Source organism: Triticum aestivum, chromosome 4D (genome assembly GCF_018294505.1).
Source record: "Triticum aestivum cultivar Chinese Spring chromosome 4D, IWGSC CS RefSeq v2.1, whole genome shotgun sequence".
Taxonomy (NCBI): Eukaryota; Viridiplantae; Streptophyta; class Magnoliopsida; order Poales; family Poaceae; genus Triticum; species Triticum aestivum.
This window is the reverse complement of record NC_057805.1, coordinates 157,125,836-157,270,014: the sequence shown is the minus strand read 5'-3', so window position 1 is coordinate 157,270,014 and position 144,179 is coordinate 157,125,836.

The following is a 144,179-nucleotide window of genomic DNA, read 5'->3' as shown; positions in this document are numbered from 1 at the left end:
ACCATGTGTATCTCTGAACCACTCCTCTCGGAAGAACCAAACAGTTCCATGTCAAAGGGGAGCTCACACCAAGATTTATCGACCCCTTCAAGATCACTACAAGACAAAAGAGTAAATGGCCACCAGCTAGTGTTGCCATCTAAGTTATCCAATGTGCACAATGTTTTCCGCACACCACAACTCCGGAAGTGTCGTGGAATTTTCACGCCAGATGTCCTCGAGCTAGGACTTAGTCGTGGAGCCATCGCAGCTAGGAATCTTAAAGGGGTTAAGCGGGACAAGGAACACGGGGGTTATACTGGTTCGGACCCTTACGGTGACGGTAAAAGCCTACGTCCAGTTGAGGTGGTATTGATCAGGGTTTCGATGACCAGGGAGCTTGATCGCTATGCCTGGCTCTCGACGAGATCTTCCTTGTCCCTAAACCACCGCCGGGTCGTCCCTTTATATAGAGAGGTTGTCGCCCAGCGGCTCTCAGAGTCCTGGCCGGCTCACAAGAGTGTCCGGCTCGGACTCTCAACTATTCTTGCCTTACACTACAAGTCTTGCCATACGGCGGTTTATCACTACGGGCCTTAAGCCTCCTCAGGGTCTTAAGCCCATTATCTAACCCGCCGTCTTCAAGCTTGGTACTGGGCTTCGCGTGATGACCATTATGGGTAACCCGGCCCCTCCTGGGCGGGTGACTCTAATGGTTATATCCTCAACATTAGGCCCCAGATTGATTTGAACCGGTTCATGTCAATCTTCAATTCCTTTGAGAGAAAAAATCTTCCGGCTTATGGTCGGGCGAAGGTTATAACCCGCCGTGACGTCATCTTCCGGATTCCTGGTAACCTGCCATGACGTCATCTTCCATTAAGTCCATTTTTTATTTTGTTGTACTGCAACGGATCTTATCTTTAATGGCTATCCCAAAAATCGAGGCGCTTTCGTGGCGAGATAATCACGCCGTGGCCTCCTCGTTTCTCGCGCCCACTTATGAGCCTCACCTTATAAATAGCCCGGCCCATGAGCCTCCAGTTACTCGTCGCATCCATCTTCTTCCTCCTCTCGCCCCTGTGCTGCCGCCCGAGCTCCGCCGCCGCCGCGGGTTTCCTCGTCTTCACCAACTCAGGCCGCTGCATCAACCTGACGTGACCAGAGAAACGCGACGAACCTCCACAGTAACTCCGCATTTGTAAGTCCCTGCACCTCTCCACCGTAGATCCACATTAGGGTTCCACTGTTCCTCCTCTGTTCTTCGCTGTTCTTCTCGAGTTTCCTGTAGTTCTTCCACTATAGTCATGATTGATCCAAGAGTAGTACAGAGCTCCTGCGGTAGTTGTTGCACATCCATTTTTACACTAGTAGATCCCCTTTGTTTGAAATAAGATCCCATTCTGAATCCATGAACTTCTTCTGCGTCAGTTCTAGGTCTAGAAATTGTTCTTTTTAACCGACAGTTTGATCCAAAATAATTATTGCGGTCTGTGGAACTTGTTTTCGCCACACTTAGTCAAAAACTGCATCTGTTTAGCTATGGTGGCTCACATTTCCGGCTTAAAAGAAGCCACGCGCTGTAAAATTTCTGGCTCATTTATGATAAAGCTGTAGACAATTTGAATTACTCACGATACCCTCAGCGGCTTAGATAACCCGATGAACTTAGCCATATGTCATTAGGCCCCTTCATAAGCCGCCATTTGAGTATTGAACTGTAGACGTCTGCCGGCTTATAATTGAACCGGACATTTTCCTTTTGTCATAGGCTTCATCCTTCACAATGCCACCCAAAGCTCCCAAGGCACCCATCACGTGCAACTGGATGAGATCCAATGTCACCGACGACACTTTAGCTGATTTCGTGAAGACGGGTTACTTACCCAAGAAGGAGATCATGTCTTATCGTGTCCCTGACCCGTCGGAGGAAAGACCTCAACCAAGAGATGGTGAGGTGGTGATATTTGCTGATCACATGAGCCGGGGCTTCGCACCGCCTGGCTCAAAATTCTTTAGAGAGGTTCTGAACTTCTTTGATCTGCGGCCGCAAGACATAGGACCCAATTCTGTGTCAAATATTTGCAACTTCCAAGTATTCTGCGAAGTCTATCTTGGAGAAGAGCCCAGCCTACTGCTTTTTAGGGAGTTGTTTTATCTGAACCGCCAGAACGAGTGCGCCAACGGGCCGAGCTTGGAACTTGGTGGAATCTCCATTCAACGACGGAGAGACTGCCTTTTTCCTTACGCTGAACCGCCAAGCCATCCAAAGGACTGGAACCAGACGTGGTTCTACTGCCAGGACACCTCTCCGGCTGACGAGAGCCCTCTGCCCGGCTTTCGTGCCCTGCGTCTGGAGCCAAATCACCCTCTGCCAGACAAACTATCTCAAGCGGAGCGTCAACCTCTGATCCCCACCATCAATAAGATCAAGGCTCTCCTGGGAAACGGCCTCAACGGCATTGATCTGGTCCGGGTCTGGATCTCTTGGCGGGTGATCCCCTTGAGCCGCCGCCCCGGCTTAATGTGCGATTACACAGGCCGGAAAGATGACCCTCTGCGGCACAGCCCCAACGATCTCCCTGAGGACGTCGTGGACGACATGACCAAGTCTCTCCTGAATGAGAGCTTAGCCGACTGTGGGAAAACCGGCTTAAACCCCTTCTGCCGAGCTAACCCGGCTCCGGCGGTAAGCCACTGACCTGAACACCTTGGTTTTCCTTTTAATAGCTTTCATCTGAACCTTAAGAAATCTTTGTTGTATGTTTCAGGCTAATGACAAGTTCTGGAAGGTCAAATATGACCATGAGGCGGCCAAAAAAGCCAGGAAGGCTAAGAAAGCCGCCAGGAGAGCCGCTCCCCGCAAGAAGGGAAGCAGGCCTACTGCCTCAGAGCTGCTTCAGCTAAGCGACAGCTCCGAGTCAGAGGTAACCCCTGAATCTGTAGGCTCTTGTTTTGTTTCTTGTTTATTCCTATCCACCTTATCGATACTGATCATCAGCAGGATGACACCGGAGCAAGTAACCCGGTGACTGAAGAGGTAACGACACTTTCCTCCGACTCGGAGCCCTTGCCAAGGCTGAAAGTCCGAAGAGTAACCCGGAAAGTAAGATTTTCACATCCTTTAGCTTATCAAGATCCTCAATTTCTTTTGAAGCAACAGATTCATGAGAGCCGGCGGCACACCCAGACCATCAAGGATGCAGACCTCTCCTCCGGCTTACCTGAAGCATCAAGGAAGCGCCGGACCGAGGTTATCTCCAACTTATATCCTTTTCATCCTTTGGCGGGCGTTACTCGTCAACCGCTCAATTCTTCTGATTCAAATTATCAGGAAACTTCACCTTCCTCTGGTGATTCTATGCAATCTAACCTGCCGGCTTTCAAGACCGCACCCGGGTAACGATGATCATCTTGTGTTGTGCTTATCTTTACTCATGCTTTTGTACTAACCTTTTGTCCTTTCAGTGCTCAAGCAAAGCTCAGCAAGAGAGCGAAGAAGAATAAACCGGTCGAAGAGCCGGTCTTGACTGAACCGGAGGTTTCAGCTCAAGAGCCGCCAGCTGCCTCTGCTCCTGAAGCCACCGCTCCAACCGACGAGCCAATCATAGAGACTTCTGCTAACCCGGAGATCCCCAGCTCAGCTCAACCGGCCGATGACCCGGATGTGGTGATTACCCGGACTGAATACGTTGAGCCGGGAAGACCCACCGTGCTGGCCAGATGCTCTGCCAAGGAAGAGCTGCTAGAGCGCCGCCGGGCTAGATTGGAAATTACTGATTATGCTAACTTGAGCATTGGAGACATTGTCTCGGGTTACATTGGTCAAGTGCACAACAGCCGGGATCTGGAGATTGATATGGTGAAGCAGATCCAACAAAAATCTGAGGTACAAATCTCTTGCTTACTCCATAGTCAGTCTTACTATGCTAGCCCCCAAGTCTATTACTTATGATAGAATATGTTGTAGACTTAACTTCCGGCTTACTTTCATGAACCGGCAATTTGTAAATAGAATCTTTCAATATGCATTAGCCCCCAAGTGCCAAGTGTCTTTGCTTGGAAAGTGCTTGGGACTTTAATGTTGCATAACAATCACTCATGCTATAACCTGGAATTTGTACAGGCTGCTTGCAAAAAATTTGAAGCTGAAATCTCTGAGCTGAAGAACCGCCTGAAGACTCAGGAAACTGAGACCCGGAAGGCCAACGCCAAATTCGAGTTCAGTGTTGCTGCACAAGAGAAGCTGAAGAAGAAGTTTGAAACCGAAAGGAAGACTTGGACCGAGGAGAAAACTGCTTTGGTCAGCCGGGCCGAACAGGCGGAGGCTGCTCTGACGGAGAGAACCGCCGAACTCTCCGGCTTAAAATGCCATGTGTCACAGATGGTCGCCGCAATCTTCGGTAAGTCATTCTGCGAGCTTTCAACAAGTGTACCTTCTTTATGTCTCACAAGTCCCATCGTTGCTAGCGGCTTACCTGACGTTGTAAAACAGGTCCCAGAAGCGCCAACCTCAATCAAAATGTGCTGACCAAGCTGAAGGCCGTGTACACTCTGGTGGAGCAACTCTACACCGGGTCACAGCGCGCCTTGGCCGTTGTGGCCCTGTCCAACGAGGTTCCGACTCACCTGGCGGACGTACTTCGGCGGCTTGCCGTCCTTCCTCAGCGTTTCCAAGAGCTGCGACGGGCCTATGCAAGAGCCGGAGCCATAGCTGCTCTGTGCCGGGCCAAGGCTTATCTTCCGGAGCTAGACCCGGCAGACATCGCACTTGGATACCCCAGCCTGAAGGAAGACGGCACCCCCTTGAGCAAAAAGACTTTGCTGCCTGGGTGAAGCTCGTGCGCCCGGTGGCCACCCTGATCGGGAATGACACCGACCTTACCAAGTACCAGCCGGGCTACGACGCAGAAAATCAGAGGATCCCCACTCCGCGTTATGAAGCCATCAGCTTGATCCCGCCGACTTGTAAGCACACCTTTGCCCCAGAAGTTGACCCGGCCGGGTTAATTGATGACGAGGCTCAATTCGAGGCTTTGAGCGGCATTGACTGGAAATCATCAACCTTCCAGGTCATGGAATCAGCCGGAGGAGCGGAGAGGGATGAGCCGGAAGCTTCGACTCCACAAGCACCTTGATCTTTAGACGGCTCATGGTTGCACCTTAGAACAATGCCTCACCTTTTGGACTCGGGGAGTCTTGTAATAGAGTAGGATAAACACTTAATTTTGTCGTGCCATCGTGCACGTGTTGAATGCTTAACTCCATTGAAGCTGCTTCTTCTTATTCCTCCGGGTTATAATTGATCAGTTATTTTCCTTAAGCTCGAATAGCTGTCTTTACCCGTCCTGCATAAGAAACAAGTCACAAGTCTCTAGGCGGCTTACCGCACTGAGAATCATAGACCTTATATATATAACCCGGAATATGAACCAAAGTCACTAAAGACTGGCCCTCAATTATGTCTTTGATGTAACCATGATTGCATACTTACAAGCCTTCAAGTATGCTTCCGGTTTATGTAACCCGAATAATGAGATGAAGATCTCAATTCCGGTTTACCAGCATCAAGAATACTTACTATGTGTTTATCAACGTTGTGAATCAAAATTAAGTCGGCAAAGTAAAAGCCGCCCTTGCACACTGTTGATATGACCAACAGAACTTGTTGTAAGTCAGAAGATCAAAAACGTAGGGGCTTCCGGTTCGAATACGACCAGAGAACCGTCCCAAAGGGGTTAAGCTAAGATTCGAATGCGATCATATAGCCCCCAGTGGCTTTGGCGATGCCAATCAAGAGGGTACCGACAGCTATGTTCTCTTTGGTTCGAATACGACCCATGTTTGAACAGGAAGCCCCCAAATGACCTTAAGAGTTGTTTAACGACGCTGATTCGAATACGATCCACGTCGGTTCCCAAAGGGGGTTGAGCTATGATTCAAATATGATCAAAGAAAACTCCCCAATGAGCTCGGCACTTTGCCAATCAAGTGGGTATCGACAGCTATGTTCTCTTTGGTTCGAATACGACCTATGTTTGAACAGGAAGCCCCCAGGTGATTATATTGTTTACGGCTAGATTCGAATACGATCATAAGCCGGATCCACCTCCAAGTGACCATGTGATGTTGTAATGGAAATAACACGTTTACCTTTGGAGGAGAAAAGGACAGAGGTCCTGCTTTATTTAACATAATATACATGGCTATAGAAATATGTACATTATGAGAGCCGGTGGCTCAAGTGTAATAAGGCCGAAGCTGAGCTATGTTCCACGGCCGACGGGTCTCTTCCTCCGACTTGCGTGAATCTTTATGCTCCCGAACGTCAATAAGGTAGTATGACCCGTTGTGCAAGTTCTTGCTGACCACAAAGGGCCCTTCCCAAGGCGGGGATAGCTTGTGTGCATCTGTTTGATCTTGGATGAGCCGGAGCACCAGATCACCTTCCTGGAAGACCCGGGACTTAACCCGGCGGCTGTGATAACGGCGCAGGTCTTGTTGGTAAATCGCCGAGCGAGCTGCTGCCACGTCACGCTGTTCGTCCAACAAGTCAAGAGCATCTTGGCGCGCCTGTTCATTATCCGCCTCAACATAAGCCGCCACTCGAGGCGAGTCATGACGGATGTCACTGGGGAGGACTGCTTCCGCTCCATAAACCATGAAGAAAGGCGTGTAACCCGTAGACCTGTTAGGAGTAGTATTGATGCTCCATAACACGGAGGGTAACTCCTCCACCCAACAACCCGGCGTCCGTTGCAAAGGGACCAAAAGCCGGGGCTTAATGCCCTTCAAGACCTCCTGATTAGCTCTCTCAGCTTGACCATTGGATTGAGGATGAGCCACTGATGAAACATCAAGTCGAATATGCTCTCGTTGACAAAACTCCTCCATGGCGCCCTTAGACAGATTGGTACCATTGTCAGTTATAATGCTGTGTGGAAAGCCAAAGCGAAATATCACCCTTTTCATGAACTGAACCGCCGTGGCTGCGTCACACTTGCTAACTGGCTCTGCCTCAACCCACTTTGTGAACTTGTCAACTGCCACCAAGAGGTGGGTCTTCTTATCCTTGGATCTTTAAAAGGCCCAACCATATCAAGCCCCCAAACCGCAAATGGCCAAGTAATTGGAATCATCCTCAGCTCCTGAGCCGGCACGTGAGCCCGTCGCGAGAACCTCTGACAACCGTCACATTTACTGACCAAGTCCTCCGCATCAGCATGAGCCGTCAGCCAATAAAAACCATGACGAAAAGCCTTGGCCACAAGGGATTTTGAGCCGGCATGATGGCCACAATCCCCTTCGTGAATCTCACGTAAGATTTCTTGACCCTCCTCAGGGGAAACACAACGCTGGAACGCTCCCGTAACACTGCGGCGATGCAGCTCACCATTGATAACAACCATTGACTTAGACCGCCGGGTTATTTGTCTGGCCAAAGTTTCATCCTCAGGCAAATCTCCCCGGGTCATGTAAGCCAAGTATGGTACTGTCCAGTCTGGGGTGATGTGGAGGGCCGCCACCAACTGTGCCTCCGGGTCAGGAACAGCCAAGTCTTCCTCTGTAGGTAACTTGACAGAAGGGTTGTGTAGGATGTCCAAGAAAGTATTAGGCGGCACCGGTTTTCGCTGAGAGCCCAGCCGGCTTAATGCATCAGCCGCCTCGTTCTTCCTGCGATCGATGTGCTCTACTTGGTAACCCTGAAAGTGTCCAGCAATGGCATCAACTTCACGGCGATAAGCCGCCATGAGAGGGTCCTTGGAATCCCACTTGCCTGATACTTGTTGAGCCACTAAGTCTGAGTCGCCGAAGCACCTTACCCGGCTCAAGCTCATCTCCTTAGCCATCCGAAGACCATGGAGCAAGGCCTCGTACTCAGCCGCATTGTTAGTACAAGGAAACATCAACCGTAGCACATAATGAAACTTGTCACCTTTAGGGGAAGCCAATACAACTCCAGCCCCCGAGCCCTCCAATTGCCTAGACCATCAAAGTGAATAGTCCAATATGTATTATCCGGCTTTTCTTCAGGCACCTGTAGCTCTGTCCAATCGTTGATGAAATCCACCAAAGCTTGAGATTTAACAGCCGTGCGTGGTACGTATTTCAGACCATGAGGCCCAAGTTCTATAGCCCACTTAGCCACTCTCCCTGTGGCTTCTCTGTTTTGGATGATATCTCCGAGGGGAGCAGAACTAACCACAGTGATGGGGTGACCTTGGAAATAATGCTTAAGCTTCCGGCTTGCCATGAACACACCATAAACAAGCTTCTGCCAATGCGGATACCGCTATTTGGACTCGATGAGCACTTCACTGACGTAATAAACCGGCTGCTGAACCGGATATTCCTTACCCTCTTCCTTGCGTTCCACCACCACAGCCACACTGACGGCTCGTGTGTTAGCAGCTACATACAGTAATAAGGGCTCCTTGTCAACCGGAGCAGCGAGGACTGGGGGCTCAGCCAGCTGTCTCTTCAAATCCTCAAAAGCAGTATTAGCAGCATCATTCCAGACAAAGTCATCAGTTTTCTTCATCAACTGGTACAGTGGCATGGCCTTTTCACCCAAACGGCTTATAAACCGGCTCAAAGCAGCGATGCGGCCTGCTAGACGCTGGACGTCGTTGATGCACGCCGGCTTAGCCAGAGAGGTGATTGCCTTTATCTTTTCCGGGTTAGCTTCAATGCCTCTGTTGGAAACCAGGAAACCCAAGAGCTTGCCTGCAGGAACACCAAAAACACACTTGGCCGGGTTAAGCATCATCTTGTAAACCCGGAGATTATCAAAGGTTTCTCTAAGGTCATCTACCAGGGTCTCCTTCTCCCTGGACTTAACCACGATATCATCCACATAGGCGTGAACATTGCGCCCAATCTGGTTATGAAGACAATTCTGCACACAACGCTGGTAAGTCGCCTGTGCACTCTTGAGTCCAAAAGGCATAGACACATAACAGAAGGCTCCAAAGGGAGTGATGAACGCCGTCTTCTCCTGGTCCTTAACTGCCATTTTAATCTGATGGTATCCAGAATACGCATCCAAGAAACTTAAACGCTCACAACCCGCCGTGGCATCAATGATTTGATCAATACGGGGGAGAGCAAAAGGATCAGCCGGACACGCCTTGTTTAAGTCCGTGTAGTCCACACACATCCGCCAGGTGCCATTCTTCTTGAGCACGAGCACCGGGTTAGCTAACCATTCTGGATGAAAGACTTCGACAATAAACCCGGCCGCCAAGAGCCGGGCCACCTCCTCACCAATGGCTTTCCGCCTCTCCTCATTAAACCGCCGAAGGAATTGCCTGACCGGCTTAAATTTCGGATCAATATTGAGAGTGTGCTCAGCGAGTTCTCTAGGTACACCTGGCATGTCAGAAGGTTTCCATGCAAAAATGTCCCTGTTCTCACGGATGAACTCGATGAGCGCGCTTTCCTATTTTGGATCCAGATTGGCACTGATGCTAAACTGCTGAGATGTGTCACCTGGAACGAAATCAACAAGTTTAGTCTCATCGGCCGACTTAAATTTCATTGCCGGCTCATGCTCCGTGGTTGGTTTTTTCAGAGATGTCATATCTGTTGGGTCAACATTGTCTTTGTAAAACTTCAACTCCTCTGTTGCACAAACAGATTCTGCATAAGCCGCGTCGCCTTCCTCACACTCCAAGGCTATCTTTCGGCTGCCATGAACCGTAATGGTCCCATTGTGACCCGGCATCTTGAGCTGTAAGTATACGTAACACGGCCGTGCCATGAACTTGGCGTAAGCCGGTCGCCCAAATATGGCATGATACGGACTTCTTATCTTGACCACCTCAAAGGTCAACTTTTCCACCCTGTAGTTGTACTCATCTCCAAAGGCCAATTCCAGTTCGATCTTACCAACTGGGTAAGCCGACTTACCAGGCACCACACCATGGCAAATAGTATTGGACTGGCTGACGTTCTTATCAATCAACCACATACGACGGAAGGTCTCATAATAGAGGATGTTGATGCTGCTGCCTCCATCCGTGAGCACCTTAGTGAACTTATATCCTCCCACCTGAGGAGCCACCACCAGGGCTAGGTGACCCAGATTATCAACCCGGGGAGGGTGATCCTCCGTACTCCACACAATAGGCTGCTCAGACCATCTTAAATAGTGTGGAACCGCCGGCTCAACAGCATTCACAACCCTCTTATGAAGCTTCTGATCTCGCTTACACAGACTGGTGGTAAACACATGATACGGTCCACCGTTGAGCTGCTTTGGATTGGTCTGATATCCCCCCTGTTGCTGCTGATGACCCTGGCCGGACTGCTGATTAAAGCCCCCTTGAACATTCTGAGGATTGGAATTTGAGCCGCCGCCCGGGCCATGAAAGCCGCCGGCGCCTGAGCTGCCGCCCGAGCCATTGTTGCCATTAAAGGCATTGGAGTTCTTAAAGGCCTTCATGATTGCACAATCTTTCCATAGATGAGTAGCTGGCTTCTCCCTAGAGCCATGCCTTGGACACGGCTCATTCAACAACTGCTCAAGCGTTGGGGCTGAACCGCCGGCTTGGGGAGGTAGCCTCCCCTTACGTCGCTGGTTGTTACCCTGTGAGCTAGCATTGGCCACAAACTCCACGCTGCCATCAGCCTTATGCTTGTTACCTCCTTGGTTTGCCGGGTTATGCAGAGGACCCTTGCCATTGCCGTTCTTAGTTCCCTTCCCTGTCCTTTCATCATTTGAAGCGGGGTCCTTGGTACTATCAGAGTTGGCGTACTTGACGAGAGCCGCCATCAGCGTACCCATATCATTGCAGTCGCGCTTGAGCCACCCGAGTTTCATCTTCAGGGGCAGGAAACGACAATTCTGCTCCAACATTAAGACTACAGAGCCGGCATCCATCTTATCAGATGAATGTATTATCTCTTTGACCCGGCGAACCCAATGTGTCATAGACTCACCCTCCTGCTGTTTACAGTTAGTCAAATCCACAATTGACATAGACTGCCTACAGGTATCTTTGAAGTTTTGAATGAATCGGGCTTTCAGCTCAGCCCAGGACCCAATAGAATTTGGCGGCAGCCCTTTCAACCAAGTGCGGGCAGTCCCATCTAACATCATGGTGAAGTACTTGGCCATCGCCGCTTCGCTGACCTCCAGCAATTCCATGGCCATCTCGTAACTCTCGATCCAGGCTCCGGGTTGTAAATCAGCCGTGTAATTAGGCACCTTCCTAGGCCCTTTGAAGTCCTTGGGTAGACGTTCATCACGGAGAGCCGGCACTAAACAAGGGACACCTCCAGTCCTCGTAGGGATACCCACGTCGACGGAAGCCATCGAATAAGCCGGGGGTGTCTGGTAAGCCGTCAACTGAGGCACCTGCTCCGCCTCTTGCCGTGCTCTGTATTGGTCTGCCGCGTGAAAGGCCCCGTTATGAGCCGGGCCGTGGCCAGGTGGCAAGTCACGGCGTCGGACATTACTTGAGCCGGTCGCTGAGACCATGTGTCTGCTATAACTCGGGCTCCGGCCTGGACACGGGGTTGAATGGATCCTGTCCCGGCTATACGAGTACGCCTCTTGCTGCGCCAGAGCTGTCTGAAGGAGCTCTCTGACCCGGTGGGTTTCAACCGCCGTTGGAGAGTCGCCATCAATTGGGAGAGCCGCCAGCCATGCCGCCGCGGCGACCATGTTTTCCAACGGGTTGGCATAATGACCCGATGGTATTGGCACGTACTGAGGCGGGGCAGGGTTCACCCGGGGAGGCCCCATCACTTGGGGCTGAATTGGTGTCCCAGCCCCGGGCACTATGATCTCCGGCGGGTTACTAGATCCTGCACCGGCGTGTTGAAGAGGTTTCGGGGATCGTAAACCGGAGGGAGTCGAGATTGGGCCTTTTGATGCCTCCTTCTCATGACCTCATTGGATGCGTTTTGATCCATCGTGAGCCAGAAGGACTGCGCCTGAATCAACTGAGTCTGGGCGTCGAGAGCCGCCCTCTCGGCAGCTATCCTGATCCCCTCCGCCGCCAGATCCTCCTTGGCCTTTGCTAGATCCAGCTTTAACTGTGCCACCTCCGCGTCATGTTGAACTTGATCCGCCGGAGCCACCGTAGCGGTCAACAGGACCGTCATCTTGTCTGTGAGATCCATCAGCACCTCAGCCGGCGAAGGCACCCGGCTTCCTGACCCGGTGGCGGGGTTTTGAACAGGTTGCGCACCGGCCATGAAGATTCCAACCCGGCTTGGCGGTTCAAAGGGGTCCGGAATGCTATCGCCATCGGAACAACCCCTGAGCCTGCCATCTTGAAGTTGATACAACGAGTTTGACTCATCCATAGATGACTCGCCGTCAGAGCCGGTGGCCGTCTCATCACCAGATCCAGATCCTTCAGAGAGTCCTCCATGAACACATCCCACAAAAGCATGCTTCAAGGCAGGTAGAGCCCGGGCGGGTCGTGCGGGCTGAGCCGTCTCGATGAGATCGGCGCAGAGATCCGGCTCAGGTCCCGGCTCACCAATCTTGCCAATGAAGACATGAATTCCGCTGAAGGGGACACGGTACCCGTACTCAATTGAGCCGGCGTCGGGGCCCCAGTTTGCATCACCGATGTAGAGCTTGCCGCAATGACTCTTGGTCATCCGGCCCACAGCGTATCCCTTGAGCCCTTCGAAGCTGCCCTTCAAGAACTCAAATCCACCGTGCGCTGGCCCCATGGTGGGCGCCAACTGTCGTGGAATTGTCACGGTAGATGTCCTTGAGCTAGGACTTCGTCGTGGAGCCATCGCAGCTAGGAAGCTTAAAGGGGTTAAGCGGGACAAGGAACACGGGGGTTATACTGGTTCGGCCCCTTACGGTGAAGGTAAAAGCCTACGTACAGTTGAGGTGGTATTGATTAGGGTTTCAATGACCAGGGAGCTTGATCGCTATGCCTGGCTCTCGACGAGATCTTACTTGTCCCTAAACCGCTGCCGGGTCGTGCCTTTATATAGAGAGGTTGTCGCCCAGTGGCTCTCAGAGTCCCGGCCGGCTCATAAGAGTGTCGGGCTCGGACTCTCAACTATGCTTGCCTTACACTACAAGTCTTGCCATATGGCGGTTTATCACTACGGGCCTTAAGCCTCCTCCGGGTCTTAAGCCCATTATCTAACCCGCCGTCTTCAAGCTTGGTACTGGGCTTCGCGTGATGACCATTATGAGTAACCTGGCCCCTCCTGGGCGGGTGACTCTAATGGTTATATCCTCAACAGGAAGTGTTTCCAACTTCCTGACAAGCACGATCCCTACAAGGACATCGATCACCGAACCATTGACCTTTAGCCCGATCTGACCTACCATGAGCTACACATTTGGAACATGGATCAAGTGGAATGTTATACACGAAGCCACACCATCATGTACTTCAAGGTTAAGTGTAGCACCACATGGAAGCAGAATTAGTATGAGGACGTGAAGACTACCCCAGATCCAAGTTTTCGTATTCTTTTCGGCGCATAGTCTGGGAATCTCGGGGACGAGATTCTTGTAAGGGGGTAGGTCTGTCACACCTTGATTTTCATGCCACAACACTTAAGCTAATAAATCATGATAAAATGTGGTTTTACAAAAAACTTTTGAGTGTTTTGGACTTTGCTTGATTGGGTTTTTGGTTGCTGTTTGCAAGTGCTCTAAAAATCAAATAAATCCTCCAACACTTATACTCCTTCTCCTTGATCCAAAACTTTGTCCAATGATCATGCCATGTGTATAGGATAGAATACTATTTTCTTGCAAAAATAACTTGGCCAGAAAGTATTTTCTAAATTAGGTTTTCCAAAACCCCCTGAGTTAAGGCTTTAACTACAAGTACTTAATTTGGGATGTGAAAAATCTTTCAAAAGTTATATTTGAATCCTAGTAGATATAGGACTCCCTAAAACCACAAAAATATTATTTTAAAAGTTATTTTGCTATTTTATTTAAAGGCTTTTTATTTAGGCCAGAAATGGTCTTTAATAGGTTAAAATTATTTTAAAGTTTCAAAAGTATTAAAGAAAATTTATGGAAACTCAGTGGACATATATTTTCCATATATGAGTTTCAACACATGGTCATGTTCAAAATGTTGGACAAAACTCTCCAAAACCATTTCTGTACATTTCAAGTATTTGAAATATTTCTATAAGAAACATTTTCAAATAAATCCAGGAAAATTCTAGCAAGTCACATATGCATAATGTGATGATCTTGCAAAGTTTCATCTCAATCAAAATAATTTTGGTTCACAAAAGTGCCCCAAAACCCTCTCTGTCCAGATCCAAGATTGAACAACTCTACATTGCCAACTTTCTTCGTTTGATCCCAAACTTTGTGGACATGTTCATGTACCCAAATAATGAAACTACACCAAGTGGTGCGTCAAGGAGAATTGTTTAGATTAGATAGATCTAAGCAAGTCCATTTCTGTTGATTTCTAGGGTTTACAAAAGTTGCATTGGCCACTTTCTCTTTTTGGTCTCAAATTTTGTGTACACTCCTATTTTGTGGTGCCACTCAGTCCTGTTAAGTCTCATGACAAGGGAAATCCATTTTCTTGCCCAAACCTACATCAAACACCTTCTGGCAGAAACTTAAAATGCATGTTTTGGCCATTGCCACTAATCTCCTTGAGTCCAAATTTTTACGAAAGCCTCAGGTGATTCCATTCTACCTCCAACATCTTTCCCTGCCCGAGGAGCCATGATTAAGGGGGTAGAATCCCATTTTTCTCTCTCTGGACAGCCACTTTCTCTCTCCCTCAACCTCTCTCCTCTCCTACTGGCTTTCCATGGCATCCAGGCTCCCTCCCCATTCTTTACTCTCCGCTAGAGCTGCCAGACATCAGTGGCCGGGCCCACAAGGCATATAATATGCCATGGCATGCCAAATGCTCGCTCCAGAGCGTGCTACAGTGCGGGCAGGCACTGTAGCCGCCCTCTGCCAAGCGCCTTCGGCCACCTCAGGCCTCCCCAGCGCGCCCGACGAGGTGCCTAGGCGTCCGCAACACGCCACGCCTCTGTCCCCCTCCTCCTTCTCCCTCCTCCTGCCCCTACTCGCATGTGCGCCGGCCGCCCGTGTGCACCACCGAGCAGGCTCAGACGCGCGGTGCCCCTGCCCCCTGCTCCTCCTCTCTCTTCCTGGCGCTCTACACCTCTCCCACGAACAGCACAGACAAACCCTCGCTCTCTCTCCTAGCCGCTCGAGCCGTTGCCGCGGCCACCCGTGCGCCGCGTCCATGGTGAGCAACGGGTCGCCTACTTAAGGTCGTTCCAGGCCCTCCTCGCTCCTCCATTTGCTTCCTCTCTATGCCATACACCACCCAGGCCAACCCATTCTTCCTCCAGTGCCTTCGAACCACCTCCATGGCCGGAGCCTTGCCGTCGGCCTCTGCCTAAATTCGTGCCCACCACTCCTCCTCCTCCCCTCTAGACCGCACCAGAGCACCTCCAACATCACCGCGGACCCCTCCTGCGCTTCTCCCTCTCCTCCCCGTGGTCGGGTTCATCAAGTTCCATCACCACCGTCGGCCTCGCCCGCCACGGTCGATGATGTGCCCACGTCCAACCGCCCCCGCAACCGTCGCGCATCTCGACGGATGCGGCACAACCTCCGGAACCCGCCGGTGTGCTGGGCGTCGCCGAGGTGGCCGCTGCCGCCGGGGAGAACACCGGCGCTCGCTGGGCCTCCCTCCCCTGCCTCTGCTCTGTTCGAGCGGGAGGTAGGTGATGGCCTGAGCGCTGGGCCCCGCGCACTAGTGACCCAGCGGGCGGGCCCTGCCTGGTTAATGGGAGACGGACCGGGGGAGGACCTTCCCCTAGGTGAAGGCGTACTCCGCGAAGGCGCCTTCAGCATCGCCCTGTAGCCCGCACGGCCGAGCAGCTGGGCCGGCCCAGTGCGCTGGGGTGCTAATCTGTGCTCTATGCACACTTTTGGTATAACCCAAATCTTCTTCTTTTTCTTTTTGAGTGAACTTCTAAAATCCATAGTTAGTTCATTTCATGTCCAAATTTGATGATTCAAAGTTTCGGAGACTCCATAAATATATATATCTATTTAGTGAGCCATAGTGCATATTTTTACTCTGCTTGGTGTTCACTTGATACATTAAATAGGTCATTTATCCATATAAGTCCACTTCAGAAATCCATAGTATATTCATTTGGACTCAAAATTCAGCGAAACCAATTTATAAATGTTTCTAAGATTATGCCTGATTTAATGGGTACTTTTACTCATTTTTATAAAATGGCATTCTATGGACAACTTGTAGATCCATTGAATTCATTGATTCCATCATATTGAAACGCTCAGAAATATCCACTAATCCAATCCCAATTAAACCACTCTGGTTATTTTTCATATAATCAGAGATGTCCTAGAAAAGTCAAATTCAAATTTTTAGAGCACTTTTATTCTTGCCTTGTTGTGTTGCTTATTGTGATTGTTTTCGACGTTAGTTGACGAAGTAGACGGAGTATTTGGAGAAGGACCAGAAGATTTGAAGACTTTGTTGAGCCAGGCAAGCAGCCCTTTGACCATGACACACGTCTTATTCATCGGTACCCTCTTTCCGATTGCATGATAATAAAAAGTGATGGTGATGAACTTGTTACGAACCACTGAATGATGCATGCCCATACTCATAGCTCTACCTTGTGCATGGAGGGACTATGTCAAAAGATTAATCATTGATGCATAATGTTGCATGTATGCCACGATCACCTCGTGGTTGCATTCTTTCGAAAACCCCATCGGGTGCCCCTAATGCCTGTGGGTGATGTTGAACTAAGGTCACCACTTGAGGAGGAAGTGGTGTACCAGAGAAAGCACTTTTGTGTGAGAGTAAAATGATGGATTAGATTTAGGTGTGATTACCATCCCAACCAAACATGTGCAACCACTCTACCCCTCATGGGACGGGGCGTTATTCATTACCTAGGCCGATACTAGCATGGTTCCCACATTACTAGTGACGGGGGTGACATGAGGTCACTCTCGGGATGGGGTCGTGCTTGGATAGGCGGCCATGACTGTTTTCACAGGGCACCGGACACACCGTTGGTCCCTTCGTGTATGCATGATAATGTGAAAAGGGCAGAGTCCCACGATCTTTTGCTTATACACGCGGGCCGTGTACCAACGAGTGGACCCTATGTTAGTGTTGTCTAGGGAAAGATAATGATCGGGTGCTTCTCCCGAGTACTTGATGTACTGCGGGATCATGGATGACACAAAAGCTTCCCGGATCTTGTGGGTAATGTGCGCAACCTCTGCAGAGTGTCAAACTATTCGAATAGCCGGGTCCACGGTCATGGACAGTTGGGTGGTGCTACTTAAACTATGTACAGAAATTTCACAAACTTGGTACATGTGTATATGATTGAGAACCATTTGAGTCAAGGCAGTGGACTTCACATGTAGAATGAGCTAGCATTGATCCAAACTCTAGTATGTTGATATTTGTAACCTGTTCTCATGGTTACTAGAGTTCATTGATGCATATTTTACAAGATGATAGGTCATTCCTACTAGCTTGAGGCTATGTTGCCTACTTGTTTTTACACCATGCATTGTTACTTTGATCCAAACATTGGTTGCTTGCGAGTACATTTAAAGTACTCATTGGCTTGCCACTGGTAATTTAATTGGCCAGGCTTGGAAGAACAGGAGTTCGAAGAATAATTCTTTGGAGACGAACATGTGAACTAGGACGCTTTCCCAGTCAGAATGCCTGTAGGGTTAAGGCAGATGGCATGGGTTCTACTTATCAACGAAGATTTCCGCTGCTTGAGTTTATTTGATGTTCAGCCCTTGAGGCTTTATCTATGTAAGACTTGACCATAATGGTCACAATTTGTGTAAGACAATATGTATGGATGTAAGACTCTTGTTATTTAGCTTCTCTGTGTTCAGTGAGCATTGATCTCTGGGATCACTGTACACATGCATTCGGTGATCTCGACTTATGAGTCGGGGTCCCCACACTCGCGCGGGTACGGGGTTGGGAGCTGGGAAGGGAGCGAGGGCAGCAACCGCCGCGGGCAGCTCGTTCTGCGCCATGTCCATGACGCCCCATTCCTCCTTATTTTCTATCTCCTCTGGCTCGGATTCGACTTCACCAAACTTGAAGACTAGTGGCAGATGATCCTTCTGCGCCATGGCGTTGGTGGAGGTCTGCGGGAGGGAGGGGAACGGGAGGCGAATAGTAAGGCCGCCCATATTAAGCAGCGGCTTGGGCGCCATTAATGGAGAGGAAGGTGGGCGGCAATGGATGTCAAAGGGCTCGCTTCCCAGTGATCCTGCGCAGCGTACAGCTCGCACGCTTCCCGATGAGCCTACGCATTGGAGGACAGCTTGCACGCCTCTCGGTCAGCCTGTGCACCGGACTACACTTGCACGCCTCCCGTTCAGTCAAGCAGCTGTCCGCACGGCACCTCCTATATCCATTAAAACCAAGACACGTGGCGTCACGTGAGTGGTTAACAGAACGCACACGGTTTGAATTATACAGACATTTGAGATATTAAAGTGGTAGCTATTTTTTCAAAATGCCTTTGTTGGCTGTTATTCAAGTGCGCCTTCTCTCAAAATGGACACGAAAAATACCACAGCATGTCAGGTGCCATTCCATGATAGCATGCCTAGTTTCACTAATTTCGGACGAGTTTTGGATTTACTAGAATTTAAAAAATAAAGTATCTCAATGTTTTGCCGGCAATCAACGGTGCCCTGGTATTTGAAATACATTCCCATTTCTGGCATGGGACCTAAGCATGCACCCAAGGACAAATATTTGATTTTTCATCCAAATTTATATGCACTGGAGCAGGTGGATGTAGTTCAAACTTGAATTATGCATGTAAATGCATTAAAAACTCAGCTAATGCATAAGAATATCAAAACGAACCCCGAAAACTGACAAATGATGACACCACACTCCAGTTGTTCTATGCTGACATGAGAAATTTTTTGAAAGCAATAAGAGGCAATGGATATCGTTTCGTCCCCAAAGGTGGGACGTTCCCTACCGAAACCATCATGCTTGTTGTGAGAAGCATATACCCAAACCTGCCCCAAATGGGACAAAAAATTTACCACGGCATCTTGATGCCGCTCCATGATAGCATGCCCAGTGTCATGAGTTTTAGACTAGTTGTGGATTTACTAGAATTTAAAAACCAGGTATCTCAATCTTTTCAGCCGAGTGATGGTGGCACAGTTTTTGACATTCATTCCCATTTCTTGCATGGGACCTAAGCATGCAAGCAATGACACATATTTGAATTTTCAACCAATTTAAATGCATTAGGGCATGTGCATGTAGTTCAAATTTGAATTATGCACTTAAATGCATTGAAAACTCAATCAATGCATAAAAATGCCCAAACGAACCCCGAAAAATCCAAAAAATTGAAATAACACTCCTGTAGTTCTATGTTGACACGAGAAATTTTTGTAAAGCAATAAGAGGCAATGGATATCATTTCGTCCACAAAGGTGGGACATTCCCTACCGAAACCATCAGGCTTGTTGTGAGAAGCTCTGGTTTGTGAGAAGCATATCCCCAAACCTGGCCCAAATGGGACAAAAAAAATTACCAAAGCATGTTAATGCCGCCCCATGATAGCATGCCAAGTTTCATGAATTTCAGAAGAGTTTTGGATTTACTAGAATTTAAAAACCAGTTATCTCAATGTTTGCGGCCGAGTGACGGTGGCAGGGCGTTTGACATTCATTCCCATTTGTTGCATTGGACCTAAGCACGCAGCCAATTTATATGCATTAGAGCATGTGCATGTAGTTCAAATTTGAATTATGCACATGAATGCATTGAAAACTTAGTTAATGCATAAAAATGTCCAAAGGAACCCCGAAAAATCCCAAAAATTGACACAACACTCCTGTTGTTCTATGTTGACACGAGAAAATTATTGAAAGCAATAATAGGCAATGGATATCGTTTCGTCCGCAAAGGTGGGACGTTCCCTATCGAAACCATCAGGCTTGTTGTGAGAAGCTCTGGTTTGTGAGAAGCATATACCCAAACCCTGCCCCAAACGGGACAAAAAAATTACCATTGCATGATGATGCCGCTCCATAATAGCATGCCGAGTTTCATGAATTTTAGACTAGTTTTGGATTTACTAGAATTTAAAAACCAGGTATCTCAATGTTTGCAACCGAGTGACGATGGCAGGGTGTTTGGCATTCATTCCCATTTCTTCCATGGGACCTAAGCATGCAACCAAGGACACAAATTTGAATTTTCAACCAATTTATATGCATTAGAGCATGTGCATGTAGTTCAAATTTGAATTATGCACATGAATGCATTGAAAAATCAGTTAATGCATAAAAATGTCCAAACCAACCTCGAAAAATTCCAAAAATTGACACAACACTCCTGTTGTTCTATGTTGGCACGAGAAATTTTTTGAAAGCAATAAGAGGCAATGGATATTGTTTCGTCCCCAAAGGTGGGACGTTCCCTACGGAAACCATCAGGCTTGTTTTGAGAAGCTCTGGTGTGAGAGAAGCATATACCCAGACCTGCCCCAAATGGGAGAAATTTCTTACCACGGCATGTTGATGCCCCTCCATGATAGCATGCCAAGTTTCATGAATTTCAGACGAGTTTTGGATTTACTAGAATTTAAATACCAGGTCTCTCAATGTTTGCGGCCGAGTGACGGTGGCAGGGTGTTTGACATTTATTCCCATTTCTTGCATGGGACATAAGCATGCAACCAAGGACACATATTTCAATTTTCAATCAATTTATATGCATTAGAGCATGTGCTTGTAGTTCAAATTTGAATTATGCACATGAATGCATAGAAAACTTAGTTAATGTATAAAAATGTCCAAGCGAACACCAAAAAATCCCAAAAATTGACACAACACTCATGTTGTTCTTGGTTGAAACTATGAAAAGAAATTGAAATCGAGAAGAGGCAATGGATATCGTTTCGTCTAGAAAGGTGAAATGTCCCCTACTGAAACTATCAGGCTTGTTGTGAGAAGCTCTAGTTTGTGAGAAGCATATCCCCAAACCTGCCCCAAATGGGACAAAAAATTTACCACGGCATTTTGATGCCGCTCCATGATAGCATGCCAAGTGTCTTGAATTTTAGACTAGTTTTGGATTTACTAGAATTTAAAAACCAGGTATCTCAATGTTTACGGCCGAGTGACGGTGGCACAGTGTTTGACATTCATTACCATTTCTTGCATGGGACCTAAGCATGCAACCAAGGACACAGATTTGAGTTTTCAACCAATTTATATGCATTAGAGCATGTGCATGTAGTTCAAATTTGAATTATGCACATGAACGCATTGAAACCTAGTTAATGCGTAAAAATGTCCAAACGAACCCCGAAAAATCCCAAAAATTGACCTAACACTCCTGTTGTTCTATGTTGACACGAGAAATTTTTTGAAAGCAATAAGAGTCAATTGATATCGTTTCGTCCCCAAAGGTGGGACGTTCCCTACCGAAACCATAGTCTTGTTGTGAGAAGCTCTAGTTTGTGAGAAGCATATCCCCAAACCTGGCCCAAATGGGACAAAAAAATTACCAAAGCATGTTAATGCCGCCCCATGATAGCATGCCAAGTTTCATGAATTTCAGAAGAGTTTTTGATTTACTAGAATTTAAAAACCAGTTATCTCAATGTTAGCGGCCGAGTGACGGTGGCAGGGCGTTTGACATTCATTCCCATTTGTTGCATTGGACCTAAGCACGCAGCCAATTTATATGCATTAGAGCATGTGCATGTAGTTCAAATTTGAATTATGCACATGAATGCATTGAAAACTTAGTTAATGCATAAAAATGTCCAAAGGAACCCCGAAAAATCCCAAAAATTGACACAACACTCTTGTTGTTCTATGTTGACACGAGAAAATTATTGAAAGCAATAATAGGCAATGGATATCGTTTCGTCCGCAAAGGTGGGACGTTCCCTATCGAAACCATCAGGCTTGTTGTGAGAAGCTCTTGTTTGTGAGAAGCATATACCCAAACCTGCCCCAAACGGGACAAAAAATTACCATTGCATGATGATGCCGCTCCATAATAGCATGCCGAGTTTCATGAATTTTAGACTAGTTTTGGATTTACTAGAATTTAAAAACCAGGTATCTCAATGTTTGCAGGCGAGTGACGATGGCAGGGTGTTTGGCATTCATTCCCATTTCTTCCATGGGACCTAAGCATGCAACCAAGGACACAAATTTGAATTTTCAACCAATTTATATGCATTAGAGCATGTGCATGTAGTTCAAATTTGAATTATGCACATGAATGCATTGAAAACTCAGTTAATTCATAAAAAATTCCAAACCAACCTCGAAAAATTCCAAAAATTGACACGACACTCCTGTTGTTCTATGTTGGCACGAGAAATTTTTTGAAAGCAATAAGAGGCAATGGATATTGCTTCGTCCCCAAAGGTGGGACGTTCCCTACCGAAACCATCAGGCTTGTTTTGAGAAGCTCTGGTGTGTGAGAAGCATATACCCAAACCTGCCCCAAATGGGAGAAATTTCTTACCACGGCATGTTGATGCCCCTCCATGATAGCATGCCAAGTTTCATGAATTTCAGACGAGTTTTCGATTTACTAGAATTTAAATACCAGGTCTCTCAATGTTTGCGGCCGAGTGACGGTGGCAGGGTGTTTGACATTTATTCCCATTTCTTGCATGGGACATAAGCATGCAACCAAGGACACATATTTCAATTTCAATCAATTTATATGCATTAGAGCATATGCTTGTAGTTCAAATTTGAATTATGCACATGAATGCGTAGAAAACTCAGTTAATGTATAAAAATGTCCAAGCGAACCCCAAAAAATCCCAAAAATTGACACAACACTCCTGTTGTTCTTGGTTGAAACTATGAAAAGAAATTGAAATCGAGAAGAGGCAATGGATATCGTTTCGTCCAGAAAGGTGAAACGTCCCCTACTGAAACTATCAGGCTTGTTGTGAGAAGCTCTAGTTTGTGAGAAGCATATCCCCAAACCTGCCCCAAATGGGACAAAAAATTTACCACGGCATTTTGATGCCGCTCCATGATAGCATGCCAAGTGTCTTGAATTTTAGACTAGTTTTGTATTTACTAGAATTTAAAAACCAGGTATCTCAATGTTTACGGCCGAGTGACGGTGGCACGGTGTTTGACATTTATTACCATTTCTTGCATGGGACCTAAGCATGCAACCAAGGACACAGATTTGAGTTTTCAACCAATTTATATGCATTAGAGCATGTGCATGTAGTTCAAATTTGAATTATGCACATGAACGCATTGAAACTCAGTTAATGCGTAAAAATGTCCAAACGAACCCCGAAAAATCCCAAAAATTGACCTAACACTCCTGTTGTTCTATGTTGACACGAGAATTTTTTTGAAAGCAATAAGAGTCAATTGATATCGTTTCGTCCCCAAAGGTGGGACGTTCCCTACCGAAACCATCAGGCTTGTTTTGAGAAGCTCTGGTGTGTGAGAAGCATATACCCAAACCTGCCCCAGATGGGACAAAATTTTTACCACGGCATGTTTATGCCCCTCCATCATAGCCCGCCAGGTTTCATGAATTTCAGACGAGTTTTGGATTTACTAGAATTTAAATACCAGGTATCCCAGTGTTTGCGGCCGAGTGACGGTGGCTGGGTGTTTGACATTTATTCCCATTTCATGCATGGGACCTAAGCATGCAACCAAGGACACAAATTTGAATTTTCAACCAATTTATATGCATTAGAGCATGTGCATGTAGTTCAAATTTGAATTATGCACATGAATGCATTGAAAACTCAGTTAATGCATAAAAATGTCCAAACCAACCTCGAAAAATTCCAAAAATTGACACAACACTCCTGTTGTTCTATGTTGGCACGAGAATTTTTTTGAAAGCAATAAGAGGCAATGGATATTGTTTCGTCCCCAAAGGTGGGACGTTCCCTACCGAAACCATCAGGCTTGTTTTGAGAAGCTCTGGTGTGTCAGAAGCATATACCCAAACCTGCCCCAAATGGGAGAAATTTCTTACCACGGCATGTTGATGCCCCTCCATGATAGCATGCCAAGTTTCATGAATTTCAGACGATTTTTCGATTTACTAGAATTTAAATACCAGGTCTCTCAATGTTTGCGGCCGAGTGACGGTGGCAGGGTGTTTGACATTTATTCCCATTTCTTGCATGGGACATAAGCATGCAACCAAGGACACATATTTCAATTTTCAATCAATTTATATGCATTAGAGCATATGCTTGTAGTTCAAATTTGAATTATGCACATGAATGCATAGAAAACTCAGTTAATGTATAAAAATGTCCAAGCGAACCCCAAAAAATCCCAAAAATTGACACAACACTCCTGTTGTTCTTGGTTGAAACTATGAAAAGAAATTGAAATCGAGAAGAGGCAATGGATATCGTTTCGTCCAGAAAGGTGAAACGTCCCCTACTGAAACTATCAGGCTTGTTGTGAGAAGCTCTAGTTTGTGAGAAGCATATCCCCAAACCTGCCCCAAATGGGACAAAAAATTTACCATGGCATTTTGATGCCGCTCCATGATAGCATGCCAAGTGTCTTGAATTTTAGACTAGTTTTGTATTTACTAGAATTTAAAAACCAGGTATCTCAATGTTTACGGCCGAGTGACGGTGGCACGGTGTTTGACATTCATTACCATTTCTTGCATGGGACCTAAGCGTGCAACCAAGGACACAGATTTGAGTTTTCAACCAATTTATATGCATTAGAGCATGTGCATGTAGTTCAAATTTGAATTATGCACATGAACGCATTGAAACTCAGTTAATGCGTAAAAATGTCCAAACGAACCCCGAAAAATCCCAAAAATTGACCTAACACTCCTGTTGTTCTATGTTGACACGAGAAAATTTTTGAAAGCAATAAGAGTCAATTGATATCGTTTCGTCCCCAAAGGTGGGACGTTCCCTACCGAAACCATCAGGCTTGTTTTGAGAAGCTCTAGTTTGTGAGAAGCATATACCCAAACCTGCCCCAAATGGGACAAAAAATTTACCACGGCATGTTGATGCCCCTCCATCATAGCCCGCTAGGTTTCATGAATTTCATGAATACCAGGTATCCCAATGTTTGCGGCCGAGTGACGGTGGCAGGGTGTTTGACATTTATTCCCATTTCATGCATGGGACCTAAGCATGCAACCAAGGACACAAATTTGAATTTTCAACTAATTTATATGCATTAGCGCATGTGCCTGTAGTTCATATTTGAATTATGCACATGAATGCATAGAAAACTCAGTTATTGTATAAAATGTCCAATCGAACCATAAAAATCCGAAAAATTCATACTACACTCCTGTTGTTCTATGTTGACACTAGGATTAAATTTAAAATCGAGAAGAGGCAACGGATATCGTTTCGTCCAGAAAGGTGAAACGTTCCCTACCGAAACCATCACACTTGTTGTGAGAAGCTCTGGTTTATGAGAGTCTTATACCCAAACCTGCCCCAAATGGGACAAAAATTTGACCACGGCATGTTGATGCCGCTCCATGATAGCATGCCAAGTTCATGAATTTCGGACGACTTTTGGATTTACTAGAATTACAAAAGCAAGTACGTATGTTTGTCGGAGAGCAACTGTGTCGTGGTGTTCGAAATTCATCCCCATTTCTTGCATGGGACATAAGCATAAACCCATGGACACATATATGATTTCACAACCCATGGTGCACCGGAACATGTGCAGGTAGTTTAATTTTTAATTGTGCACCTGAAATGGGTAGAAAACCAATTTAATGTATAAAATGTCCAAACGAACCCTGACTAATTCCAAATCTTTTACGACACACATATAGTTGCATGTTCACTGCAGATAAAAGGTCTAACAATTCAAACACCGTCCATTGCCGCTGTGACCCCATTATGTAATTTAAATCAAGATGAAAAATCAAGTAGGTCCCACACAATTTATTATCACCAACCGTGTGAGATGCAGCACAAAATATCCTGGAGCACCGCCGGTGTATAGTGCGCCTATGGCTTACGTGAGAAGGTGCCTCGGCTACAGTCCATAGCTGGCGTGTCAAGCACACTAGCTCGCTTCCCAAATATCATTTCACTGCTCAATCGTCGCCGATGAAATATGGCGACGTGGACCCGCGTCGTGAGGGCAACTTCGGCGGCCCACTCCGACGAGAGTGCGGCCCCAGCCGCCATGCGCATGCTAACAAGGTGCATGAGCACGACCACAATCTGCGACCGGGCGGCCAAGGCAGCCCTAACAACCGCTGTTGCTTCTGAGGTGGCGGCAACAACATCTGCCTCAGGGATAGCAACTGGCGAGAGCGGCACAACAGCTGTCCGTTCCGCGGCGGCGGCCTTAGCCCTGATGGAGGCCGCCCATGCCCAGCTCATGGCGGTCACCGCACAAACCGAACGAAGCTTCTCCAATAACGGTCGACAACCCACAGCTGAAGAGTTGGCAATCGCCGAGAGCGTTTGAGCACCCGTCCGTTCCTCCGCCACATACCTTGCTACGATGGAACCCGTCCAAGCCCAGATCGCGGCCATCCACGCACAGCTCATGGTGGCCTTTTCCAAAGAGATGGCGGACGTGGATGGCTAGATGCTTGCCGAGTATGGTGCGATGGATGCCATGGAGCCCCTTCCCCAGGAGACTGTCGAGCGCGAGCTGGACATCGAGGCGGCGGTGGAGATCGATGAGCACAAGCCATAGTAGTACTCTTTGTTTTGTTTAATTAAGAGCGCGGGTCTTTAGTTTGTTGGAGTAATGTTTAGGTCAGCTAGCTCTGTTTAATTGTTGAACTGGCTCAATCAATAAGTGTGGGTGTGATATAGTCTCCTTTGTGTACCCAAATTATGCAATGACGTGGATGACCACTATAACTAGGGAAATTCGAACCAAAATTTTTGACATTCAAACTCATCACACACAGGTTAACCTATATGAATCGTTTGTGATGTTCACATATCGTACACAGTTCTGAATTAGGGACCACGTCTGATGACACTTTGCGCGCCAGTTTTTTCGCTGAAGCGATTCCAATTTTTTGGCTTCTGCGGAAATATCTACCTCCCTGCCCCCTCCCCCTTACAAAAAGCCACATTTCCCCTGTTTCCGCCTTCCTTTCCAAGTTGAAACCTTCACTCCTTGCTTGCAGCGCCACCTCCTCGCCGACGACCCTCCTTCACACTGCTCAGCCTCGTCTATCCAGGCAAGTAATCCACACCCGACCCCCATCCTCCTCCTCCTTCCACATCCCACATGCCCCGACCGCCGGTGCGACACCTTCCACCCAAATCACCGACCCCTCCACAGAATAAGCGCCGCCCTAAGCCATGGTGCAGGCAGTATATCCAGGAGCTCAAGGAGCATTTTGCAGCGGAGAAGCAAATCGCGGCCGCACGCGCGGATGAGGTCGCGATGGCTGCCATTCATGCCAACCCCCAGATCTTGGGGGAGCACCTTGCCGTTTGCTAGCTATGCCGGTTACGCATGCTCGGTTTACCCATTGCGTGTGCTGCTCCTGCCTTTCCTTCACAAATTGTAGTGAATTGTGCTATCTAATTTTACCATGCAATCTGTTGCTCTAGTGTATATGTTCTATATGTTGTGCAGTGTGGTGCTCACTTATTAACAGTTTGGTTAATTAGTTGTCGTCTTCAGTTAACTGTTTGGTTCAATTCCGCAAATGCGATGTTCAATTCTTCTTGTTAATTTTGTATTGTCAGAAATAAATCGAATTTTTCTTTACCAAATACATGAGAAACGAATACAATTGCTATATTTCCAAGTTGTCAAGCATGCTTGGTTTGGTTATACATTGTGCAATGTGGTGCTCAATTAACGTTTGGTTCATTTGTGTTGTGGTGTTTAGTTAACTGTTTGGTTCAATTCTGCAATGCGATGTTCAATAGTTGTGGGTGCATTCTGTTATTGTATACCATGTGAGGAATAAATTGAATTTCGCTATAGTAAATACATGAGAAACAGATACAATTGCTATATTTCCTAGTTGTTAAGCATGCCTGGTTTGGTTAACTATTTGAACTTCTATTAGGAGTATGTTATATTGTGCAATGTGGTGCTTAGTTAATGTTTGGTTAATTTGTTGTGGTGTTTAGTTAACTGCTTGGTTCAATTCTGCAATGCGATGTCCAATTGTCGTTGGTATAATTTTGTAATGTTGTGCATGTGAGGAATAAATTGAATTTGGCTGCACTTAATACATGAGAAACAAATACAAGTGCTATATTTCCTAGTTCCTAATCATGATTGGTTTGGATAAATGGGTTTTCCATGTGGCTTGAATTAATCTTATGAATCTGCAATGTGCTTATTTTTTATCAACATATTTTACTGATAGCATGCGAACCCTTACTTAACCTGATGACTAACTACCTTATATATGTTGCAGGGAAACAATGGGAAGCACCGAGGTCTACAATCGAGGTTAGCACATTAATGGTACGTTGTCTAATAGCACACTAGTGTGCAATTGCAGGAACTATTCTAATATTTAGGTTTTTAACAATTTGGTCTTGCACATGTAGGTCCTGCTGTCAGAGGTTTTGACCGACTGTTCGACCCTTTTTGCATATGGGGCAATGAGTTGTCCATGAATATCTATCAAGTCAAGAAACTTAGAAAGATTGTTAGGACAAAGAAATTAGCGGCAAAAAACAACAAGATCTTTGTCTGCACAATGAAGAAGACATCAGTTCACTACAAGATGGTACTAACTATTGTACCTTGCCTTTTTTTATTCCTTTGCCCCATTTCCAATATAGAGAAGATATTTATGCACATCCTTGTTTTCAGGCCTTTCCAAGGCAGTTCACTGATGATTACCTGTCAAACCACCTCTATGGTTAGGAGGCGAGGAAGGTTTTCATACAACACCCATGGTTCAATATTGAAGTGTTCCTGAAGAGGACGAAGGACAGATGGTCAATCATCCACAGGCACTGGGCTAAAGTTGCAAAGACCTTCAACATGAATGAGGGCTCAATGTTTGCCTTCCGCTTCAGCAGTTTTCCAGATGAGATGCATCTGTCTATATACCGTCTATGATGCTAATTTTGAAAGATTTTGCAAGTGAAACTTGGTGCTGTTGCAGTTGTGTAATGGGGTAGCTGAGTGCTGAAGCTATATCATGTTGTACTCTGATGTATTTCAATTATGAAATCCTGCTTCCTTAATATGGAAATGAAATATATTATGTGCTTAATATGAATGGCAATTAAATTAATAAATGGATTATTATTAATAGGGCAATTAGCCTGCTAATGGCAAATTAGCCTGCTAATTGGGTTTTGCTATTGCAAACGGCTATTGAGAAAATACCGTGGGCGATGACCTAGGGCAACGCACACAGTTTCTAGGAATAAACCGTGTTAGATCAATGAACAATCACACACGACCGTCTCTTGAAAACGGTTTGCGTTAGGCCACCTTGCCCAAACGTTTACCACATAAAAACTGTGTGTGATGGACAACCTTTACCACACAGTTTCTTCTACGCACCGTGTGTGATGCATTCAATAACGCAAACGAAAAAATTGTTAATATCGTGTTCAATGGCAAGGCTATCACAAATGATTTAATGGGAAAAATTGTGTATGATGTACATGTGTACGGAAACGTTTTCCTTCGAGCGACTATGTGGGATGTACATACGAATGGAAACATTTAGCGGGGATTGACTGTGTGGCATGTACTTGTGACCAGAAAAAATTTCGCCTATATAATTGTATTTTTGAGCTCTACTATACGTATTACCGTATTTGAGTGCTCGCCGGTCACACACGACCTCATTTTGCCGAGCGTGTGTGCCAGGAGAGCATATCCCCGATGGTTTCTGGGTTGTGTGGGAAGGACCCCCCTATCGCCACACTCACTTGGCGACGGTTCCAAATTCCATCACGGAAAGGGGTTAAAAACCGTTTGTATAGCACCGACGCGTACCAGTGATCGTACGGTCACTGGAGCTAGAATTGTTCATATTGACTCAGTTGACAAAGCCCTCCATCCGTATCAACTTAGTAGGCCCACAAGTCAGCCTCCCACTATGGTGGGTCCCAGCTAGCAGGGGGGTATTCATTTTCTTGTGCGTAATAAGGAGGCACTTCCTTGCGTTCAAAGATATAGCTGGTGGTTCCGAGCGGTCAGCGGGGGGAACGTTTTTTTCGCGAAATACAGAGGCCCTGCCTGTGGGCCCCAGCTGTCGGGTGGAAGAATCATTATTTTGCATGTAATAAGGAGGCATTTCCTTGCGTGCAGCCGTGGACCCGGCTGTCAGCCTCTCCACGTACAGTGCACTTCCGATGGATGTCGTTCGTTGACCACACCGCGCCGATAGCACGAGGGCGGTGGATGACGGCAAGGCCTAGGATGGGAACGACACGGAGCTAGGGAACACTTGGCAGTTGTTTTCCACGTGGAGGGGAGTACGAGGGTTTACTGGTTCGTGTGGCATCGCCGGAGAACAACAGCAGGTCTTGGTGAGTAGAGGGATGGCTAGCCCAGCAATGGGAGTACGATGGGTCGGTAAGGCCTGTGCGGCAGCACAACCGGCTGCGGGAGGAGGGAGAAGGTAGTCCTGCTGGCGATTGTTTGAGCGGCTGGAGCAGGAAGAGAAGAAGTTGAAGAAGCACGATGGCCGTTGGATGGACATCCAATAGTCACTGCTCTCGTGTGTTGACTAAGTTGACACGGCGTTGCGTGTGCTTCAACCTCTTTTTTAGGAAAGCGTACGTGTAAACCTATAGTAGGCACACAAGTCAGCCTCAAATGTGTGGAAAAGAGCATACAACCCATCTTCCACTATTTCTAATAATTTGTAGCCCATTTGCTAATTCTTAAGGATTTCTGGAGCCCATATTCTTTTTGTTAGCATTACAACCCATATTGTGGCCACGGCTAAGAAATATATGAAATTTTGCATATTTCGATGCGGTTGACTGTTTTTAATCCTGAAATTTCGAGTCACATTCAAACTAATTTGAAAAATAAATTTATATAAATAAAAAATCCAAATAATTGTCCATGCATAAAAATCAATGGAATTTAAAATGTTGAAATGAAAAAAAATTGAAACTAATTCTCGGTTTGATGTGTTTTAAAAATGTACATCCCATTTCTCATTACTGATAGCCCATTTTCTGGGCAAGTCGAATGAAACTCTCCTCGTCTTGAAAGATTTGCATCCCAGCAGGGCTGACAAAGCAAGTAGGCCTCGGTTGGATATTTCTTTAAAAAAGTAGAACTGGGCTAGCTATTTTCAGCAAGAAAAAACACAACTAGGCTCATGATGTGGTAAACATAAATAAAACCCTGGATACATGGGCCATATCCCCCGCACAGCCCCGTTGTTACCCTGATCTGTCTCCAAAACTAGTATAAATAAAAACTGCTTGTTCCTCAAAAAAGGTAAATAACAATTGTGCGACCTGCTGGGTCCCTGGTGTCAGCCTCTCGTTGTGTAATTCTCTCGTTTATTGACTACATTGACAATGGCGTGGCCCCAGATGTCCAACCATTAGGAGGAACCATTATTGGGCTTGTAATAACGAGGCACTTGCTTGCGTACTGCCATGACCCTGGTCGGTCCCTACTGTCATCCTCTCCACGTATAGTCATCTCTGTGTTCATCTCGGTTGTTGACGACGTTGACAACACAAGAGGGCGGCGCACCGCGCACGGCATGCGAACCAAGGCGGGAGACGACGGCGAGACCTCAGATGGAATGAATAGGAGCCGTGGAACATGCGTCGGTCCAGTCACAGGTGGAGTGGAGTACGAGGGTTTACTCGTTTGGGTGCGGGTGCGTGTTGGGGCTAACATCGCCGGAGAATAACACGAAATGTGGGGGAATAGAGGGAGGGACTGGCCAACATTGGAGGGTACCGTAGGGCGGCGGAGGCGTAGCCAGCCGTGGGAGGCGGGAGCAGGCGGAACCGACGGGGTGGTTTGGTTTAGTTGGCTGGAGGAAGAAGACAAGAGATAGAAGATACACGACAGATGTTGGATGTCAATCCAACGGTTGGTAGGAAGAATTGTTTGTTGACTAGCTAGTAAGTCGACACCACCTTGGATAGGCTTTTTCCTCATGGGTCCCAAATGTCAAAATCAAAATCTATCACGATCATGCAGCCTTTCTTATGAAAATTTACAGCCCATTTGGTGTGCTAGTTCAAAATAAGTTTGAGGGTGCTGGTGGGGGCTAATCACTTGGGTTCTGTAATGCACGGTGAGCTCAAGCAGTGTAACGCCCACGATGCGGCTATATCTCCCACGTGTCGAGGCACGACTTAGAGGCATAACCGCATTGTGGGTATTGTCGCAAGAAGGGTCATCTTCACACAATCCCATGTAATGAACAAGAATGGGATAACGAGAGTTGGCTTACAATCGCCACTTCACACAATACATAAATTAATTCATACATCATCCAAAATCCACACATAGACCGACTACGGTCAAGTCCAAATGAAAATAAAATAACCCCAAATGCTAGATCCCCGATCGTCCCAACTGGGCTCCACCACTGATCATCAGGAAATGAAACATAGTAATGCCCACGTTCCTCGTCGAACTCCCACTTGAGCTCGGTTGCGTCATCTGCACTGGCATCGTCGGCACCTGCAACTGTTTTGGTAGAATCTGTGAGTCACGAGGACTCAGCAATCTCACACCCACGAGATCAAGACTATTTAAGCTTATAGGAAAGGATGGTGTAATGAGGTGGAGCTGCAGCAAGCACTAAGCATATATGGTGGCTAACATACGCAAATGAGAGCGAGAAGAGAAGCAACGCAACTGTCGCGAAGCTAGAAATGATCAAGAAGTGATCCTGAAACTACTTACGTTCATGCATAACCCGAACCGTGTTCACTTCCCGGACTCCGCCGAAAAGAGACCATCACGGCTACAGACGCGGTTGATGTATTTTCATTAAGTCAAGTGTCAAGTTCTCTACAACTGGACGTTAACAAATTCCCATCTGCCTCATAACCGCGGGCACGTCTTTCGAAAGATAATACACTGCAGGGGTGTCCCAACTTAGCCCATTATAAGCTCTCACGGTCAACGAAGGATAAACCTTCTCCCGGGAAGACCCGATCAGTCTCGGAATCCCGGTTTACAAGATATTTCGACAATGGTAAAACAAGACCAGCAAGACCGCTCGACTGTGCCGACAAATCCCGATAGGAGCTGCACATATCTCGTTCTCAGGGCACACCGGATGAGACAGGCTACGAGTAAAACCAGACTTCGAGTTTCCCCGAGGTGGCCCCGCAGGCGGCTCGGTTCGGACCAACACTCGAAGGAGCACTAGCCCCGGGGGGGGGGTTGAATAAAGATGACCCTCGGGCTCGCGAAAACCCAAGGGAAAAAGGCTTAGGTAGGCAAATGGTGAAACCAAGGTTGGGCCTTGCTGGAGGAGTTTTATTCAAGGCGAACTGTCAAGGGGGTCCCATAAATCGCCCAACCGCGTAAGGAACGCAAACTCAAGGAACATAATAATGGTATGACGGAAACTAGGGCGGCAAGAGTGGAACAAAACACTAGGCATAAGGCTGAGCCTTCCACCCTTTACCAAATATATAGATGCATCAATTAAATAAGAGATATTGTGATATTCCAAAATATCCATGTTACAACATGGAACCAACTTCAACTTCACCTGCAAGTAGCAACGCTATAAGAAGGGCTGAGCAAAAGCGGTAACTTAGCCAAACAACGGTTTGCTAGGAAAGGATGGTTAGAGGCTTGACATCGAAATATGGGAGGCATGATATATCAAGTGGTAGGTAGCGCAGCATAGCAATAGAACGAACAACTAGCAAAGCAAAGATAGAAGTGATTTCGAGGGTATGGTCATCTTGCTTGCAAGGTTCTCAGAGTTGTCGAAAGCTTGATCCTTGTAAGCGTACTCAACAGGTTCCTCGTTCACGAACTCGTCTCCCGGCTCTACCCACAGCAGGAACACAAGCAATGGAACCACAATCAATCACGGGAAATGCACAAGCAACATGATGCACTACATGCATGATATGCGAGATATGATATGCGATGCGTATGTGTGCTCCGGAAGAAAAAGGATGAACAAGGCAGTAATTTGGCAAACCAAGTATGCCACTGGAAAGATGAGATAATTTCGGTCGAAATCGATATAAAGATCACCGGAAACAGATGCACGGTTTGCAAATGGGAAGCAAAACAAGAATGACACGATTCTGCGATTAACAGCATGATAGCACTTAGAATGCAACAAGCAACTATGCTACAGCACTCCAACATAGCAACAAAGCATATGGCAGTAATCTACAGGACATGCTTGACAAAAGATGAACACTGAGCTACGGCTAGATCGCACCATAACAGGTTGAAACAAGCATGGCAAAAATGCAAAACAAGCATGGTGAAAATACTGGACATGGCTGAAACAGCATCAGGTAGCAATGTTCAGCGCAAGCAATCAACATGCTACAGGAACTTAACATAGCAAAACAAGGCAGGACATGAATCTACCTAAAGCATAGAACAAAAGTCCCTTACTGACCATGAGACAAAAATGATCAGAAGATATGATGGCACCCATGTAAACATAGCAAGTTTCGTTAACAGGTTTCAGACTTAACAACATTATGAAGGCATCTTGGTGAGCTTGATTCACTCATCACAAAGCAATGCACGACAAAAAAGCATACCTACAGCAAGATGGCATGTTTATGAAGCTAACCATGGCAATAGAAACTTCATAGCAGGTATGGATCAACTACAACAACCTTGGCAAAATTGAATATCCTGTTAACAATCTGCCATGCAATATTTTATAGCAAAAGTAGAGCAAGAGTAGGACATGCTATGTCACTCCATAATTGCAAAAAGGAGCATAGATGGATAGAGAACAACTATATCTACAAAACATCCTTAGTGAACATACCCAAAAGACTCATGGCTCTCTCTGTAGACACATGGATACATGGCAACAAAATAATAGCAGTAAAAGAAGCAAAATCCCAAGTCCCTGGAAACAGAAACATCACGAAGCCTACTTTGCATGCCTGTGCTAGTCACAAAAATACATGGCATACACCTCTGTAAGGATGGCATGGCATAGATCACAAAAATACATGGCATACACCTCTGTAAGGATGGCATGGCATAGATCAAAACACCTGTAGAGCGCATGCCTATAAGATGCACACATCAAATGCAACAAAAATAACAAAACATCAAGTTCTGATAAGTAACAGTAGTTAACAGCATATAGCACTCTTGCACCAGAGATTTGGGCATCAAGATGGACTCAAACGAGCATGGTACAATGGAACAAAATGAAGAGCATCTCGTGACAAACATTTCGATATATTACACACACGAAACGGAGCAGTATGCAAAGAGTTATGATGCAATGAATATGGCAACATAATGTTGGAACTTCGGGACTTGGAGAAAAATTCGAGAGGGGGGAAAGTCAACCTCTCCAGATCTCACGCGAACCGAGGCGGGGCAGAGCTCATCGCCGGAGTTCTTGCCGGTGCGGGAGGAGGCTCCGGCGGTCGGGGTCGGCGGGGACGGCGGATCTGGCGAGGAGGAGCGCGGCGGCGGTCGCAGACGGGCGCGGCGACGACCTGCGTGCGGCGGCGAACGGCGGTCGTCGGAGCAGAGGGGCGCGGTCGGCGGCGGGAGGCGCCGGTGATGGAGGAGGAGTGGCGGGCGTGGTCGGAGGAGCCGCGGGAGGAGGCGGAGGCGCGCGAGGAGGCGGAGGCGAGCGATGGGCCGGGAGGGCCCGATCCGGGCTCTCCCGGCCGCGGTGGCACAGTCGGCGGGGTAGACACGTGGCGGCGGCGGATTGGGCGAGGCCGGTGGCGGACGTGTCCGGTGGCGGGGGAGGTTTTGTCCGGCGCGCGGAGGAGGAAGAGGCTAGGGTTTTGGACGCAAATTTCGGAGGGGGAGGTGTTTATATAGGCATAGGGAGCTAAGAGAGTCCAAATGAGGCACAGTTTTCGCCCACACGATCATGATCGAACGACCGAGAGCATGGCGGTGACTTAGATGGGTTATTGGGCTGTTTGGAGGGGGCTTTTGCTGCAACACACAAAAGACCTTTGCGGTTACCCGGTTAACCGTTGGAGCATCAAACGACCTCCAAATGGAACGAAACTTGAGAGGTGGTCTACCGGTGGTATACCAAGGCCACTTGACAAACCTCGGTCCATTCCAAGAACGTTTAAGACCCGCTCACGAAAAGAAACAAGAGGGGCGCGCCGGTGCGTGTGGGAGTGCCGGATTGCAAAACGGACAACGGGGAAAATGCTCGGATGCATGAGACGAACACATATGCAAATGAGATGCACATCATGACATGATATGAGATGCATGACATGAACAAAATGCAAAACGAAAAACAAAACCTGACCACGAAGGGGATATCATAACACATAGCCGAAAATGGCAAGAGTCGGTGTTACAAATATGGAAAGTTACATCCGGGGTGTTACAACACTCCACCACTACGAGAGGATCTCGTCCTGAGATCTAGGGCTGAAAGAACTCCGAATATTTGGAACGGAGGTGGTCCTCGCATTCCCAGGTGGCTTCTCGGTCGGAATGGTGCGACCACTTCACTTTCAGGAATTTGATTGACTTGTTGTGAGTCTTGCGCTCAGTTTCTTCAAGAATAGCAATGGGGTGCTCATGATAAGACAAATCTTCTTGGAGGTCAATCTCTTCGAAGTTGATGGTGCGCTCAGGAGTCTTGAAGCACTTGCAAAGCTGTGACATGTGGAACACATCGTGCACGTTCGCGAAGTTGGAGGGAAGCTCAAGTTGATAGGCGAGGTCGCCTCTTTTGCCAATGATCTTGAAAGGACCCACGTATCTATGGGCAAGCTTCCCTTTGATACCGAAGTGACGAGTGCCTTTCAATGGAGAGACGCGGAGGTAGACATGGTCTCCGATCTCGAAAACCAAATCACGGTGCTTACTATCATAGTAACTCTTCTGGCGTGATTGCGCGGCTTTGAGATTTTCACGGATGACTTTACACATTTCTTCAGCCTCTGTGATTAAGTCATTGCCAAGAAGTTGGCGTTCACCAGTCTCTGACCAATTGAGAGGAGTACGGACACTTTCTGCCATATAGAATCTCGAATGGGGCCTTGCCCGAACTCGCTTGGAAGCTGTTGTTGTAGGAGAACTCGGCATATGGAAGACAATCTTCCCATTTCATGCCAAAGGAAATGACACAAGCCCTGAGCATATCTTCAAGAATTTGATTGACTCGCTCGACTTGGCCACTAGTTTGAGGATGGAAAGCTGTGCTGAAGCGAATGTTGGTGCCCATGGCCTTCTGGAAGGAGTCCCAGAACTTAGAAGTGAAGATGCTTCCACGATCTGAAGAAATCAATTGTGGAATGCCGTGCAAAGAGACAATCCTGGAGGTGTATAGCTCTGCCAACTGAGCTGCTGTGATAGATTCTTTGATTGGAAGGAAATGAGCCACTTTAGTAAGCTTGTCGATGACAACGAAGATAGCATCATTTCCGCGCTTGGACTTTGGAAATCCAGTCACGAAGTCCATTTCGATATGATCAAACTTCCATTCTGGGATAGCAAGAGGTTAGAGGAGACCAGCTGGTCGTTGGTGTTCTGCTTTCACCCTTCGACAGACATCACATTCATTCACGAATTGAGCGATTTCTCGCTTCATTCGAGTCCACCAATACGACTGCTTGAGGTCATGGTACATCTTCGTACTTCCAGGATGAATGGAAAGAAGAGAATTGTGTGCCTCGTTCATAATGACTTTCCTTAGATCACCTTTAGGAACCACAATCCGGTCCTCAAAGAATAAAGTGTCTCTGTCATCTATGCGATAGCACTTGTATTTGGAAAGACCCTTGTCAATACCACGTTTCACCTTCTTCACCATGGTATCCAGGAGTTGTGCCTCACGAATTTGATCTTCCAAAGTAGGAGAGACTATGAGGTTGGCAAGAAAGCCTTGAGGAACAACTTGGAGATTCAGTTTGCGGAAAGCTTCACAAAGATCCGGTTGAAATGGCTTGAGAATTAAGCTGTTGCAATAAGCCTTCCTGCTCAAAGCATCTGCAATGACATTGGCCTTGCCTGGAGTATATTCAATACTCGGATTGTACTCTTGAATCATTTCGACCCATCGAGTTTGCCTGAGGTTGAGGTTGGGCTGAGTGAAGATGTACTTGAGACTCTTGTGATCGGTGAATATGTCCACTTTTCTTCCCAACAAGAGATGTCTCCATGTTATTAATGCATGGACAACTGCCGCCAACTCAAGATCGTGAGTGGGGTAGTTCTTTTCGTTGGGCTTCAACTGACGAGAGGTATAGGCCACAACTTTCTTCTCTTGCATTAACACAGCACCGAGACCTTGAAGAGAAGCATCACAGAAAACTTCGAATGGCTTGGATTCGTCAGGAGGAGTTAAGACAGGAGCTGTGACGAGTTTCTCTTTGAGAGTGTTGAAAGCAACGTCACACTCAGGAGTCCAGACATACTTCACATGCTTCTGGAGGAGGTTGGAAAGAGGCTTTGCAATCTTAGAGAAATTCTCAACGAATCTTCGGCAATAGCTTGCAAGACCAAGAAAACTGCGGAGCTGCTTGACATTCTGAGGAGGTTCCCAATTCACAATTGCAGACACCTTCTCGGGATTAACAGCGATGCCCTTGGCAGAGATGATATGACCAAGGTAAAGAACTTCATCAAGCCAAAACTCACATTTGGAAAACTTCGCATAGAATTGATACTCTCTGAGCTTGTCGAGCACCAATCGCAAATGTTTGGCATGATCCTTCTTATTCTTGGAGAAGACCAAGATATCATCGAGATACACCAGGACGAATTCATTGGTATAGGGGTTGAAGATGAAATTCATCATTCGAGAGAATGTTGGAGGAGCATTGACAAGGCCGAAAGACATGACAGTATATTCATAAGAACCAAAGCTTGTTCTGAATGCTGTCTTGGGAATATCTTCTTCACGAATGCGAATCTGATGATAACCCATTCGAAGGTCAAGCTTGGAGAATACTTTAGCACCCTTGAGTTGCTCGAATAGCTCATTGATGTTGGGAAGTGGACACTTGTTCTTGATTGTCTTCTTGTTCAATGGACGGTAGTCGACACAAAGTCGGTCCGTGCCATCCTTCTTCTGGACAAAAAGAACACCACAACCCCATGGAGATGAACTCGGTCTGATCAAACCCAGACGCTCTTGTTCATCGAGCTGTTTCTTCAATTCCTTCAGCTCCTTGGGTCCAAGCTTGTAAGGACGCTTGCAAACGGGTTCAGTGCCAGGCTCAAGATCGATAACGAACTCAACTGGCCGGTGAGGAGGCATACCCGGAAGCTCTTCTGGAAAGACATCTTGGTACTCACAAACGACTGGAATTTGAGAAATAGCATCCAACTCGCCCTTCTCATTGAGAGAAAATAACCGAATGGTCTCATCACGAGCGGCATAAATGATAACATCCTCAGAAGAGTGTGTCAATTGAATTTCCCTGGCAGCACAATCAAGTTGAGCCTTGTGCTTAGAAAGCCGGTCCATCCCGAGAATTAGATCAATATCCGAGTCACCAAGGACAATTGGTTTAGACAGAAATTTATAGTCGCCCATCTTGATACTGACATTCGGAACCAACATGGTAGATCTCAAACGCTTAGCCAGAGAAATAACTTGCATTGCTCTAGGTAATTCCTCTGTGTCAAAATTGTGCTTCGATGCAAAAGGATATGACATGAAAGAATGCGATGCACCGGTATCAAATAAGACTTTTGCAGGAATATCATTAACTGAGAGGTTACCCATTATCACATCAGTAGATTCCTCCGCTTGAGCTGCATTCATCATGTTCAGCTTTGCAGACTTGCGATTATGCTTGACCACTCCATTGCTGGAAGATCTCACAGGAGGAGGAGGCGGAAGGCGCCTTTGGTTGAGGCACTTGTTAGCATAGTGACCTTTCTGCTGACACTTGTTGCAAGTCACCTCTGAGAGTGGACAATGATAAGGAGCATTTGACTTTGGAGCTTGATTCTGAGACTTGTTCTGATAGCAAGGGTTGGATGAGTGGGAAGATCCATGGCCACCTTTGTTCTTCTGCTGGAAAGGCTGACGAAACGGAGGAGGAGGAGGCAACCAGAACTTCTGTTGCTTAGCAGCCACTAGTGAGGAAGAAGAAGACTGAACTGCGTCCCTGACTCTCTTCTTAGAAGCCTCACACTTGAGCTGAGCAGCCTCTTGCTTCAGTGCCATATTGTAGAAATCATCATACTTGGTCGGCTCAAAAAGCACGAGAGGTAATTGCAGATCTTCTCTGAGGCCACCTCTGAATTGATAGATCATGCTCTTTTCATCAGGAACGTCTTGCTTAGCGAAGCGAGCGAGTTTCTGAAACTGAGTATTGTATTGATACACGGACATGCTGCCTTGCTTGAGATTGCGGAACTCCTCACGCTTGCTCTCAACAACACTTTGTGGAATGTGGTGAGCTTTGAAGTCTCGGCGGAAATCATCCCAGGTAATCACACGACCTCCTCTGGAATCTTTGTATTGTTGATACCACTCGGCAGCTTGATCCTTGAGTTGAAAAGAAGCGAACTTGACAAAGTCCTCAGGCCTGACATTGCTACATTCAAAATGCTTGTTGATGTCCACGAGCCAATCATCGGCGTCTGTGGCCTCGGCACAGTAGCTGAAAGACTTCGGCTGATTTGCGAGGAACTGGTTGAGGGTAGCGAAGTGAGGCTGATTGTTGCCTTGGCCTTGATTTCCTTGATTGCCTTGCCCTTGGGTGCGTTCTTGCAAGAGTTGCAAAATCATCTGAGCATTGGCGTTGGTGGCTGCCATGATAGCTTGCCATGCCTCCGGAGGCGGAGGTGGTGGAGGAGGGTTTGCCTGACTCCCTTCATTGCGTTCCGGATTCTGACGCGTTGGCGGAGCCATCCTGAAGAGGGTGACATCCGTTAGCATCTTGATAGACAAATAGACAAGTTGAATCAACGGATAGAAATTGCAACATATAGTCTTCACAATAAACATTCGAACGAGGATGAACGAATGAATTCCATAGTAAATCATCACACTTCCATAAGGTGAGAAGCCACTTGATAAAGGATTGATGGATAAAATAAAAAGGTACGAGTGGAACAAATAAGTGGTAAGAATTACCCAATCACAAACCAAATATCTGCGGGAAGAAATGCTAAGAGCTACTTGAATCCCACATATAAACTCCCGAAACTTTCTGGTTATGCAATCTGGTGTTGGGGATACAGGGGACACAAAATATATCACCCAAACTAGCAATCCCTAGATCCAGCTGTATCCATCCGTCAACACATAACCAAGAAACCTTCGGAAATCGTGTACCTCAACCTTCGAAAAGCATCCGTTATACGAGTTATGGCAATACTCCCGAACTCCCGCCCCAGTACTGGGTGGCGTCGAGGTGATCTCACCAACAACTGCATAAAAGAGATTTTCGATGTCGGCGAAACTCAGGTATTCCAGAACTGCAACGATAAAATTGTGACGACAACACCTCGGAGCTCAACTCCCCGGGACACTGCCACAACCCCTAAATGTCAGGAGGCACCAAGAACAATGTTCTCGTCACAAAACCATCGGAACGATTCCAAGATACCCGCGTGATCCTAAATTTTTTTAGTGAAATTTGAGGAGAGAAGAGTCAAAACTTCTACGTCAGGAGGCCTCACCAGAGCGACGAAGGGACTGAGGAGTAAAAAGAATCCTACTCTCCGATATATATAATCCTAAGACTCAAAACATTTTTGTTCTAGACTCAACAACGCCAGCGATTCGATCAAGCAGGGGGCTCCTAAGTCGGGGATGGCTCTGATTACCAACTTGTAACGCCCACGATGCGGCTATATCTCCCACGTGTCGAGGCACGACTTAGAGGCATAACCGCATTGTAGGTATTGTCGCAAGAAGGGTCATCTTCACACAATCCCATGTAATGAACAAGAATGGGATAACGAGAGTTGGCTTACAATCGCCACTTCACACAATACATAAATTAATTCATACATCATCCAAAATCCACACATAGACCGACTACGGTCAATCCAAATGAAAATAAGATAACCCCAAATGAGATCCCCGATCGTCCCAACTGGGCTCCACTACTGATCATCAGGAAACGAAACATAGTAACGCCCACGTTCCTCGTCGAACTCCCACTTGAGCTCGGTTGCGTCATCTGCACTGGCATCGTCGGCACCTGCAACTGTTTTGGTAGAATCTGTGAGTCACGAGGACTCAGCAATCTCACACCCGCGAGATCAAGACTATTTAAGCTTATAGGAAAGGATGGTGTAATGAGGTGGAGCTGCAGCAAGCACTAAGCATATATGGTGGGTAACATACGCAAATGAGAGCGAGAAGAGAAGCAACGCAATGGTCGCGAATCTAGAAATGATCAGGAAGTGATCCTGAAACTACTTATGTTTATGCATAACCCAAACCGTGTTCACTTCCCGGACTCCGCCGAAAAGAGACCATCACGGCTACACACGCGGTTGATGTATTTTAATTAAGTCAAGTGTCAAGTTCTCTACAACCGGACATTAACAAATTCCCATCTGCCTCATAACCGCGGGCACGGCTTTCGAAAGATAATACCCTGCATGGGTGTCCCAACTTAGCCCATTATAAGCTCTCACGGTCAACGAAGGATAAACCTTCTCCCAAGAAGACCCGATCAGTCTCGGAATCCCGGTTTATTAGACATTTCGACAATGGTAAAACAAGATCAGCAAGACCGCTCGACTGTGCCGACAAATCCCGATAGGAGCTGCACATATCTCGTTCTCAGGGCACATCGGATGAGACAGGCTACGAGTAAAACCAAACTTCGAGTTTCCCCGAGGTGGCCCCGCAGGCGGCTCGGTTCGGACCAACACTCGAAGGAGCACTGGCCCCGGGGGGGGGGGGGGTAAATAAAGATGACCCTCAGGCTCGCGAAAACCCAAGGGAAAAGGCTTAGGTAGGCAAATGGTAAAACCAACGTTGGGCCTTGCTGCAGGAGTTTTATTCAAGGCGAACTGTCAAGGGGGTCCCATAAATCTCCCAACCGCGTAAGGAACGCAAACTCAAGGAACATAATACCGGTAAGACGGAAACTAGGGCGGCAAGAGTGGAACAAAACACCAGGCATAAGGCCGAGCCTTCCACACTTTACCAAATATATAGATGCATTAATTAAATAAGAGATATTGTGATATTCCAAAATATCCATGTTCCAACATGGAACGAACTTCAACTTCACCTGCAACTAGCAACGCTATAAGAAGGGCTGAGCAAAAGCGGTAACTTAGCCAAACAACGGTTTGCTAGGAAAGGATGGTTAGAGGCTTGACATGGCAATATGGGAGGCATGATATAGCAAGTGGTAGGTAGCGCAACATAGCAATAGAACGAACAACTAGCAAACAAAAGATAGAAGTGATTTCGAGGGTATGGTCATCTTGCCTGCAAGGTTCTTAGATTTGTCGAAAGCTTGATCCTCGTAAGCGTACTCAACAGGTTCCTCATTCACAAACTGGTCTCCCGGCTCTACCCACAACAAGAACACAAGCAATGGAACCACAATCAATCATGGGAAATGCACAAGCAACATGATGCACTAAATGCATGATATGCGAGATATGATATGCGATGCATATGCGTGCTCCGGAAGAAAAACAATGAAGAAGGCAGTAATTTGGCAACCAAGTACGCCACTGGAAAGGTGACATGATTTCGGTCCAAATCGATATAAAGATCAGCGGAAACGGATGCACGGTTTGCAAATGGCAAGTAAAACAAGAATGACACGATTCTGCGATTAACAGCATGATAGCACTTAGAATGCAACAAGAAACTATGCTACAACACTCCAACATAGCAACAAAGCATATGGAAGTAATCTACAGGAGATGCTTGACAAAAGATGAACACTGAGCTACGGCTAGATCACAACATAACAGGTTCAAACAAGCATGACAAAAATGCAAAAGAAATCAGCTTAACAGACGGCGAAAATACTGGACATGGCTGAAACAGCATCAGGTAGCAATGTTCAGAGCAAGCAACCAACATGCTACAGGAACTTAACATAGGAAAGCAAGGCATGACATGAATCTACCTAAAGCATAGAACAAAAGTCCCTTACAGACCATGAGCCAAAAAGGATCAGAAGATATGATGGCACCCATGTAAACATAGCAAGTTTCGTTAACAGGTTCCAGACTTGGCAGAAAACAGAACATGGCATTCACAGCATTATGAAGGTATCTTGGTGAGCTTGATTCACTCATCACAAAGAAATGCATGACCAAAAAAGCATACCTACAGCAAGATGGCATGTTTATGAAGCAAACCATGGCAATATCAAGTTCATAGCATGTATGTATCAAGTACTACAACCTTGGCAAAATTGAATATCCTGTTAACAATCTGCCAGGAATATTTTATAGCAAAAGTAGAGCAAGATTAAGACATGCTATGGCACTCCATAATTGCAAGCAGGGGCATCGGTGGATATATCACAATTATATCTACAAAATATCCTTACTGAACATACCCAAAAGACGCATAGATCTCTCTGTAGACACATGGATACATGGAAACAAAATAACAGCAGTAAAATACATGGCATACTTTGCATGCTTGTGCTAGTCACCACATAGATCACAAAAATACATGGCATACACCTCTATAAAGATGGCATGGCATAGATCAAAATACCTGTAGAGCGCATGCCCATAAGATGCACACATCAAATGCAACAAAAATAACAAAACATCAAGTTCTGATAAGTAACAACAGTTAACAGCATATAGCACTCTTGCACCAGAGATTTGGGCATCAAGATGGACACAAACGAGCATGGCACAATGGAACAAAATGAGGACCATCTCGTGTCGAACATTTCGATATATTACACGCACGAAACGGAGCAGTACGCAAAGAGTTATGATGCAATGAACAGGGCAACAAAATGTTGGAACTTCGGGACTTGGAGAAATATTCGAGAGGGGGGAAAGTCCACCTCTCCAGATCTCACGCGAACCGAGGCGGGGCGGAGCTCGTCACCGGAGTTCTTGCCGGTGAGGGAGGAGGCGCCAGCGGTCGGGGTCGGCGGGGACGGCGGATCTGGCGAGGAGGAGCGCGGCGGCGGTCGCGGACGGGCGCGACGACGACCTGCGGGCGGCGGCGAACGGCGGTCGTCGGAGCTGATGGGCGCGGTCGGCGGCGGGAGGCGCCGGCGATGGAGGCGGAGCGGCGGGCGCGGTCGGAGGAGCCGCGGGAGGAGGCGGAGGCACACGAGGGCACGGGCGGCGCGGGGCGATGGGCCGGGAGGGCCCGATCCGGGCTCTCCGGGCCGCGGCGGCGGAGTCGGCGGGGTAGACACGTGGCGGCGGCATATTGGGCGAGGGCGGCGGCGGACGTGTACGGCGGCGGGGGAGGTTTTGTCCGGCGCTCGGAGGAGGAAGAGGCTAGGGTTTTGGACGCAAATTTCGGAGGGGGAGGTGTTTATATAGGCATAGGGAGCTAGGAGAGTCCAAATGAGGCACGGTTTTCGCCCACACGATTGTGATCGAATGACCGAGAGCATGGAGGTCAATTAGATGGGTTATTGGGCTGTTTGGAGGGGTTTTTTCTGCAACACACAAAAGACCTTTGCGGTTACCCGATTAACCGTTGGAGCATCAAACGACCTCCAAATGGAACGAAACTTGACAGGTGGTCTACCGGTGGTATACAAGGCCACTTGACAAACCTCGGTCCATTCCGAGAACGTTTAACACCCGCTCATGAAAAGAAACAAGAGGGGCGCGCCGGTGCATGTGGGAGTGCCGGATTGCAAAACGGACAACGGGGAAAATGCTCGGATGCATGAGACGAACACGTATGCAAATGAGATGGACATGATGACATGATATGAGATGCATGACATGAACAAAATGCAAAACGAAAAACAAAACCCGACCACGAAGGGGATATCATAACACATAGCCGAAAATGGCAAGAGTCAGAGTTACAAATATGGAAAGTTACATCCGAGGTGTTACAAGCAGCCAACGAGAGTGATGTTATTTCCCTTGGTTGGTATATTTTACAATATTTCACTCTTAATAAAACAAATGGCAAGCCATTTGCCTTGTTTCACAGAAAGTATGACAGTCGCAGCCGAGTTGAGAAAGGCAACAACATCTAACTCCAGCTTACAAACTGCACAAAAGCATGAGGGTTAATTGTTCATCAGGTTTAGACAAAACACAGATTGAAAAGGGAAACAACATCTAACTCCAGCACTGTTTTCAGCAGTCACAGTCAAATGGATTGGTCAGGTCCATAGAATGAAAATCCTGGGTTAAAATTTACTAGATTATGACCATAAGATATTGTAAATAAAAGCTTGGCACGGTCAGAAGCTCTTTTGTCCACCTGAAACTCCTTTTTTTGCTCTTCGACATAACCATCCATCAAATTCATGCTGCTGATAAACTTAAGCCTGATGGACAAGAGTAACCTCGCATTCAGCAGGAAGAATGTGACAAATCTAGTGTTTGCATGGTTGGCTACATATCGCTCTAGTGTTATTGTCTTCAATCGAATGTCATGAGAAGTGAGAAAATCCCGGTGCTTACGAATCCACCTATTGGTTATAACTTTCTTACCCCGTCCTGTTGCCTAAATAGACATGAAGATTGAAAACAGTTAAGGGCTAAAAAAAGAGTGTCGAAAGAGCAACCTGTCGTGGAATTAACACGTCAGATGTCCTAGATGTCAGGACTTAGTCGTGAGGCCAGCGCATCTATGTAGTAGCTTGAGAGGGGTTGATTGGGATGAGAGACGCAGGGCGGATCAACGCACAAGACAAAGGTTTAGACAGCTTCGGGCCCCGGGAAACATCATCCGGTAACAACCCTACATGCTGTTTGAGGCTAGGTCTCATTATGCTCATCGGAGAGTCGCCGGTAAGCCGGCTCTCCTTTGTTGTGTCTAGCCCTAGAGATTATTGCTTGTTTCTTGTCCCTCTTGGGGTGCCCTGCCCCTCCTTATATAAGTTAGAGGGACGGGTTACATGTGGAGTCCTAGTAGGACTAGGACTAGTCTATCTTCTCTTACAAGTTAATTACAAGTTCGGGTCTTGCTTCCTCGTAAAGGAAATATTCATCATCCCTTTCTTCTTAAGCCGGCCCATCATAAACGTGAGCCGGCCTTCTGGGCCTTGGGCCTTGTCTTCTATCTGACCCGCCGTTGAGGTTATCAGTAAGTCACCAAATACTCGCCGGGTGTCTGTGAGCCGCCAAGTCCGGCCGGGTCATACTTCCGGTCGGGTCATACTGCATGGTATATCCCCGACATTAGCCCCAGTTTAATTTGGATTTATCCATGTTAAACTGATCCTGCAATATAAACACAAGAACAAATTTGACAGGTTGTGCTCCGGGTTAAATATTCTTGTAAACCGGCACCTGATCATCCTTGAGTCCTTGAGACTTTCTCCTGGAATATCCGGGTCAATAGGCCAGCTTCAGAGTCAATTTATTCACATTAGTCTCTTGTAGAGAAATATTGTAAAAAATAATCCACTTGAATCGGCTTCCAGAACGCCGGCTTAAAACATATTGGTCTTGAAATACTCATCTGACTTTCAGTCGGCTTGAAGAGGTAAAACTTGCCGGTTTATCATAACCAAAATTGCCAGCTTGTAAATATTGATAGCACCGGGTCATAACTGTTGCCGACGCCGGGTCATGATTATTGATGTCGCCGGGTTGTAGACACAGGGTCATAATGGTTGGTGACGCCGGGTCAATCTGGTTTGCTCAAAACAAAGAATTTAAAAATATTTCTCCCTTATATCCATATTACCTATAGCCCCCAAGGGCCGGTTTAATCAGCATGAATAAGCCGGGACTTATCACCATGGCTTTAAATAAAATCCAGTTGTGTAGCTCCCATGAATCGGCTATAGTCATAGTAGTGTAGCCGGGTCATCCTAGAATTGTCTTGAATTGTTGCCAGGAGCAATTGGTAGCCCCCAAGGGCCGGCTCATTTAGAATGTGATGAGTCGGGTCTTCAATGAAGTGAGCAAAAAATGACTTTGCATTAGCCCCCAAGTGCCATGGTGCCTGCTGGCAGTGACATGGGACTTGCATATTTGATGTAATCTCAACTTGAATAATGTAGCCCCCAAGTGCCGGGTTGTAAGCCTGCAGCGACTCGGGACTATTCTTTTCATTGTAGAATAAATCATATCCATTGATAAAATAATAGCCATTGCACCAAAGCGACTTTGAAAACCTCAATCATAATATTAGTTACTGATAACCATAATAAAAATCCAGCCATGCTGGCTATTAAACATTTGAATAACCCGGTTTGAAACCTCAGTCATTCAATATCATAGTGAAAATCCAGCCAAGTTTGGCTATTTAAAGATTCAAATACCTTATCTGTTGACAAGTAAATCCGGAGTTTAAATACCCGGCGACTCTTGGCCGATGGCAATTTATTACGCCTCCATTGTAAGCCGGAAATTTTATAACCCGGCGGCTTATAGCCTTTGAGAAACCAAGAATTGACAACCCTTTTGAGACACCAATTTCAATCTTTGATGATGGGCTTGAACTTAATCATTTATGTAAGTCATAGCCCTGTAAATCCTGCACAGAGTTTAAACAACATATGCCCTGGCGACTTAACGTTAAAAGCCAGGACGGGTAACCACCCAAATGTAGTCTTATCCTGCACACAAGTAGATCACAAAATCCCTTGGCGGTTTACCGCAGGGCGGGTCATAATATCTTACATATAACCACTGTGATATTGAATTTGTACTGCCGGTTTACATGACCTGTGCAGTAAGGGTGATAACCCAATCCTTAGAAGCCAATGCTTCCACATAGATGATGATTGTCATAAGCTGGCGATTTACCATTGAAAATCAAGTCGGGTTAAATAACAACCACTCATATACACTTTAAATATGAAAAAGAGCTTCAAATAAAATCCAAAAATTGTTTGCAAAAAGAGACTTCAAAATTTTTGAGGCTTCTGATTCGAATACAATCAGAAAACCGTCCCAAAGGGGTTAAGCTAAGATTCGAATACGATCATATAGCCCCCAGTGGCCTTGGCGTTGCCGATCAAGAGGGTACCGACAGCTATGTTCTCTTTGGTTCGAATACGACCTATGTTTGAACAGGAAGCCCCCAAATGACCTTGAGAGTTGTTTAACGACGCTGATTCGAATACGATCCACGTCGGTTCCCAAAGGGGGTTGAGCTATGGTTCAAATATGACCAAGAAACTCCCCAATGAGCTCGGCAGTGTGCCGATCAAGAGGGTATTGACAGCTATGTTCTCTTTGGTTCGAATACGACCTATGTTTGAACAGGAAGCCCCCTAGTGATCATGAGAATATTTAACGACTCTGATTCGAATACGATCAGGGTCACACCAAAAGGGTTAAGCTAAATTCGAATACGATCAGCTCCCAATGGTCATTAAAGCAGGGTACCTATATTTGAGTTGTGCTTTGTAACAGACTCTCTTTGGTCCCTTTAATTTTTCCTGAGAACTCGAAGTTTGCGAGAGATAACCTCTTTCTGAACCGGAAATTTGTAAACCGGATATTAAGAGCTTCAAAGCTTTATAAGATATAAATTTACCTTGAGCCGGACGTTTGAACCGGATTTGAGAGCTTCAAAACTTTGCGGGAGAAAGATATCTCTTGAACCGGATTTTAAACCGGAATCTTTATTTGAACCGGCAATTTTCTGACGGCCTTTAAAGTTTCATCAATATGGTAACAGCCTCTGAAACCGGGTAATCATTCCCTGCAACGACCCGGGGTTCCCGAGTCATGTCACTGTAGCCCCCGAGTCTCAAGATGACTCGAGGAGTTGGCTTGAAATTCTCCATATTTACCCGTGATATAAACCGGCATAACTTGTATATCATTGGTGTTGATAACACGATGTGAACCCACAGAAGGTTGAGGTGACTGCGGCGGGTTATAAATGATCCCATATGAGCCGTGTCAACAACTCGGCCAATGGCTCCTTCCAACCGGTTGTTCGAAGTTAACCAAACTGTAGTGGCGGCGACTCGTGCGCCTGCCCATTGAACCATCCAGTGCAGACGACGGCTGATAATATATGATAATTTGCCTCTAGTTTGTTGGAAGAAAACCGGGCTTCCCAAGTAGTGACTTGCTCATAATCAATAAACAACTCATCCAGACAAGTGCGGCCTGGTATGTTGATGTAGACCAGGCCGCGAGAGACGGCCTCGGCGTTGTTAGGCGGCGTGGTCGCGAGAGACGGCCACGGCGTTGTAAGCCGGCGCGGTCGCGAGAGACGGCCATGGCGTTGTAAGCCGGCGCGGTCGCAAAAGACGGCCACGGCGTTGTAAACCGGCCGCGTGCGGGTCAACCATGTTTGTTTTGATGTAGCGAACAATTGTCCTACATCAACAATAGTGCAGACCAAGGAAAGATAAACTACTCTTCGACAAAAATAATACGCGCCAATAAAATATATCTTAGATGGATATCACCTGATGTGCCAGGCCGGAAACTAACCCGCCATGAATTTGATGATCACAACGTGACGTTGAAATCACTCACAGGCGAGTCAGCCGCGGGTGCAGGTAGATGAGTCGGCCGCGGTGTTGCAAGCCGGTGCGGACGAGCAAGTTGTCCTCCGTGTTGTAAGCCGGCGCGGACGCGTGAGCCGGCGGTGAAGGCGGACGGGCGAGGCGATCGCGGGCGCGGTAAGCCGCGCGAACGGGCATGTCAACCACGTCGTGTTGATGTAGTGAGCAATTTTTCTCAAGTATTTCTCGGACGAAGTGATTACACAACAATTTTTATGATGGCCTTCACGTCCGAACATATAACCACGCCTCTATCTAGCTTTTTTTAAATAAGTCATGCCCCCTTGGCGGGTTACGGAGGCGGAGGTAACAGCGCAACCCCTGCTTCGATGACGGCAGCGTGAGGCCCAGACAGAGGCCGGGTCAGGCCTGGCAGCAGCGGCTTAACCAAACTGCAGCGACATGCAGCAGACGAGTTGGCTCGGGGCCAGTCCCGGTGGACAGTGGCTCATAAAGGACGGCTTCAACCCACCCCAGGCGGCTCATCGCGCGGCAGGTCATGGCGGAGTCCGAGTCTGACCCCCGCTTCAAATCCTCATCCTGGCCGATGTTAGTTTGACTCTCCATATTCGTGTCTTCTAGGTCGTAATCTCCTTTTTTATCTTTTTTCCTTTTCTATTGAAGCCGGACATGAACCCGGCTATTGGGAGACTCACGTGATTAACATGACTGTTTTTTGGTGCCTGCCTCTTATCTTATTCCTTCTCATCCAAAAGGTAGTACTATTCCTTGATTCCCGTGCAAATATTGCTTTTTTGTTTTGGCCTATACCTGGGACGCACAGTAGTAGTGGTATTTGATTTTTATGAGGAAGCAGACTGCCCCGGCCTGGCGGCAGCAGGAGCAGTGATTTGTCTAATCACCTGGTGATCTGGTGCCTTCGCATGGTGGTGCACTGGCAGGATGGTTTCCTCGATCTACACGCCGATTTGACCAAGGACTAGCAGAACCTCCGTAGACCATCGTACGAGCAGACCTTGTGTTCTGTTCAGGGGACGTGCGCTGCGTACGTTTTTTTTATATTGGATCTGACTCGTCAACTTTGCACCAGGATGTCTAAGAGAAAGAAAAATCCAATACATCGATCCGATTGCTGTATGACACCATAGATGGAATTCCTGTCGGTCTTGTAGAAAGATAAGCGGCGGAATCGACGCAACCCTAATTTCTCCGCTCGATCTAATCTCGCATCTGTCAGCTCCAAAGTTCATCATGATTCCGGCCACCAAACAACAAATTTGCCAGCTTGACTCATGGCTATTCCCTGGCAGGTTATCCTCCACGATCATTCTGTTCCTGTTCTCTGATCTCATCACAAGCTTCTCGACCTTTGAAAAATCCCTTCAAGAACTCAACACCACTGTACGCAGGCCCCACGGTGGGCGCCAACTGTCATGGAATTAACACGTCAGATGTCCTAGATGTCAGGACTTAGTCGTGAGGCCAGCGGATCTATGTAGTAGCTTGAGAGGGGTTGATTGGGATGAGAGACGCAGGGTGGATCAACGCACAAGACAAAGGTTTAGACAGCTTCGGGCCCTGGGAAACATCATCCGGTAACAACCCTACATGTTGTTTGAGGCTAGGTCTCAATATGCTCATCGGAGAGTCGCCGGTAAGCCAGCTCTCCTTTGTTGTGTCTAGCCCTAGAGATTATTGCTTGTTTCTTGTCCCTCTTTGGGGTGCCCTGCCCCTCCTTATATAAGTTAGAGGGGCGGGTTACATGTGGAGTCCTAGTAGGACTAGGACTAGTCTATCTTCTCTTACAAGTTAATTACAAGTCCGGGTCTTGCTTGCTCGTAAAGGAAATATTCGTCATCCCTTTCTTCTTAAGCCGGCCCATCATAAACGTGAGTCGGCCTTCTGGGCCTTGTCTTCTATCTGACCCGCCGTTGAGGTTATCAGTAAGTCACCAAATACTCGCCGGGTCTCTGTGAGCCGCCAAGTCCGGCCAGGTCATACTTCCGGCCGGGTCATACCGCATGGTATATCCCCGACACAACCACTGAACTGTTAATTCTAGTACACTATATGTGGGCTTCCAATGTGCGTGAAATTATCACCTTTATATACAACTTCTGCAGACATGGAAAGCATTGCAGCAAGACAATAATCTTGTCCAGATCAAAACTATTCATTTGGATATATAAGATCTTGAAAGAATCCAGCACCATTGATAGGCTATACATGGAGAAACTCTTCATTGAGCATAGAACATAATATTAGTACAAAATGTGTACTCCAAGACGATATATAACTTATGCGCAGAAATTTAAAATGCAGCTTATGGTTACAAGTGTAGATGATAATATACAATAAATAAAGAACCGTGGAGCCAAACACCATCTTGAAATAAGCAGAGAGATCATGTATTACACCCAAGGTCTCCAGTTTAGGCGCTGACAACAGTTATTTGCGACGGTGAATAACTAGAATCAAGGATCAACATTTGAAGTGAAGGGCCATCTTGGATGATGAGCTGCCTTCCATCAAAAGAAATTCCAATTCTTACAAGGTTAGGCGACTTTATTTGGAGACAACCGATTCTAACAGTGAAAACAAGCACCAAGCACTCCTAGGCAGGGCAACTGGAGTGGATGATGCTGTGCAATGAGGCCTCCGATATACGAACCCGCACAAGTGGATGTTTTTTGAGAAATGTGAGTCGAAGGTTTAGTACCATATTGTCTGGTAGGTAGCACAATGCAAAAGTGGCGGTGTGGAGAGAGGAGGAAAACCGCGAGATGGACATCGGTGTTGACGGAACAAGTACACGGCGTTCGGTATCTGGTAGGTGATTTCCTGGGGAATAATAGATCTCTAGCAGCTATAGTTCTGTGAATTCAGGGGATTTCTGCCAGGCATCCACCGTGCAGGGCATGGTATGCTTGCTCAGGTCGCGTGCTGGGATGCAGAGGCTTTGAACGGAGCCCTGGTGGGAGGAGATGATGGCTCTGGGGAGTTCAAAATCATTAAACAGATATAGTTGATTACAGTTGAGATGAAGGGACGCGGCACGCCATAGAGGGCGCCACTGAATTGAGAGGACTTGGGTGCGGCAGCAATCCTTGGTGGGGAGAAGCGAGATGATCTCCCTAAGGATGGCGTCCGGGAGATCGCTGATGTAGTCCACTCGAGATTCTATGGGTCCCTAGGATCTGGTGGGGGCGGGCTTGCTGCTTCTCCCCGCGTTGCCGGGTGCGGGATCTACAATAGGCATCGCCGCTGTCGGGAGCCTCATCTTCTTGGCGCTGGGTCAGCCGACTCCATTTTCCTTGAGGGCATCACGTCGAGCTCACATATTTGAGCAGAGTAACGAATGACGAGCCTAGTTGTAGAGAGAATGAGGAAGAAGGGGAGTTGGGCTTTTTCTGTAGTAGTGAGGAAGAAGGGGAGCTGCATTTTTTGTAGGAGTGAGGTGAGGAATTTGGGGGTACGAGTGGAGCGAGTTGACGTGAGGTGGGTGGGAGTGAGGTGGAAGAAGAGCACCCAGGTTTTTTGGGGGTGGTGTGCTGGGTGTGGGTAGCACCTCTTATTAAGTAAATATATGGGCTTTTGAATTGATTTTATTATTTACTAGGGTGGATGGGCTGTTTTGTCTTGGGCTCAGAGAAACAATTACTACTAGTACAGTGGAGACACTCTACAGCTACCCAGAAACACAATTACTACTAGTACACTGGATACACTACCGCTTCTGGCTCCTCCGAGGTCGTCAAAACGTCTCCCTCTACTGAATGCCATTTTACTTTTGTTCACCGACATGCGGGCCATGCCGCTCGCAGGCCCAAATGCCATCCACCAAATTAGAAGGCAGTATGCAGGCGGAGAGTCACCGCGGTCGTAGCGTGGTAGTAACGAGCCATCGTATCACAAAACCCCACCTCCTCGCAGTCTAAGTTTGATGGACGAAGCAACTACCATGTCACCCTTCGCTGAATCCCTTTCTCCCTCACCGCCTTCGAGAAATCCAACACTCGCATCTGCCACTGTTATTGTCTCCCAATGAAATTAAGGTAAGCGGATCCGTCATGTTGGTATATTTTCGTTCATAAAAAAGAACTTTTGCAAAGCAGCAACCGATCCTCACTCTATTTTTTGTTTCATTGTGATTGTGATTGTGTTTTCCTCTCAATGGTATCCTAGTATTTGTCAGTTTCATGATGGACCAAGGAGAAACAGGCAAAGATCTACCGATGTTGGAGCAGACGCAGGAGGCTGATCCCCACGAGACAGAGAGCTCCAAGAAGGTGGAGGCAGCCACGAGCCGACCACAGATATGCTCACGACCACTACTAAGATGGTCAACGCCAAGTTTGAGGTTATAGCCCCCGTGGCCCTGCAGGAGCAGTTTCCCCCCTTCGAGGATGTGTCCCCCCCCGCGCTGAGCTGCCCAAGGTGATTTTTTCTTTGCCGATCTCGATTGTGTCTTTTCACCTAAGTATGTGGAGATAAATAATGCAAAATTTCATTACCTTCAATGCCATGCTACCTTCCCTGTCATGCATACTTTTGACTCTACATAGTGGTTTAAATAACTTGTGTTTCTTATATTGGAAAGTAATTCAGAATTTGTTTCTGTTTCAGTTAGAGCCCTGATGTATACAATTATTGTGTGGTTGTACATGTCACTCGCTATGAGGCGGATGACCTGAATATACGCAATGGGAAAACAGAGTTCTTAGACTGTTGGATCCCGGAAGCCATTTGCACTTATACCAATGTCGAGATGTATGATACGTCTCCGCCGTATCTATAATTTCTTATTGTTTCATGCCGACATTATACAACTTTCACATACTTTTGGCAACAATTTATATGATTTATTTGGACTAACATATTGATCCAGTGCCCATTGCTAGTTCATGGTTGTTGCATGTTTTTTTTGTAGAAAATCCATATCAAATGAAGTCCAAATGCTATAAAATTTTACGGAGAATTATTTTGGAATATATGTGATTTTTGGGACTTGGAATCAATGGAAACGAAGGCCCACACAGCCCACAAGACACCAGGGCGCGCCCCAGGTTCCAGGCGCGTGGTGGTGGGTTGTGCTCACCTCCTACGTCAGTTGGAGTTCTACTTTGGGGGCAAGTAATGTAGCGACCCGACCCGAATGGATCAAGTCTCTGTGCTTAAGTGTCATCCCTGGATCGATATGCTGACACGCACAGTACTCGAGGATTTATAACAGAGGTAAATCACATGTATAAAGTAACATAAATACAATTACCCCAATCCAAATAGCGGAAGTAACAAGGTTGTGGATTCCCATCAACACCAACGGCAAAGTTGAGTGTAGAGATCATAACCCTAACGTATCACTTACTCGTCGTAGATATCCTGCAACATGAAACACTGCAGCCCGAAAACAGGTCAGCACATGGAATATGCTGGCAAATTCATACCATAGACAAATGATGAACAAAGGCTATCACTACATGCATATATGGCTGGTGGAAGAGCTCTATGGTTATAATGTTTTTTGCGAAAAGCCAATTTTTCCCTACTGCAAAGGAATAAATTTTATTTGACTATCATGGTAGTTGTTAAACATTGAGATGGTTGACAGCATCTCAATCCCAATTAAGTATCATCATTAACCCAACAAGATTAATTAAAGTAACATGATGAGATCAATATGAATATCCAAAGACCAGAGACTCAAAATTGTCCATAACCGGGGACACGGCTAACCATGATTAGTTTGTACACTCTGCAGGGGTTTGTGCACTTTTCCCCAGAAGACTCGATCTCCTCCGTTGGGATTCTCGCACTACATGGTGTTTGAGAAACGGATGACCGAGACACAGTCTTTCAGAAGCATTAACTCTAACCCCGGGTAGACAGTACCAACCTACATCCCCTACATCTGCTAGCCTACCACTTGAAGAGGTCATGCAACATACTCAACTATGCTAGAGCCCATAATAGCTTGTGGCTGCACACGGAAGTTTCTAGCATGAATAATCTTATGATCCCTTTGAGCCTGGGTGGCGAACCATAGGATGATCACACGATATATCCCCGGGATCTCCTAGGACAACACTGGTATATCCCCAGGTGTACGGGCAAGTCCACTGGTATATCCCCAGGGTGCCCCTACCAATCCACCCAGATGTGTATTAAAGTTGCCACATTAAGTTGAACCATTAAGTAAACAATCTCACATCTGTCATGGAATACACTCAAACCCAATCCACGTCTACGAGCATAGCATAGCAGTATAAGCATAACGTAATAGTAACTCCCAAGGTTTGAATGCAGGGCAATAGGTTCCTACCTCATCAACTACTTCCCAATACCCACATGTTATCAATCCTACTCATGCAATGTTTGAGGGTGAACTAATGCATAAAAACTGGGTATGGAAGGGATATGATCAAAGTGTGAACTTGCCTGCAATGTTGATGAAGATGATTCGCACTCATAACTCTTCATAGTTCTACCCATCACACTCCGTTCAATCTATCGTGAGCAAGCAATAGTAACCACACATAAGCAATCACTCAAAAGATCAGGAAGAACGAAGAAGACAATTCGGAAAACATCAGACCAAGCAAATAACTCTTGCAAGATAAAACAATTTCTAACAGTACCAAAATTATTTAAATTTGGCCTAATCAGAAAGTTTAGGTCAAGAGCTTCGATTTGCAAAAGGAATCAACTCAAACGGAGTTATAGAACTTGAGTTATGATCAAACAAAGTTCAAATACAAATTTGTTTGAAATCAAATTTTAAAACTTTCAAAAACATGTTTAAGTTTTCTTACTGGAAACAGGAGATCATAACGAAGAAGTGGGCGTTGGTTTCGTTAGATTTGGATAAACGAGTAAAAAGTTGTACACGTTTGAAGATCAATGGCTAATCTGTAAATAAATTATTCATAGATGGGTCCCTGGCCGAAAATAACAGAAAAATAAAAAACTAAAAAGTGAACGTGCATTACTGAACCCTAATCTACGAACACGTTCGCTCCAGTGACTTAACTAGTGAACGTTTGCTAAATAAAAGAAAACGATAAAAAAATAGAAACGTTCTCGGCCTCTCGATCGAAATCGGACGGGGGAGGTGGAGCTGGCGGTTACCGCGGCGGCGGGGTCATCGGCGGCGAGGAAAAGGACGGCGGCGGCGGCTCGGATCCGATCGGGGGCGGCGTTCCGGCGGTCGTAGAGGATGGCGGAGACGTCGGGGAGGGGCGGTGCGGAGCGGCGGAGTCGCCAGCGGGGTCGGCGACGGACGGCGGCGAGGCGAGCAGCGGCTGCAGTGGCTCGACGGCGGCGGCGGCGAGGGCTTGCGCCGGCGGGGAGCGGTGGCTAGGGAGGAGGAGAAAAGAGGGGGGGCCGGGGTCGGGGCCCGCCTTTTTAAAGGCCACGGGAGGGGCGCTGGCTTGCGGCAGGGGTAGGAGGAGGGGGCGGCGCGGCGGACTCCGGCAACGTGCGGGATGCGGTCTCCCGCACTCGGGGAAGGCGGCGGCGGCGAGTTGGGCCGTGGCCTGGCTCGGCTGGGCCGGCCCGAAGAATGTTTTTTTTATAAAACATTTTCTCAGACAAACAAAAATAATAAAAACAAAATAAATAAAAATATTATATAGGCATATAATATATCAAAATTTTCAGAAAAAGATTTTCTTCAACGTGGACATTTTTGTCAAGTCAAATAAATTCGAAAAAATTCAAATAATTCAAAGAGTGCTACTGTCCTACTAAAATCCAATAAAAATCATTTTAAAAATATACCAAAATGATTTCAAATTTATTTCTCTCCAATTTTTTGTTGTAGGGAATCATGTTACCCTAATTTCCATATTTTATTTTTGGAGAAAAATAATTTGAATAAAACCCAAATAATTCCAAATTGAAAATAATTTTCAAAACAATTTTAATTTGATCCTTTTAAACTTCCAACTCATATTTCATCTGTTTTGAAGAAGTCATTTTATCTTCTCTCATGAAAATCATTGAGTTGCATGAAGTTTATGAATTGAAATATTTCCAAATGAAATTCAAATATTTTCAAATACCCTTTCATTTAATTAAATGGAAGAAGTCATATCATCTTCGCTCAAGGGTTTTGTATTTGAAAAGAATTTGAATTCATGGAGATCAGCAAGCAAAGATGAAAGTTTGGGAAAGTACTTTTATTCCCTCTCATTTAACTTTCAAAAAGTTTCGAATTTCACTCAATCAATCACACCACAATCAAACAAACAATCAAATCTATCTATTTGTTATAACATTCCAAAATTTAGAATTTTGGGATGTTACAAGTAAGCTTATATCCATAAAAAAATTGTGTTAAAATCTCAACGCAATCGGAGTTACGGATCTCCGGGAATATAAGTAACGGTGTTCGGCCAAATCTGGGGAACGCGAAACAGAAGAGAAACGAGAGGGAGATCCAATCTTGGAGGGGCTCCCGCACCTCTGTCGCCATGGAGGCCATGGACCAGAGGGGGAACTCTTCTCCCATCTAGGGGGAGGCCAAGGAAGAAGAAGAAGGAGGGGTCTCTCTCCCCCTCTCTCCCGGTGGCGCCGGAGTGCCGCTAGGGCAAGGATCATGAGGGCGATCTACATCAACAATCTTCCTACCGTCAACACCAACTCTCTGCCCCTCTATGTAGCAGTGTAACACCCCTTCTCCATGTTGTAATCTCTACTTAAACATGGTGCTTAACTCCATGTATTATTTCCCAATGATCTATGGTTATCCTATGATGTTTGAGTAGATCCGTTTTGTCCTGTTGGTTAATCATGATGTTGGTTGGTATGGTTGTATATTTTATTTATGGTGCTGTCCTACGGTGCCCTCCGTCTCACGCAAACGTGGGGGATCCCTGCTGTAGTGTGTTGCAATACGTTCATGATTTTCTTATGGTGGGTTGCGAGAGTGACAGAAGCTTAAACCCGAGTATGTGGGTTGTTGTGTATGGGATAAAGAGGACTTGATACTTAATGCTATGGTTGGGTTTCACGACCTTAATGATCTTTAGTAGTTGCAGATGCTTGCTAGAGTTCCAATCATAAGTGCATATGATCCAAGTAGAGAAAGTATGTTAGCTCATGCCTCTCCCTCATATAGAATTGCAAGAATGATTACCGGTACTTGTTATCGATTGCCTAGGGACAAATGACTTTCTTGTTGACAAAAGCTATCCACTTTTATTACCTTGCAATTTATTTGTAGTTTTATTCTCGCAGAGTACTCATAGTTTTATTCTTGCCAAATAGTTTCATACTTGTTCTAGGTAAAGCAAACGTCAAGTGTGCGTAGAGTTGTATCGGTAGTCGGCAGAACTTGAGGGAATATTTGTTCTACCTTTAGCTCCTCGTTGGGTTCGACACTCTTATTTATCGAAGAAGGCTACAAACGATCCCATATAATTGTGGGTTATCAAGAAATTTTTCTAGCGCCGTTGCCGAGGAGCAATAGCGTGGGGTGAATATTCTCGTGTGTGCTTGTTTGCTTTATCACTAATTAGTTTTTATTTCCTGTTAAGTTGTTCTCTATCTTTAGTTATGAATATGGAACATGAAACACCCAAAAAATTAGTGGTACTTGCTACTCATGGAGGTGGGGAACCTCCTAAAACCCTCGATGCTCGTTATGTGAAAAATATTATGCACTACTTTGATAATCCTAAGAAACCACATTCAACTTGATAATGGGAGTAACATTGGATCAACGTGAATACTTTAGGGATTATCGGTTCACACAAAAACGGAAACTTTTATGGGATCAATTTATATGTTACATTGGTATGCTCGCGATTTATGCTTGAGATATGATTATACTTGTTGCTCTAGGACGAATGCTCCACATCTACCCTTTTCATGTGAATTTAATGATAATGAAACCTTGGCTTCTTATGCTAATGATAGATATGATTATTATGATGTGGAAAGAATAGAAGAATTTGTTGCTTTTAAGGGTGCTTATGAAATTGAGTCTTTGTTTTTAAAGTTTGAAGATTTTGATGATTCAGGTTATAGCCCTGAAAATTTCGATATCCTTAAATATTGCTATGATAATTATACATGAAATTACGACGTTGATTTATTTATTGAGAAAATCTCTGCTGTCCGAGAAGATACTAATATTTTGTAGGAGTCTATGGAAGAAGAAATTGATGGTATTGTGAGCCCATTGGATGAAAAAGATGAGGAGGAGAGCGAAGAACAAAAGGAGGAAGAGCAGATTGATCACCGGTGCCCACATTCTAATGATAGTAACTCTTCAACTCATACATTGTTTAAATTCCCTTCGTTCTTACCGAAGGATGAATGCCATGATAATTGCCATGATCCCGTTGATTCATTTGAAATATCCCTTTTTGATGAACTGGATGCTTGCTATGCTTGTGGCCTTGATGCCAATATGAATTATGCTTATGGAGATTAACTTGCTATAGTTCCCTATGTTAAGAATGACATTGTTGCCATTGCACCCACACATGAGAGCCCTATAATCTTTCTGAATTCTCCAAACTACACTATATCAAAGAAGTTTGCACTTATTAAGGATTACATTGATGGGTTGCCTTTTACTGTTGCACCTGATGATTTTGTTGAATATAATATGCATGTGCTTGCTGCTCGTACTTGCAATTATTATGAGAGAGGAACTACATCTCCGCCTCTTTATCTATTGGCCTTTACTTGATGTGCAGGAATTGTTCCTGTATGACATGGCGATGCATAGGAAGAGAGTTAGACTTTGTCATTGCTTGATTTATGTTGCTTTGTGCTCACTACTAAATGCCAAATCATTGCTAATTAAAATTGGCTTTGATATACCTTGGGATCCGGGTGGATCGATTACTTGAGCACTATATGCCTAGCTTAATGGCTTTAAAGAAAGCGCTGCCTGGGAGACAAGCCGGAAGTTTAAGAGAGTCATTTATTTTGTTGAGTGCTTTTATAAAGTTTAAAAACAAAAAAATATAGAGGGGAACTTAAAACTTCACAAAAAGAAAAGTTAAATTGAGAAAGACGAGCACCGTGGAAGCGGGAGCATGCCTTGAACTTTGTTCATCCCCATAGAAACTTTGTGAATCTTAAATTACAGGAACTTCTCAACAGAAATAATTATCCCCTTGTAGAATTACGTTGTATTATAAAAATAATGTGCCAAGATTTTCCTTTAGGATGATTACATTGTTTGTTTGCTTGTGCGGTGCAAAAACATAAACTTTTGTTCCCAGAAATACAATCCTTTAAATTCACTGGAACCTGATAAAATTCTGAAACTTTTTTCATAGCCTTGCTATACAAATTGTTTATATCTTCATAAATTTTCAGAATTTTTAGAGTTACAGAAGTATGGTGAATGTTCAGATCTTTACAGACTGTCCTTTTTTCAGAGATTGCTGTTATAGCTTCATTATTTGCGTATGTTTGGAATCTTGTTGAGCCTCCTTTGACTTGGGGCCATAGAATTGTGATATCATACAATGGGTAATGTTTTATTATAATTATACAATAATGTTATAGCAGTACATGATGGGATTTGACTACCATATTCACTAACCCCGCCACTAAAAGTTTCTGTTCAGTTTTGTGTGGATGAAGTGATCAAAGATCTAGGAGGTATCGATATGAGGAGAAGGAGGAGATGCAAGAGCTCAAGCTTGGGGATGCCCAAGGCACCCCAAGTAAATATACAAGCAGACTCAATCGTCTAAGCTTGGGGATGCCCCTGAAGGCATCCCATCTTTCTTCAACAAATATCAGTATGTTTTTGTCTTCGTTTCGTTCATGTGATATGTGCAAATCTTGGAGCATCTTTTACAATTAGTTTTCACCTTTATTTTATGCACCATGCTAGTATGAGATAGTCGATGGTTGATTTATAGAATGCTCATCGCACTTCACTTATATCTTTTGAGTGTGGCTTTATAGAATGCTTCATGTGCTTCACTTATATCATTTGAAGTTTGGATTGCCAGTTTCTCTTCACATAGAAAACCGTTATTTGTAGAATGCTCTTTTGCTTCACTTATGTTTATTAGAGCATGGTCTTTTGTAGAACAAATTAAACTATCATGCTTCACTTAGATCTACTTAGAGAGTCAACAAGAATTGGTCAATTGCATGGTTAGTCATGAAATCCTACATAAAACTTATGGATCACTGAATATGACATGTTTGATTCCTTGCAATACTTTTGTGATATAGAGATGGAATATGTGGGAGGCACTAGTAAACGGTTGTGTTTAGTAAGAATATTGGTGTGAAGGTTTGTGATTCCCGAAGCATGCACGTATAGTCTCTCGTTATGCTATAAGTTGAAGCATGATTTATTACTGATTGTCTTCCTTATGAGTGGCGGTAAGAATATTGGTGTGAAGGTTTGTGATTCCCGAAGTAGTTTTATTACGTTGCAATTTATTCGTAGTTTTATTATCACAAAGTACTCGTTGTTTTATTCTTGCCAAATAGTTTCATACTTGTTCTAGGTAAAGCAAACGTCAAGTGTGCATAGTGTTGTATTAGTGGTCGACAAAACTTGAGGTAATATTTGTTCTACCTTTAGCTCCTCGTTGGGTTCGACACTCTTATTTATCGAAGAAGGCTACAAACGATCCCCTATACTTGTGGGTTATCAATGTATTCTAGCCTCACTGTTGTCAGGCCTTTTGTCCATGGTGTACTGAAGCTCAAGAAGTTCAAAGCTACTCCTTCTTTTTTCAGGCATACTGTTCTTGTCAAGCTTACGCAGGAAGATGATGTGGCATGCCTCCACAAACAAGTGTATGACTGGCGAGGCCACAAGGTTATCTTCACGAAGGTTCATAGGATTGAGCTGCTGTCGGACGTCCTCGATGATGTTAATGGCAAGGTCTGTCTTGTGTCCATCCCAAATTAGATCGGGGCATGAAATAGTTGCCCCAGCTAGTGTTTAATAGTAGTTTGGATTGTGTCTAATTATCCAAACCTTTCCTATTATCGAGCCCTCTTGGGCTAGTACTCTATTTGAATCTGTCTATGGGAACTGCTGCTACTTTTGTGTGCCCGTGAATCATGTGAGAACCATCCTAATTGTTGTCGAAAGTTATGCGGCCTCACTAGTTTTTTCATGTAATATGGCATGGTAAGACATAAGTTGTCATAGTTTATCATACAAGCAGTGTGTGTTTGATGAAATAGAGTACTCATTCGAGAACTGTGCGCCGACGTATACATAGGGTACGTAAGGCTGGTTAAGTACTTGTAAACACTGTTGGTGCTACCCCACTTGTAACCAGATGTGCAAAACATGACACAATGGCTCAACTCGCTTCAACACTAGAAAAGTCAGCTATCGGCCAGCTAACAATCAATAATCTGCTATCTGACATATAAGCAACTATGTATCTTGTTACAGTGGTTCATGCAGTTAACTGAGGCCACAATGTAAATTCCAAACGTTCACACGCTAGTCCAGCATTCATGTGGAACATCGCTGGTGCGCGTCGGTGCTATACAAACGGTTTTTAACCCCTTTCTGCAATGGCATTTGGAACCATCGCCAAGTGAGTGTGGGCGATAGGGGGGTCCTTCCCACACGACCCAGAAACCGTCGGGGATAGGCCCGTACAGTACTCCTACTTGTTTCTACTCGCACTGCCATCACAGTCAGTATTCTGTGGTGCTACGTTTATGGTGAACGGCCCATCCCAAACGGTTCACTATTATAGAACGTGTATGATGTGTGGCCCATCACAAACGGTTCACTGTTAAGAAGATTAGCTAATAGTCGTATGAGTGTCGGACAGTATTACGAAACGTCGGACCATCATACCATCGTCGTACACGACAACTATCGCATAAGCTATTCTATGGTGCAACCTTTACGATGCATACTTCATCAGAAATAGTTCATGGTTGCGAATTGTGTATGATAAGGCAACTAACACAAAAGTTTAGTTTCCCCGCACCGTTTGTGATATTGTCTGACATCGCACACACTTCGCAAACGGCAACTCTGTGCATGCTTGCACACATTTCCTCTCTGTGAACCGTCTCGGTTTATGGTGCATATCGCAAACGTTTGTGTTTTACCAACTGTGCATTCCATAACAACCTGGAGAGCGTAATTTCACCGTAATTTAATTGTTGCTTTTTCAAATTGTACCGGTTTGTGTTGAATTTGAATTTGAATGTGTGCTACAGCTTTATTCATATCCATCAGGTTCAAACAACCAATGCATTATTTGATTCATAAGTACATATGTTCAAGAATTACATAAGAACCAAATAAAGAATGATGAACCACAGTTGTATACTTGTACTATGAAAGACGGTAAAGAAAGAGGCGAAATATATTCTGGTTGCTGAACATGGTTATGCGGAATTCCCATATTGTGCCCTCCTCCATGCAGAAGGCACGCACGACTCTACTCCAACCCCTTGTGATGGCCGACCGCCCATCCTTCACGGTCTTCATGAAAACATCAAGATAATCATCGTGTTCTGGTAGAAATACTTTAACCTTTGCATGCCCACCAATCATGTAGTTTGAGAGGTAATCTTGAGTAAACTGCTTTGGCAACCACTGCAAAGGAAAAATATTCAGACATTGTCATCTAACACAACTCATTGCGGGCACTAAAAAGAAGGCTGCAGAGTTCTTGCTTACCATCCTGCAGTTCGCTCTTGTCTTGGATAAAGTGTAAACAAATAGTTTAATTGCCATCTTTGGACCCATTTTACTGACAATCTTTATCAGCTTCCTCACTTGATGCTGGTTCATCGATATCTCATTGCCCCATAGGCGGAAAGGGTCGAAGCCAGATCTTTACTAATGACATATGTACCTAAAAGCACCTAGTTAATATTAGAAGCTAAATAGCAATTGCACAGTGATGTAGTACAACACTCTTTTATAATATGTCTATATACATCCATATGTGGTAGTCCATTTGAAAACTCAAAAAAGACAAATATTTAGGAACGGAGGGAGTATCTTACAACATCCAATATACTCACATATTAGATGAATTAATATCTTATATTATGGGCCGGAAGTAGTTTAGTGCATTCTTACAAATTATCGGCTGATTAACTGCTGATGTATCCATGGGTTATAGTTAGTTTGAGCTAGTTCGGGCTCAAATAGCCCTAAAGTATATCTAAACATGAGGGCTAGTTTGAGCTAGTTGCATCTATAACCCACCCAAAGAAACTATCCATCCCAAGAGGTGCTAATTTGAGCTAGTTCTCCTAGTGCATTTATTGTCAATCTAACCCTGCCATCCAAAGAACTCTTTGGATGGAGTTAGTTCAGGGTTAGTCATGAGCTACAAACTAACTCTAACCTCTAGCTAAATTGAGTATTCAAACAGGGCTATGTTGTTGTTGTTGCTGCTGCTCTTCTACGTATATCTAGACATCATTAGAACATTAATGTAACACTCTTCCTTGTTGCTATGTAGCCTAGGATTGCATATTTAGACATTAAGTATAGTGCATGTTATTATGTAGCCTCAGATATATTACATATGGCCGTAGTTAACCTAACGATAAATTGGTTGCAGATATATTCTGTCGGCGTTCTGGGAACGGGGGTCCCAAGACTTGCCTGCCTGCGGCCCACGGTGTGGCTCTACCCACGGCCCAGTACGGCCCGTCTTCATCAACAAACGGTCAAGACCCTCACGAGGGGCTGAGGGAGTCCTGGATTAGTGGGTCCTCGGATAGCCAAACTATATACTTTAGCCGGACTTTTGCACTATGAAGATACAAGATTGAAGACTTCGTCCCGTGTCCGGATAGGACTCTCTTTGGCGTGGAAGGCAAGCTTGGCAATACAGATATGTAGATCTCCTCCCTTGTAACCGACTCTGTGTAACCCTAGCCCCCTCCGATGTCCATATAAATCGGAGGGTTTAGTCCGTAGGACAACAACAATCATACCATAGGCTAGCTTCTAGGGTTTAGCCTCTACGATCTTGCGGTAGATCAACTCTTGTAATACTCATATCATCAAGATCAATCAAGCAGGAAGTAGGGTATTACCTCCATCGAAAGGGCCCGAACCTGGGTAAACATCGTGTCCCCCGCCTCCTGTTACCATCCGCCTTAGACGCACAGTTCGGGACCCCCTACCCGAGATCCGCCGGTTTTGACACCGACATTGGTGCTTTCATTGAGAGTTCCACTGTGCCATCACCACAAGGCTTGATGGCTCCTTCGATCATCGGCAACGATGCGATCCAGGGTGAGGTTTTCCTCCCCGGACAGATCTTCGTATTCAGTGGCTTCGTACTGCGGGCCAATTCGCTTGGCCATTTGGAGCAGATCGAGAGCTACGCCCCTGGCCATCAGGTCAGGTTTGGAAACTTGAACTACACTGCCGACATCCGTGGGGAGTTGATCTTCGACGGATTCGAGCCCATGTCAGGTGCGCCGCACAGTCACAACGGGCATGACTTAGCCCTGCCGTCGGACAGTGTTCGGGAGATCACACCTGCAGCTACTCCGACCCTCAATCCGGAACAAATTGCGCCGTTTGAGGACGGTTGGATGGAGGCCGCGCACTCAGCGGCGATAGAGATGAATGCTGACTTCACTTCCTATGAGACCCGTGTGGTCGGACACTTGGATTCGACCCCGGCCACGGGCTCCGAGCCGCTTGCGTCCGTGCCTATCGAATCCGATTGGGCACCGATCATGGAGTTTACCTCCGCGGATATCTTTCAGCACTCGCCCTTTGGCGACGTGTTAAACTCGTTGAGGTCTCTCTCCCTGTCAGGAGACCCTTGGCCGAACTATGTCCGGCTAGAATGGGATGCGGACGACGAAGAAATTCGCTCCCCACCCACCACCCACTTAGTAGCCACTTTCGACGATTTAACCGGCATGCTCGATTTCGGCTCCGAAGACAACGACGATGCAGGAGACGAACAGGAACCATCGCCCATAGGGCGCGGGACAGCCACTTCATCACATGATATATACATGGTGGATACACCAAAATAAGACAATGATGAGGAACGGGAGGATGCAGCGAAGGATAACCCCCTTGAGAATCAACCAAAGCGACGACGCAGACGCCGCTCCAAATCCCGCCTCGGCAAAAACAATGATAACAGCGCAAGAAAGAATGAGACCCCGGTCGACTCCAAAGCAACAGAGCAGGACGAGCCAGCGGACGGCGAACATAGTACGGAGCCACTGTCCGATCACGGGGACGCCGAGGGTAGAAATCATCAACCCGTCTCCGGAGAGGAGAATAGTCTGGATGACGATATACATATCATCCCGGAAAGGAACTTGGAACAAGAGAACCTCCACAGAAGGCTTATTGCCATCGCAAGGAGTCTTAAGAAGCTGGAACAAAGGCTTAAGGCCGCGCAAAATACACGCATCAGTAGATGGAACAAAGTGCTGGACACTGCTGAAAAGTACGGTGGCAGTCGCCACACAAAGAGTTACCCAAAGCGCAAGCTGCTGCCTGAATTCGATGACGAGGCCTTAGAGCCTACACAACCGAAAAATAAAACGGCCGACCGGTCGGATCGACCACCTCGTGGCCGTGATAGGGTGGCTAACGAGGCCGCACATAAGTCAGCACACGATTCACGTGAGGACTTGCATCAAAAAGCCGGCATGACCAGATCCATCTACGGATCTAGGAAGCGGGCTCCAGTGCAGAATGAAAACCGAACACTACAACAGCCAGAACGCCATGACACATCCAAATATAGGGGTGCCGCGCACCCCCTATGCTTCACCGATGAGGTGCTGGATCACGAATTTCCAGAGGGATTCAAACCCATGAACATAGAGGCGTACGACGGAACGACAGACCCTGGGGTCTGGATTGAGGACTTCATCCTCCATATCCATATGGCTCGCGGAGACGATCTCCACGCCATCAAATACTTGCCCATCAAGTTGAAAGGACCAGCTCGGCACTGGCTGAAGAGCCTCCCCGAAAATTCAATTGGAAGTTGGAAGGAGCTTGAGGATGCTTTTACGGCTAACTTTCAAGGGACCTATGTCTGACCTCCGGACGCAGACGATTTAAGTCATATAATTCAACAGCCCGGAGAGTCAGCCCGAAAGCTTTGGAACAGATTTCTTACTAAGAAGAATCAAATCGTCGACTCCCCGGACGCCGAAGCCTTAGCAGCTTTCAAACACAGCGTCCGAGACGAATGGCTCGCCAGACACCTCGGCCAAGAAATATCGAGGACAATGGCAGCCCTAACAAGCCTCATAACCCGCTTTTGCGCGGGCGCAGATAGCTGGCTGGCCCGTAGTAGCACCAGCGACCCAGGCACATCTGAAGTCAGGGATGGCAATGGAAAACCACGACGCAGTAAAAACAAGCGTCGAAATAACGAAGACAGCCCAGACAACACGGCGGTAAACGCCGGATTAGGGGCTCTCCACCCGGTCAGCGGAAAAAGCCTTTCAAAGGCAACAGAGATGGACCGTCAGTCTAAACAAGATTCTAGACAAATTATGTCAGATTCATGGCACCTCCGATAAACCTGCAAATCACACCCATAGAGAATGCTGGGTCTTCAAGCAGGTCGACAAGCTAAACGCCGAACACAAGGGGAGGGAGACACCAAGTGAAGACGAGGATGAGCCCCGCCAGCAAAACATTGGGGGACAGAAAAAATTCCCACTAGAGGTCAAAACAGTGAACATGATTCACATAACAAAAAGAAGGAGCAAACTTGCACTCCGAGACATATACGCCGTAGGGCCCGTCACCCCTAAGTTCAACCCTTGGTCGACCTGCCCGATCACTTTTGATCGCAGGGATCACGTGACAAGTATCCGGCACAGAGGATTGGCTGCCTTGGTGCTAGACCCAATTATCGACGCATACCACCTCACCCAAGTCCTCATGGACGGCGGCAGTAGTCTTAATCTGATATATCAGGACACAGTCCGCAAAATGGGGATAGACCCGACAAGAATCAGCCAAATCAATACTACCTTTAAAGGAGTAATACCAGGCCCATAGGCCCGCTGTACGGGCTCTCTAGTACTAGAGGTTGTATTCGGTTCTCCCGACAACCTCCGAAGTGAAAAGTTAACCTTCGGCATCGCTCCATTCCGAAGCGTCTATCAAGCACTACTCGGAAGAACAGCTTTCGCTCGTTTTAATGCAGTACCGCATTACGCTTCTCTTAAGTTAAGATGCCCGGTCCACGTGGCATCATCATAGTTAGCGGAAATGTTGAGCGTTCCTTACGTGCGGAAGAACGTGTGGCGGCTTTAGCAGCCGAACACTAAACGGCCGCTCCAACCAGAATAAATGATCGGTCGTCGAGACCGCGAACACGGCTAGACAAGTCCCGCCCATCACTAGTTGTAACAGCTTAGATAAACCTGAGATTGGTTTGATGGATATACCCCCATAGGGGGTACCAGGGGCTTCCCGCATGTAAAAAGGACTACAGTTTGGCTCGACCTTACTTATCTTGAATTTTAATGGTTTATTGAGAATAACCAATTTTTCGCACGACAACTTTCACCGAAGTTCTTCTCTTTTACAGATGATAATCGTGCTACACACTTCCAGGATACGGCACAACGGAGACACATGCACAGACGTGCAGCAGGGCCCCGCTCAAAGGTTTCCTTTTAGATTAAGACCCTGTGTAAACCTTTTTTACTGTCTCTTGTTGCTTCACATCCTCCGGATACTCAGTATAACCAAGAGGGATGCTGACGTTATTAGCGTTTTGCCATGTCAGAATAATGCACATACCTGGACACTCGGGGTTCATTATCAAGGGCGTTACTCAGCCCGATATATATTGTAAAGACCGAATACCTTAGGGAGTGCTCGGTGTCACGAGTTTGGCCTTATATGCATCAGCTCCGAATCATGTCTTTGGTCAAATGTTGGGTTTGCCTGGCTCCCGCGTTTTGCTACCTTACGTTCTGCTCTATCGGCTAAGGTGGCACCGGGAGAACTACTGCGATTGTGCGCTGCTTCATCCGGATGAGCACCTCAGTAGAGAAAGCCGAAAACTGACTGTCATGATAAAGCACGAGACTGGTCAACCACTCGATGACTTAGCGGAATCTTCGGGATTCCTCGGCATTAACGAAGGGCCGGTTTTCCCGGTCATGTACGTATGCACCCTGTAATCGGATGAGCGCGGAAGTACCAGGGGCTATACAGTAGCCCCACTATCAAACTCCTATGGTTAAGTGAAAGTGTTAAAGCAATATAGTCTGATTGCCTCGTTCGCCGCGCTACCACCTCCTTAATGGACCAAGACGTTGGATCAAGTGTGAACACGCGCTTTTGCGAACACCCCCGCATTATATGCATGGGGGCTGAAGCCGACGACTAGAAACTTTTAGGTTATATACATATATACATAAACGGCCGCAAAGGAGGCATCATAATACTTTCAGGCAAAAGTATAAACCCAGCATTTATAATTCAAATAGCATTGTTATTACAATCGAGATACATGTCACTCGAACATGACACTCTTCGAGCACTGAGCCTCTATTAAACGAGCACCTTCCAGGACTTCTTCAAAATAGTGCTCGGCCGAAACTTGGCCTACGGCCGGATTCTTGGTTGCAATAGCGGTGGCCTCCATCTCCACCCAGTATGTCTTGACACGGGCAAGAGCCATCCGCGCACCCTCTATGCCCGCTGACCTCTTTACAGCGTCGATATGCGGCACATCACCAAGGAATCGTTGCACAAGACCAAAATAACTATTCGGCCTTGGTCCTTCCGGCCAGAGACGATCCACGAAAGACCTCATGGCAAGCCCGGACAACCTATCGAGCTCGGCCCACAAAGCCATTTGCTCATTTAACAGCAATGGACGCGTTGGAGCATTGAACTGCGACCAGAACAACTTTTCCACTTCGTGATCTTTTTGATCTTCGAAAAACTTGGTCGCATCAGCAGCACTCGCTGCCAAATGCAGGTACGCGTCCGCAGAACTCCATAATTGGTCCAAAGGGCATACTTAGGATCGCCGAACTTCGTCCACAACAAAAAGGGCTTCCCAGCCGTGATATTTCCGGCTTGACGTAGCTCCTCCTTCGCCGCTCTGATTTTAGAGCGGGTGTCCTTAGCTGCTACCATGGCTTTCTCCAGGTCCGCCGTCTTCATTTGACTTTCCCTTTCGAGAAGCTCATAATGGTCGGCGGCATCTTTCAACTCAATATCCATCTTGGCTATTTTCTCTTTGCTCTCGCAAAGCGCAGCCTATTCGGCTCTTAATTCTTCGACCACGTTTAGGGCGGCCGCATCACTCCTCCTGGCTTGTTCCTTGGCTCGGGCAAGTTCCGCCCGAAGGGTCTCCACGGCGGCAGCTCCATCTGCAGTCACAACATATTATAGATACTAGCATCATGCCCCTCTTAATATATATTGACCATCGGAGAATACATACCCTGTGCCTCGTCAAGCCGCCTGTTTACAAGCATGATGTCGGCATCCGCCGCATCAAGTTGCCGCTTCAATTCGGCAAACTCCCCAGTACAGCTAGCCACCGGACCCTCAGCCACCTTTCACATGAAGGCGGCATGATTATTACCTGGGACTATGATCCTCTGTTTGCCGCCTTTTTCGACAGCAACCAGAGTCTCAGGGGCTACTATCTGCATAGGGCACACCTGGCGTGTGCGGTATCGTCAAGAATATGCATATTACTTTGCGTACCTCAAAGCCTCTCAGCAGGCTCATAAAAGCTTCATGCAACCCGCTTTCGGCGGATGAAATCCTTTCAACCACCATACCCATTAACGTACGATGCGCCTCTGAGATAGCCGCTTGCTCCAGAAGACTCATCAATGCGTCCGGTCACGCACCGGACAGCCCCAGACTTTTTCTGTTCCTCCCTTTTGGAGCCGAATACTCTGGACTTCGGGAGGCCGAAGGATTACCTTCTGTCCTTGGCGGATCAGGAGAAATCCTCTGTGACCACACCTCTGGGTCGCCCGCCTCATGAGGCGGGGAGGCATGGGGAGGTGTTCTCTCCATCATCTCCGAAAGAAGATCCCCCGAAGACGAACTCTGTCGAGAAGGGCTACGATACGAACTACAAGACATACGTCTCGGTTATTGTCCTCGGAAATAAAGTAGGATATGTTTACTATAAAGTACTTTTGTCTACTTACAGCTCGGTGGGGGGCTGACCCCCTTGCGGGCACTGTGCGGTAAGGACACCCTCCGGGGTACGACCCCCTGACGAAGATTTCTTCCCACGTTTGGAAAAGATTGTTTCAAAGTATTCAGAGGCGGTCCTCTTCCTTCCTTGGGGAGAGGGGATTTTAGATTCTTCTCCCCGGTTATCCTCCTTCGCGGAGGCACTAATTCCCCCGGTCTGGATGAATAATGAGTGCGGCCCGCTTTCGGCTTCTTTATTCCCCCTTTATCTTCCCCTGATCAGTACTGGATCTGTCGAGCCTTCGGGAAGGGGGGCCGAACACCTGATCATATTCGCCTTTTTTACCCAGTCCTGGTCAACTTTTCAGAATGATGTTGTGATAAATAAAGATACAGCAAGTTCGGCCAAAGAATTACTTACTTGGGTGTCTGGACGATTGCAGTTTAGACCCGCATCCTCGATGGTGTCCGGAAACTTTATTCATGATCCGAAGAACAATCTGCACATCTCTTCGAGCGTCACGCCGAAGAAGTGCTGAATAGTTTGCGGTCCTTCCGAGTAGAACTCCCACGTACGGAGACGTCGATGTTCGCAAGGCAGTACTCGATGAACTAGCATGACTTTCATTACATTGACAAGGCTGACATCTCTCTCGAGGAGATCTCGGATGCGACTCTGCAATATCGGCACATCATTTACTGGCCCCCAGTCCAGCCCCTTGTTGACCCATGATGCCAGTTGTGGCAGGGGACCCGAGCGGAAGGCAGGGGCGGCTACCCACTTAGTACCTCGGGGAGCTGTGATGTAAAACCACTCCCGTTGCCATAAGCTGGACACCTCCGAGAAGGAACCCTTTGGCCATGGAGCATTGGCACCTTTGCTTATTATGGCACCTACGCATTCTGCGTGTCGCCTATTAATCATCTTCGGCTTCACATTAAAGGTCTTGAGCCATAAGACGAAGTGGGGGGATGTGGAGGAAGGCCTCACACGCGACGATGAATGACGAGATGTGAAGGATGGAATCCGGGGCCAGATCATGGAAATCGAGCCCGTAATAGAACATGAGCCCCCTAACAAAGGGACCTGGACTAAAGCCTAGCCCTCGGAGGAAGTGGGAAACGAATACGACACTCTCGCTAGGTTCGGGAGTGGGAATGACCTGCCCTCGAGCAGGCAGCCTGTGCGAGATTTCGGCGGTCAGATACCTAGCTTCTCTTAGCTTCTTGATGTCCTCCTCTGTCACACCGACCTTGAAGGTTGGATCCGGACATGATTGAAGGTCCGATGTGCCTAGCCTGAGCCTTGGGTGTTGGAACTCAAGGTGGGTGAAGGATTCGATTGAGTGCGAGAAGAAAAGGACAGGCCTTGGCCCCTTTATAAAGAGGATGAATATCAAGTGTCCGCCGCGTGGCCGTTTGGAACTTGCCTAAAATCGAGGAGTCATACCAACATGCACGATTGGGTTACCCATACCCGTATTGATGAGAATCCCTTGATAAGGGGAACACGATCTCTGCTTCGACAAGACGTGCCAATAAAACTGCCTCGCGAAACGTGCAGTGGCAGGCTGGGAGAAACGGTTCGAATAATGACCAGGCCGTGGTGTGATGTCACGTTATGAAAAGTTGCCACCAGATTAGATTTGTGGAAATATTATTCTCTCTACGGTGGTATGTGGAATTTGTTTTGGAGAGCCGGACACTATCCTTGTGTTCAAAATCTTCTATGGAGTATTCGGAGGTAGAACCCGCCTTGCAATGCCGAAGACAATCTGCGCGCCGAACTCATCGTCATTGAAGCCTGGTTTAGGGGCTACTGAGGGAGTCCTGGATTAGGGGGTCCTCGGACAGCCAGACTATATACTTTAGCCGGACTATTGGACTATGAAGATACAAGATTGAAGACTTCGTCCCGTGTCCGGATGGGACTCTCCTTGGCGTGGAAGGCAAGCTTGGCAATACAGATATGTAGATCTCCTCCCTTGTAACCGACTCTGTGTAACCATAGCCCCTCCGGTGTCTATATAAACCAGAGGGTTTAGTCCGTAGGACAACAACAATCGTACCATAGGCTAGCTTCTAGGGTTTAGACTCTATGATCTCGTGGTAGATCAACTCTTGTAATACTCATATCATCAAGATCAATCAAGCAGGAAGTAGGGTATTACCTACATCGAGAGAGCCCGAACCTGGGTAAAACATCGTGTCCCCCGCCTCCTGTTACCATCCGCCTTAGACGCACAGTTCGGGACCCCCTACCCGAGATCTGCCGGTTTTGACACTGACAGGGGCCAACCCTCGCGAGGCGGACAACACAAGACCTCCTCGGGGGCGGCCTCACCAGCCTGGCTCGCGAGGGGCGGAGAGATCAATGCAAGGCGAACCTCGCGAGGTTCCAATGACGTAAGCCATGACAACCAAGACCAGGCGGGCGCAGTGTCCTCGCTTCCTCTTTGGTGCTAAGGAGGCAAGCGCAAGCGAGGAGTACCGAGGCATCAGGCAAAGGTTTCCATATCAGTGCAACGAGACCAAGACCAGCAGGATAGCAGAACGGATGTCATCATGGAGCCCAAGATGGCGTCACCACCAAACCCTTTGGCAGGTGAAGAGCACCTTTAGTCAGGATAGCTTGTACTAGTTGTCCCCTTTCAAATGGGCCGTTGTGGCATCCCTTCCCGCTCAATATTTGGGAAGAGGACCAGGGCCTCTATAAATAGGGCTCGCCACCATAGTAGGAGAACACTCGTCTCGAACTCATTCGGTTCATCCTCACACACACCAAGCACAAGAATACCTCACCTCAGGAGGTTGTTCTTCCCCTTGTATTGTTCATCCTCAGCCCGAGAGGCAATCCAGCACACCACACCGGAGTAGGGTATTACACCACAACAGTGGCCCGAACCAGTATAAATCTTGTATCCCTTGTGTTGCGAGTTCGTCGAGCTAAGCTTAGAGATCGTGGTGAGGCTGAGGGCGTGATCTGGTAGGAGGAAATCTTCGTGCGCACCCCAGTGTTCGAACCTCGAGGGTTTTGCCGGAACACGAAATCCGACATTTGGCGCGCCATGTAGGGGTGCGCCGAACCTTTCCTTCCGTCGATCCGCGTCCCATCGCCTCGTCGTCTCCATGTCGGACGCTCGCCGAGCTCGCGCTGAGCGCCGGGCCGCCCTTGCCGCCCGCGTTGCTCAGACGGCTCCTGTCGGCGAGCCACCCCGTCTTGCCCCGTCGCCTGCCGCCAACGCCGTCACCGGCTCGGGAGGAAACGAGCAGCAAGCGTCCTCGCTGCACCCCTCGGTGCGGCGGGATGGCCGCACCGCCACCGCGTCGCTAACCCTGGCCAGCTCGTCGTCTCACGCCCGTCGCGCTCCCACGGACGCGCAGGCCGCGTTGTGCATGGCACGCGAACTCCTGCTCTACCGCCCCGTCGACGACCTGTACGAGGACTGGCTGGATCGCATCGCTGAGCTCATCAGCGCCGCAGGTACTCCCCTGCGCCGTCCCTCTCGCTGCCTCGCCCTCCGCCAGCTGTAGGTGACGTGGCCCACGGAGCGCCACCACCACCACCACCGCACCAAGACGGCGTCCTGGCGCCAAGGTGTGCGGCCGCCCGGCGCGACCCACCGCGTCGGGCGCCCGTGCGCGTAGAAGGAAGCTGCCAAGAAGTCCCACGTTCGCAAGAAAACGCTCCTGGGCTCGCAGCACCACTATGACAAGACCGTGCGCCGCCTGCGGTGGCGGTGCGCGGGCATCAAGGCCAGGCTCCACATCAGCAAAGGGCCCTGGTGGCCACCGCGGTCTGCCGCGCCTTCACTCCTGAGCCGCGTAGCATCGCATGGCCGGGAAAGTTCAAGCCAGACCTGCCTCCGCGCTACGACCGCACCCCAACCCCACGGAGTTCCTGTAGCTCTATGAGCTGAGCATCGAGGCGGCCAGCGGCGACGAAAAAGTCATGGCGAACTGGTTCCCCATGGCTCTCAAGGATGGCACACGCTCGTGGCTCCTAAACCTGCCTCCCGGCTCCATCTCCTCCTGGAATGAGATGCGCGACCACTTCATCGCCAACTTCCAGGGCACTCGCGACCGCCCTCCGGCAGCGGGTGACCTGTGCCGCATCAAGCAGCAGCCAGGGGAGACCCTCCAGAAGTACATCCAGCGCTTCAACAACGTTCGCCTCAAGATCCCCAAGTTGACAGACGAGGCCATCATCTCGGCGTTTTCTGATGGCGTCCGCGACGTCAAGATGAAGGAGGAACTCGCCATCCACGAGGAGCTGTTCAACCCGGTGACCAAGTGCGCAAGAGCTGAGGAGGGGCGCCTTTCCCTCCTCGAGCTCCCAGTTGCCGACCCGGCGGAGAAAAAGGCCAAGGCCAAGGACGTGAAGTGCAAGGGAGTCGCCATACTCGCGGCGGAGCCGGTAACGAAGCACGGCAGGGACCAGCCCGAGTCATCCAAGAGCAGCAGACCATTCTGCGCCTTCCGCAACATTCACAGCCACAACACCAACGACTGTCAAGAGCTCAGAGCCATTCAAGATGGACACTTCGGTCGAGGCCCCGAGCGCAACGAACGGGGCTATGGCCGAGGAGGAGGACGTGGCGGAGGACGCTGGGACGACCGCGGCCCTCGCCAGGAGTGGCGCGACCGGCCTCGCCAGGACCGATGGCAAGACCAACCTTGCGAGGGCGCCTGGAGGGACCAACCTCGTGAGGATCGCCCTCAGGGCAACGCTGGCCTTCCTCCGCTACCACCACCACCGAGAAGGAACAACGACCACCATCAGGACGAGGGGGCTGGGGGCTTTCAGGAGCCGCGTGCTATTGCTTGTATCTTGGGTGGACCTCAAGCCCCAGCCTCTCAACGTATTTTCAAGAAGTTTGCTCGCGAGGTGAATGCCCGCTCAGGTGGTCCAAATGCGCCATCACCTTCAGTTTGGCAGACCATCTCAAGTGCGCGGCCACCGCTGGCGCTCTCCCGATGCTCTGTTCGCCCGTCATCAGCAACGTGCAAGTCACCAAGACTCTCATCAACGGCGGCGCAGGGCTTAACGTCCTATCCATCGAGATGTTCGACAACCTTCAAGTACCCTACGACCAGCTTCAGCCTACCAAGCCCTTCTCAGGAGTGACCGACGGTTCCACCACGACGATAGGGAAGGTCCACCTCCCTGTCACCTTCGGACAGCGCGACAACTACCGCACCGAGCTCATCGACTTCGGCGTCACCCACATCCGTCTGCCATACAATGCTATCCTCGGGTATCCGGCCCTGGCCAAGTTCATGGCGGTGACGCACCACAGCTACAATGTGCTCAAGATGCCAGGAAGCGGCGGGATCATCACAGTCCCCTGCGAAGAGAAAGATGCGGTGTGCTCCCTCGAGCGCGCCTTCCAAGCAGCGTCAATTGAAGACCCCGAAAGCAAGGGCGGGTACCCTCCTGAGGCCATCCCCAAGAAGAAGAAGCAGCTACTCCGCACGGGGCCTCAGGGGAATGGTGCTTCAAGCGATATCACGTCAGGATCGGCGCCCGCGCAAGAGGCGCCTCCCTCCATCGCATAGGAAGGCGTGCCCGGCGCCGTCCTCGGGCAGGCCTCGGGGGCTCTCTTCTGGAGGGCCTCAGACCTCGCCAACATCACGAGGGAGGCGCTCGGGCACAACTTGGAGGCATGCTTCGTGGCACGTCTCCCTCAGAAGGACACAGGGTGAGGAGCGCCCAGCGCTCAGGAGTTCATTTCCAAGACTACTCAGGAACTGCAGGATGCAAGGGCCATGTGCGGCGACCGCCGCTCACCTGGCGTAGCACCCCATCCAGGCGAGGATGCCGGGATGCGTGTCTGCATTGATGTCCCAGGGCTCAACAGGCCCGTATCTCCGGAGCTCTTCTGGCCTTCGCGCGTCGGACGCTACGAGGGTCCGCCGCACAGCTACGTTCGCATGCCATTCAGCTTGCCGAGCATGGCATCCGCCTACCAGCGCAACTTGCGGCACGTCCTGGCGGCTCAAGGGGCCAGGCACGACGCAGTCCTGGCGGAGATGGAGACGGTCCTCAGGGAACCGCCTGGACCCCCAGAGCCTCCCGAGGCTCAGGGGCCCATGTGGCTTCGCCGCGCACCTTCACTTGCCCCAACATCCCTTCTACAACGGAACCAGGTGACATTTTCCAAGTTTATTTAGCTGGGAGCGCCCCCAAGACTGCATCATTCCCAGGCCTCATGGGTCCGTCCCTACGGCATGAATCTCCTTTTCATGACTTTAGCTTAGCTTACTGGGGGCGCCCCTTGGGCTGCATCATCCCCAAGCCACTCGGGCTCGACCCAGTGGCATGTATCGTTCATTTATTTATCTAAAATAGTTTGCTTTCCATGCGTGTTCTATCTATGGTTATCACCTGCTTGGTTGTCACCTACCACGGGAGTTGCTCATGCTGGCACGACGCTTGTGCTTGGGTCCGTCCCTGCAACGTCGACAAATCTGAGTGGCCGAGCTCTGGCCCGCGGCACGCCCCGCACGCGTCACCTCACCAGGCCCTCAGTGCCTTCATTCTCTTACGGAGCGACCAGTGGCCGGCCGACAATTATAATGGCAATCTGTGCCCTCCTCGCGCTGACTTGCAGGAACCTCCCGTGGACAACAGTGGGCGGTACTGCACGCTTCTTCTTCTCCCATGCGATTCGCTTGCGCGCTAAAAGGGGGGCTCCTGAGCATCACGACTCAGGATCCCTACTGGCTCTCCAGCCCTCACCCCCTAGCCTTGACCATGGCATCGCGACCTGGCATACTAGCAGCTGCTGAGCTCGCTCGAGGGCCGGGACCTGGGGACGTAGAGCATGAAGGAGAACATGGGAGAGGGGGAAGCGCGCACGGGCCAAACCCAACTGCGCCACGACCGCCAACGCATGAGTATGGCGCGACGCAAAGAGACGACTCCAGGCTACCAAGATAAGTTTGGCGCTTGAATCAACCGATCACTACGGCACGGGATTCTCACTCGCTGCCGCCCTGTTGCGGCAACGTCGCCTCCCTTTCTTACCTCTCGGTGGACGCTTGCGCGCTAAAAGGGACCTCCTGAGCATCGCGCCTCAGGAGCTCTTACCGGACCTCGGGCCGCTCACCTCCTGGCCTTGACCACGGCATCGCGACCAGGCATACCAGCGATGGCTGCAGCCTGCCGGGGGACCGGGACCTGTCGGTGTAGAGCACCAACCGTCGTTAAGTTGGAAAGGGGAAACCAAGCCGGAACGGGACGCGCGCGCGCACAATTTCATAATAAGGATAATATCAACAATAGACATTGCAGACCCTTTACACGCCCCTGCGGGGTACTTCAGGATTCCTCGCAGGGAATAGAAGGAAGAACTTCAAGGAGCCCTATCTACACATGCCCCAGTGGCTGACGCCATCATCAACAGTGGGCCACCGGAGGCCGGCGCCAACCCCGTCCAGATCAGCAGCGGCCGGATGCTGCAGCCTTGCTCCGGGCGCGGCGAGAGATTGGGGGCACATAGCTGTCGTCGCTCGTCTCCGGAGTCTCATAGAGCTTGGGAGAATCGCTGGACTCCCAAGTGTCACTGCTGCTACCACAGGAGCCGCCGGCGAGGTGGACAGCAGGCCCTGCCCCTGCTGCGACGCCGTCCTGACGGCCCCTTCTGCAGCAGCAGCACTCCAGGCGGCGGCCTTCCACGTCGAAGACCTTGAAGGACAGCGTGGAGGCGCCATCATACTCGAAGTGGATTGTGAGGGCGCCTTCCACACGGCAAACCCGAGCGACCTCACCCCAGCCTCGGGTCATCAAGATCTTGCCTGAGGAAACGGCTTCAACTTCCGCTCCAGTCGCCGGCACGTTGCAGTCGGCGTGTTGCAGCCATTGCTCGAGGGGTCCCCTTGGCGGCATCTCGGCGGAGAAGAATGAAGGGAAGCGGATCCAAGTGCGTGGAGGCATCACCGCCCACAGCACAAGTTCTCGAGAGGAGTCCGCGGCGTGGTCTCCGGGGTGGCGATGTGCGCCACCGCGTTGCGGTGACCTCGGTCGCGGCGCGGACGGCGTCGCTCGACGCCTCTTCCTCCTGAGCCCTCGGCTTGGGCATATAAAGGAAGTGGATAACCAGGAGGAGGCCGCTCGCACCAAGGCCTTGTCACCTCCTGCCTCTTCTTTGGCAGAAGCGGCCTAGGTTCGTCGCGGGCAGATTTTCCCTTCTCCGCGGCCGAAAACCTTCGGATAGGGGCCATTGGTGTCACTACTAGCAATGGAGCAAGGGGGGAGAAGCGAGCGGAATGGGAAGAGATGGGCGACGGGGCTCTGCCCCCCCTCCCCATTTATTGCAGGAGAAGGCCAACCAGCGCCCCCCACGATCACAGGTAATGATGGTTTTTCCTTGCATGCAGCAGGGACTCGTCAAGTCGGGCAGTTGCCGAGTTAGCATGGGGAAGCGGAGACGCCCACGTCCAATCAACCACCACGCGTCAACCAAGGCCACAGCCTGTTGGGGCCCGCGGCGCTCCGCACTTGCCCTTTGGCTTCGCCTCGAAGCCAAGTCCGAGCGCTCCTTGGGCCCGGGGGCTACTGTCGGCGTTCTAGGAACGGGGGTCCCCAAACTTGCCAGCCTGCGGCCCACGGCGTGGCTCTACCCGCCGTCCAGTATGGCCCGTCTTCAACAACAAACGCTCAAGACCCTCGCGAGGCAGACAACACAAGACCTCCTCAGGGGCGGCCTCACTAGGCTGGCTCGTGAGGGGCGGAGAGATCAAGGCAAGGGACACCTCGCGAGGTTCCTGTGATGCAAGCCATGACGACTGGAGCCAGGCGGGCGCTAGGCGAGCACCAGCGTGCACAGTGTCCTCTCTTCCTCTTTGGTGCTAAGGAGGCAAGCGCTGGCGAGGAGTACCGAGGCATCAGGCAAAGGTTTCCATGTCGGTGCAACGAGACCAAGACCAGCAGGACAGCAGAACGGATGTCACCGTGGAGCCCATGTGACGCCCCCGATTTGACCGTACACTAATCATGCACGCAAATGTGTACGATCAAGATCAGGGACTCACGGGAAGATATCACAACACAACTCTAAAACATAAATAAGTCATACAAGCATCATAATACAAGCCAGGGGCCTCGAGGGCTCAAATACAAGTGCTCGATCACAGACGAGTCAGCGGAAGCAACAATATCTGAGTAGAGACATAAGTTAAACAAGTTTGCCTTAAGAAGGCTAGCACAAACTGGGATACAGATCGAATGAGGCGCAGGCCTCCTGCCTGGGATCCTCCTAACTACTCATGGTCGTCGTCAGCGGGCTGCACGTAGTAGTAGGCACCTCCAGTGTCGTAGGTGTCGTCGTCGACGGTGGCGTCTGGCTCCTGGACTCCAACATCTGGTTGCGACAACCAGATAGAAAGGAGAGGGGGAAAAGAGGGAGAGAAGCAACCGTAAGTACTCATCCAAAGTACTCGCAAGCAAGGAGCTACACTACATATGCATGGGTATATGTGTAAAGGGGCATATCAGTGGACTGAACTGCAGAATGCCAGAATAAAAGGGGGATAGCTAGTCCTGTCAAAGACTACGCTTCTGGCCATCTCCATCTTGCAGCATGTAGAAGAGAGTAGATTGAAGTCCTCCAAGTAGCATCGCATAGCATAATCCTACCCGGCGATCCCCTCCTCGTCGCCCTGTTAGAGAGCGATCACCGGGTTGTATCTGGCACTTGGAAGGGTGTATTTTATTCAGTATCCAGTTCTAGTTGTCATAAGGTCAAGGTACAACTCTGGTTCGTCCTTTTACCGAGGGACACGGCTATTCGAATAGATAAACTTCCCTGCAGGGGTGCACCACATAACCCAACAAGCTCGATCCCATTTGGCCGGACACACTTTTCTGGGTCATGCCCGGCCTCGTCAGATCAACGCGTCGCAGCCCCACCTAGGCACAACAGAGAGGTCAGCACGGCGGTCTAACCCTATGCGCGCAGGGGTCTGGGCCCATCGCCCTATGCACACCTGCACGTTGCGTACGCGGCCGGAAGAAGACCTAGCCTAGTGGCGTTCCAGTCCAATCCGGCGCGCGCCACTCAGTCGCTGACGTCACGAAGGCTTCGGCTGATACCACGACACCGGGATACCCATAACTACTCCCGCGTAGATGGTTAGTGCGTATAGACCAAATGGCCAGACTCAGATCAAATACCAAGAACTCGTTAAGCGTATTATGTTGAAGTAACCGCGGACGCCGTCCAGGGCCAGGGCCACCTCTCACCTAGGCGGTCTCAACCTGCCCTGTCGCTCCGCCACCAAGATCCACTTGCGGGTACTCCTACGAGCCGACCCGACTTTAGTCATCACATGTGTCATGTATATAGTATATAAGTATATACCCGTGACCACCGCCAAGGTGATCACGGCCCGATAGTATAGCACAGCAAACGGACAAGAATGTAGGGCCACTGATGGAAAACTAGCATCCTATACTAAGCATGTAGGATTGCAGGTAAAGGTAACAACAGTAGTAGCAAGGATAGGCTATGCATCAATATAGGATTAACGGAAAGCAGTAACATGCTACACTACTCTAATGCAAGCAGTATAGAGGAGAATATGCGATATCTGGTGATCAAGGGGGGGGGGCTTGCCTGGTTGCTCTGGCAAGTAGGAGGGGTCGCCAACTCCGTAGTCGAACTGGGCAGCAGCAGTGTCGGTCTCGTAGTCTACCGGAGAGAAGAGGGGGGGAAGAAACAGTAAATATAATGCAAACATAAGCATGACGATGCGTGACATGACAATGAGCGGTGCTAGGTGTGTCCTAACGCGACAGTAGGTGGTACCGGCGAAGGGGGGAACATCCGGGAAAGTATTCCCGCTGTTTCGCGTTTTCAGACAGATGAACCGGAGGTGAAATGTTGCAGGTTCACTATGCTAGGGACGCGTGGCGGACGAACGGACTGCGTATTCGGATTCGTCTCGTCGTTCTAACAACTTTCATGTAGAAAGTATTTTCATCCGAGTTACGGATTATTTTATATGATTTTCTAAAGATTTAAATAATTTCTGGAATTTATTTAAATTAACAGAAAAGGGAAATATGACATCAGCATGATGCAATGCTGATGTCAGCAGGTCAACAGGTCGGCTTACCAGTCAACTAGATAGGTGGCGCCCACATGTCAGCCACTGCTAATTAACAGAGTTTAATTTAAACTAATCTGAGGTTAAATAGTTACTGGGCCCCACATGTCAGTCTCTGATTAGTAACTAATTAAGTTTAAATTATTAAATCATTTTAATTAATAATATAGGCGGCGGGGCCCACGTGTCAGTGGCACTGTGCTGCCTGGTCAGCAGTTGACTGGGTCAACCCAGTCAACTGGGACCCACGGGGCCCACTGGCAGTGGCTCTGGGGTGGCCCCAGGCTAGCCACGTCGGCGGCCGGCGCCGGAGTGGCTCCGGCGACCAAATCAACGGCGGAGGCGCTCGGTACCTCGCCTGAATCGTGCTAGGGGCGGCCGTTTCGCGTGCGGTTGGCACCATTCGAACACGCGCACGGCGCCGTGTCGGATGCTGGTGGTGGCTCGCTCGGGGACGGCCGGAATACCCATCGGCCGCGAGCATGGGCGGCGACGGTGTTCGGGGCCACGTCGGGAATGGGCTAGGGGGCACAAGAGGGCGAGAGGAAGGGCTCGCCGGGCTCCTGGGAACACCAGGAGCAGGGCGGAGGGCTCGGACGGGGGCCATGGCAGCGGTGGCCACGGCGGTGACGCAGCAGGGCGGCGGAAAGGTGAGCATGACGGGGGAGCGAGCTACGGGATGCGGTGAGCTAGGAGGGGGGGAGGAGGAGGTGGAGCTCACTGTGAGAGCGTAGGGTCTCGGCAGCGGGCGCGGGGAGAACCGGTGGAGCAGGTCGACAACGAGGTCGCGCGGTGGCCGTAGATGAGGAAGAGGAAAAATGCGACGGCGGTGGCGCTCCCGGTCCCGATCCAGTGTCGAGGAAGAAGAGGTGGACCACGACGGAGCTCCCGGACTTGTCGGAGTGGCGAACGATGGTCGGTGGCTGTGGGAACGACGGCGACACGTCGGCGATGGCGCTCGGGTGAGGCGGGTGAGCGAGACAGAGAGGGGGGGGAGCGTGTGGATCTGGGAGGCGCAGAGGCGGGCGAGAGGGGAGCAAGTGGGAGAGATGGGTGGAGGCCGAGGCGTCGGGGCGGCCTTATCCTCCCCCGTCGCCGGCGAGGGGGTGCGGCGGGGACGTGCCCCTGTTCCGACCCCGGTCGGGGGAACAGGGAAGGGGAGGGAACGACCGAGGTAGGCGGGCTGGCCTACTGGGCCAGCTGGCTCGGGTGGGCCGAAGCCCAAGTGGGGCAGGGGCCTTCTCTCTCTCTGCTTTTCCTTTTTCTTTTGTATTGTTTTGTTTTCTGTTTTCTTTTCTTTATCTATTTTCTTTTCTATTTTATTCTTCTAATTCCTGTTTTATAAAATATAAATACAACTCCTAAATTAATGTTATAATTTATTCTACTGCCCCAAAAAGTTTGACACCTAATTAAAATAGTTTGCATTATTATTATTTTTAAAAGGCATTTAATTAATCGTCATAGCTGCTGTTTTAATTACTTTAGAGCCTTTAAACATTTTACAAAAGTGTGGTTTCTCCACAATAATTACCTATGCATTATTTGGCAACACCCCAACATTTTAGTTTTAATATTTGAAAATCTTTACTGTTTGACTTTATTTTAAGTTTGAATTTCGAATCGATTTTGAAATAACACGAGATTAACAACAGTAACCGGGGTGACGTGGCATCATTAGCGTGGGATTACTGTAGCATGATTATCCGGGCGTTACAGCCCAAGACGGCGTCACCACCAGAGCCTTTGGCTGGCGAAGACCACCTTTAGTCAGGATAGCTTGTACTAGCTGTCCCATTTCAAATTGGCCGTTGTGGCATCCCTTCCCGCTCAATATTTGGGAAGAGGACCAGGGCCTCTATAAATAGGGCTGGCCACCATAGTAGGAGAAGGCTCGTCTCGAACTAATTCAGTTCAGCCTCACACACCACCAAGCACAAGAACACATCGCCTTAGGAGGCTGTTCTTCCCCTTGTACTGTTCATCCTCGGCCTGAGAGGAAATCCACCACACCACACTGGAGTAGGGTATTACACCACAACGGTGGCCCGAACCAGTATAAACCTTGTGTCCCTTGTGTTGCGAGTTCGTCGAGCTAAGCTTAGAGATCGCAGTGAGGCTGAGGGCGTGATCTGGTAGGGGAAATCTTCGTGCGCACCCCAGTGTTCGAACCTCAAGGGTTTTGCCGAAACCCGAAATCTGACATATTCAGTTAAAAGTCTGATTCATCGATTAGTTCCTTATCAGCTACTGGCCTATATGGTACCAGCTACCGATATCCTGAACAGTGAGCAGATATAAGCCATGGGATGAAACTAACCTCAATGGAAAACAACAGTTGTTCCCAAAATTGTCCTGTGTAGGTACATCGAGAAGCATGTTAAGCACAATAGGCTAAACATCAACCAAAATTATCCATGGCAGAAAAAATAATCTCGAAATGATAGCTTCAGTGTGCAGGTTTAAGCACGCTAGTAAAGCAAAACAAGTGGAAAGGTGTGCTAACTGCAACAGGCCTAACATTTAACAACATGCAAACATAGTCATTCAAACTGGTATTGTGCTGGTCTAGGTACACTGGTTATTGTTAAATAAAAATGGAAAGGCGTGTTAACTACAAGATGCAGCAACCAAATGTAGCCGTTCATAGTGGTATTGCTGAAACTGGTACTGATGAAATTGAACTGCATAGTTCATACTTGCACATATAGAAAATCACGTTGCGAATAACTGGAATAAACAAGGCCTACTACAAACAACCAAAGATAGCATTTGAAACTGGACATATGCTAACTACAAACAACCGAACAATCAAAAAACTTTAAAAGAGGCATATGCTAGCTATAACAGGCTTAACAGCAAGCAAATATATGCATTCCTACGGTATGTTTAAAACTGCATTGATGAAATGTACTGCACAGTAAATAATTGCACAAATAGAGCATCACATTGTGAACAACTGAAATAAACAAGGAATACTGCAAACAACCAGATATAACAATTAAAACTGGATATATTCTCACTATACTACAAAAGGGACTCGACAAAAAAAATCATGGGTTTCCCCTTGTGAAGAGGCACGACAAAATGAATCATGGGTTTCCTCACTTTTCACAGATGGGATCGTTCCCGTGGGAAGAGCACGGACCCTGGATACGCTCCATGTTGTCGCAGATGGGCTCCTTCCCCTTGGAAAAGCAAGGCTATAGGGTGCCCTCCCTGATGTCACAGACGGGCGCTTTCCCCTTGGAAGAGCCGATGGGCTCTTTCCCCTTGGAAGAGCCGGAGAGGGTGCCCTCCTCGTGGTCGCCGTCGATGAGGTCTGACTTGCAAGCTATAGATCCCAAGCCAGTGTCGCAGAACGTGTCCTTCAGAAATGAAAAAGGGGCTCGATGGCGATGTAGAATGGCAAATTGTTGACAGCGAGCCAGAGGAGATCAGCGGCGGGGCCATGGATGAGATCGACACCGGTTGAACCCGAGGGGTTGGGGGTGGGCCACTTAACCTGTGACATAGCCCGCCTCAGGTCTTCGCTGTCGATGACCTCGATGTCGTAGCCGGTAGCCGAGCCATGCCCGTATACTCCAGCCCGCTGCTTGAGTGCCTGCCGCCAGTAATGGTCGTCAGCTTCCTCGGTGACGTCGGGCGAAGAGACCGCTATACACCTCTTTTGGGCCAGTCGCTCCTCGAGCTCCATGGGAAGCATAGCGGGGCTTAGGCTACGATGCTCTAGAGTGGGGGATGGGGATGTGGATCTGTGGGAAAGGGGGCGTTTGGCCGGCATCATCTAAGAAAATCAGCGCGGCCTGAGTATGGAGATCGGTGGGTAAGCTGCACGGGCAAACCGGCAGATGTTGACAATGGACGCCTTGCGGCGGCGGCGAAGGCGGGGACCTTGCTAGGGTTTTGAGCGAGGGAGGGGGTGTGTGTGTATGCGCGCATGCCCGAGGAGGTTTTGGTGTGTGTGTGTGTGTGGAGGGGGGCGCGGGGTGTTTGAGGAAATGACGCAGGTACTGAAAATTTTACTACGCGGGAGCCAAACACGGGATTGAAATGCCAGGCTATTGAAATTTTTTATGATAGTGCATCGCACATGGTCCGGAGAAAACAACCGTGTCTTATGAAATAGAAAAACCCTTGAGGTGGCAGATATTTTCTGGGTATGCAGGCGGGATTGGGAACAAGAAACATCGCACACTGTCCGGAGATGACAACCGTGTGTTATGAAACAAAAAAACCCTTGAGGCGGGTAGATATTTTCTAGGGATGCAGGCGGGATTGGGAACAAGAAACATCGCACACGGTCCGGAGAAAACAACCATGTGTTATGAAACAAAAAAACGCTCGAGGCGGGCAGATATTTTTGAGAGGGGGAGCCTCGTGGAGCCCAATGTACTGTGCAGATGTGTGCGTGACATGGGCACCGGCCTGGCACATGGTTTGTTTGAGTGATCCGTGTCTGTTACGTCATCCGACTTGTCTAATGTTCATAAATTTGGTGAAAAATGACGCGGGAGAGGGTCAGAACACGAACACACTTGCATGTGGACCAAATTTACGTATCAAAAGGGTGGTTTGACTTTCAAATACCAAATGCAACTTCGATGTGGCACCTCTCTCGCAAAGCACACGGTATTGCTTGCCCCCACCCCCCTCATGTCGGCACGAAGGGAATCCTAAGCTATGAATGCATGCCCCCTCCCCCCCAACCGAGGTTCACCTAGCAAAGTGCGAAGTAGCTAACAGCCCCCCTCCTCCCTCGTGTCGGCACGAAGGGAATCCTAAGCTATGAATGCATGCCCCCCAATCGAGGTTCATTCACCTAGCAAAGTGCGAAGTAGCTAGCAGTCCCCCTCCCTCATGTCGGCATGAAGGGAATCCTAAGCTATGAATCCATCCCCCCCAACCGAGGTTCACCCTAGCAAAGTGCGAAGTAGCTACCAGCCCCCCTCCCTCGTGTCGGCACGAAGGGAATCCTAAGCCATGAATGCATGTCCCCCCCACAACCGAGTTTCACCCGAGCAAAGTGCAAAGTAGCTAGCAGCCGCCTCCCTCGTGTCGGCACGAAGGGAATCCTAAGGTATGAATGCATGCCCCCCAACCGAGGTTCACCTAGCAAAGTGCGAAGTAGGTAGCAACCCCCCTCCCTCGTGTCGGCACCAAGGGAATCCTAAGCTATGAATGCATGCCCCCCAACCGAGCTTCACCTAGCAAAGTGCGAAGTAGCTAGCAGCCCCCCTCCCTCGTGTCGGCATGAAGGGAATCCTAAGCTATGAATGCATGCCCCCCAACCGAGGTTCACCTAGCAAAGTGCGAAGTAGCTAGCATCGCCCCTCCCTCGTTTCGGCACCAAGGGAATCCTATGCTATTAATGCATGCCCCCCCAACCGAGGTTCACCTAGCAAAGTGTGAAGTAGCTAGCAGCCCCCCCTCATGTCGGCACGAAGGGAATCCTAAGCTATGAATGCATGCCCCCTCCCCCCCAACCGAGGTTCACCTAGCAAAGGGAGAAGTAGCTAGCAGCCCCCCCTCATGTCGCCACAAAGGGAATCCTAAGCTATGAATGCATGCCCCCCCAACCGAGGTTCACCTTGCAAAGTGTGAAGTAGCAACCCCCCCCCCTCCCACACACACACTTTCAGTCGGCACGCCAGAGAGGCATATCTCACCAAGATGGATCATAAAAGGGACCAAGAATAGTCCACCTTGGTCGTACAACCACTCTCCTGTTGTTGGTCAAAGTGATGGCCATCCTTGCGACCCCGGAGATGGCCTAGCTCGCCAATAATCACGCAAGTAGCTAGTCCCCGAAGACAAGCATTGCATGCATGTGGACCAAACATATGTATGGAGAGGTGTGTTTTGAGTAACAATGGAACAACTTTGATGTGGCACCGTGATTTCGAGCTAGAAATACCCACGCCGAGTGAGGGTTGGGTGGACGATGCATATGTATGTTACACCACACTTCAAGCCAACGATGGGGATTCATGCATGCATGCGTGCATAGTATATGCGCGCAAACTTAAGGTCTGAATCTCACCATGAACTATACTACAATAACACGAACCAAATGAAGAATCCGCCATGATAACCTATCTTGTTGTTGGTGAAGGTGATCATGGATGTCCACACGGGCCCATGAATATATAGGCTTGTCGCCGATAACCACGCGAGGGAGTGTACCGTTCGAAGGCAACCACTAGATGCATATGTATGGAGGTGATGCGTGCATGCATGTTTGAATACACAACATTGATTTGGCGCGTGCGTCAAAAATCATACACTAGCTTCCCACACAGAGCGAGATCGGTTCATGATGTGTCGTTGTACTAGCCACTTCGACTCGATGGGAGGGATTCATGCATACACATGCATGTGTGTGTGCTCAACTGTATCATGCATGTCATCCCAGAGCAAAAATAATAATCCCCTCCTAAGTCAAATTAACCTCTCTTGTTGTCACGCAAAAAGCAGTGATGGACCAAGCGGGCCCACAAACGGAAAGCATCGATATCGCTGATAACCGCTTAAGTGGGTGCGAGAGGACAACCACTACCGCTTTGCATGTGGGCCAAACATATATATGTCCAATACCCAAAATTCACAACTTTAATGTGCCACATGCCTAAAAAACCGTAAACCATGCACCCACACAGAGCGAGGTTCATCAAGCGTACTACATATGATGGTCCCCTTCCCCTCTCTTCACCACATACTATATGCTCCTGACGTAATATATGTACAACCCAAAAGAATCTTCATCGATGGTGAAATTAATTAACCTCTCCCGATGTAGGTCAAAGTGATGCATGCATGCATCGACGATGGCCTCGTGGGCCCACAAATGGAAGCGTCACACGTGAGTGTCCTAGCTAGGATATGCATGTGGCCCAAAAAGGTGTCGTGTGATGTTTGAATAGCCAATTTCACAATTTTGATGTGGCACGTGCCTCGGAAACTAAAAAGTCCTGACACTGAGTGAGGTGTACTTGTTCACGGGCGCGTACGTATAGTATATATGCTAGTCCCCTCCCACCTCTTCGACGCGTACTATATACCACCATAACACAAACAAAAAAGATTCTACCTTGCTGGTCAAATTAACCTCACTGCCGGCTGTTCATCAAAGTGATGGACGACGACCTCGCGGGCCCATAGAAAGTGTCACACGCGAGTATCGAGTGTCGTGTAGGACAACCATCGCCTGCATGTGGCCAAAACTTGTATGTATGAAAGGGTTGTGTAATGTTTTCAGAAATGATTTCACGGCTCTGATGTGGCACCGGCCTGCGTAAGAAAACGGCCAACCCACACGGTGGCTCACAACTCGTAGTGTACTACGAGCCACCCGCCACCCCCAGACGCACACACACGGCGTACCCACCGCAACTACGATGCATGTTAAATTAATTACCCCGCGGTGAACATATATATTACCAAAGGAGGGACGTTTTAATTTAAAAAAAATCACAAAGATCATTAAGACGTTTTAGTACGTTAATTGATTGATTTTCTACGGGTATAATGTGCAAAAATCAAATTTGAGCTACATGCACAAGTGACAGTGCACCTAAATGGATTGCAAAAACACATGTGTCTCACTGGGTGCATGTTTACTCCACGTGCAACAAATCTCAAACATCGAGAATCTTGATTTTTTAATTCTAGTACATCCAAAACTTATTTGAACTTCATGAAACTTAATGTGTTGTCATATGGACACCAATACAAAGCGGTAGTGTACTTTTTTTGTCAAATTTGAGACCAGTTTTGTTGTAATCTTTATGTAGTTACAGACTGGAGATTATTAATAATTGGGAACTAGTTTCCCAAACGGATTATTTGTTCGAACCGTGAGTGTTAGACCAATAATGGATACGTGCCATGCTTCGGTTAAGCAATAAAGCGGCAGCATTAATCATCCAAGTAGAAAAACAATATATGTGCCTCCGCGCGACCCGTGTGTCGTGCAAGCAGGCGTGAGTTGACGGGATGCATGCGAGCAGCCCGCCCAGCAAGCAGACGGGGAGGCGTGCGTGCAGGTGTGTGAATTGACGGACGCACCCCCCATCCTTGCCACACACACACAATCCTCTCTCTCCGCTTGCATCGTCGATGCCGCTCTCAGTCCACAAAGCCGTTAGTATATGAGGATGCCACCGAGGCGCCCCATCATAGGGAGTGGTGACGCCGAGGCAGCTAAAGCACCGGAGCACGTTGTGGAGATGGAGACTGAGGTTGCCGTCACCGCTGGCGAGTTATCGCTGCACCCTGACGTCGTCGACGACGTCGAGCTTCCATAGCCGGAGACGGAGTTCCACACCTACTCCGACGACCACTTCGGCGACGACTCCGACGACCACTCCGGCGACGACTACGATGATGATGGACAGCTGGTTAGTCATCTATACCCATTTATGTGTCAAATAGATCATAGGGTTTCTCTGGTTACTCCTGCCTCCCCCTTTTTGGAACAGAAATCCTATGCTTATGTTCTCCCAATGCATGAAATCTAAGTAAGTGTCATTAGATCCGTGTAGTGTATTGATTGTTTGAATGGTACATGTGATGAGTGATTAGTTGTTTCATCTGTGCAAATGATTTATACTAGTAATCCGACTAGGGTTAGTGTTCGTGCTAATAATTCCTAGCCAGGACTTGAAAATTGATTTTGAATGACCTACATATGTTTGTGCCATTTTTACCTTCAAGATTGGTCTGTACATAGATATCATACTTCACGGCATGATATCTGGATATGTATAAATAAATAGCCATAAATTCCTAATCCTACTTCACGGCATGTAATCATTGATTTGCTGCCAAATTTGTTTTACTATTTGTATAGGTGCTGTCTGACGATGTGGACAGCGAGGATGAAGATGGCCAAAGGAGGTACAAGAGGCAAATCCTGAGGGAGCTTTATGCAGGAATGCATACCAGGCGTATTAGGACCTGGAACGGCGGCTATGGATGCCCATTTTGCAAACAGAAGCTTCATGGCACGTATCTAAGTGTTCTGACGCATGCAAGAGGACGGGTCGTTGGCTCCTTCAAGCAGAAGTATTCTCGCAGGGTGGCGCACGGCGCATACACCGAGTACCTGGAGAAGCTTCAGGATCGTGTCGGCATGTGAGATGATATGTGGGATGGATCGAACTATGTACGCTTGAGTATGCTTAATGACGGTTGAACTATGTACTTATGGTTGAACTATGCTTATGTACGTGTACGCTTATTATCTATGTCTGAGTATGTTAAACATTTGGTAAAAATTACAAAGGGGGACCAATAAACAAGACGGACGTAGTATGTCAATCACACATGGTTCCCAAAATTCTAACCGTGTGCAATGACTTTCATTTTGGCTGTTGCGTCAATCACACACGGTTCGCTCTAGCAAACCTCGCCTCCAAAATTCTTTGTGGGACAGAAAATCCTCACCTCCCAATTCAAAAAAGAAAAAAGAAACCCTCACCATTCCCACGTCACAAAAACCATCACCCTGCCCGCCACCCCCTCTGGTACGTTCCCCATTCACACCTACACAAGCTCCTCTGCGTCTATGCCATGGCTCCTATCGTGGCGGTAAACACTTAGCTCCTATCGCGGCGGTAAACACTTAGCTCGACGCCTGCCGCCGCCGCCAGGCTGCTGGCAAAGCCCACCGCATTTCGCCACTTCCGCTTGCCGCCGCCTATCGCCATCGACTTTCTCGACGCTGCTCGAGGTCAACCCAGCTCAGCTCGGTTGGGGAATCTGCAGTACTGAGGGTTCTTTCTCATGGATGACAATGTAACTAATTTAATGAGATATTATCTCATCTCTTATCCCAGTTCGTCTGCCTCCTTTAATCACTCGGCTGAAATCGCCATGAATACATTTTTATTCGAGCTGATTTGAAGGTTTTCTTTCATTCATAGAATGTATAGTGGACCGACACTTCAGGACTTTGCGACCTCCGCCAGAGATTCCATCTCACCATACCAGATAACTTGAGGACGCACGCGGTATGTTCAATCTCACCCTAAAACGGTTTTTTATAGAAAGACTGTAAGGGAACCCCCGACAGTATAATTGGTGCAACAAACCCAAATTGCAAGTACCATGCCTTGAACCGTGGTGAGTGGGAAGGCATCAGCCCCTTCCTACCACTAGGCTATGCCTTAGCCTGCCACCCTAAATCGGTTGGCATGGCCTACTTTCCTGAACATATTCTAAATATTGCTACATTTGGATAAAAGGTGCCACATGCACCATATACGTCAAAGGGGATTTTTCCCCTCTTCTTTCTATATTAGGCAAATTAATGACGTACTGTTCTTTTGATTACTCTCATATTTCCATGACATCATGTTTACCCTATCTGTTTAATTATAGATTTTTGTCCTTCGATTTCAACTATTGTATAGTTCTTTCAATTCGGGCCCATATTTGCATGTTACCATATTTTCTTTAACAATCCTATCTTTTTCTACATAACATCCCTTGCTACGCAACATATTATGTAGTGCACAATTTTTCCCTTTACATAGATCAAGGCTCCACGGATGTCATACTGCACACAAACCATGGATTTACAATCGTTGCTACTAGTAGACTGGATGAACGTGGAATTTTGGCACTGGCTTTTGGAAAGATATTGCAAAGTTTTATGTACTGAAAGCTGGCACTAAATTTGCACTGCACATATAAGGGCCTGGTCATGAGATATATGCTAACTTCCCTGACAAAATCATCTGTCCAGACTTTGTTTGAATTAAGTTTTCTTTTCAACTATCTGCATGTTGACGTACCCAACTATGTCAAATGAATTGTGTAGTATTTAAGCAAAAAAAAATTATTCCCTTTTCTTACTATATTCCTATCTAATAACTTCTAGTTACCAATACACTTTTCTATTGCCCTGTTTTAACTAAATATTCCCTGTACTCCCATTTCTATCAGAAAGCGCCACTGACAAGGAGACTCCGGAGGTGGAGAACGGGGCTGCCAACAAGCGGAGGCGGGGCGAGCTAGAACCGCAAGCGACTCCAGCAGGCCTAGACTTCATTAGCAGCCTCCCCGATGATATGTTGAGAGTCATCGTCTCCCTCCTCTGAATCAAATATGGGGCACGGACAACCGTCCTTTCCCGACGGTGCCGCCCCCTATGGAACTCCAGCCCTCTCGACCTCATCGACACCCACGAGCTCTGCCATGGCTGTCACAAAAGCTTGGATGCGTTCTTCAAGATCCTCGGCAGTCAACTTGGCCCAACCAAAGGCCTTAGAATGGGCAAGTTCCGTTCCAACGGCAAGGACCGAGCCAAGCTTGACGACTGGTTCCGATCCCCCACCCTAGATCAGCTTGAGGAGCTCACTTTTGATGATGGGCATATGCTGTCGCTGCCAACGTCCGCACTCCACCTCGCGCCCATGCCGCGCGTCGCCAAGTTCAGGAACTGCCATCCCCCCTTAATGACGAACCCGCTCTTATGTTGGAAATATGCCCTAGAGGCAATAATAAAATGGTTATTACTATATTTCCTTGTTCATGATAATTGTCTATTTCATGCTATAATTGTGTTATCCGGAAATCCTAATACATGTGTGAATACATAGACCACAACATGTTCCTAGTGAGCCTTTGACTAGCTCGTTGATCAATGGATGGTTACGGTTTCCTGACCATGGACATTGGATGTCATTGATAACGGGATCACATCATTAGGAGAATGATGTGATGAACAAGACCCAATCGTAAGCATAGAACAAGATCGTGTAGTTCGTCTGCTAAAGTTGTTCCGATGTCAAGTATCATTTCCTTAGACCATGAGATTGTGCAACTCCCGGATACCGTAGGAATGCTTTGGGTGTACCAAACGTCACAACTTAACTGGGTGGCTATAAAGGTACACTACAGGTATCTCCGAAAGTGTCTGTTGGGTTGGCACGAATCGAGACTAGGATTTATCACTCCATATGACGGAGAGGTATCTCTGGGCCCACTTGGTAATGCATCATCATAATGAGCTCAATGTGTCTAAGCAGTTAGTCACGGGATCATGCATTACGGAACGAGTAAAGTGACTTGCCGGTAAGGAGATTGAACGAGGTATTGGGATACCGACGATCGAATCTCGGGCAAGTAACGTACCGCTTGACAAAGGGAACTGTATACGGGATTGTTTGAATCCCCAACATCGTGGTTCGTCCAATAAGATCATCGTGGAACATGTGGGAACCAACATGGGTATCCAGATCCCGCTGTTGATTATTGGCCGGAGAGATGTCTCCGTCATGTATGCATGATTCCCAAACCCGTAGGGTCACAATTAAGGTTCGGTGACGGTAGAGTTGTTATGGAAATTAGTATGCGGTTACCGAATGTTGTTCAGAGTCCCGGATGAGATCATGGACGTCACGAGGAGTTCCGGAATGGTCCGGAGATAAAGATTTATATATGGGAAGTCCTTATTCGGTCACCGGAAGTGTTTGAGGGTTTATCGGTATTGTACCGGGACCACCGAAAGGGTTCCGGGGGTCCACCGGGAGGGTCCACCTGTCCCGGAGGGCCTTACGGGCTGAATATGGAGGGGAACCAGCCCCTAGGTGGGCTGGGCGACAAACCTCCCTAGGGCCCATGCGCCTAGGGTTCGGGGGAAACCGTAAAGGGGGAGCCCTCCTTTGGCTTGGGGGGCAAGCCTCCCCCCTTGGCCGCCGTCCCCCCTCTAGATCCATCTGGAGGGGGGCGGCCACCCTCTCCCTTGCCCCTATAAATAGACGGGAGGTGGGAGGGCTGCCGCACCCTTCCCCTGGCGTAGCCCTCTCCCTCCCCATCACCTCCAGCTCCTCCGTAGTGCTTGGCGAAGCCGTGCCGGAGAACTGCAAGCTGCACCACCACGCCGTCGTCCTTCCGGAGCTCTTCCTCAACTTCTCCTCTCCCCTTGCTGGATCAAGAAGGAGGAGACATCCCCGGGCTGTACGTGTCTTGAACGCGGAGGCGCCGTCCGTTCAGCGTTAGATCGGATCTGCTGCGATTTGAATCGCCGCGAGTACGACTCCCTCATCCGTGTTCTAGTAATGCTTCCGCATCGCGATCTTTAAGTGTACGAAGATATACTCCCCTCTCTCTCGTTGCTGGTCTCTCCATAGATTGATCTTGGTGATGCATAGAATATTTTTTAATTTCTGCAACGATCCCCAACAGTGGCATCCTGAGCTAGGTCTATGCGTAGTTTCTATGCACGAGTAGAACACAAGTTGTTGTGGGCGTCGATTTTGTCAATTTACTTGTTGTTACTAGTCTTATCTTGATTCGGCGGCATCGTGGGATGAAGCGGCCCGAACCGACCTTACACGTACACTTACGTGAGACAGGTTCCACCGACTGACATGCACTAGTTGCATAAGGTGGCTAGCGGGTGCCTATCTCTCCCACTTTAGTCGGATCAGATTCGATGAAAAGGGTCCTTATGAATTGTAAATAGCAATTGGCATATCACGTTGTGGTTTTGGCGTAGGTAAGAAATGTTCTTCTAGAAACCTATAGCAGCCACGTAAAAAAACTTGCAACAACAATTAGAGGATGTCTAACTTGTTCTTGCAGCATATGTCGTGTGATGTGATATGGCCAAAAGGATGTGATGAATGATATATGTGATGTATGAGAGTGATCATGTTCTTGTAATAGGAATCACGACTTGCATGTCGATGAGTTTGACAACCCGCAGGAGCCATAGGAGTTGTCTTAATTTATTGTATGACCTGCATGTCAATGAAAACACCATGTAATTTACTTTAGTTTATTGCTAACCGTTAGTCATAGTTGAAGAAGTAACAGTTGGCGAGACAACTTCATGAAGACACGATGATGGAGATCATGGTGTCATGCCGGTGACGATCATGATCATGCTGCCCCGAAGATGGAGATCAAAAGGAGCAAAATGATATTGGCCATATCATGTCACTATTTGATTGCATGTGATGTTTATCATGTTTTTACATCTTATTTGCGTAGAACGACGGTAGCTTAAATAAGATGATCCCTCGCAAAAATTTCAAGAAAGTGTTTCCCCTAACCGTGCACTATTGCGAAGGTTCGTTGTTTCGAAGCACCACGTGATGATCAGGTGTGATAGATTCTAACGTTGGAATACAACGGGTGTAAGCCAGATTTACACATGCAAAACACTTAGGTTGAGTTGACAAGCCTAGCATGTACAGACATGGCCTCGGAATACGAGAGACCGAAAGGTCGAATATGAGTCGTCTAGTAGATACGATCAACATGGAGATGTTCACCGTTGATGACTAGTCCGTCTCACGTGATGATCGGACACGGCCTAGTCGATTCGGATCATGTATCACTTAGATGACTAGAGGGATGTCTATCTGAGTGGGAGTTCATTAAATAATTTCATTAGATGAACTTAATTATCATGAACATAGTCTAAAAATCTTTGCAATATGTCTTGTAGATCAAATGGCCCACGCTAATGTTGCCCTCCACTTCAATGTGTTCCTAGAGAAAACCAAGCTGAAAGACGATGGTAGCAACTATACGGACTGGGTCCGGAACTTGAGGATCATCCTCATAGCTGCCAAGAAAGCATATGTCCTTGAAGCGTCGTTAGGTGATGCACCCATTTTCCTAGCAACTCAAGACGTTATGAACGCCTGGCTGTCGCGTAGTGATGATTACTCCCTGGTTCAGTGCGGCATCCTTTACAGCTTAGAACCTGGGCTCCAAAAGCGTTTTGAGCAGTACGGAGCATATGAGATGTTCCAAGAGCTGAAAATGGTTTTCCAAGCTCATGCCCGGGTCGAGAGATATGAAGTCTCTAACAAGTTCTACAGTTGTAAGATGGAGGAAAACAGTTCTGTCAGTGAGCATATACTCACTATGTCCGGGTTACACAACCGATTGTCTCAGTTGGGAGTTAATCTCCCAGATGACTCGGTCATTGACAGGATCCTCCAGTCGCTCCCACCTAGCTACAAGAGCTTTGTGATGAACTACAATATGCAAGGGATGGATAAGTCCATTCGTGAGTTATATTCAATGCTGAAATCAGCGGAGGTGGAGATCAAAAAGGAACATCATGTGTTGATGGTGAATAAGACCACTAGTTTCAAGAAGGGCAAGGGTAAGAAGAACTTCAAGAAGGACGGCAAGGGAGTTGCCGCACCCGGTAAATCAGTTGCCAGGAAGAAGCCAAAGAATGGACCCAAGCCCAAGACTCAGTGCTTTTATTGCAAGGGAAATGGTCACTGCAAGCGGAACTTCCCCAAGTACTTAGTGAATAAGAAGGGCGGCAATACCAAAGGTATATATGATATACATGTTATTGATGTGTACCTTACCAGCACTCGTAGTAGCTCCTGGGTATTTGATACAGATGCGGTTGCTCACATTTGTAACTCCAAACAGGAGCTGCGGAATAAGCGGAGACTGGCGAAGGACGAGGTGACGATGCGCGTCGGGAATGGTTCGAAGGTCGATGTGATCGCCGTCGGCACGCTACCTCTACATTTACCAACGGGGTTAGTTTTAAACCTCAATAATTGTTATTTAGTGCCAGCTTTGAGCATGAACATTGTATCTGGATCTCGTTTAATGCGAGATGGCTACTCATTTAAATCTGAGAATAATGGTTGTTCTATTTATATGAGAGATATGTTTTATGGTCACGCCCCTCTGGTCAATGGTTTATTCTTATTGAATCTCGAACGTGATGTCACATATATTCATAGTGTGAATGCCAAAAGATGTAAGGTTGATAATGATAGTCCCACATACTTGTAGCACTGCCGCCTTGGTCACATTGGTGTCTAACGCAAGAAGAAACTCCATGCAGATGGACTTTTGGAGTCACTTGATTATGAATCATTTGACACATGCGAACCATGCCTCACGGGCAAGATGACCAAGACTCCGTTCTCCGGAACAATGGAGCAAGCAACTAACTTATTGCAAATCATACATACTTATGTCTGCGGTCGAATGAGCGTTGAGGCTCGCGGTGGCTATCGTTATGTTCTCACCCTCACTGATGACTTAAGTAGATATGGTTATGTCTACTTAATGAAGCACAAGTCTGAGACCTTTGAAAAGTTCAAGGAATTTTAGAGTGAGGTAGAGAATCAATGTGACAGGAAAATAAAGTTCTTACGATCAGATCGTGGGGGAGAATATTTGAGTCACAAATTTGGCACGCACTTAAGGAAATGTAGAATTGTTTCACAACTCACGCCGCATGGAACACCTTAGTGTAATGGTGTGTCCGAACGTAGTAATCACACTCTATTGGATATGGTGCGATCTCTGATGTCTCTTACCGATCTACCGCTATCATTTTGGGGTTATGCTTTAGAGACTGCCGCATTCACTTTAAATAGGGCTCCGTCAAAATCCGTTGAGATGACACCGTATGAATTATGGTTTGGGAAGAAACCTAAGCTGCCGTTCCTAAAAGTTTGGGGATGCGATGCTTATGTCAAGAAACTTCAACCTGAAAAGCTCGAACCCAAGTCGGAAAAATGCGTCTTCATAGGATACCCTAAGGAAACCATTGGGTATACCTTCTTCCTCAGATCTGAAGGCAAGATCTTTGTTGCCAAGAATGGATCCTTTCTGGAGAAAGAGTTTCTCTCGAAAGAAGTAAGTGGGAGGAAAGTAGAACTTGATGAAGTACTGCTTCTTGAACCGGAAAGTAGCGCAGCTCAGGAAAATGTTTCTGTGGTGCCTGCACCGACTAGAGAGGAAGTTAATGATGATGATCAAGGAACTTCGGATCAAGTTGCTACTAAACTTCGTACGTCCACAAGGACACGTTCCAAACCAGAATGGTATGGCAACCATGTCCTGGAAATAATGTTGTTAGACAACGGTGAACCTTCGAACTATGAAGAAGGGATGGCCGGCCCATATTCCAACAAATGGCTTGAAGCCATGAAATCCGAGATAGGATCCATGTATGAAAACAAAGTATGGACTTTGACAGACTTGCCCGATGATCGGCGAGCCATAGAAAATAAATGGATCTTTAAGAAGAAGACAGACGCGGATGGTAGTGACCATCTATAAGGCTCGGCTTGTCGCTAAGGGTTATCGACAAGTTCAAGGGTTTGACTACGATAAGACCTTCTCACCCGTAGCGAAGCTGAAGTCCGTCCGAATCATGTTAGCAATTTCCGCATTCTATGATTATGAGATATGGCAAATGGGCGTCAAAACGGCATTCCTTAACGGTTTCCTTAAGGAAGAATTGTATATGATGCAGCCGGAAGGTTTTGTCGGTCCTAAGAATGCTAACAAGGTGTGCAAACTCCAGCGCTCAATCTATGGGCTGGTGCAAGCATCTTGGAGTTGGAACATTCGCTTTGATGAGATGATCAAAGTGTTTGGGTTTACGCAGACTTATGGAGATGCATGTGTTTACAAGAAAGTGAGTGGTTGCTCTGTAGCATTTCTCATATTATATGTGGATGACATACTATTGATGGGAAATGATATAGAATTTTTGGAAAGCATAAAGGCCTACTTGAATAAGTGTTTTTCAATGAAAGACCTTGGAGAAGCTGCTTACATATTAGGCATCAAGATCTATAGAGATAGATCGAGACGCCTCATTGGTCTTTCACAAAGCACATACCTTGACAAGATATTGAAGAAGTTCAATATGGATTAGTCCAAGAAGGGGTTCTTGCCTGTATTGCAAGGTGTGAGATTGAGCACGGCTGTATGCCCGACCACGGCAGAAGATAGAGAAAAGATGAGTGTCATCCCCTATGCCTTGGCCATAGGGTCTATTATGTATGCCATGCTGTGTACCACACCTGATGTGAACCTTACCGTAAGTTTGGTAGGAAGGTACCAAACTAATCCCGGCATGGAACACTGGACATCAGTCAAGAATATCCTAAAGTACGTGAAAAGGACTAAGGATATGTTTCTCGTTTATGGAGGTGACAAAGAGCTCGTCGTAAAGGGTTACGTCGATGCTAGCTTCGACACAGATCTGGATGACTCCAAGTCACAAACCGGATACGTGTATATTTTGAATGGTGGGGCAGTCAGCTGATGCAGTTGCAAGCAAAGCATCGTGGCGGGATCTACATGTGAAGTGGAGTACATGGCAGCCTCGGAGGCAGCACATGAAGCAATCTATATGAAGGAGTTCATTACCGACCTAGGAGTTATTCCCAATGTGTCGGGCCCGATGACTCTCTTCTGTGACAACACTGGAGCTATTGCCCTTTCCAAGAGCCTAGGTTTCACAAGAAGACCAGGCATATCAAGCGTCGCTTCAACTCCATTCGTGAAAATTTTCAAGATGGAGACATAGATATTTGTAAAGTGCATACGGACCTGAATGTCGCAGATCCGTTAATTAAACCTCTTCCACGAGTAAAACATGATCAACACCAGAACTCTATGGGTGTTCGATTCATCATAATGTAACTAGATTATTGACTCTAGTGCAAGTGGGAGACTGCTGGAAATATGCCCTAGAGGCAACTAAAATGGTTATTATTATATTTCCTTATTCATGATAATTGTCTATTGTTCATGCTATAATTGTGTTATCCGGAAATCGTAATACATGTGTGAATACATAGAACACAACATGTCCCTAGTGAGCCTCTAGTTGACTAGCTCATTGATCAATGGAATGCTTTGGGTGTACCAAACGTCACAACGTAACTGGGTGGCTATAAAGGTACACTACAGGTATCTCCGAAAGTGTCTGTTGGGTTGGCACGAATCGAGACTGGGATTTGTCACTCCGTATGATGGAGAGTTATCTCTGGGCCCACTCGGTAATGCATCATCACAATGAGCTCAATGTGTCTAAGCAGTTAGTCACGGGATCATGCAATTCGGAACAAGTGAAGTGACTTGCCGGTAATGAGATTGAACGAGGTATTGGGATACCGACGATCGAATCTTGGGCAAGTAACCTACCGCATGACAAAGGGAACTGTATACGGGATTGTTTGAATCCCCGACATCGTGGTTCGTCCGATAAGATCATCAAGGAACATGTGGGGACCAACATGGGTATCCAGATCCCGCTGTTGATTATTGGCCAGAGAGATGTCCCGGTCATGTCTGCATGATTCCCGAACCCGAAGGGTCTACACACTTAAGGTTCAGTGACGCTAGAGTTTTTATGGAAATTAGTATGCGGTTACCGAATGTTGCTTGGAGTCCCGGATGAGATCCCGGATATCATGAGGAGTTCCGGAATGGTTCGGATATAAAGATTTATATATGGGAAGTCCTTATTCGGTCACCGGAAGTGTTCGAGGGTTTATTGGTATTGTACCGGGACCACCGAAAGGGTTCCGGGGGTCCACCTGTCCCGAAGGGCCTTATGGGCTGAATATGGAGGCGAACCAGCCCCTAGGTGGGCTGGGCGCCAAACCCCCCTAGGGCCCATGCGCCTAGGGTTGGGGCCAAGCCTAAAGGGGCCCCCCTTTGGCTTGGGGGGCAAGCCTCCCCCCTTGCCCGCCGCCCCCCACTAGATCCATCTGGAGGGGGCCGGCCCCCCTCTCCCTTGCCATATAAATAGAGGGGAGGTGGGAGGGCTGTCGCACGCTTCCGCTGGCACAGCCCTCTCCCTCCCCAACACCTCCTCCTCCTCCGTAGTGCTTGGTGAAGCCATGCCAGAGAACTGCAAGCTCCACCACCACGTCGTCGTGCTGTCGAATCTCTTCATCAACTTCTCCTCTCCCCTTGCTGGATCAAGAAGGAGGAGACATCCCTGGGCTGTACGTGTGTTGAACGCGGAGGCGCCGTCCGTTCGGCGTTAGATCGGATCTTCCGCGATTTGAATCGCCGCAAGTACGACTCCCTCATCCGCGTTCTAGTAACGCTTCCACATTGCGATCTTCAAGGGTACGAAGATACACTCCCCTCTCTCTCGTTGCTGGTCTCTCCATAGAATGATCTTGGTGATGCGTAGAAATTCTTTTAATTTCTGCAACGATCCCCAACATCTTATTTTACCACGACAGAAGCACCTCGAGCTCGTCGTCGTCTGCCTCTCAAACGGTGACATGGAGCGCCTGCTCCATGGCTGTACTTCACTCAAGTACCTTTGTCTTCAGGCGATCAATGGGTTGGGTACATTCCACATCACCTCCATGACTCTCCGGACTATTTATGTGTGTTGCTGGTGCGGCAGGAAGACATCACAAGATGTGTACCACGGTATGGTCACTGAGGACACACCTGCACTTGAGAGATTACTTGTAGTTGTTCAAGAAGGTCCAACGAGAATCAATGTCATTTCTTCGCCGAAATTGACAGTGGTGGGCTACTCGTCTAACAAATACTCTGAACTTTTTATTGGATCCACACCCATTCAGTTACAATAGCCACCTTCTACCTCTCCTTCTACAAATTAACATTATTTCTAATTTTGAAGATGTTTGTTCGTCTGTCATTCAGAAAATGATTCCGACAAGCTTGACCCTGAAACTGCATATAGTGAGGTCTTGGCACTAGAATCTATCGGCCCCAACCTGGAGCTAGTTGTCAGTTTCCTCAGATGCTTTCCGTGCCTGGAGAAGCTATATATCAAGGTGATGTTCCTTTCCTGTTAAATGTTAACCATAAGGGGAGTTCAATTTGTGACACCTTTTTCCAAGTTTACAATGACAATGTACTACGATTTCTGAAGGTTCTTTTGGAGGATTTCAATACATACATGTCCCCCCCCCATATTGGTTGCTTGATACATATGGTTACAATCAATAAGCATTTTTCCTTTGGATTCATCTGTACTAGTTTTCTTAGGGAACTTTTCATCCACTCCAACCTCTTGTGAAGAAGGCTACATTTTTCTAGAATGTAATCAAATGCCCATGTTAATCATGTCAGATCGAAGATGGCATGTTAGTGCATTTTACAAATCCTGCAAACCAAATAGGCCTATAGTAATGTTCAAAGCTGCATGTAGGCACTAACACGGTTTCTTCTTTTGCAGATAAGATTAGGCCCAGTGGTGGATAATGTGATACAATATAACAATCACGTCAAATGCTTAGATCTGCATCTCTCACAAATTACTTTGAACTCCTACCGAGGGACCATACCGAAGATTATATTCAGTAGGTTCTTTGTTCATAGAGCAAGGTTGTTGAACGAAATGAGGTTTGCCCTACATTTATTTCACAAAAATGAATGGTTTGTTGATCAGCGCCGGCGCCTGCGGCAGAATGGAGTAGGCTCCAAAAATGCTGAATTTCATTTTGGAACTTTAGATGACAGAGTAATCGGAAGTCATCGTGTCAACCCCATACATGACCTCTCAGTGGCTGACCTTGCAAAAATTGTGAGGCTTCGAAACCAGACTTAGAAGCAGTGATATTAGTTTGACCCTCTCTGATATCCATGTTTTGCGGATCAGCGCGAGCGTTTGCAGCTGATGAGCTCAATTTCATTTCTAATATAAGTTTGAACCTTGTAATCTTTGAATTTGAGCCATATAACTCTGGAATTGGAACCTTGTAACATTTCGAGCTTTTGTGGTACAATTGTTGAAATGGCATCGTATGAGACTTGTATATTGCTAGCACTATTTTGACCTTAATATCGAATGGTCTTAGATTTTATTAACCATTCTCGAATCAGTTTACCTTGTCGATCTCATAGCACACGATCTGTATAGCTAACTCGACTGCGATCTTCGACATCATTGCACATAGTTGGTTTCTTCCACCGTGTGCACTATAGAGCGCAGAATTAATTATCGCACTCGACTATCCATCATCACCCTTCTGTGTAACTTTGACCTCATCACCCACGGGTAAACTTATATCAAAGTCATTCCACACACTTTGTTTTTACGAAGCTTTTTGCCAATAAACGCCCACGATTTGTCCCTCTTCTAGCCGACGCATGGCCAAACTAGTCGGGCGGGAAGCTTGCGCGGTAAACAACGTGGTAGCGCGGGAACTGGCTCACCGATGATACATTTGGCGCCTCTTCGAGCCCACGTGTTCGATGAGGTGTTGTCAAGCGTGCACTGGAATCCTCTGCTATGAACGCCGTGACAAGACGTGAAGATTGCAGGCCGGTGGGCCCCCATTTATTACATCGGCCATTTAACCCTTGTGTCTCTTCAACCTTTCGATCGCGCCCCACCATTGCAAGAAGCACACCCACCACGACAAATTCTTAGAGGGTATCCTGCGTGGCTCCAATGGCACTCCGAGCGGCTGCCGACGACGAGCAGCAGTTCACCATGCGTGTCGTGGTGGACACCCACAGAAGGTTCATGGTCCTCTGGTGTACACCAACGACCCGGTCTGGGTGGCGCACTCCATCGACATCATGGAGCTGTTGCTTGCCGAGGAGAAGTACAAGGTAGTCTGGTTCGACCTCGAGTACACCCGCGCTCGTGCCGGGTCTCGTCCCAAGGTCGCCTTCGCCCAGATATGTGTGCGCCACCACGTCCTCGTCTACCACTACTGCCTGGCCACAAGGCCTTGTGAGCGTTTCACCAGGTTTGTCAACAGCTCCCACTACATGTTCGCTATGGTGGACATCACCAACGATGTAAAGGCGCTCGAGAATCCGGGCATCGCCTGTAGAATCTTGTCGACATCCAGGGCCAATACAAGATATGTGGAAGCAAGGAGCAATAGAAGGACTCACTGGTTCACCTCGCCGAGGCCATCATCGACCCCTACTACAGAGACATGAAGCATTGGTGCAACAAGGACAAGCGTGCCTGGCACTCGGCCTGGATGGTGAAACTCGACAAAGCTCGCATCGTGTACGCGGCCAAGGAGGCGTACATGAGCTACGACATGTACAGGTGGAACGTTGACATGAGGAAGTTCCTCCTTCCCCGAAATGGCTGGGGATCCAGCCGGAAGCAGAGCAATGGCAAGCGTCGTCGCAACAATAATTAGATGAATATTAGATCCTCGTTTCTCCTACTTTAGTATGCTTGTAATTGCTTACTTTGGTGTGTGGAAATGTTATGTGTGTAGTCACTTGTGTAATTGTATGCTTAATTTTGTTATGCAATGTTGTCTTTTTAAGTATATATGTTGATGCTATGTAGACAGAGCGTAGATGTTGTGCAGACAAACAAAATCACATCACACACGGACTAAGCAATGGAACCCGTCGGTGATATTTTCATCAATCACTCACAATTGTATACCAGCAATCGTTTCCTCACAACACACACACACAGCTTGTTAGCAATAATAGTCTGTGTTGTTATCGGTCTTCGCACACGTTTCCAATTACATACCTGTTTCCCTTGTATCACACACATCTTGTTCATTTGAACCGTTTCTGTTCTCATGTCTCAATGCAAAGTTCATCTGAGTGAACCACATGTCGTATATCGCACACACCTTTGATCTGGCTGGCCGTTTCTTTTGTGTTCCCTAATCACGAATAGTTCATCCGAGTGAACTCTATGTCGTACATCGCACACACCTTCATCTGGCTGCCCGTTTCTTTTGTTCCTCCTCATCGCAAACAGTTAATTGAGCTGAACCGTATGCCCTGCATCGCACACGCAACTAAAATCCAAACCGTGTTTGATGCATCCTCCATTGCAAACGTTTTGCACCAATTTTGATGGGGTTTTACACCATCGTTTGTGATTATGGCATCACACACAATTTCGTCGAAGGGTCTCTGATCGTAGTGTCGCGTTAGCAGCAACCTGCAGTAGTGCATTCACATTAAACATGGCTTCATAAAATACTTGAAAGGCATAAGTTAAGAAATTTTATATTTCTCAATGGTTCATAGAACATAACAAACATATACTAGTTCACAGCAAAAGACAAAGTTGTGAGAAGGTTTACAAATCAGGAAAATCCAAGCAAGGCTTCTCTGAGCAAAGGGCCTCCCTCGGCAGGCTTTAATTTCCTGGAGTTCACTCTGGTTTTTCTTGTTGCCACCATCCATGGTTAGGTTCTCTCATTCCAGAATAACCAATTATAATTGTGTTCACAGTTGGAATGCTGAACTGAACCATGTAGTGTACTGACCGTTTAAACTTCTTGTGCAGTTCCACTAAATTTAAGCACTGCTATTTGCAGAAATAAGCAGACCACAGTGCCTCTTATCCGCACACCTGTCCCAAAAACCTCTGTGCAGCCATGCGAGCTAGTCCTCGGTCCATGGATGAACTGGGAGAAAGTGCATTCCCGACTAGGATGTAGTTTTTTTCGCTTGTCCATGCACTGCAATCAGGAAGTAAAACGTACAAATGAACTTCTTTTAGATTGCGTTGGTCATTCTACCTAGTCACTACTGATAACCCACAAGTATAGGGGATCAATTGTAGCCTCTTTCGATAAGTAAGAGTGTCGAACCCAACGAGGAGCTAAAGGTAGAACAAATATTCCCTCAAGTTCTATAGACCACCGATACAACTCTACGCACGCTTGACGTTCGCTTTACCTAGAACAAGTATGAAACTAGAAGTACTTTGTAGAAGTTGTTGGACAGGTTTGCAAGAAAATAAAGAGCATGTAAATAAAAAGTAGGGGCTGTTTAGATAAAGACACAACTAAATTAGTTTAGTAGAGAGCTTTCTGTCACGAGAAAGTTATTTGTCCCTAGGCAATCGATAACTAGACTGGTAATCATTATTGCAATTTTACTTGAGGGAGAGGCATAGGCTAGCATACTTTCTCTTCTTGGATCATATGCACTTATGATTGGAACTCTAGCAAGCATCCACAACTACTAAAGATCATTAAGGTAAAACCCAACCATAGCATTATAAGGCATCAAGTACTCTTTACTCCCATACGCAAACAACCTACTTACTCGGGTCCGTGCTTCTGTCACTCACGCCACCCACTATAAGCAAATCATGAACGTATTGCAACACCCTACAGCGGGAATCCCTCACGCTTGCGTGACACGGAGAGCACCATAGGACAGCACCAATAATAAAACATGCAACTCAAACCAATCACGATCATCAATTAACCCATAGGACAAAACGGATCTACTCAAACATCATAGGATAGCCATACATCATTTGGAAATAATATAGAGCATTAAGCACCATGTTTAAGTAGAGATTACAGCGGGTAAAAGTGGGGTTACACCGCTGCATAGAGGGGGGAAGAGTTGGTGATGACGGCGGTGAAGATGTTGGTATAGATTGCAGTGACGATGATGGCCCCGGCGGCACTCCGGTGCCACCGGAAGCGAGGGGGAGAGAGCCCCCCTTCTTCTTCTTCTTCCTTGACCATCACCCTAGATGGGAGAAGGGTTTTGCCTCTGGTCCATGGTCTCAATGGCGTGCGAGGGGTGAGAGCCCCTCCGAAATTGGATCCGTCTCTCTGTCTCTCTCTGTTTCTGCGCTCCAGATTCTGGCCTTTCACTGTTTCTTAAATTCCCGGAGATCCGTAGCTCCGATTGGGCTGAATTTTGGACACGATCTCTATCCGGATATTAGCTTTCTTGCGGGGAAAGAAGGGCACCAACCGCATTACGGTGTGGCCACGAGGGCTCAGGGCGCGCCTTACCCCCTGGGGCACGCCCCATGCCTCGTGGCCCCCTCGGACATCGTCTCGCGTTGATTCTTCTTCCCAAAAATCACATATATTCCAAAAAAAATCTCCCTCAGTTTTTATCCCGTTTGGACTTTGTTTGATATGGATTTTCTGCAAAACAAAAAACATGCAACAAACAGGAACTGGCACTGGGCACTGGATCAATATGTTAATCCCAAAAATAGTATAAAAAGTTGCCAAAAGTATATGAAAGTTGTATAATATTGGCATGGAACAAAAAATTATAGATATGACAGAGACGTATCAGCATCCCCAAGCTTAATTCCTGCTTGTCCTCGAGTAGGTAAATTATAAAAAAGATAATTTTTTATGTGGAATGCTACCTAGCATAATCTTGATCATGTAATATAATCATGGCATGAATATTAAGACACGAGTGATTCAAAGCAATAGTCTATCATTTGACATTAAGACAATAATACTTGAAGCATACTAATAAAGCAATCATGTCTTTTCAAAACAACATGGCCAAAGAAAGTTATCCCTACAAAATCATATAGTCTGGCTATGCTCCATCCTCACCACACAAAATATTCACATCATGCACAAACCCGATGACAAGCCAAGCAATTGTTTCATACTTTTGATGTTCTCAAACCTTTTCAACTTTCACGCAATACATGAGCGTGAGCCATGGACATAGCTCTATAGGTGGAATAGAATATGATGCTGGAGGTTGTGTGGAGAAGACAAAAAGGAGAAAGTCTCACATGGACGCGGCTAATCAACGGGCTACGGAGATGCCCATCAATTGATGTCAATGTGAGGAGTAGGGATTGCCATGCAACGGATGCACTAAGAGCTATAAGTGTATGGAAGCTCAAACTGGAAACTAAGTGGGTGTGCATCCAACTTGCTTGCTCATGAAGACCTCGGGCATTTGAGGAAGCCCATCATTGGAATATACAAGCCAAGTTCTATAATGAAAATTGCCACTAGTATATAAAAGTGATAACTCAAGAGACTCTCTATATGAAGAACATGGTGCTACTTTGAAGCACAAGTGTAGTAAAAGGATAGTAACATTGCCACTTTTTCTCTTTTTTCTTTTTTTTTTGTTTTTTTGGTGGGCTTCTTTGGCCCCCTTTTTTTAGGCTTCTTTGCCCTCTTTTTTTGGGGGCAATGCTCTAATAATGATGAACATCACACTTTTATTTACTTACAACTCGATACTAGAACAAAGATATGACTCTATATGAATGCCTCCGGCGGTGTACCGGGATGCGCAATGATCTAGCGTAGCAATGACATCAAAAAACGGACAAGCCATGAAAACATCATGCTAGCTATCTTACGATCATGCAAAGCAATATGACAATAAATGCTCAAGTCATGTATATGATGATGATGGAAGGCAATATATCTCGGAATGGCTATGGAAATGCCATGATAGGTAGGTATGGTGGCTGTTTTGAGGAAGATATAATGAGGCTTATGTGTGATAGAGCGTATCGCATCACGGGGTTTGGATGCACCGGAGAAGTTTTCACCAACTCTCGAGGTGAGAAAGGGCAATGCACGGTACCGAAGACGCTAGCAATGATGGAAGGGTGAGAGTGCGTATAGTCCATGGACTCAACATTAGTCATAAAGAACTCACATAATTATTGCAAAAATCTATTAGTCATTGAAACAAAGTACTACGCGCATGCTCCTAGGGGGATAGATTGGTAGGAAAATACCATCGCTCGTCCCCGACCGCCACTCATAAGGAAGATAATCAATAAATACCTCATGCTCCAACTTCGTTACATAATGGTTCACCATAGGTGCATGCTACGAGAATCAAAAACTTCAACACAAGTATTTCTACAATCCACAACTACCAACTAGCATGACTCTAATATCACCATTTTATATCACAAAACTATTGCAAGGAATCAAACATATCATATTCAGTGATCTGCAAGTTTTATGTAGGATTTTATGACTAACCATGTGAATGACTAGTTCCAGTCAACTCTCTAAATAGATATAAGTCAAGCAAGAGAGTTTAATTCTTTCAACAAAAGATATTCCCATGCTCTAACAAATATAAGTGAAGCAAAAGAGCATTCTATAAATGGTGGTTTTCTACGCGAAGAGAAACAGGCAATCCAAACTTCAAATGATATAAGTGAAGCACAGGAAGCATTCTATAAAGCCATACTCAAAAGATATAAGTGAAGTGCAAAGAGCATTCTATAAATCATCCATGGATTGTATCATACCAGCATGGTGAATAAAAAGAAAAGTGAAAACTAAATGAAAAAGACGCTCCAAGATTTGCACATATCACATGAACGAAACAAATCCGAAAACATACCGATACTTGTTGAAGAAAGATGGGATGCCTTCCGGGGCATCCCCAGGCTTAGACGCTTGAGTATGCTTGAATATTTACTTGGGGTGCCTTGGGAATACCCAAGCTTGAGCTCTTTTCTCTCCTCCTTCTCCTCATATCGAGACCTCCTCGATCTTCGAACACTTCATCCACACAAAATTCAACAGAAAGCTCGGTAAGATCCGTTAGTATAATAAAGCAAATCACTACTCTAAGTACTGTTGCAAACCAATTCATATTTTGTTTTTCCATTATAGCTAGTGTAATATAACATTTCCATGGCTTAATCCACTGATAGGAATCGATAGTTTCATCAAAACAAGCAAACTATGCATCAAAAACAGAATCTGTCTTAAACAGGACAGTCTGTAGTAATCTGAACATTCACCATACCTCTGGTACTCCAAAATTTCTGAAAAAATTAGGAAAAATAAACAATTTTTATAGAAATAAAGTGCAAAAAGTTTTAGAACCGTTTGATGTTCCAGTAAGAAATGTAAAATCGCGCACTACAGCCAAAGTTTCTGTTTTGCACCGCACAAACCAACAAGCAATGTAAACATCCTAAAGGCAAATCTTGGCACATTATTTTTATAATACAATGGAATTGTACAAGGGGATAATTATTTTTGTTGAAAGTTTTCTGTAATCAAGATTCACAAAGTTTCCGTGAGCATGAACAAAGTTCGAGGCTAGCTCCCACTTTAACAATGCTTGTCTTTCTCACTTTCATTTTCCTTTTTTTGAAAAAGTTTTAGGTTCCCTTCTTTATTTGTTGTTTGTTTTTAAACTATATAAAAGAACTCAACAGAAATAAATGACTCTCTAAACCTTCCGGGTTGTCTCCCTGGCAGCGCTTTCTTTAAAGCCATTAAGCAAGGCATATAGTGCTCAAGTAATGGATCCACCCGGATCCCAAGGTATATCAAAGCCAATTTGAATTAACAATGATTTGTGATTTAGTACTGAGCACAAAGCAACATATATCATGCAACAACGAAGTCTAACTCTTCCTATGCATCGGCATGTCATAAAAGAACAATTCTTGCACACATAGTAAAGGCCAATGCATAGTATAAACAGTTTCTTGCAATTTTATCATATTGGAAACATGGAGCGGCGGAGATGTAGTTCCTCTCTCATAATAATTGCAAGTAGGAGTAGGAAGAACATGCATATTATATCTATCAAAATCATCATGTGTAGAAGTAAAACGCAACCCATCAATATAATCCTTAACAAGAGCAAACTTCTCTGATATACTGTAGTTTGGAGAATTCAAAAAGATAATAGGACTGTCATGTGTGAGTGCAATAGCAACAATTTCATGTTTAACATAAGGAACTATAGCAAGTTCATCTCCATAAGCATAATTCATATTGGCATCTTGGCCACAAGCATAGCAAGCATCATCAAAAAGGGATATTTCATAAGAATCAACGGGATCATAACAATCATTATAGCAATCATCCTTCGGTAAGCACGGAGGGAAATTAAACAATGTATGAGTTGAAGACTTACTCTCATTAGAAGGTGGGCACGGGTAGCTAATCCGATCTTCCTCCTTTTGTCCTTCGCTCTCCTCATCATCTTTTTCATCCAATGAGCCCACAGTTTCATCAATTCCTCCTTCCATAGACTCCTGCAAAATATTAGTCTCTTCTTGGACAGCGGAGGAGTCCTCAATATATGGTTTAACATAGGCATTAGAAGCATAATTATCATAACAATATTTAAGTATGGGAAAATTTTCAGATTTGTAAAGAGTAGCATCATACTTCACAATCAAAGAAGCAAATTCATAAGCACCCTTAAAAGGAACAAATTCTTCAATTTGTTGAACATCATAGTAATTATAAACACCCTTAGCATACGAAGATACGGTTCCATTATCACTAAACTCACATTGGTAAGGAAGGTGTTTCTTAGGGTCTTCAGAACAACAAGTAAAATCATATATTTCACATAAATTCCAAGCATAACATTGCAAACGATGAATTTGATCCAGTAAAAGATCCCCTTTTTGAGATAAGCGGTGTCGCACATAACAAGCATGCTCATCTAAAGATTTTCCCTCAACTAAGCTAGTTGGGGTTTCAGCACGAGCACAAAGGGGTCGAAGATGATCCAAGTAAAAAGCTTCAGGAGTGTGATAGATTTTGAGTGGTTCTTCAACCATTGGTTCAGTAGGTACCACTAATTTTTTTGGTATTTTGCGTTTCCTACCCATAACCAAAGATAGAAAACAAGAGCACAAAATAAAAACTACTTAGTGATAAAGCAAACAAGCACACACGAGAATATTCACCCCACGCTATAACTCCCCGGCAACGGCGCCAGAAAAAGGTCTTGATAACCCACAAGTATAGGGGATCAATTGTAGCCTCTTTTGATAAGTAAGAGTGTCGAACCCAACGGGGAGCTAAAGGTAGAACAAATATTCCCTCAAGTTCAATCGACCACCCATACAACTCTACGCACGCTTGACGTTCACTTTACCTAGAACAAGTATGAAACTAGAAGTACTTTGTAGAAGTTGTTAGTGTCGGCGTTCTGGGAACGGGGGTCCCCAGACTTGCCTGCCTGCGGCCCACGGCGTGGCTCTGCAAGTTGGCCCGTACGGCCCATCTTCACCAACAAGCATTCAAGACCCTCGCGAGGGGTCAAGCCTCGCGAGGCGGACGACACAAGACCTCCTCGGGAGCGGCCTCACCAGGTTGGCTCGCGAGGGCGGAGAGATTAAGGCAAGGCAAACCTCGTGAGGTTCTCGTGACGTAAGCCATGACGACCGAGACCAGGCGGGCGCCAGGCAGGCGCCCGCGCGCATAGTGTCCTCGTTTCCTCTTTGGTGCTAAGGAGGCAAGCGCAGGCATGGAGTACCGAGGCGTCAAGCAAAGGTTTCCATATCAGTGCAGCGAGACCAAGACCAGCAGGACGGCAAGACGGAGGTCACCATGGAGCCCAAGGCGGCGTCACCACCAGAGCCTTTGGCAGACAAAGACTACTTTTGTCAGGATAAGCTGTACTAGCTGTCCCCTTTCAAATTGGCGGTTATTGGCTCCCTTCCTGCTCAATATTTGGGGAGAGGACCAGGGCCTCTATAAATTGGGCTAGCCATCATAGTAGACGGAAGTGAACTGAACTGAACGAAACAAAACGGGGGAAGCCTTAGGCATCTGATCTTTAGCCAATCCTCACACGCACACCGGGCACAAGAACACCTCAACCTCAGGAGGCTGTTCTTCCCCTTGTAACTGTTCATCCCCAGCCCAAGAGGCAATCCACCACCACCACAGTGGAGTAGGGTATTACACCACAACGGTGCCCGAACCAGTATAAATCTTGTGTTCTTTGTGTTGCGAGTTCGTCGAGTTAGACCTTGAGATCGTAGAAAAGCTAGGACGTGGATCGGTAGGGGAAGGACTTTGCGCGCACCACAAAGTTCGAACCTTAAGGGTTTTGCCGGAACCCGAGATCCGACAGTTGGATAGTTTTGCAAGAAAATAAAGAGCGCGTAAATAAAAAGTAGGGGCTGTTTAGATAAAGACACAACTAAATTAGTTTTAGTAGAGATCTTTTTGTCACGAGAAAGTTATTTGTCCCTAGGCAATGGATAACTAGATCGGTAATCATTACTGCAATTCTATTTGAGGGAGAGGCATAGGCTAACATACTTTCTCTTCTTGGATCATATGCACTTATGATTGGAACTCTAGCAAGCATCCGCAACTACTAAAGATCATTAAGGTAAAACCCAACCATAGCATTATAAGGCATCAAGTCCTCTTTACTCCCATACGCAAACAACCTACTTACTCGGGACTGTGCTTCTGTCACTCACGCAACACCCTACAGCGGGAATCCCTCACGCTTGCGCGACACGGAGAGCACCATAGGACAACACCAATAATTAAACATGCAACTCAAACCAATCACGATCATCAATTAACCCATAGGACAAAACGGATCTACTCGAACATCATAGGATAGCCATACATCATTGGGAAATAATATATAGCATTGAGCACCATGTTTAAGTTGAGATTACAGTGGGTTAAAGAGGGGTTACACCACTGCATAGAGGGGGGAAGAGTTGTTGATGACGGCGGTGAAGTTGTTGGTGTAGATTGTGGTGATGATGATGGCCCCGGCGGCACTCCGGTGCCACCGGAAGCGAGGGGGAGAGATCCCCCCTCCTTCTTCTTCTTCCTTGATATTCTCCCTAGATGAGAGAAGGGTTTCCCCTCTGGTCCATGGTCTCCATGGCGTGGGAGGGGCGAGAGCCCCTCCGAGATTGGATCTGTCTCTCCGTCTCTCTTTGTTTCTGCGCTCCAGATTCTGGCCTTTCACCGTTTCTTAAATTCCCGGAGATCCGTGACTCCGATTGGGCTGAATTTTGGACACGATCTCTATCCGGATATTAGCTTTCTTGCAGCGAAAGATTGGCACCAACCACCTTACGGGGTGGCGATGAGGGACCAGGGCGCGCCTGACCCCTGGGGCGCGCCACCCTGCCACGTGGCCCCCCTCGGGCATCGTCTCGCGTTGATTCTTCTTCCCAAAAACCACATATATTCCAAAAAATCTCCGTCAATTTTTATCCCGTTTGGACTCGGTTTGATATGGATTTTCTGCGAAACAAAAAACATGCAAAAAACAGGAACTGGCACTGGGCACTGGATCAATATGTTAGTCCCAAAAATAGTATAAAAAGTTGCCAAAAGTATATGAAAATTGTATAATATTGGCATGGAACAATCAAAAATTATAGATACGACGGAGACGTATCAACTACTAATTTAGGAATACCTGGAAGACGGGTGGTTAGATGGTAGCAGCTAGGAATAGCCATCTCATTTTGTGCAGTTCTACTTAAACTGAGATGTGTACTTTTGATTGTGCGGATAGAAACGATATGGAGACAGACATCCATGTTTGCACAAATATTAAATACAGTTATTTAAACAGTGACAATTATTTGCAGTGGCATATGATTAACATCAGCATCTATTGTGTTATAAGTGGCACTACATTGACATTATGGAAGTGCCCTTAAGTAAATAGCATCACATCAAATCAACACTGCCACTAGATTAAAATGAATAACAATAGCATTAGTATTACTATCATGAGAGTAGCACATGGAAAGTAAATGTGCAATCAAATTTGTGCAGTTCCACTGGGATGAAGCAATGTTGGCAGTGTGAGATTTAAGTGTAACTGCAAAAACACAATTCATGGGGAATAAAGCAAGACAGGAGCACTTCATAAAATGGTGGTGGAATTTCTTCAATTTATCAACGGCACTGGACCATTACTTAATAGTGACATTAGGTGGCATTGCTTCAATTTATCGACGGCACTAGACCATTACTTAATAGTGACATTAGGTGGCATTGCTTAATGCTTCATGTGATTTTACATTAACGGTGGCGATATGGGCGTAGGGACAGCAGGGGCATAAAGTGGTGAGGCGGATGTGGTTGCTGAGAGCGGCAAACACTCAGGCAGCATGTCTGCATTTGTCCCATTTTTATCACCTCGGTGACATTTTGCTATGTGAGCACAGGAAATCTAGACCCGCTCATTCTCACTTGCATTGTCCCCCAACACCCCACACTTTCTTTCCTTTTTCCACCAAGAGACAGGTCCACTTCCCCCCACCCTTCGCAATTCACCATGCTTTCTTTGCCTTTTCAGCCAAGAGAACAATTGGGTAGCTAGTATCTACTACTTTCCCCGTTTCCTCTTAGAACCAATTCCTAGATTCATGCTACAGCTTTCCCACTGTCTTCCCTGTTTGAACCAACTCTTAGATTCAACTGTAAGAAATAACTTTACCTCTAATAATAGTAAAAGTCTAGGTGGCTTTGGAATAGTCGACAGAAGTAGGCGCGCGGAGCACCTGGTCCGCCTGTTCGCCAGGGAAGCGACGCATCGGTGTCTATCATAGGGGTGTGGGGGCACCGGAGCTGCTTGCGCCCTATCTGGAGGTCGGCGGGTCTAGAAGGAATGGCCGGGGGCAGTGCCAAGCACGGCACTGCAGTGAGGTCGAGGGGAGGATGGAGGCAAGGGACTGGGCCGTTGGTTGTTGGCGTTTTGAGGAAGATCTTCAACACTGACTTGCTGGAGGTAGATGAAGGCGATCTGCCCGTTTTATGTACGTCGGACGATGCAGAAAAAATGGACTGGCCTATTTGTTTTCTATCGACTGTTATTTTCATAGGACCACACCTTGTGGTGTGCTGGAGGAGCATCTGCATTTCCCAGCCATCCCTGTGCTCATATTTCAAAATCCTAGTATCTAGTAATTTCGTGTGCCATGCATGTTGTAGAGCTATCATATGTCTCCCTTCATTTATTTCTCACCGATCTGATATCTTCTACTTTTACACAGTACTACTTGTGCACACACTTCACCCATAGTCAGACTATTGTTTTTTACGCATGGGTACTTCAGACTCTCACGCAGTGTTGATGAATACACAAAAGAAAAGATAGAAGTCGCTCAAGTGTAATTCGAAGATAAGCACTAAGCATTTCAGCTCTCTAAAGGGTGTCGTGTCAGCAGATGGAGACAGTAAACGTAGCTCTGCAGTTGATGATCTCAATTGCCACACACAAGCATCCCAAGTGCTTCTTTAACTTCGCGCTGTCAAATGTGGTTGCATGTTTCATATGGTTTCTAGCTTGTATTGCTTCTAATTTGGTTAAATTGCATCTGCTTACTTTACACATTATACCTTTGATAATGACATGCCTTCCTGTTTTTGATACATACTACATGTCTATTTACCATGTTCATACATCAAACTAATGCTCTTTTGTATCCCCCATCAATCACATATGATGAGACAGTCACCCTAGTGGGTTACTGTGAGACGCACTACTCGTTTAAAGGGTGCAGTGTCATCCTCCCCACATGATTCTCAAGAAACAACAAGGCTAAATGAAGATAGTGAACGTAGCTCTCTAGTTGATGACTGGAATTCCCATACACCACCATCACAGGTGCTTTCTCTTACTTGGCCATGTGATATGTGGTTGCATGTTGCATATGGTGTCTACCTTGTAATGCTTCTAATTACGGTAAATTGCATCTGCTCAGTTAACACATTATACATGTGAATATGACATTCCTTCCTGTTTTCGGTACATACTACGTCTTTCTATTAACCATGTTCTTACATCAAACTACTTTTCTTGTGTATCCCTCATCAATAACTTCTGACGAGACACCTTCAAGTTGACAGTGTAATATTTGTTGCATCTTGCATATCATTTCAAACATGTATTGCCTCTAATTTGTTGAAGTGCCACTTATAATGAGACACATCTAACTTGGTAGAGTGTAGCAACCAGACCTCAAACAGTCTAGTCTCCGTGCATCAGTGTCATCCCTGGATCGGTAATGCTGACACGCACAGTACTTGAAGGATTTATAACAGAGTAGCAATCACACACTTATTACATCGAATAGATCAAGAGAGAACTTATTACAATAAATATGGCTTAAGGCCATCTAAAACGATAACAGCGGAAGGCTTGGAAGATAAAGTGAGTCCATCAACTCCAACGGCATCACTAAGTATAAGACCATGACCTAAGGCTCCTTACTCGTCGTCTGAAAAGTCTGCAACATGATAGGTTCCAGCCCGAAAACGGGTCAGCACATGGAATATGCTGGCAAAGTAACACATAGAGTGTAATGAACAGAATAATGCTATCAATACATGCATATTTGGCTGGTGGAAAGCTTTATGGTTACAGTTTTTGCGAAAAGCCAAATTTTTTCCTACATCAAAGGAATATATTTTATTTAACTACAAAGTGGTTGAAAATATTGAGAAGGTAAAGCCCCTCTCAATCCCAATTAAAAGTAATCATTAACAACCCAACAAAATTAATTAAGTACATGATGATGAGATTCACATGATAATCCAAGAACCAGATACTCAAGATGTCCATAACCGGGGACACGGCTAACCATGATTAGTTTGTACACTCTGCAGAGGTTTGTGCACTTTTCCCCACAAGACTCGATCTCCTCCGTTGGATTTCTCGCACTACATGGTGTTTGAGAAACGGATGACCGAGACACAGTCTTTCAGAAGCGTTAGCACCTTACGATGGGTAGACAGTTACACCTACTTTCCCCTACATCTGCTAGTCTACCACTGTAAGAGTTCACACGACTTAATCAACTATGCTAGAGCCCATAATAGCATGTGGCTGCACACGGAAGTTTCTAGTATGAAAAATCTCATGATCCCTTTGAGCCTGGGTGGCGGTCCATAGGAGAATCACACGGTACCCCGGGATTTCCAAAAAAATACAGGCAATCACTGGGTTCCCCAGGTGCCTCAATCCACCCAGATGTGAATTTAAGTAGCCACCTTAAGTTAACCATTAATTAACAATCTCACAACTGTCATGTAGTCACTCAAACCCAATCCACGTCTACGAGCATAGCATGGCAATATAAGCAAACGTAGAAGTAACTCCCAAGGTTTGAATGCAGGGCAATAGGTTCCTACCTCATCAACTACTTCCCAATACCCACATGTTATCAATCGTACTCATGCAATGTTTGAGGGTGATACTAATGCATAAAAACTGGGTATGAAAGGGATATGATCAAAGTGTTACTTGCCTTGCTGATGATCCATGAAACCTAGAGACTCGTAGTAGCACGCTTCGCACTGCGAGTACTCTATCGCAAACAAACAATACACACATAAGCAATCAAGCAAGGGTGCACGGGTAAAACTCGAAATAGGAGATCTAACCAGAAAGTTCAACTTAAGAACTCCGGTTTGCAAAAAGAATCAAATCGAACGAAGCAAAGAAACTAAAACGGCGAAAGAAACAAGCTTCATTTACTAATCTGGACCTAAGTCAAATTTTATAGTAGAAAAAACTTGTTTAAGTTGGTTAAACAGAAAGAGGGTTTCGAGACGAAACTCTAGGTGCTTGAATCGCCTGATTCCGATAAACGAGCGAAAAGTTATACTAAAACGAAAAACAGATCGGAAATCGTGATCGAAAATAATCGCGGAAAATCCGAGAAAACAAAAAACTGACGAATAGGCTAACGAACGAACGTTCGCTGTCTGCGGTTAAACGACGAAAACCGTTCGTTAAAACGAACATACGGACGAATGTCCGCTAAATAAAAACCAAAAAAAATAAAACTGATCTAATAAAAAAATAAACCGGGTTAAAAAACCAGCCGGTTCTCTATAGAAAACCGTCGGCTGCGGCGGGTCGCTACCTCCGGCGAGGTCGGGCGGCGGCGGAACGGGTCGGCGGGTGGCGGTCGGGCGGCGGATCAGGGCGGCGGCGGCTCCGGGGCGTGGCGGCCAGGCGCGGCGAGGCGGCGGTGGCGGAATCCGGCGGCGGCGGCGCGATCCGGCAGCGGCGGCGCGGGTCTCGGGCGGGGTGGGGCTGGTGGCTAGGGTTTCGGCCCGGGGCGGGCCGTTGGCCTTTAAAGGCCGCCCGGGCGCAGTGTCCAGGTGGGACATGGCCTGGTAACGCAGTAACTTTTTTTTTAAATAATTCGGATGTGCAGAAAAAGAAAAAAAAGAAATACTAAACGGACTCCAAAAATCCCAAAATAAATTTTCCCCGTTGTATAAAAATAAGCCGGACAAGATGAACATTTATTTGGGCCTAAACTACAAACTTGAAAAACGAGTATTTTTCCTAATTCAAATAAAAATCAAATAAAATCCAAATATTTGTTTTTAATATTTTTCCTCCAATATTTCATTATTTGTGGAGAAGTCTTATTATCCCCTCTCGTATATTTTGATATGAAATATTTTTCGGAGAGAAAATAATTAAAACAAATGATCCTATTTTCAAAATTTGAGAAAACCCAAATATGAAAATAACGAAATCCCCAACTCTCTCCGTGGGTCCTTGAGCTGCGTAGAAGTTCTAGGATTGCAAAACAAAATGCAATAAAATATGTTATGCATGATGATCTAATGTATAACATTCCAAATTGAAAATTTGGGATGTTACAAACCTACCCCCCTTAAGATGAATCTCGCCCTCGAGATTCGGGTTGGCTAGAAAATAGGTGAGAGTGGTCCTTCCGTAGATCTTCCTCTCGCTCCCAGGTGGCTTCCTCCTTAGTATGGTGGCTCCACTGAACTTTTCAAAACTTGATAACCTTGCTGCGGGTGACTCGGCTGGCATATTCGAGAATCTTGACTGGTTTCTCCTCATAGGTCAAATCACTATCCAGCTGAATCGCTTCCAGTGGCACTGTATCTCTCAGTGGTATCTCAGCCATCTCCGCGTGGCACTTCTTCAGCTGGGATACGTGGAACACATCGTGAACTCCCGATAATCCTTCGGGCAATTCCAACTTGTAAGCAACTTCTCCCATACGCTCCAAAACTTTGTATGGTCCTACAAAACGTGGCGCTAACTTTCCCTTAACTCCAAAGCACTTCACTCCTCGAAGTGGTGATACTCGAAGATACACTCTGTCTCCGACTTCGTAAACTGTCTCCTTGCGTTTAGAATCCGCATAACTGTTCTGGCTGGACTGGGCTACCTTGAGCCTATCGCGAATCAACTTCACCTTCTGTTCAGACTCTTTAATCAAATCTGGTCCAAACAACTAGCGGTCTCCAACTTCGCCCCACAACAACGGTGTCCTGCACCTCCTTCCATACAGAGCTTCGAAAGGGGCCATCTTCAAACTGGATTGATAACTATTGTTGTAAGAGAACTCTGCATATGGCAAATTGTCGTCCCAACTAGATCCATAATCTAGCGCACAAGCTCTTAGCATGTCCTCCAAAATCCGATTGACTCTCTCGGTCTGTCCGTCTGTCTGTGGATGAAAAGCTGTGCTGAACTCTAGCCTGGTACCCAAAGTTTCATGCAACTGATGCGAGAACTTTGAGGTAAACTGGGTTCCTCTATCTGATACTATGGTCCTCGGAACTCCATGCAGACATGCGATCCTGGTCATGTATATCTTTGCCAACTTAGCACTTGTGTAAGTGGTCTTTACTGGGATGAATTGAGCTACCTTCGTCAAACAATCGACTACAACCCATATCGAGTCATAGCCTGAACGTGTCCTGGGCAATCCCGTGATAAAATCCATGCCTAGCTTATCCCACTTCCATTCGGGTATCGGCAATGGTTGTAGCAATCCTGCTGGCTTCTGATGCTCTGCCTTCACTCTCTGACATACATCAAAAACTGCTACATACTCCGCAATATCCTTCTTCATTCCGGTCCACCAGAAACTGTCCTTTAAATCCAGGTACATCTTGGTATTTCCTGGGTGAATCAAATATGGTGAATCATGGGCCTCTTGCAAAATCAACTTCCTGATCTCTGGATCATTGGGCACATAAACGCGGTCCTCAATCCATAAGGTATCGTGCTCATCCTCACGAAATCCCTTGGCTTTTCCTTTACTCATCCTTTCTTTTATCTCAGCAATCTCCTTGTCTGTCTTATGAGCTTCTCTGATCTTATCCATCAAAGTAGACTGAATTTCCAATGCTGCTACAAAGCCTCTTGGAACTATTTCCAAACATAGTTCACGAAGATCTTCGGCTAACTCCTTGGGTAACTCTCCGGTCATGAGTGTGTTGACATGGCTCTTGCGGCTCAACGCATCAGCTACTACGTTAGCCTTCCCTGGGTGATAATGCAATCTCATATCATAATCCTTAATGAGCTCCAACCATCTCCTTTGCCTGAGATTCAACTCCTTCTGCGTGAAAATGTACTTCAAGCTCTTGTGATCCGTGTACACCTCACAATGGTTTCCGATGAGAAAATGTCTCCACGTCTTCAACGCATGCACTACGGCTGCTAACTCCAAATCATGTGTAGCATAATTCAACTCATGGGGTTTAAGCTGTCGTGAGGCATATGAAACAACTCTTCCCTCCTGCATAAGTACGGCTCCAAGTCCTCGACGAGAAGCGTCGCAATATACTTCATAATCCTTGCGTTGATCTGGCAGAATCAACACTGGCGCTGTAACCAAACGTTTCTTCAACTCCTGGAAACTAGCCTCACATTCCTCCGTCCAATTGAACTTGGTGTCTTTCTTCAACAACTCCGTCATAGGCTTTGCAATCTTCGAGAAATTCTCAATGAATCTCCGGTAGTATCCTGCGAGTCCAAGAAAACTCCGGATTTCTCCAACTGTCGTGGGGGACTCCCAATTTGTCACAGTGTTAACCTTGGTGGGATCTACTGCTATTCCTTCTCCGGATATAACATGTCCAAGGAATCCAACTTCCTTTAACCAAAACTCGCACTTGCTGAACTTGGCATATAGCTGATGTTCTCTGAGCTTTCCAAGTACCAAACGCAAATGCTCCTTATGCTCTTCTTCATTCTTCGAATAGACCAGAATATCATCAATGAACACTACGACGAACTTATCCAAAAACTCCATAAACACTTTGTTCATCATGTTCATGAAATAGGCAGGTGCGTTAGTCAGGCCAAATGACATAACGGTGTACTCATATAACCCATACCTTGTGGTAAAAGCTGTCTTGGGTATATCCTGCTCTCGAATCTTCAACTGGTGGTATCCTGATCGCAAATCAATCTTGGAAAATACTTTAGCTCCTTGTAGTCGGTCAAACAGATCATTGATCATCGGCAGTGGGTACTTGTTCTTGATGGTTACTTCATTCAATCCACGATAATCAACAACCATCCTCAACGATCCATCTTTCTTCTCCACTAGAAGTACTGGTGATCCCCAAGGTGACGAACTTGGGCGAATATATCCTTTATCCAGTAACTCCTTAATCTGCTTCTTAATTTCTTCCAAATCCTTAGCGGGCATTCTGTACGGTCTCTTAGATATCGGCCCTGTGCCTGGCAAAAGCTCAATCAAAAACTCAATGTCTCTATCCGGTGGCATGCCTGGCAACTCCTCTGGAAATACGTCAGGGAAATCCTTCACCACTGGTACTTCCTCCTGTACAACTCCTGATAAGGAATTCACTTGAGTCCTCTTCGGCACATGCCGGGATACATACTTAATCCTTCTTCCTTCTGGGGTAGTAATCAAGATCGCCTTACTGGCGCAATCAATGTTTCCTCCATACATCGATAGCCAGTCCATTCCCAAAATAACATCCAAACCTTGCGACTCCAAAACTATTAGGTCTGAGGGGAAAACATGCCTACCTATGGCCAATGGCATCTGAAAACATCCTTGGCTTGCCATATACTCTGCTCCTGGCGAGGTTACTAACATAGGTGTTCTAAGAACTTTGGTGGGCAACTTATACTTATCCACAAATCCCCTTGATATGTATGAATGTGATGCACCAGTATCAAAAAGAACGATTGCAGTAAATGACTTAACCAGAAACTTACCTATTACTGCATCAGGCTGTGCTTCAACCTCCTCCACGTTAACGTGGTTCACTTGTCCTCTGTTGAAAGGGTTCGGCTTCTTTCCCGAGCTTCCATTGCCATTCCCATTCTTAGCTTCAGGACATTCATTGGCATAATGTCCAGTCTTCTGGCATTTGTAGCAAGTGACGTGGCTCAGATCCTTCTTGGCTGGGGTTGATGGGTTGGTACGGTTCTGTCCGTTGCTTCCTCCGTTCCCATTGCCATTCTTGGGGCCACTATGATTGTGCGAGCTCCCTCCATTGTGATTGTGACCTCCATGGTTATGTTGAAGGTGTCCTCCCGAGTTCGGGGTAAAACAAGGCTTCTCATGAGCTCCTGTACTGTACTTTCCTTGTCCATACTTCCTCTTACGGCTCTCAATCTGCTGCTGCTTCCCTTCAATCATGAGAGCTCTGTCTACCAACTCCTGGTAGTTGTTAAAAGTTGCCACCATCAACTGCATGCTCAGCTCATCATTCAGTCCTTCCAGAAACTTCTCCTGCTTAGCTGCATCCGTAGCAACGTCATCTTGGGCATAACGTGCAAACTTACTGAAATCCTCCACGTACTGGCCAACGGTACGTCCTCCTTGGCGTAAGTTGAGAAACTCACGCTTCTTCATGGCCATAGCTCCTGCTGAAACGTGGGCAGTACGAAAAGCTTGCTGAAACTGGTCCCATGTGACAGTGTCAATTGGGTGAGTGGCCGTGTAATTCTCCCACCATGATGCTGCGGGTCCATCAAGCTGATGTGCGGAAAAACGCACTCTCTCCGCATCTGTGCATCCTGCAGTGGTCATCTCCCTTGCAACCATGCGGAGCCAATCATCTGCAACAATCGGCTCGGTGCTACTGGAGAACACCGGCGGATTCAGCCTAAGAAAACGGGCTAAGTGATCAACAGGTGGTGGTGGTGGCGGGTTGTTGTTGTTGTTGTTGTTGTTCCCTTGGTTCTGAACTAGCGCTTGCATCAGGGCATTCTGCTGCTGAATCAACAGAGTGATCTCCGGTGGGAAAACAAATCCGGTGTCGCGTCTCGGAGGCATCTGATGGGTTTAGAAAAGATAAGAAAATAGGATAGAATGAGATCTAGAGGGAAAAGACTACCCATACGCACATGAGACAAACACAATCATATCACTTCAATCAATTCCAACAAGGCATGCAATCGATCTAACTATCGTTACAAAGTGCTTGGACTATACTATATACATGGTGGAATACTACTACTAATTTGGTGGTCTACTAGAAAAATTGCTCAGTCGAAGACTCCATGATATCTGCTCCGGCTTCATCCTCCCATTCATCATCACTGGGGTCCGAGTCGGTGTCATTGATGATGATGTAGTTCTCTGGGCAAGTAGAATCGTCATCTTCTCCTCCTGGTGCTGGGTCTCCCAGGAATACTCCGATCTTCTTTATCAGGTCGTCATTCTTCCCCACTAGTGCGATGATTTCCTCCATATAATCCTCACGCGTAGCCTTGAGTTCTTCCTCCAGCTCCGTGATCCTAGTCTTTGCCTTCTTCAGATCTATCATGTCTGCGCACATCTGGTTCTCCTGGCGACGAATGTGCTGGTTTAACTCCTGGATGAAAGCTGCAATAGATCTATCCTTCCTGGTACTGATCATCTCCCATTGCTCGTCTCGGCGCCCACAAATCTGATAGATAGTATCCTTGAGATCATCGTGGTACAGTTCTCCAATGCGTCCCATGGTGATGTGGGCTGCCATGCTCTTTCCTAGACTCCAGGTTGGTGCATCGAAAGAATACTCTATGGGCTCAGTGACTGGCGTGAACGTCCTTCCTGGAACTTGAACTTGAATCATCCAGTGCTCCTCTTCTGATAGTGTGGCGTTGTAGGTCCCGGTGAAGCTTGGTATTCCGATGTTCAGGTACTTAGTAACTTCCTTCAAGTGTCGTCCAAAAGGTGTATCCTCATCCGGTTGGGCGAACTTGTTCCTTGCATCCGCCATCCTAAAAGAGTGGAAGAAAGGAGAGGAGTTAGAAATGAGAAGAGAGTAGTAATCTAGGGCTTTAGCTTAGTGGTCGTGTCCTACAGTCAGCGTGTGCTCTGATACCATCTTTGTAGCGACCAGACCTCAAACAGTCTAGTCTCCGTGCATCAGTGTCATCCCTGGATCGGTAATGCTGACACGCACAGTACTTGAAGGATTTATAACAGAGTAGCAATCACACACTTATTACATCGAATAGTTCAAGAGAGAACTTATTACAATAAATATGGCTTAAGGCCATCTAAAACGATAACAGCGGAAGGCTTGGAAGATAAAGTGAGTCCATCAACTCCAACGGCATCACTGAGTATAAGACCACGACCTAAGGCTCCTTACTCGTCGTCTGAAAAGTCTGCAACATGATACGTTGCAGCCCGAAAACGGGTCAGCACATGGAATATGCTGGCAAAGTAACACATAGAGAGTAATGAACAGAATAATGCTATCACTACATGCATATTTGGCTGGTGGAAAGCTCTATGGTTACAGTTTTGCGAAAAGCCAATTTTTTCCTACATCAAAGGAATATATTTTATTTAACTACAAAGTTGGTTGAAAATATTGAGAAGGTAAACCCCCTCTCAATCCCAATTAAAAGTAATCATTAACAACCCAACAAAATTAATTAAGTACATGATGATGAGATTCACATGATAATCGAAGAACTAGATACTCAAGATGTCCATAACCGGGGACACGGCTAACCATGATTAGTTTGTACACTCTGCAGAGGTTTGTGCACTCTTCCCCACAAGACTCGATCTCCTCCGTTGGATTTCTCGCACTACATGGTGTTTGAGAAACGGATGACCGAGACACAGTCTTTCAGACGCGTTAGCACCTTACGATGGGTAGATAGTTACACCTACTTTCCCGTATATCTGCTAGTCTACCACTGTAAGAGTTCACACGACTTAATCAACAATGCTAGAGCCCATAATAGCATGTGGCTGCACACGGAAGTTTCTAGTATGAAAAATCTCATGATCCCTTTGAGCCTGGGTGGCGGTCCATAGGAGAATCACACGGTACCCCGGGATTTCCAAAAAATACAGGCAATCACTGGGTTCCCCAGGTGCCTCAATCCACCCAGATGTGAATTTAAGTAGCCACCTTAAGTTAACCATTAATTAACAATCTCAGAACTGTCATGTAGTCACTCAAACCCAATCCACGTCTACGAGCATAGCATGGCAATATAAGCAAACGTAGAAGTAACTCCCAAGGTTCGAATGCAGGGCAATAGGTTCCTACCTCATCAACTACTTCCCAATACCCACATGTTATCAATCCTACTCATGCAATGTTTCAGGGTGATACTAATAGATAAAAACTGGGTATGAAAGGGATATGATCAAAGTGTTACTTGCCTTGCTAATGATCCGTGAAACCTAGAGACTCGTAGTAGCACGCTTCGCACTCCGGGTACTCTATCACAAACAAACAATACACACATAGCAATCAAGCAAGGGTGCATGGGTAGAACTCTAAATAAGAGATCTAACCAGAAAGTTCAACTTAAGAACTCCGGTTTGCAAAAAGAATCAAATCGAATGAAGCAACGAAACTCAAACGTCAAAAGAAACAAGCTTCGTTTACTAATCTGGACCTAAGTCAAATTTTACAGTAGCAAAAACTTGTTTAAGTTGGTTAAACAGAAAGAGGGTTTCGATACGAAACTCTAGGCGCTTGAATGGCCTGATTCCGATAAACGAGCGAAAAGTTATACTAAAACGAAAAACAGATCGGCAATCGCGATCGAAAATAATCGCGGAAAATCCGAGCAAAAGAAAAAATGACGAACAGGTTAACGAACGAACGTCCGCTGTCTGTAGTTAAACGATGAAAACCATTCGTTAAAATGAATGTATGGACGAACGTCCGCTAAATAAACTAAACCAAAAAAATAAAACTGATCTAATAAAAAAATAAACCGGGTTTAAAAAAACCGGGTGGTTCTCTCAAGAAAACCGCCGGTGGCGGCGGGTCGCTACCTCCGGCGAAGTCGGGCGGCGGCGGAACGGGGCGGCGGTCGGGCGGCGAGGGCGGCGGATCACGGCGGCGGCGGCGCGATCCGGCGGCGGCGGCGCGGATCTCGGGCGGGGCGGGGCTGGCGGCTAGGGTTTCGGCCCGGGGTGGGCCGTTGGCCTTTAAAGGCCACCCGGGCGCAGTGTCCCGGTCGGAGTTGGCCCGGTAAGGCGGTAACTTTAAAAAAAAATTCGGACGTGCAGAAAAAGAAAGAAAAGAAATACTAAACGGACTCCAAAAATCCAAAAATAAATTTTCCCCGTCCTCTAAAAATAAGCCTGACAAGATGAACATTTATTTGGGCCTAAAATGCAAACTTGAAAAACGCGTATTTTACCTAATTCAAATAAAAACCAAATAAAATAAAATATTTGTTTTTAACATTTTTCCTCCAATATTTCATTATTTGTGGAGAAGTCATATTATCCCCTCTCATATATTTTGATATGAAATATTTTTCGGAGAGAAAATAATTAAAACAAATGATCCTATTTTCAAAATTTGAGAAAACCCAAATATGAAAATAACGAAATCCCCAACTGTCTCTGTGGGTCCTTGAGTTGCGTAGAAGTTCTAGGATCGCAAAACAAAATGCAATAAAATATGTTATGCATGATGATCTAATGTATAACATTCCAAATTGAAAATTTGGGATGTTACATAGAGTGATTTTGGTTGGATCTTTCATATGGTGTCTAGATTGCATTGCTTCCAATTTGTTTGAAATGCCTTCTGCCTAGCGTTTTCCGTACATATTCCATCCTCGTGCAATGTGGTTGCCTTACATAAAAGTTGTGTTCGTCAGTATCATGCATCAACGATTTTGGAAGTGCGAATTTCATTCCTTTTTCTTGTGTGTTTACTTGACAAGGCAAAATTTAAAGGACGAAGGCACGGAATGATGGTGGTCCTCTGGAGCAACCGAAACAGGTGATCTCTGCAGATTCTCCTGCTACTCCAATGTAACACCCCAGATGTAAAACTTCCATATTTGGCAATATATCCATGTTGATCTCCATCCAATTCCTTTCGGGGTTCCATCTTTTGGTCTCATTTTGTTTTATTATGTTGTTCTACTCATTTCATTGCCATGCTTACCTTGTCATATTGCATTTGTGCTTCTTGTCATATTCCTTTTAGCCATCATATGTTTGCATCATGTGCATATCAATGTTGTGTTGTGCTTATGTCTACTTGCATTTCCATGATATGCATGCATGATATGTTGTTGCATGTTCTATGTGTGATCCATGCATCACCACCTCTCCTTCTCTTTCCTTCTTTTGCAAGTTCCATTTTACCCTCCTCCATTAATGTTCAACTTTCCCTCAATATTCTATCACCATGTCACTTACCTCTCTGCCAAATTTCAGCTCCATCTATATTGTTTTGGTTAGGTTCAAAAATGCCTCAAGTTTGAATTATATTCAAACTTGTTTTATTTTTATACCTCTAAAAATGCCCAACTCAATTTTATGAAATAGAGCATAATTCCAGGAGCTGGAGGGTAATTTTTTTATATCTACAAAGCTCCTCTCCTAGCCCCCTGGCTTTTTCTTTTCTTCAGCTGGATATTTAGATAAACAGATTTTAGAAAGAAAGAGATGGGAGACTTACCTCTCCTTACCTGGGCCTTTTTCCCTCCAACCGGCCAGCCCAGCCAGCGCAGCCATCCAACCCGCGAGCAACAGGAGCGTCGTCTCCCCTGTACGACAGCTCATCCATAGGAGCCATGTCGGCGCGCCGGGTGATTTGACGGCCGTCCGGCGCCCTAGGAGCCTATAAAGCATGTCCAAACCCTAGCCCAGCCTCCCCTCGACCGTTTCAGACCCTCTCCTTCCCTTGCCGCCGCCAGGTAAGGCTAGCCATGCCAACGTCGTCGCCCTGCCCACCATGCTCCGTCCGAGCTTGATCTCGAGCTCGGAGTAGCTCGTCGCCGCGCCTCCGACCCCATCGGCCACCATGGAGAGGAACTCCAAGTACCTCTCCGTCTCCTACCTCAACGCACCCGATGCCACGGCCCCTGGATATACCTCCCCGTCGTCCTCTGCTTCCATCTTCTTCTCGGTCAGGACCGGGCCTTCGCCATAATCTCGATGCTCCGGAGAAGCCTGAATTTTGATGTAGTTGCTGTTCTACCCTAGCGTGCCCGAGTGTTCCCTGTTCTGGACCCCCTCGCGCACCACGACCCGCTCGCACCCTCGCAGAAGAGCAGCGTCCCGCATCCCGTGCTTGTGCCGCAGCTCGCCTCCGCTTCGCCTCGCTTTCGCTTCGCCTCACCGCATCTAGCCGCCATGGACACAAGTTCATGTGAGCGCACACCCACATATGCGCGCATGCACATGCACAATCAGTAGCAGCATTGCCTCCCAATCCCGCTACCCCGCCGGTGCTCCACTGCTGCGGTGATCTCCGTCGTTGCCCGCCGGCGCCGTCACCATCTTCCCCGTGCGGTGGAGAAGAAGGCTCGTCCTTCCAATGCTTCAAAAAGGGCCGAGCCCCTTCCTGTTCACCTACGCATGCATAGCGCGACTGGTTGCTCCAGCGCGCTCTGTAGCAGGAGGTCTCGGTTTCGATTCCTAGGCGGTGCATATTTTTGCTGGGGTCTTTTAGCGTGACACTGATTGCAGGGCCCTACCTGTCATCCTCTAGTAACCCCTCCCTCCTTTTTATTTTTATTTTTAGCCCAGCGAGTTTCCATGTATGGCAAGTCCCCGTTTTCCATTTCGGGCAAGTCCATATCTGGACGTTTCCAAATAAGGAAAATGTCATTTCTGTCATATTCCAGTTAGGGCAATTTTTAACTTATTGCACTTGTGATGATTTTTCTACAGCAACCCCAACATATTATATAAGTTTTTGGGGTGGAAAAATCCCACCAATCCAGTGGTTGCATTAGTTTCTGCATTTGAGCAAGTTCATGAACATGTCATTTTACATCATGTTGTTGTTGTGTATATTCATGCAAATATGCTATGTGGTTGTTTTGCACATGGATAGCTTCATTTTCATGTCTACTTCATTCTAGAAGTTGTTCCATGCCATGACATGCCTTGTAGTGAGTTAATCAAGCTTGTTAACATGCCAACATGAAGCTATGTTGGAGTGCAGTAGCTTAGTTTCGTGTTGCATTCTAGATGGCATCATGCTGTTAATCGCAGAATTGTGCCATCCTTGTTTTGCTTGCCATTTGCAAACCATGTATCCGTTTCCGGTGATCTTTATAAGGATTTCGATCGAAATCATCTCATCATTCCAGCGACATACTTGGTTTGCCAAGTTGACGCCTTGTTCATTCTTTTCCTTCCGGAGCACGCTTATGCATTGCATATCACATCTCGCATATCATGCCATATTTTGCATCATGTTGCTTGTGCATTGCACCGTGATTGATTGTTGGTCCTTTGCTTGTGTTCTTGCTTTGGATAGAGCCGGGAGACGAGTACGTGAACGAGAAACCTGTTGAGAACGCTTACGAGGATCAAGCTTTCGACAACTCTGAGAACTTTGCAAGCAAGATGACCATACCCTCGAAATCACTTCTATCTTTGCTTGCTAGTTGTTCGCTCTATTGCCTTGCCGCGCTACCTTCCACTTGCTATATCATGCCTCCCATATTTCCATGTCAAGCCTCTAACCCACCTTTCCTAGCAAACCATTGTTTGGCTATGTTACGGCTTTTGCTCAGCCCCTCATATAGCATTGCTAGTTGCAGGTGAAGATGAAGTTTGTTCCTTGTTGGAACATGGATATTGTTGGGATATCATTGTTATCTTTTATTTACTTTAATGCATCTATATACTTGGTAAAGGGTGGAAGACTCGGCCTTATGCCTGGTGTTTTGTTCCACTCTTGTCGCCCTAGTTTCCGTCATACCGGTGTTATGTTCCTTGATTTTGCATTCCTTACGCGGTTGGGTGTTATGGGAACCCCTTGACAGTTCGCCTTGAATAAAACTCCTCCAGCAAGGCCCAACCTTGGTTTTACCATTTTCCTACCTAAGCCTTTTTCCCTTGGGTTCCGCGGACTCAAGGGTCATCTTTATTTTAAACCCCCGGGCCAGTGCTCCTCTAAGTGTTGGTCCACACTAGAGCCCCTTGCAGCGCCGCCTCGGGGAAACTTGAGGGTTGGTTTTAGTTGTACGGACTGCTCATCCGGTGTGCCCTGAGAACGAGATATGTGTGCAGCTCCTATCGGGATTTGTCAGCACATTCGGGCGGCTTTGCTGGTCTTGTTTTACCATTGTCGAAACGTCTTGTAACCGGGATTCCGAGCCTGATCGGGTCTTCCCGGGAGAAGGAATATCCTTCGTTGACCGTGAGAGCTTGTGATGGGCTAAGTTGGGACACCCCTGCAGGGTATAAACTTTCGAGAGCCGTGCCCGCGGTTATGTGGCAGATGGGAATTTGTTAATGTCTGGTTGTAGAGAACTTGACACTTAACTTAATTAAACTGAATCAACCGCGCGTGTAGCCGTGATGGTCTCTTTTCGGCGTAGTCCGGGAAGAGAACACGGTCTTGTGTTATGCTTGAACATAAGTAGCTTCAGGATCACTTCTTGATCTTTTCTAGCTTCTCGACCGTGCGTTGCTTCTCTTCTCGCTCTCATTTGCATATGTTAGCCACCATATATGCTTAGTGCTTGCTGCAGCTCCACCACATTACCCCTTTCCTACCCATAAGCTTAAATAGTCTTGATCTCGCGGGTGTGAGATTGCTGAGTCCTCGTGACTCACAGATTCTACCAAAACAGTTGCAGGTGCCGAGGATACCAGTGCACGTGATGCAACCGAGCTCAAGTGGGAGTTCGACGAGGACCTTGGTCGTTACTATGTTTCGTTTCCTGATGATCAGTAGTGGAGCCCAGTTGGGACGATCGGGGATCTAGCATTTGGGGTTGTCTTCTTTTATTTTGGTTCCGTACTCGGACCTTGATTGTACTCTGAATGGTGTATGTTTAATTTATGTATTGTGTGAAGTGGCGATTGTAAGCCAACTCTTTATCCCATTCTTGTTCATTACATGGGATTGTGTGAAGATGACCCTTCTTGCAACAAAACTACCATGCGGTTATGCCTCCAAGTCGTGCCTCGACATGTGGGAGATATAGCCGCATCGTGGGCGTTACAAATTGGTATCAGAGCATGTGAAGATTGCAAAGCCACTTCCAACCTCCTCCAGAAGCATGTGAAGTATGTCTGGACTCCTGAGTGTGACGTTGCTTTCAACACCCTCAAAGAGAAGCTTGTCTCAGGTCCTGTCTTAACTCCTCCTGATGAATCCAAACCATTCGATGTTTTCTGTGATGCTTCTCTTCAAGGTCTCGGTGCTGTGTTAATGTAAGAGAAGAAAGTTGTGGCCTATACCTCTCGTCAGTTGAAGCCCAACGAAAAGAACTACCCCAATCACGGTCTTGAGTTGGCGGCAGTTGTTGGGAAGGAAAGTGGACATATTCACCGATCACAAGAGTCTCAAGTATATCTTCACTCAACCCAACCTCAACCTCAGGCAAACTCGATGGGTCGAAATGATTCAAGAGTACAATTCGAGTATTGAATATACTCCAGGCAAGGCCAATGTCATTGCAGATGCTTTGAGCAGGAAGGCTTACTGCAACAGCTTAATTCTCAAGCCCTTCCAACCGGACCTTTGTGAAGCTTTCCGCAAACTGAATCTCCAAGTTGTTCCTCAAGGATTTCTTACCAACCTCCTAGTCTCTCCTACTTTGGAAGATCAAATTCTTGAGGCACAACTCTTGGATACCATGGAGAAGAAGGTGAAACGTGGTATTGACAAGGGCATTTCCAAATACAAGTGCTATCGCATTGATGACAAAGACACTCTATTCTTCGAGGATCGAATTGTGGTTCCTAAAGGTGATCTAAGGAAATTCATTATAAACGAGGCACACAATTCCCTTCTATCCATTCATCCTGGAAGTACGAAGATGTACCATGAACTCATAGATATATCATAGGTGGTTCCCAAACAGAAAATAAAGTTTATTCCTTTTCAACCATACTTTCACATTCCATTGCCAGCCGTATCCACGGCTGCCCTCCATACCAACACTTTCCAAGGAATTTATTATTTGACAACATAAAGTAAATTCATTTTTCATTTCTGGACTAGGCATCCCTAATACCTTTGCCTTACTCTCGTGCAATGACAAGTGAATAAACACTCATCTTGAGAATAACACATCTAGCACGGAAAGTATTAGCCACCCCTCACCGCTCCGCGAGCGGAACGAGCACATAAAAGAGAAGTTTATTTTGAAAATTAGAGATGGCACATACAAATTTGCTTAGAACGGCAAATGAATACCGCATATAGGTAGATATAGTGGACTCATGTGGCAAAAGTAGTTTAAACGTTTTGGGATGCACAAGTAGAGATCATACTTAGTGCAAAATGAAGGCTAGCAAAAGATTGGGAAGCGACCAACCAAGAAACAAATAATGTCATAAGCGTGCATTAAGCATAATTAACACCGCATAATGCACCACAAGTAGGATATAATTTCATTGCATAATTATTGACTTTCGTTCTTGCATGGGGAATCACAAACCTTAACACCAATATTCTTACTAAATCATAATTACTCATCAACATAACTCACATATCACATCATCATATCTCAAAACTATTACTAAGAATCAAGTTTATTTTGTCCAATGATCTTCATGAACGTTTTTATTATATCCTTCTTGGATATCTATCACTTTGGAACTAATTTTTATATGTTGCTTTTGACAAGCTCAAACAGGATATAAGTGAAGATCATGAGCACAATTTTTCTTTCTCTCAAGTTAATTTAAGTGAAGCAAGAGATAATTTCTTGAAAATATTACTAACTCTCAAATAAATCTAAGTGCATCAAGAGAGAATTTCTTCAAAAATACTAGAGCACACCATGCTCAAAAAGATATAAGTGAAGCACTAGAGCAAGTCCAAAGCTCATAAAAGATTTAAGTGAAGCATAGAGAGCAATTCTAACAAGTCATGACATAATTTTGGCTCTCTCAATTAGGTGTGTCCATCAAGGAATCAAGACTTAAAACACAAAATAAGACAAGAAAAGACTCATATCATACAAGACGGTCCAAGGAAAACAAATAGTATGTGACGAATAAAAATAGAGCTTCGAGTAAAATACCGATGGTGGTTAGAAGAAATAGGGGATGCCACTCGGGGTATCCCCAAGCATAGTTGCTTGCTCATTTTTGGATAATAGCTTGGTATGTCGGGGCATCGCCAAGCTTATGCTCTTCTTTCTCCTTATTCCTTCATCCATCGTAATATAACCCAAAACTTGAAAATTTCAATCACACAAAACTCAAGAAAACATTCGTGAGATCCGTTTGTGTTAGAAAATAAATCACTACTATAAGTACTGTATCAAACCAATTCATATTCTGTTTTTGCATTATATCTACTATATTCCAACTTTTCTATGGAAAAAACTCATCAAATAAAACCATAGAGCCATCAAAACAAGCACAAAACGCAAAGAAAACAGAATCTGTCAAAACAAAACAGTCTGTAGCAATCTGATTTGTTCGAATACTTCTGGAATTCCAAAAATTCTGAAAAATTAGGATGAAATGGGTAATTTGTATATTAATCAACTACAGAAACAATTGGTATTTTATCACACTCTAGTTAAAAATAAGATTTGTTTTCGTGAGCGCAAAAGTTTCTGTTTTCAGCAAGATCAAACAACTATCACCCAAGAAGATCCTAAAGGCTTTACTTGGCACAAACACTAATTAAAACTCAAAAAACACAATCATAACAGTAGCATAATTGTGCTAAAAATCAAGAATAGAAAGAAAAAAGCAAAAATAAATTTTATTCATTGGGTTGCCTCCCAACAAGCGCTATAGTTTTACGCCCTTAGCTAGGCATAAGGCAAGGCAAAGTTTTGTCATCCTTCTTCTTAATTTTCTTAGAGGTGTTCTCATCATGGGGTTTTGTAAAGACAATATAAAACATATTATCCATAGAAACCTTAGAATTTCTAAGTTGGTTTTCATCATAACCCCTTTGATTTCCCGCAACAATCCAAGAGTGATGTTGATTAACATTATTGAAACTTGTTGGATAATATCTAAAATGGGGACTTCCTTTTTAAGATTCTCATCAAAGATTTTATTATCCCCAAGCAAATGCCTTAGCACATAATCACTATTGTAAAGGATTTCATCTATCATGGGTTTTTCATGATTCATACCATAAAAATCAAATATTTCCCTAGCTTCCCAAATTATGTAGTCAAACTCATTCATAAGAACGAGAGCGGCCAACTTTTTAGCCTTAGGATTCTTTATAACCGGGATCTCAAAAAACAATCTATGGAAAGCAGGGTGAGTACAGATAAATTTTCTTTCAAGTTTCATAACTAGTGCTGAAATAGCATCCGCGTAAGATCTAGTAGACTTAAGTATAGGAGCATCATCAAGGCTTAAATTTCCAACACAATTGAAAAATTCTTGGATACGTTATTTTCCCATGACATTCCCTTGCCCCTAGATAAAAGTTTTAGCACCCAGATTGCTTGTACGTCCAATCTTAGGAGTAAGGCCATCATCTGTTGGTGCCATACTGAAATCACTCATTATTGCAAGCAAAGGATAGGTCTGACGAGAAAACGGCGAACAAAAAAGAGGGCGAATAAAAACGGCAAATTTTTGTGAAGTGGGGTTGAGGAAAACGAGAGGCAAATGGCAAATAATGTAAATTGTGAGGAGATGAGATTTGTGATTAGGAACCTGGTATATGTTGAAGATCCTCCCCGGCAACGGCGCCAGAAATTCATTTTGATGCGGCTCGAAGCTACGTCGGTATTTCCCCAAAGAGGAAGGGATGATGCAGCACAGCAGCGGTAGGAATTTCCCTCAGATATGAAACCAAGTTTATCGAACCAGTACGAGAACCAAGCAACGCAACATAAATAGCCCCCTGTACAAAGCACTGTAAGATCGAAACCACTACAAAGCACCTCTTCCCATTACAAGATAAAAGATCATGTTGGCCAAACAAAACCCAAATGTTGGAGAAGAAATACAAGGCTATAAGCAATCTTGCATAAAAGAGATCAAAGAAACTCAAATACTTTCGTGGATATAAAAAGATAGATCTGATCATAAACTCAAAGTTCATCCGATCCCAACAAACACACCGCAAAAAGAGTTACATCATATGGATCTCCAAGAGACCATTGTATTGAGAATTCAGCAAGAGAGAGGAAGCCATCTAGCTACTAACTACGGACCCGAAGGTCTACAAAGAACAACTCTCGCATCATCGGAGAGGCACCAATGGAGGTGGTGAACCCCATCCGAGATGGTGTCTGATTGGATCTAGTGGTTCTCTACTCTGCGGCGGCTAGAATTGATTTTCGTCGATGCCTTTAGGTTTCTGGAATATTGGGGTATTCATAGAGCAAAGAGGCGGTCTGAGGGGCACCCAAGGTGGGCACAACCCACCAGGGCGCGCCTGGGCCTCTTGGCGCGCCATGGTCGGTTGTGCTCTCCTCGGAGCACCCCCGAGGCGCAGCCAGGGCCGATTAGGTGTCTTCTGGTCCATAAAGTATCGTTGCATTTGGACTCCGTTTGGTATTGATTTCCTGCAATGTAAAAAACATGCAGAAAACACCAAGTGGCACTTGGCACTATGTCAATAGGTTAGTACCAAAAATGATATAAAATGACTATAAAATGATTATGAAACATCCAAGATTGATAGTATAACAGCATGAAACAATCAAAAATGTCTCCGAGTGCCAAGAAGCACTGTTCTTCGTCTTTTCGACCGTCACGGAGTGGCCGAGTCGAGTTTACTAAAGTGGTGCACCGCCAGGTCGCCGTATGCTGAAATCCACGGTAGGAGCCTGCAGTTTAGTGCAGATGAAATGATGCCACATGTGATCTTATCTACATGAACATGCTATCCTCATGATATGCTTATGCATGCATGGAATTTGTCGGGGCCCCAAGCGCTTCATTTATTTCTCTGTTGCTCAGTGTCTGTGCCTGGCTTTGTACAAGGGGTTACATGCAACATCGGCAAGGCCTGTACAAAAGGGTGGCTACTGGGCAGGGCCCGACAGCCGCGCCTTATGGGTAGAACTTACAGAGATGCTCAATGTTCCATGAGTTTTGCAACTGAATGCCATCTCCCGTCTCCAGATGGACTGTGCCAGGTCTGGTGACTCGTACTACCCGGTAAGGGCCTTCCCACTTCGGGGTTCACTTATTTGTACCCTTGGCGGACTGAACGTGCCTAAGGACAAGGTCCCTGCCTCAAAACTCCGGGCATGAACGCTGCACCTGCGAGAGCGACATAGGGCTTCCTGGTAGCGTGGAGCACGCGTAGCAGCCCAGAGATGGTTCTCCTCGAGTAGCAAAGCTTTGTCACGCCCGTGCTGTTCCTGCGCTACTTCCTCGTAGGCAAGCACTCGAGGTGAACCATAAAAGAGTTCCGTGGGGATAACTGCTTCTGCCCCATAGACTAGGGAGAAGGGAGTCTGCCCGATAGCTCGATTTGGTGTCATTAAGAGGGACCAACGAACCTCTGGCAACTCGTCGATCCATCGCCTGCCACACTTCCACAGCTTATCAAATGTCCTTGTCTTGGGTCCTCACAACACTTCAGCGTTCACCCTCTCAGCTTGCCCATTGCTCTTTGGATGAGCAACAGAGGCGAATGTGATCTTGCTTCCGAGGGCATGAACGTATTGCATGAAGGTGTGCCTCTTGAATTGGGTGCCATTGTCGGTGATCATCCGGGCATGGACTCCAAAGGGGCACACCAATCCTTTCAAGAACTTGATAGTTGACCGAGCAGTCACCTTTCTCATGGGCTCTACTTCCGGCCACTTTGTAAACTTGTCGATTGCAACGAACAAGAATTCAAATTCCCCGGTAGCACAGGGGAAGGGGCCCAAGATGTCGAGCCCCCAGACCGCAAATGACCAAGATAAAAGGATTGTTTGAAGAGCTTGCGCATGCAGATGGATATTCTTGGAATGGAACTAGCAGGCTTCATATTTGGTGACCAACTCAACTGCATCTTGGAGGGCCGTGGGCAAGTAAAATCGTTGCTGGAATTCTTTTCCAACTAGAGCCCTTGATCCAATGTGTGAGCTGCACATACCCTTGTGTATCTCTGCCAATAGTTCCTTTCCTTTCTCCCAGCAAATGCACATAAATTTCACACCGTTCGGTCTTCTTATGTGCAGCGTGTCATCGACAAGCTGATACATACTGGCCCTCTGGGCTACTCTTTCAGCTTCTTCTTGCTCCTCGGGAAGTTCTCTAGTTTGGAGGAAATGGACTATGTGCCGCGTCCAAGTTGGAGCCTGAGGCTCGGCAACGAGGACTAGCGGCACCTCCTCCTTCGTGGGAGTGCACCCCTCGACCGCGGGGACCGGTGGTCTAGCAGGAGGGGTAGCTTAGTGACCGAAGGAAGTTGTTCCAGCCAAGCTCTCTGTTGGGAGCCTCGAGAGGTTCTACCAGGAGAGGCTTGCTGGAGTCCAGTTTCCTCCTCTTTCTAGACATTGTTGCCGGGGATACGGAGGGCTGAGTCAGATGGAGAACAAAAGTCCCTAGCTCCATAGGGAGTTTTTGCGCAGCACACTTTGACAGATGATCAGCAATACTGTTTTATGCATGGGGTACATGCTCTGTTTGCAATCTGTCAAAGCGCTCCTCCAACTTTCTCACTTCCTCAACATATGCCTCCATCAATGGACTTTGGTAATCTTTGTTCAGTTGTCTCACCACAAGTTGTGAATCTCCGCGGATGATCAACTTCTTGATCCCCAGTTCAGTCGCAATCTTGAGCCCGGCAAGGAGCCCTTCATACTCTGCAGTATTGTTGGTAGCCTTCTCCTGGGAAAATGCATCTCGATGATGTACCTAAGGTGTTCCCTAGTGGGAGCAACTAGAAGAACGCCAGCTCCTACACCTTGTAGGGAGAAGGCACCATCAAAATACATAATCCTTCTTGGGGCGCTTCCTTGCCGGGAATAACTGTCACCAACACTTCTTCATCAGGGGTTGGTGTCCACCGCAATAAACTCTGCTAGTGCTCTGCTCTGAATAGTTGATGTGCTCTCAAACTTCAAACCAAAGCTGGATAATTCCAAGGCCCACTCCACTATCCTGCCGGTGGCCTCATGGTTTCTGATTATTCGTTGCAAAGGAAAGCGGGTGACGACCTTGATCTCATGGGCTTGGAAGTAGTGGTGCAATTTCCTTGAGGCCATGACGAGGCCAAAAATCAACTTTTGCACACCAGAGTACCTTGATCTAGCCCCCTGCAACAGGGATCTTACTAAGTACACTAGGTGCTGCACCACTTCCTTTCTTGCCGCATCCTTGGGACTGTCTCAGTTGCCTCGCTTTGCCTCGTCTTGGACTATATCTGACCTTGCCAGGGTGTGTTCGCTTTGCTCTCCAAAGGGGATAATGGTTGTGGCTGCCGCTTCACCAACTTTCCCGCTGTGCCACCAGTGCCGTGCTGACCACTTGATTAGTTCCCACTAGGTATAGTAGCAACGGCTCCTGTGGTTTGGGGGTAACCAAAGTGGGCACAGAGGAAACATAGACCTTCAAATCTTGCAGCACAACGTCTGCCTCCGGGGTCCACTCCATAGGTCCTGCTTTCTTCATGATTTTGAAGGACGGCAGGGCGCGCTCGGCAGACTTGGAAATGAACTTGCTAAGCATGGCAACACATCCGGTCAGACGCCTCACGTCCTTAACTATCCTGGGTGCTTGAATCTGCTCGATAGCCTTGATATTGTCAGGATTGGCCTCTATCCCCTGATGGGACACAAAGAAGCCAAGCAGCTTGCCAGAAGGAATGCCAAACACACACTTCTCCAGGTTCAGCTTTTGGTTGATCTTGCGCAGATTAGCAAATGTTTCTTCCAAATCCTGAATGAGGGTTGATCTATCCTTGGTCTTGAGCACAATATCATCCATGTAAGCTTCAATGTTTCTATGCAGCTGGGACTCAAAGCCAATCTGAACTGCCCTTGCAAAAGTGGATCCGGTGCTCTTCAATCGAAAGGGCATACGCACAAAGCAGTATGTGCCGCATGGGGTGATGAACGTTGTCTTATCTTCATCTTCTTTGGAAATAAAGATCTGGTGGTATCCAGAGTATGCATCTAGAAAAGAAAGCAGGTCACCCTCGGAGGTGCAATCCACAATCTGGTCGATGTGCGGCAAGGGAAATGTGTCCTTTGGGCATGCCTTGTTCAGATCCGTTAAATCTATGCAAAGCCTCCATTTCCATTATCCTTGCGCACCACCACGGGATTTGCTAACCACATTGCATGTAGTACTCCTCTGACCAGACCAGCTGCCTCAAGTTTCTTGATCTCCTCTGCATTGAACTGTTGCCGCTCCAAAGATTGCTTCCGGACCTTCTGCTTGACGGATCGGGCCTGAGGGCAAACAACAAGGTGGTTCTCGATTACCTCCCCGGGAACATTGGGGATATCAGATGGTTGCCAAGCAAACACATCGATATTCACCCGCAGGAAGGCAAAGAGCGCGGTTTCCTATTTGTCATCGAGGGTGGCACTGATAGTGAAGGTTCCATCAGTGCCAGCCAGCCCTGTCGGGACCTTTTTCACAACGGGTGCAGCAACCTTGGATCTCTTGCTATTGGAACCCTCCGGCAAGTCATCAATGAGCACAACGAACTCCCAAGAGGTACATTTCCCGGATTCCTTGCAGGCATCCTTGCTATCTCTCTTCTTTTTCTTGCTTTCTTTGGCGGGAACAGTGGCTTCAGCGGCCTCTACCGCGACTGCTTCCCGGTACAACTTCTCCACGCAAATGATTGTGTCGTTCTTGTCTGATGGAATGGAAATGACGCCTATCATCCCTGGTATCTTCAAAGTGTTGTAGGCATAATGGGATGCTGCTAGGAATTTGCCCAAAGCTGGGCGACCAAGGATTCCATTGTACGGCAAGGGGAGGTTGACCTCATCAAACACAATCTTCTCAGTCCGGTAGTTCAACTCCCCCCCCCCCCGAATGTCACTGGTAACATGATCTTCCCCTTAGGATGACTCCTGCTAGGCTTGATTCCTTGAAACGTGCTAGTAACCTCGAGCTCTTCCTCTACTATCTGAAGTTTGCTGATGACCTTTGGAGAAATCAGATTCAAGCCGGCCCCGCCGTCAACCAAGATCTTTGTAACTTTGAGATTACGGATTGCTGGTGAGACCAACAATGGCAAGCACCCTACCGCGATGGTACAGTCATGGTGGTTCTCTTCGTCAAAGATGATTGGCGTGCGGGACTACTTGAGCGTCCTCCAAGAATCTGCCGCCGGCTCCATGGCATTGACTTCATGCGCCCACTATTTAAGTTGGCGGTGAGAGGAGTGTAGAGATGCACCCCTGTCAATGCACATGGCATTTGTGGCTTTCTGGAATTCCTACTCGCTGGTTTCCTGTTCATCTCCTCCATCACTCTCATCATTGCAACCCTCCTTCTCACGGCCTCTGGTGGGTTTCCTTTGATTCTAAGGAGCCTTGCCGATGCGGATTGCTTCGCCACCCCGGCCCTCCCCGCCAGCGCCACACTGACAGTTCTCCGTGTCTCGCTTCTCATATTCAGCCCTCTGCTTCTTGATAAGTTGTTCAACCTGATGACACTCCTGGAGATCATGGCCCTTGGTCCGATGGATCCTGCAGTACGGGCCATCACTTTTCCAGCCTTCTCAGCAGCCGCGGCTTCCCGGCAATCAGTGCACGCAGCAGCTTCCTTGTCGGGCACCTCGGTCTTGGCCTTCTTGCCAGTACTAGGCATGCCCGATCACTCAGTGGTCATCACTGCCTTATC